At 39.9% G+C, this 119,534-nt stretch overlaps 7 protein-coding genes and 1 long non-coding RNA gene across 9 annotated transcripts; 5 read left to right on the top strand and 3 right to left on the bottom strand.

The window, feature by feature from the left end:
- Window positions 1-7,282: 7,282 nt before the first annotated feature.
- On the top strand, window positions 7,283-53,559 carry LOC108101433 (chitin deacetylase 1). The gene is made up of 8 exons (XM_017205761.1): window positions 7,283-7,479; window positions 15,448-15,539; window positions 15,618-15,729; window positions 22,050-22,177; window positions 32,082-32,224; window positions 46,624-46,843; window positions 48,637-49,022; window positions 52,851-53,559. Exons 1-8 carry the CDS (start codon window positions 7,428-7,430, stop codon window positions 53,173-53,175), a joined length of 1,458 nt encoding a protein of 485 aa, XP_017061250.1. The 5' UTR covers window positions 7,283-7,427; the 3' UTR covers window positions 53,176-53,559.
- A 5,396-nt stretch (window positions 53,560-58,955) lies between these two features.
- LOC108101434 lies at window positions 58,956-59,168 on the bottom strand. Its single transcript, XR_001772088.2, has 2 exons — window positions 59,081-59,168; window positions 58,956-59,024 (listed from the first exon to the last, which is right to left on the bottom strand). It is a non-coding gene; the product is annotated as an uncharacterized LOC108101434 (long non-coding RNA).
- Window positions 59,169-70,569: 11,401 nt separating this feature from the next.
- LOC108100914 (PH domain-containing protein DDB_G0287875) lies at window positions 70,570-71,169 on the top strand. The gene has a single exon (XM_017205028.2). It carries the CDS (start codon window positions 70,570-70,572, stop codon window positions 71,167-71,169), a length of 600 nt encoding a protein of 199 aa, XP_017060517.2.
- A 6,775-nt stretch (window positions 71,170-77,944) lies between these two features.
- LOC108100913 (ataxin-8-like) lies at window positions 77,945-78,343 on the top strand. The gene has a single exon (XM_017205027.1). It carries the CDS (start codon window positions 77,945-77,947, stop codon window positions 78,341-78,343), a length of 399 nt encoding a protein of 132 aa, XP_017060516.1.
- A 2,658-nt stretch (window positions 78,344-81,001) lies between these two features.
- Window positions 81,002-83,775, top strand: LOC108100915 (clusterin-associated protein 1). The gene is made up of 4 exons (XM_017205029.2): window positions 81,002-81,338; window positions 81,400-82,566; window positions 83,240-83,527; window positions 83,586-83,775. Exons 1-4 carry the CDS (start codon window positions 81,317-81,319, stop codon window positions 83,693-83,695), a joined length of 1,587 nt encoding a protein of 528 aa, XP_017060518.1. The 5' UTR covers window positions 81,002-81,316; the 3' UTR covers window positions 83,696-83,775.
- A 756-nt stretch (window positions 83,776-84,531) lies between these two features.
- Window positions 84,532-112,624, bottom strand: LOC108100921. Its single transcript, XM_017205040.1, has 7 exons — window positions 112,251-112,624; window positions 99,500-100,047; window positions 98,772-99,248; window positions 98,592-98,713; window positions 85,979-86,096; window positions 85,784-85,915; window positions 84,532-85,230 (listed from the first exon to the last, which is right to left on the bottom strand). The coding sequence occupies exons 2-7, from the start codon at window positions 99,992-99,994 to the stop codon at window positions 84,757-84,759; spliced, it is 1,818 nt and encodes a 605-aa protein (XP_017060529.1). The 5' UTR covers window positions 99,995-100,047; window positions 112,251-112,624; the 3' UTR covers window positions 84,532-84,756.
- On the top strand, window positions 86,642-90,736 carry LOC108100920 (protein phosphatase 1H). The gene is made up of 3 exons (XM_017205039.2): window positions 86,642-87,316; window positions 88,325-89,790; window positions 90,189-90,736. Exons 1-3 carry the CDS (start codon window positions 86,961-86,963, stop codon window positions 90,296-90,298), a joined length of 1,932 nt encoding a protein of 643 aa, XP_017060528.1. The 5' UTR covers window positions 86,642-86,960; the 3' UTR covers window positions 90,299-90,736.
- On the bottom strand, window positions 93,171-98,068 carry LOC108100919 (ribosomal protein S6 kinase 2 beta). 2 transcript variants are annotated; one of them, XM_017205037.2, is made up of 3 exons: window positions 97,985-98,068; window positions 94,909-97,446; window positions 93,171-94,418 (listed from the first exon to the last, which is right to left on the bottom strand). In XM_017205037.2, exons 2-3 carry the CDS (start codon window positions 97,028-97,030, stop codon window positions 93,835-93,837), a joined length of 2,706 nt encoding a protein of 901 aa, XP_017060526.1. In that variant the 5' UTR covers window positions 97,031-97,446; window positions 97,985-98,068; the 3' UTR covers window positions 93,171-93,834. The 2 variants fall into 2 exon arrangements, with proteins under 2 accessions (XP_017060526.1, XP_017060522.1); XM_017205033.2 differs by lacking the exon at window positions 97,985-98,068 and having other exon boundaries at window positions 94,909-97,507.
- Window positions 112,625-119,534: the final 6,910 nt, after the last annotated feature.

Genomic DNA, 119,534 nt, shown 5'->3' with positions numbered 1-119,534 from the left:
AATTATTAATTATTTTGCATATTTGTGGATGTACACACATAAAATAAAAACATAAAACTCTATGAGCATAATGTTGGGTGAAATTACAAATGGTTTTTCGTTGCGAATTGCTATTATTAGCAGAATTTTATTATTGTGTGCAACGCTCCATGCAAGTTTCCTTCGTTCGTTTTCTTTCAGTGTACTGCCCCAGAGGTGAGGACCGTGCTTTACTTGGCGCGCCGCCTTGCTTACCTTTAATCTATTCTCCGCTCTGGGCATTCATCACCAGGCGGGTGGCCGCTGCTGTTATTGTTAGCACTACCTCACTTCTCCACATCCCCCCTTCCCCCACCTTCTTAAAAAAAGGGTGTAGGATGGCGGGTGAAGGGTACATCAACAACAACAACAACAACTGACCAGGAGCAAACAAACAAATAACAAACAGACACACGCATGCCACGCCCTCCTGACGGATGATTCGGTTGCGGAATGGTCTCGGTTTCGGTTTCGGTTTCGGTTTCGGTTACGGTTCCCGGCCAGAAGTGCCAGGAATACCAGGAGTAGCAGGAGTCCTGCAGGTGGTAAACCGGGCCTAGTGCGAGTTGGATCCACAGTCGGAGTTGGAGTCACGCAGCGAGCACACAAAGGGCCTGTAATTGAGTGAAGAGCTGCAGGAAAGAGGAGCTCAGCTCCAATTTGCAACTGGTAATGCCACCCCCCACAGAACCACCCATACACACACCCCGCCCCCTGTCACGAAAAAGGGGGCGTGGACGGACGACTCGTGACGAAACAATCGCCCACCATTATCGGTCGCCTCAATTGAAAATGAGAATTGGAATTTCGTGCAAATATTTCCAATCCAATTTCAATTGTGCATCACGCAACACAGGTGAAGGATTGTGTTTTATAGGGAGTCTGGAACACCCATACCCTGTAATTTTATCCACAGATATGCATTTTAAAGCTAATAAAAACGTATTCATTATAATTTATTTTACACAAACAGAATTATGAAAAATTATGACAGTCTTTAAAACTACAAGCGTCTGCTTAATTTTTATGCAATTATTTCAAGCTCTTTTTATAAATAAACTAAAAAAATACCTTAAAAATAATTTTTTAATTTATTTAATTTTTTCTTTGAAAAAGAAATGCAAGAAAATTGATTTAGATTGATAAGTTAAAATTTTAGCTTAGCAAGTACATTTTTTTTTAAATCTGTATGGCTGTATAAGCTTGTCAAAGAAACCTATCTAAACAAATCTTTTTGAAAACATTATCGTATTAAAAAAGACGTTTTGAAGGTTTTAGTATTAAGGGCAAGGGTGTATAGCTTCGGAATTAAAGCGATTTCTATAGATAGATATTTTAACATAAATGCAAATTTATGGATGCGAATGTAGCAATTCAAATGTGTTAATGCAACATTTGCAGCTGTGCAGCGTATCCGCTTAAATACAGAATTATTTAAGCCTACTGAAATGCGATGAAACATCGAAAATGGCAATACCTTTTGCCAGGGTATATCCACATGGACATGTCCAGCTTCCGCTGAGCTTCGTCCTGCAGACAAGCCGCTCCTGCCGCTCCTGCCGCCCCACCCCCCGCTTCCCCCTTTGCCTGCACTACTGCTCCAATTCATCATAATTAATGTGCCTGATTTGCAGGCTCACCTGCTGGTGTTTGCAGGCCCTCGAATTGTGCCAGGAGCCAGCACTTCATCGCAATTCCTGATTTTGTTGTGCTCGTCAATGGCGAAAGAGACGGGTGGACTCGGAGCGAAAGAGAGGGGTAGAGGGGTAGAGGGCGGGTCGCTCCAATTTGATTTCGATTTGTATGGCCGTGCGGACTACGCTTTATTCTAATTCGCAATAAACTCGAAATTGTTGCCCAGCTCCACCATACTCCCCTTGCCGGAAAAATGCAATTCCATTTCCTCTATTTTCCGCCCATTTCATTCACATTTTGCTACACGAAAAAAATTAGTCATCACTGGGCCAGTATTTTAACTACAATGTGATCCCATTGAGTGGTAAAGAAATTGAACACAAACTAATATTATCAAAAAGTGTTATACCCTGTTTAATTTCACTCTATATAAAAAGAATATGATTGACCATTAATTAATTTTATTCCCCCGCAACCGGAGTATAAATAAATAAATAAATTATTCATGTTCCTACTGGTTTTTCCGTTTACTTTTAACACCCAGCTCGAAAAATAAATTTAAAAAACAATCTAGACTGAGAAAAAAAAAACGAGAAAATTCAGAAAGTTGAGTTCCAGTTATTAAGTTTACTATACTAATTTTTATTTTAGGTGTAGCCATGAGCTCGGCTAATCAAGATGCACTGCAATCACTTACAAAGGATTTTTTACGCCATAGTTTATTCTGTTTTCGCTTTTTTCAATAGGCAAACAAAATCATGGCAGTTTATTTGTGGATATATTTTACTTTTCGAAAAAGCAAGCCTATTACTTTTCAGTTAAGAGAATTTTTAAAAGGGTGTACTTATTTATTTGAAAGGACTATCAATTCGGTATTTATCATGGTTGTTGTTCCAAAATTTGGTGTACTTCAATTCTGTTTAGTTTTCCAACAAAGATAAAATCCAAAAATATTTACTTTATAAATACACGCAAGATTACTCAACCCAAACAAAACTGTTATTGCAAAATATAAAATATAAATTTAAGCAAATGAAATGAAAAATTGTTGTTAAACAAGTCATAATTGCTCTTGATGTTATCTGCGGACTTAACGAAAAAAACAAAACCAATTTGCTGGAAAATTGAACAAGTGCTTGTGGAGTACAGTCAAAAATCCTTCGGTTTCCAGTAACCCTTTGTTATACTAAACAGCTATTTGTCCCCTAAGTTTATTTTAACTTCCACTCCCGCTCACTTACATTAAATCGCCTTTTGTTGTTCGCTGGCATAAACAAAACTATGGAAGTTCATCCGCTTCTTGGCAGCTCCTTTGTCAGTCAAAAGCGTTCAACTCCCTGACAATTCTCATTTATCATCGGAATCGTCGGGAAAAATACTTTCGTAACTTATGCCCCACACTCCGGAACACACGATAAGAAATTTATAATAAATTGCAAATTGGTTTTGTGTTTGCAGTACTTCTTGATTATTTTTGTTTTGTTTAAATTATTATTCAGTTTTTAAATAATAAAACTGAATGTAAGACAGTGTAACAACTATTTCAATTCAAAGTCCTTTCGACCTTTAATTATCAAATTATAAATTGGCTTTGGGCACTCTTTCGGTTCCCACAATATATAAATCTATGTTACGACTTGATCACAAAATATATTTGGCCTAAAAGTACAAAATTAGTTAGTACATTGGTTATTAACGTAGAAATGAATAAAGTGAAATTTTGTGAAATTTTGCATGCATGTATGTTTAATAACGGCGAGGCAATGGCTTTTGTTCTATAAAAAATCTATAATCTTTCCTATTGGACTTATGATGAAAGGTTACAATATAATAAAATATCTTTATTTTTAAGCGTAATTTAACCTAAGATTAAACAAGGAAGTACAGTCGAGTCCCGATAATTCGAAATGGCAAGGGGATCACTTTTCTTGCGAATTAGACGGGAATTCGATTTATCGAGATTTTTTTCAAGGGATTTCTTTTCAAGGGAACAGAATTTTTTACGAATTATCTCGATTTTCGATTTAGCGGGGTACGAATTATCGGGATTCGACTGTACTTTCTTGTATAATCTTAGGTTAAATTAACCACAACCCCAATAAGAAAATGAAATTCGATTTGAAGAGTATTTTAGCATTATCCTACGCTTTCCATATTATTTTGGTTGTATTAAAAAACCAAAAACCCTAAACCCATTTCTAATAACTTAAGATAGAAACCTATTGCCTATTTAGTAGTGTTGCTGTGACTTCTTCTGAACGCCTGGCGCCTTTCCATCCGATTGCTAGTCCGTTCGTCCTTTTCGCCTTTCCCATCCATCAGCCATCTACCATCAACCATCAACCATCTGGCACCTGCGGCCTCGGAACTCAAAAAGCGGGATCCGCTCAACTCGACGCCTGCGATAGATATTTGCATACATTTTCCAACTTTGTTCTTTGCATTCACTGAAACTACTCAGCCATGGATCTCCGCAAAAACACTTTTCCATTTCTTCTCCATTCCATTTTGCCTCGGCCTCGGCCTCGGGATAGGAAAATGGGGGCGGGCCACAACTTTCGCTGCAGTTAGTGGCGACGCAGCTCTTTGTGAGTGAATTTAATTAAATTTATGAAAAATTTACATATTTATTGGTTTAAATGGCCAAAAATTGTTCGTTGCCCATACGCATGCACAGCCCCAGACGAAACTGTAAGGCGAAACTTGCGGTTAATCGTAATATTTAAATGTGTGCCGTTTGCGTAAATAAAATGTTGTTTATCTACATACCATAGGTTATAAGAAATACCTACAAGATATATAAATCAAAAAAACCAGTGTTTATTGGCCTCATAACTATGGAACGCAAGTCAGAGGGCTTCAATGTGTGTCTGAATATTCATAAAAAGTAAAACAAAACTTTTTGTGACAGTAGGTGTGAGGAAGCTGGAGTAAAAACATGAATGGGTCCCACTCTCAGAAATAGTTTTCAAGAGCCAACAAAAAATGCACATAATTGTACCGAAAACCAAATTTAAATTCAACCAGTCCCAAAACATCCATGAAACAACTTTTTCACATATTTACATGTAATCTTCATTTTTTTTAGATCCCCCAAGCTAAATACTTTCTCTTCGTTCGAAAATTGGCTTTCAATATATGGATTATACAAATAAAATATAAAATGTTTTACATCGGTTGAATTTAATTTAAACTCTTTTTGGGACGAAAAGAAAAAATATTCCAATTTACATTCCTGTATTTGAACAAAGAAGAAAACCATAAACAAATGGGGTTCATTTCGAACGCAAAATAATAAACACAAAACTTTATTTATCATATAAGTTTTAAAAATATTAATTTACGAGTGTTCAAGTGTCTTAAAAAGCTCAATACTAAAAATAATATGTTGACATGATGAGAAACAACGACGTTCTAATTTAGTTTCCACTACTTTTACATACATTTTTCTATGGCAGCTGTAGTTGTAATTCAAAAGTCGTTGGAAAACTCTACAAATGGGAAATTGTTGACGTCCTTTGTGGTTTTATAGATAAATAGCTTACGCTAAAACTAATATTGATTAATTTAAACGACCATAGAACACCAAATATTTTACAAAATATTTATAAATGACTCGAAAATTTTTGTTTTAACCGCAAAGGCCAGCTAAATCGGTCGAATCTATCGCCGCTTCTTGTTTTGTCTTTTGCAAGCTTAAATACATTAATTAGCAGTAGGTTAACTGGTTTGTCTTTCTCAGAAAGTCTGGCATCGAAATGTTACCAAGAATCGAGAATCGAATCGAGATAATTGCCCTTCACTTGTGCACCTAGACACAATGAAGCCATTCAAGTAATCAACTGCGAAAAAATTGTTGTTTGAATTGTCAATTTCTAATTTATAAATTCTAACTGCTTATTATTAAGCTGCAAATTAATCAACCAATAGGTACTTCTTATCTAAATAGTTTTCATGTCAAATATTAAAATGAATTAATATAAAAAATATAAAAGTATGAAAACTTATCAAAATAATAATAATAAAATTAAATTATTCTTTTGAATCGTCAAATGTTTAGGGTTTTATTTAATACAAAAAAAATTGTTGTTTGAATTGTCAATTTCTAATTTATAAATTCTAACTGCTTATTATTAAGCTGCAAATTAATAAGCCAATAGGTACTTCTTATCTAAATACTTTTCATGTTTAAAAATGAATTAATATAAAAAATATAAAAGTTTTCATATTATTTTAAATCGACAAATGTTCAGGGTTTTATTTAATACAATGTATTTATATTGCTACTTTTATTCAATTCGGATGACAGCATTTTAAGTTTTCAATCAAACATATTAAAAAGAAACGAAATAAAGTTAAAAATATTCAAAGTAGCTTGATGATTTCAGTCTCGGTAACATTCTTTTAATTTATATTTTTGGGTGTACGACTTTGGAGTTTTAATGATGCAACTTTTCTGGCAATGCCTGCATATATATTCTGTTCTCTCGCCCCCGCTGATGTGACTTGGATTTATTATTTTCCTGGGAGCTCTTCTATGTATATATAGTATATCTGATAACTGTAACCTGCGATTAGCATTCGATTAGTATGCGAACGAGGTCGAAAATCGAAGAGACCGAGAACTTGTTCGATAGCCGTCGGCGGCTGATTGGGCCGAATAGGCCATTGGCTGTCATGCATATGGATGGCCAGCATAATAGGATGGCCAATATGCATAATGCCGAGTCGGCGGTCCCAGTCGCCGCCACATCCACAATCACAATCACATTGTTCCGCCCGCGGACTTATTAAAATGCGCACGCATGCGCAGACCGCCCCGCTGCCGAAAACCGGCTTTTGTTTCTCGATTCCACTCGAAACCGATCGAATAAGCCTGAGTCGAGTTGAATCATCCGCCAACCAGTTCAAACGAAAGTGAATTGAGATCGAGACTGAGATTGTTTGCTGAGCGAGCGAACAATGGAGCTCACGATCGTCTTAGAGGCCCGCACCCTAGTGCTCAAATATAATATCAGGGCTGCTCTTCTGGTGGGATAAAAATCACGGAAATCAGAAAAAGCTGTTGGAGAAGCCCCTTCATCAGCAAATGCACTTTTTCGTAGGTGCCAAAGTGCCAAGTGCCAAAATTCCCAACACTTTAATGATGTTTCTAAACAAAATATTAACCTATAAATTGTATATCACATTATTTCTAGAACTTATTTATTCGGGTAGCACTGGTGCACTTAAAATGCATCCAATTAGCAAAACTAAGTATTAAAAGCTAAAGACTAAATGTAGTTCCAATTAACTTACTTAGAACGACCCACTTTGTGATCGCAAAACCGACTTAACGTTCCAATTGCAAATGACAAACTCCCATTGCAATGCGAAATTCATTTGCAAATCTTTACCGGTAATTCGGTTATATTGCAATCATTATTATGGTATTTGGCTAACCTTTTTCGAAAGATGTCGCTGGCATGGTCTGGCTTTTTCCGACCTTTTCCCACCCGCTCCCCTCCGCCGAGCTCCCGTCAAAGTTGGCCACGATCGACCGATCGACCGACCGACCGACCGAGTGATTTGGGCCCGACCGGCGATGGAGAGTTGAGTCGCGTTGGCTTCTTGCAATTTCTCGGGCGCGGGTCTCGATCAGTTGGCGGTTTGCACTTGCGCGTTGCGGACGTCTCGCTCTACTCGCCGCTTCGATCTCCCCTCTCGCACACACTCTCCAAACACCTCGATCCGGATCCGGGATTAGCTCGTCCGTACACGTATCCAAAGTGAAGATGTTGCGGCTGAGTCTGCTGGCCGTGCTGCTGGTGGCAGCTGGTGTAAATGGTAAGTTTGTGGCCATCGTCGACCGATCCAATCCAATCCGATACAGTGATAAATATCGCTTCCGCATTCGCCATATATAAGTATATAAGTCCAAAAGATATATACCAGTATGTTTTTTTGCTATTTTTGTTTCTGTGCTTTTCGTGCGAGTGAAAGAAACCAAGAGTCTCTTCCTGAGTATTTGTTCGGTTGTTCGTTCGAGTGCTGGAAAATGAAAAACTGACTGCCTAAAGTCGCGAGCTCGCTTCCTGTACGAATTAGGTAACACTGTCAGCGGTTTCCCAACTGGTTTTCACCCTGTCGGCTCGCAAGGTCAGCTGTCCTGTCGGGAAACTGGTTGTATGGCTGGGCATCCAGTTTCGGGCCACTCCACACCACTCCACGCTTCCCAGTTGCGTAACAAAAAGACTGCCAACCGACAGCCAACGACTGCCGAACTGACCTCCAACTTGATTAGCGGCAACTTTTGCAAATCTCGCTTGGTTAGTCGCCCATGCTAATAAACAATTCATCCAGAAAGCCAGCCGTCGGCATACATTTACATACACGGCAAGAAAAAACTTACACCGTTTTAACAGAATCGCTGAAAAAATAATTTACACCTCTTGGAACGCATCTTTCAAATTATTGTCTAAACAAAAAAAAAAAACTCGCTTGGTTAAAGCGACAAAAATAATTAAAATAATACAGTTTCTGTCAAGCAAAAAATTACTTCAAAGCACAAAAAATAAATATATATACTTCTTGTTGATCTATAAACCTATAGTATTTTAAATATATAAAAACCGATTCTGCTTTGAAAAAAAAGTATTTCAATACAAATGTTGTGAAAAAATAGCTTGTCAAATTCAATTAAACTCATTAATTTAATAGTCGTTTAATCCGGTTCGAAGACACGTTTTTTGTCGTGTAGTTCACATATCGGAAATATCTGCGAGATGAACTTCATGAATATGCAAATTCTGACGAGTCTTTTCTGCACAGATTTCATGGTCAACTTTCGCTTAATTTTGCCCAGATGCTCAACTGCTTTTATTTATACATTTATTGCTTAGATGCCTTTATTTATATGTTTTCTCAGTCAAACAATCATTCGAGGAGTTTCTTCTTTCGATTTCACTTTATTTGGTGCTCGACGGGCGGTGGAAAACTTGTTTCGAAAACGGTTCATATTGCCTAAATTATGTAAACGTAAATGTAAAATGTAAGAAAAAGCGGTAAAACCAACGGGAATTGGAAATGCCAATCGATTTTATTTATTTTTTACTTTTTGAGAGCTCGCAGCAGATGCTGAGCTTCATTTATGCAACTTGATTGTGACATTGATTTTACTTTTTCTTTTATTTGTTGGCCATCGCCAAGCTCGTTGCATAATTGCTTTTGGTGTGTGATGAAAAATCTGCCAAAAAGCTTAACAAAAAACAAAAAAAATACTTTCATTTCATCAGCGTGCGATTGCACAAGTGGAAAAATATATATTAACGGGCTTTTTTGCGGTGCCTTTTTGCTTGTTTGCCGAAATCCTTTAAAAAGAAATGATATAAACATAGTGAAAGCGTTTTTAACACAGGAGCTCATTTCGCTGCTGACGTTCTCTATTAGATGTCTAGTTTTGAATGGATGAAACTTTTTATTGAACGCCTCGCTTGGAGACTCGACCATTTAATTTCGACACATTTTTGAACAAAACAGGAAAGGGCGCATTTATCGGCAAATTTTTTATGAATGGTCAGTTTTTTTTATTAAATGGATAAATGCTTTTAGTATGGCAAAAAAATGTAAGCTTTCGATTGTTGTGATTTGCAATAGTCAGTTGAGTAAAGTTTAACACAAGCCACAAAAATTATAGTTTTTATGAGCTCTACTTAATTGAAGTTTACCATTACGACTGCTATTATATTACCATATAATCACTTTCATAAAATAATTTCGTTTTGGAGAATGTAGCTCTGATTTAAAGAGAATGTCAATCTTATTATCCTAAAGAAAGAGCCAATAAGGGAAAAAGGAATTTTTCACTCTCCAGCGCGACACATTCATATAATTGAAATTTCCTGACCCGCGCTTCCTTAAGCCACGAAAAATATCCTTACCACTCGTGGCATTTAATGTATTTTTTGTGAGGCCGACTTAAAGAAAACGAAATCAACATAATTTAAAAATACATTAAAACAAATTGGTGGGCGGAAAAAGTAGGTTGGAAAAGGGGGAAAGCAGCGGGCACATGAGCCATTTAAACGCAAATTTGTTGACAAAGGCAAGTGGCTTTGGCCATTACACACTCGAAAAGTGAACACTGAGGTTTTCCCTCCCCGCACGCCCCCTCACGCCCCTGCATCTCTCTTTCTCTTTCCCACTGAGCTAACCAAATCGGCATTATTTACAATTTAAGTGTTGTAAATGCAGAGAAGCAGCAACTGAAACACACGCACGCTGCGCGAAAATGGCAAATGTTGCAAAAGGAAGCGACAAAAACATTTAAGCAGCTTAACAGCACAAATACAAACGCACACAGCTACAAGCACACTCACACACACACAGACACTTACATACACTTGCAGACAAACGCATGGACAGGCGTGAAAAATGAGGCGCAAAGCAGCCACAGAAATGCGTGAAAAATTACTTGAAAATACCAGCGGATAAACAACAACAAATAACAACCGAAAACGCTTTACCAAATAAAAAATAAAAACAGATGCGCACGAAAGAGACAGCGATTGCAAAAGAAGGAAAGAGACAGGGCGAGGCGAATGTGAAATGTGTTAAGTGAATATCCGTAAATAAACAACTGAATCGAAGTGTGTCAGCGAAGGGAAAACTATACTTTTGGAGCACATAAGCCAATTACCCCAGAAGAATCTTTTGTTACACAAAAACCTATAAATAATTGTTTTATTCTTATTTAAATCACGGAACTTAACTAGCAGAAACTTAAAACAATTAATGATTAATTATCATGTATTTCATTCAATATCATGTATTTTACCGTACCAAAGATGTATACAGTTTAAATTAAAAATCGGCTTGAAACAAACTTGTAAATTAAACACAAAGATTGAATAGCAAAAACCCTAAAAAAAATTTTTGTCATTAATAAATATTTTAAACGTTTAATATTTTTACCCAGCTCTTAAAGGTACAATAAAAATGGATACAGTTTCAATAAACAACAACATTTTTTCAAAAACCATGTCAGAGGTCTTCTTAATGTGACGTTCCCATATATACATTTGTATCCACATACTTGTGTGATAATATAAAAATATTATATATACTTTTTGAAATTAAAAGTAACTCGTACACTGGGTTACAAACTTCTGCCAGAAACACTCCGCTTCAGTGCTTTAAACAAATTTTGGTATTAATATTAAATTGGGGCTTCGAAGATACAAACTTATCCTTGTTTAGATGGGACGAACATTTAATAAAGCTTCCAAAGGTAAAATATATAGCCCTACTATTTTAAAAAATAAATGCTTAAATATGGAATTTTAGGATTTAAAAACTTTTTTTATGCACTTTTGAGGCATATATCCTGCCCGATGAAATTTGAATTAAATTCTATATTAAGCTTACAAACTTTTGAAGAAAAGAATTTAGATACAGAACAGTAAATAGAAATGTAATTTATAATTTAAAAAAAAAGTGCAACGTTATTGTCATAAACAAATTATTCATTATATTGATATAAACTTCATGTTTGCGCTTAGGCAAAAAAGCAACCAGTAAAACATGTACCCTAAAATTTTGTAAAAACATAACAAAGTTTCGGTTACGGTTAAGCAAAAACAGAAGTAAACAAAGTGCCAGGGAAAAACTTAAGAGAAAAAAACACAAATTCACAGAAAAATGAAACATGAAAAAAAACGGGAAATATATTTCATGATGTCCATAAAATAAAGATTTTTGCAGCCCTTTGCCAGGTTTTCCCCGTTTTTTGTTCCTCAATTTTATTTATTTTCCCGGGCACATTTAATTTCTCCACAGCGAGACAGAGGAAACAGTGAGGTGGAGAGAGGCAAGTGTATTCTTTTGAGCGTTACGGTTCTCGGCGGCTTATTTTTAATTATTATTTTCCGCATTGGCAATTTCTTAATTAAGGGCAAAAAATAACAAGCGGAGTTTCATGTAATTGGCCTCATGACTTTTAAATAAATGTGCGATAAATTCACTATTATTATTTTTCGGTTTTTACTTCGACGTGCCCATAAAGAATGGCTCATGGCTTAATTTTATTGGATGTAAATTTTTTAAACCTAAAGGTTTTTAAAAGGCCTTTACAATCTTAACATTGTCTATAAGATGTGTTCTTTAAGCAAATACAACAATACTAAAAGGTCTTCATTATTATTATATTAAACAAATTCTTTAAAATGTAACTGAAAGATCAATAAATGGCATTTAAGCTACCGTGTTTTATACAATTCTATAAAATAAAATGTTTAAGGATACCAAAAATAATCCGTTTAAGCAACACTATTCGATTCTCACGAATCCCTTGTTGCAATAGAGTTAAATAAAAAGATGATAAAACTTAGGATTTCGTAAAATATTGCCATGTAAGAGACACTTCGTTGAAGTGTTTATTCTGTTATCCAGGCATTCACTTAAGGAATTCTGCACAATACTCGCAGTCGGGTGCAATTGCCTGCAAGGAGTTGCGTACTGTTCAACTTTTCAGTGGCTCCGCCCACAAGTCGAATTGTTCCACTCAAGAATTCAAGAATCCCTTTCGCTTGAGGGAAAGGGAAGGGAAAAGGGAAGCGGGGAATTAAGCCGCTTAGAGCACGATGCCTCATTAGCCATGACTTCTGGCCTCCTGCCAGTGACTTGGCCAGTGTTTATGGACAGGGACATGGAGTCGGACTAGTTAATAAATATTAATAAGCCATAATAATAATATGAAAATGGTTTTTGCACAGCTTCCCACTGCTCCATTATTTTTGCTATTCTTTTGGCAAAACATTTGCATCTGATTTAATTCTGGCATTGCTTTGTTTACTTTACACATTCCATTTATAGTAAATTAACTGAATATTTTGTTGCTTTTTTCGCCGCACTGCGGTCGCTAATTTTGTTGGATAGCTATACACATCAATAACCATAAATTGACCAAACACCAACACTCACATTTTAGCAAAATATTACCATGTTAGTACATAAAAGCTGCTTTCATTTGATAAAATTTAAGCGGTCCTATTTAAAGTTTCTCACTTATTGTAAATCGCTATCAAAAATCGCACAGCAATAAAAATGGTTGCAAATATGAAATCCAAATAAAATATGTATGACAAAAATAAATAACAAATAACATAGCGGAAATAAAGCAGCAACATGGAATGCCAAAAGTAAAAAAGGTTGAAAAGAGGGTGCAGTTTTTAAGGCCCAACCCAATGAAAAAAATTCCCACATTTTTTAAGGTGCACTTTGGCTCCGGTTGCGAAAGTTCACTTTATTCAGGGCGGATCAAATTATATAGCATCGGAAAGAGGAGTCGAGTAAATACTCTTTATAAAACACAATTTATTGAATGATATCTCTTTCCCTGATCCCAACTGGAAAATAAAGGATACGCTTTTATTTTACTTGAGCAAATTTAATGATGAGTGTACCCACATATTGAACACAAAATAGTAATGGAAGTAACCCATAAAAAACCAATGTCCTCAAAATAAATTAACAAAGTAAAATAACAAAAACATGACCAAGAATTGCTCAAAAGTCGTTTTTATCTTGCATGTCCCTTGGCAAAACTTGTGCCGCATAGCATTTCATGAATTTTAATGAATCTTGTACCTTCAACAAAAGCAGGAAAATAATTAAAAATTTAAGTCAACTTTGGATGAACCACTTAAAGTTTTCGTTTTGCAGACGAATAAAAAAGAATACAAAAGCAACAAGATACAATTCAATTTCTTTTATTAAATTAATTGATTATAGTTTTGTTTTTATTTATATTTACATGAAATATAGAAACAACATAATAGTTATAGTTATAGAAATATAACATAAAAAACAATAAGCCGCAGGCTATATAATTTTAATTTATCTGAAAGTATAGAGCCTTTTAGAGAGCGATAAGGCTAATACCCAGCTCAATTTAATTGTCTAGGAGCACTGTATAGTTATCAACTATTCAATTCAATTTTGTTGTTTTCGGTTCTTGGTCTAAGCTATCAATTAATTGCCATTTTAGTGGCGCGGCAAAAATAAAAAATCATACAACTGACAAATGCTTATAATTATAATGGGGAATGCGCGTGTACGTAATGCAATTGTGTTCAATAATAGTTTTCATTTAATTAACATTTAGTCCGAAAGTGGATATGTTTTATGAATAATTTGAGCGGCAGTCAACCGGTAAAGTGGGCGTAGTCCGCGTAATTATAATGGCAGCTAGATCTCATCGATTTCCCCCCAACAACCAAACATTTTGGGCCAAAAAGGGATTAGAAACGGAAGTGAGAACTGGTTTGAGCTTCTGCTTCCTGTTGTTTTAGGCCTTTATTAACTAATGCAGTTAGCCAATTTATATTCGTTATATTTGAACTTGTCCTGGGCCGCAACTAAATGGCGATGGATTGCAAGTTTGTTTTGTAAAATAATTTCATTATCATAGTTATCCTCGCATTTTTTGCCACTTTATTCAAAAGTATATCGGCATTTAATTAATTTGTTATTTATTTATTTATTTATTTCACTTGCCATTTCCCATCCCATTTCTGTGGGTTTTCATTAATGTCAGGCGGCCAAGCCTTTTCAGCTTAGATTTGGCTTTTAAAACAAAATAAATAAAAAAGAAATATTCAGGTTGCGAAATCATCATAAATATACATTAAGCGATTATAATTTGTATTTATCCTGCAGTTCATTCCAACATGAATATATAAATCTGTTAGTTACATGCTCGTGCACATAAAGTTTAATGTCTATTATGAAATTAATTGCCGGATATTTAAATTCAGCATGCAACTCAACTCTTTGGTTAAGATTTTAATTCCAGTGGTTCATGAAATCGTTATATTTACTAGTAAATTGAATTGCTTATGCTACTGGAAAATCCGTTTCATAGATGGTTACATATTTCAATTTGACATGAATTTTGTGGCAGTTTGATTTATTTTCGGGTAAAGAAAATTCATATAAACGAATAAATTTTAAAATTCTACCGGTAATTTAAGGATAAGTGGTCTTAACAATGATCTTTTCCCAGGCAACAACAAAAAAAAAACATTAAACAAAACCCTTTGAATAAATATAGTACCAAGCATCGCTCTTTAATTGTTCGAAAAAAATGCTATTTCAGTAAATTTTTTAATAAAATAAAATTAATTAAGCAAGTGAGAAACTGCAAAAAAGACAATACAAAAAAATAATTTGAACGTGTAGACGTGTGGAACTTTTTTAAAAAACTTTTAGTTGATAGACTTAGAGCAAATGTATTAGTCACAATAAAAATTTTAAAGCTTAATGAGAAGCATACCACCCTAAGTTTTTTATAATAAGCTATTGATGAAATTAGCAAGGGGAAAATAAAGCGTTTTCCAACACACAGACTCAGTCTTCATGGTTGCATCAAATTAAAAATTAGGTGCCTCATTTGCGATAGAAAAAGTTATCGAGATTGTTTACCGAACTTTTGTTTTACCCTCATACACGTAAACACAATCCCTTACGAAATTAGTTTTGTGTGAACAAACTTTATAGTGTTAGTAAAACAAAAACTGCTTAGAATTGTTTAAAAAAGGACAAATTCAGTGCTCTATGTTTTATATAACATTTTTAGTTATTTATTCAATATTGACTCAGTTTCTTTATTACTTATTTAAACAAGCAATGCACTTTAGTACGCACAAAAGCCTTTGCAAATAAATCTATTTTCCAAAGAACTTAAATGAAAAGTATGAAGGCCTGCTTTGAACTTATTTTAAATGAAACCCTTCGCATTTTCTTGAACTCTTATAGGCCAGGGAAAGGAGAAGGAGGAGTTCCAGTGCCCCTCGCATATTGCCAATGGTAACTACGCCGATCCGGCGACCTGTCGTCGTTTTTACCAGGTAAGTTCCGCCCTAAAAAGGGGAACAATACTAAATATGTTTTATGGCCCTAACCCGTTTGCACACCCCAACTCATAGTGCGTCGACGGATATCCGTATTTGAACCGCTGTCCATCCGGACTTTTCTTCGATGACGTGCAGAAGTTCTGCACATTCAAGGATGAGGCCAAGTGCGGTCCTCTACCAACAAGTAAGTGATTAGAAAAGTCTCGCAATCCCAGCCAGAACGGGAAAGAAAGTGCAACATAAATCAGGGCGAACAAAGAAAATGTGGTAAAAACTGTAAGTGCACTCTAAGTGTGGCCACCATTCCTTCGGCCAGGTTTTTCCCACAATCTGACTGTCTGGCTGCTAAACGATTTTAAGTTTTGCAAAGGACGACACAAAAGCCCATACCGAAAAAACTGATTGCGAATATAGAGCGAACTTTGAACCGGGACAATCGAGGGGCCAAATCTGGGAATCTACAAAATTATAGTATGCTTCATATAGGGGATGGGTATACAAATAATAAAGCAAACTCGCAGATGAATAGTTTTTAAAACTCTCAACTTAATATGCCATGAAGCATTATTCACAGTTTACGGTTTCGATGTCTATAACTCTGTACTATAATATCCATAAGCATTACATGCTTATGCTTGGGGAAATTGGTCAGGGAATTGTTTAAATATGACAGACAATGTAAATATTTTTTAAAATTTTTAATTTAGTTTTCCATAAACTTTCGAAGTCAGGAACGTTTTTAAACGATTTTCGCAAAAGTCTTACAAAAGAGTAAGAAAATAGAGCACCATTTTATAGATGGAGCTGCTTAAAAAAGTGTCAGAAATTTCATGACATAGAATCATTTTTTGCTGAACAAAACTAATTCAAAAAATACAAAGTAGCATTTATATGTACATAAATAGGATACAAGACATAAACAATTACCAAGTTAATGGAGGCTAAGCGACATATAAAACAAAAGTTGAAACTTCTCCTTCCAAATCGATAGCGTTGAACCAGGATACATGGCCATTCCCATTCGTAATGTTTTCTTTGCAGGAACGGGAACTTTTCTCAGGCCGGATGCTCTGCATTAGGAAGCAATTTTGAGTAAATGTCGCATAATTCATTTATGGTCACAGAACGTGTTCGGGTGTTTGTGCTGGCCAAAACCAAACTGAAACGTAACCAAAATTGAAATCGAAATGTAGTCATTGACAAAAGCAATGACCAAATGGTGGCCACCACTCCGGGGACACAATTCCAAACATTGTCCGCTCTATTGACTTGCCTAACGACGCTGCCCAGAGGGCCACCTTGCCGATGGCATAAAGGGGGTGAGGGAGGGGAGACAGGGCGGGGGAAGGGGAAGAGAAAGAGAAAGAGAAAGGGGGTGTGGCGGCGGTTGAGCCATTGCCAAGATGAATGCCAAGTACTTTGGCACTCCACCCGACCTCCCACAACATTGAGTGCACTTCAAATGGGGCACAAACGCGACCGCTTAAGAATAACCAAGTCTGTCTTTCTCCTCCCGTTATCTATACACTCCGGACCACAAAAATAGGATCGAAATGTATTCTGCTCTTATCCTGTTTTTTTAACTAAATGCAGGATTAAGTTCAAGAAATATAGTTGTACAAAATTAATAACTATAAAGATTTCAGTCGAACTAGTTGAATGGGTATTTCAAATCTCATTGTCTTTACAAAAACACAATGTATTTAAAACTAATTGTAATAATAATTTTTTCGAAAACTGCTTCCGAGTCTGTAAGTTATTGTAAGCCATTCAAAGTTCCACAATCTTGACCGCATCTATGGATGTGTGTGTGGGCCATTAAAGCTTACATTTAAGATTTAGTTTTCAGTTTTACGGCAGCCTCAGCTTCAGACTCGGACTTTTGCATCGTGCACCTACAGAGCTGGAAAGCATTTTGCCCCTTTCTCCTTTTATTTTAGCATACACTCGGGAAATTGCATTTTGGCATACCAGTGCCTCTCACTTTTATTTGAATATTAATAAAATATTTGGTCATTAATAAATGATTAGTTTAAAAATAAACTCAAACTTAAATATGCGTTTGTGAAGCATTGGATTCGTCTTATAATTCCAAATCAAAAAAATCTAAAATGATTTGATTGAATTGAATTAGTGTGACAAGATAATTTACACTAGAAAACATTGAATCAATTTAATAAGCAATTATTTTTATTGTATAGCATTACAAGTGTATTTGTATTTTATTTAACAATCTTGATGATCTGTAAACATGTTTCCGATTGTTTCATGCGACTAAGAATGTAAATTTAAAGAAAGTTATCATTATATAAAATTATATACATATTATAAAGTTGATTTTGGGTAATTGTATCAATATTTTTGATATGAAAAGTCGAACTTGGTTTTTTTGTTTGTATTTTTTTCATTTTTTATGAAGGCTTAAAGAAGGTATAAGAAATTCCAATAATTTTTTTCGTACATCCCTGGGTTTGCCTGCGCAGCGTTCAGTGTAAGAGGGGAGTTGGGGAGGTGGAGGCGGAGGCGGGGGCGGGGGCGGAAAATGGGGGTTGACACACAGACATACGCCGAGTGACATATCGCTCACATGCAAACACGCACTTTTGCAGTAGTCGCCATTCCGGTTGCAACTGCGACATCGCCGGCTTTTTCGGTTACGGAAAAGGGAGGATAATGGCCTTGGGAGCACGGGCTTAGGGGTTTACTGGTGAGAGAGGGATGGGGGTTATGGGGGGTGCGGGGGTAGGGGGGTACGGAAGCTGATCCCGGTCCGTCGGTCCGTTGGTCCGTCGGTCGGTCGACGGTCGTTGGTTGGGAGGCAACCGCTTGGAAGAAAGCTGCGACAGCTAAAGCGTTTGGGGATTTGCGTAATACCCACTGGAATGTTGTCTCATATAAATAGCTCGCTGTGTGTGTGTCATTTATGTTATTACTTTTTCCCACACACACGAACACACACATACACACACACACATACTGAGATGTGGAGAACGAAGCGAAATATTGCAGCAGAGATTAGGTCAAAGCTCTGTGCATAAAAATTTGTACTCGTTTTTTTATGCTGACACATAGATATGCTTATGTACTCCCCGCTGAAAATATTCACAAGCCCTGATTCGAAATCAAAGACTTCCTAATGTCTGTAAAAAGAGTTACACCTTTTGAATAATTAACCAAGTGAATTCCTCCATTGGCGTCTCAATAAATCTTGCCACTGAAAAAGCAAACCCAAATGCACATATTTTAATTTTGATTGAGCTGGCCAACTAAAAGTAAATACTTAGTTTGCATTCGGTCATCCAATTTCCACATTTTGCCAACCATTAAATCCCACCTGGCCGTTTGTGCATGCGAGCTGTTATATAATTTAAGCAATTTCTGCAAAATGAGTGGGGCAAACTAACTGATTGCCTATAATGGTCGGGCACTTTAATTTTGCAGCCATCTGCCAACTGCCTAAGCCATCCGAGGATTAAGAGCTCTGCCAGACGAAAGACTTCCTCTCCAACGTCCATAACTCCTCAGTGCTCAGTCCCCAGAACTCAGCCAACCCAACGACTCTTCTGCCCCCCTCAAAACCTCTCAGATACTTGCCTCAAATCTCAACTGACGAATTGCGTATACGCAACGAGTCTTAACAGAATTTGAAATTGTGACAGCAAGTTGTCCCCAAAATAAATAGAAAAAGCGGCATGTGTGGGCCCCAAAATATATGCAATACATTGTGCATATAAATGCGAATTCATTTCGTTTCGTTTCGTTTCGTTTCGTCTGGTCTCGCCTCGAATTGATTTTGGCCAGGGCGAGACACGAATTAAAATATTTAAGCCACTTTTTTAAAGGGAGCTGTGTGTTCACAAGGGTTAGATCGCTTGACAGGCAGCGTGTCCAAGGAAATGACAAGCTGATTTTCCGCCCACATCCACACGCACATGCGAGTACTACGCCACCACGCAGCTGAGCTGATAAAATTCAAAGAAAATGTTTTGCACTGAATAGTTTTCAATTTCATAATTCAGTGAGCACGCTCAATGACAGCATTTCAATATTGCTTACACAACAACAAGACCCGTAACACCCCGCACACACATACACACACACACACACACACACACAGACGAACAACAAAAAGGGCTGCGAGAAATAGTTACAAAAACCAAACCGATAACGCACTGCACTCCCAAGAAAGTGAGCACTCTTTTGCAGGGAAAACCCTATCAGCGAAAATACTTCAGATACCATTATGATTTCAGTTAGATATAAATATTCTTGATCAGAAAGAAGTCGTTATTAACTAACAAGGACTTCACCTTATGTATGATTAGATAAGACAAGGGTTCCGTTGTTTTCAAACATTTGAAATAATGTTTTCTGCCTTCAAATACAAAGTGTTCTCCCAAAAATACTATATATCCGGAAATGGTTTCTGTTGATACAACAGTCTCGCCTTTTTGGCAGTTCTCCCTATCAATCGCTTACTGTTCAGCAAACAGAAGCAACGACAACAATTCCTGGATGGAGTGGCAGTAGCCAAATATTACGTATACGCATCGTGTACGAAGATGTGAATCGCTGTCCGTCCACTGAGGACAAAATGCATAAGACAAAGTTACTAAAAGTGTTTATTACATTTTATTCAATAACTCTGCACAAGTTTAGAGCGAGACGCCACTATTCGGTGTGACAGAGACTGTCAGAGAGGGAGAAAGAGAGAGAGAGAGAAAGAGAAAGCAGGAGTGGGGAATTCTTGAAGTTTCTTTTTGAAATAATAAAATTTTATGCATTTACTTTTTGTTGGGAAAGCAGGACAGGACGGTTGGCAAAGAGGTTGGTTGGTTGGTTGGCTTGCAGCCCCAGAGAATTTATGTTGATTGCAGTCCTCTCCTGTGTGTCCTGTATGTGTTTTTGTGTCCTGGCCAATTAATTGCCAAGCATTTCATTTTCATTGCCGTTATTTATGATGTGACCACAAATATTTTTCAAAAGGCATTGATATGCCACAAGCATTTATTTTGTTTTCCTTTCCGGTTTTACTTTTATTTATTTTACCATTCCGCCCGGCAATCTGATCAGAAATGCTATGTTAATATTTAAAAAACTTCTGCATGGAAGCTCATTCATATATATTGTTTATTAGTTTTTTATTTAGAGCCTTTACACCCAGCATATTGAACAAAAGTCACTAGAAAAAAGAGTAAACATCGCAAAAACCAAATCAATGTCGAGTTCAGGGGCCTGCTTTATATATATGTATATATGTATGTATGTATATTGGAATTGGTTTTTGTTGGCGGATTGGGCTTTCATTTGCATAACATTGAAGCTGTGTAATTAAATCCCATTTAAGCATTGTCGAAGGGCTTAATCGAAACGGAAACTTCAGGCACCTCACAGTCCAACACTCTTCACTTTTTCAGAGAGGCTCAAGCTTCTGCCAAAATATTCTCAAGGCAAAAATAATGAAAGGAATTGGTGGAGGAGTCGAATTGATTGATGATGTGGCCTCGGGAATAAGGGAAAACTAGAACTTCACAATTTATTCTCGATTACATCATTTCTCAGAAGGAAGTTAACTACTTTAAAGGCGGAACACATTTTGAATTTTAATATCGATTGATTAATTAAATGAGCATTAGAAATTTCCGGTCGCAAATAATTGATCAGAATTTAGGTATCTCAAAAAAAGAATAGAAAGATCTCGGTAACACATGGTTCGACGAGCCACACTTGTCAACTTGCAGCTCGAATCGAAATCGAAATCAAATCAACACCCGGGAACCAAGTTTCGATGGCACATCTATGGCAAGTGCTAATTCGGTTAGTGCATCCGCCGGATACTTGGATACTCGGTTGTGCATTTAATATTTGCCCAGAAACATGCTCCCCCGACTGGGCCTCACCTTTTGTTTTGCGAACTTTAAGCGAATTTGTTTACTCGATCGCAAAACAAAACAAAACACAGAGCCAAACAAAACAAAGCAAAAGAAGTCAGAACGAACGAACAACTGATTGCCAATGAGGATGACGCTCTGTGGAGAGAAAAAAGCAATTGAATTCGATTGAGTTTCGGCTCGCAATCACATCCAGATGCCACGCCCACTGCCCGCCCACATATGCAAATATAGCTTTCGAGAGGGAGGGAGAGAGAGAGAAGGGGAGAGGTAGAGAGAGTGAGAGAGAGAGAGCGGGGGAATAGCTTGGGAGCTTGAGATTTGGCTTAAGGTTATTTGACTTCGATCCCCTTTCGCCCAGCCGACTGTTGTTAACTTTCTTTTAACTTGTTTCTGGCACACACACACACTCCACACACTCAACACACTCGCCTTGGATTGCCTGCTTATTGACATTTCGTCCGGCATTGTGCCGTCTGACTTGTTGACTTTTGACCTCCCAGCACCGGGATTGGATCCCGCATAACGAAATAGATTTTAAATAATTTCCAAACTGATTTGCGCCCTCTCTTCCCTCTTCCCTCTCTAACCCCCTTTTTCGCCCTTTTTGCAGCACCCGCCCCTGCCACGGATGCGCCGGCAGACACCGCCCAGCGCTGCAACACGGAGGACTGCGCCCTGCCCTACTGCTTCTGCTCCAAGGACGGCACCCAGATCCCCGGCGACCTGGAGCCCGAAAAGGTAAGCACCGCCGGCCGCTCAGTGGTTCGGTGGTTGGGTGGTTTTGGGTGAAGACACCCGAGGTGCTTACAGGGGTATATGCTTTTTTTGAGTGGCGACTTCCTAACACATATACAGATATATATAAAATATTCTTAAGCAGCCACTACTATTACAAAAGTCTGCTGTGATGATCGGACAGGAGCGAAAAATTAATTGGATATTAAGGGTTATAAAGGGTTCTGAAGGTAAAGTGAGCTGTTGCCTATTAAAGGTAGAATGTTTAAGAAGAAGAATATTTAAAAAAAATCGTTATTCAAAATGGTTGTTCAAAATGAAATTAAAATTAAATATATCCTCAAATCAAATCAGTGCATTAAGTAGACAACTTTTGTCAACTAGAAAAAGCTAACAATATAATATAATATTATATTATAATATATATAAACAAAAAAATTGTTGAATTATTGAATTTTAACGAATCTAATAAGGATAAAAGACTATTTAATAGATGGAAAACTGGAGCGAAACCATTCTAGTGACGCAATCAAAGTTTGTTGCAAAACGGATCCAGGTCCACTCTAACTCAAAAAAAGGATCCAATTTCGAGGCATTCACAATTTTGATAGATTAATAAAACACAGGAGATAGTGGTTTTAAAAACTGTTTACTTTTTACTGAACTGGTTACTGGTTTTCATAGCCGAGGCATATGACCATTCCTTCAGAATATATACATATATATATCTTTTTAATTTTCCAAAATATTCAAACATAAAATGCTGACAATGTGATAAAGAAACATGAGTTACCAACAGTAAAAAGTAAATCCACCCTTGAATCCACCCTGTACTTCTTTATTTTCCGACCGTGTAATCTTCGCCATTTCAGTACAAAAAAAAACAGATTACTTTCAAGTTATTGCTTATTTTTGAACTATAATAATATACATTTTTTATGAACTATTCTTCCAACATATATTGACGGCGTTTTTAAAAACTTGAATAATGCTTCAAAGCAATTGCTGGAAAAAATAAGCCCCAACCAAATCCATCGACGTACGAGTATAGGACATCTTGCAGTCGGGCTTGGGTAGAATCGAAGTCGTCTACTTGTTGGCTGTCCGTTTTTTCATTTTGCATTTAAGTGTTAATTTGCAGTGCGATAAATTTCCAGTGCATTGACAGCTTTTATTTTTACGACACAGAAGTGGGGCTATGGCAGCTGTGGATCGCACCGCTTTGGATGGGATATAGGTTACGGATTCGCCTCAGTTCGCCTCTGGATTCCACTTCTCCGTGTTCTGAGGCAATAAATCTATGTATTTGCATTCGGTTTGCTCTTATCGTCGCTTTGCATAAGGAAATTGTGCTCCGTACCTTTTTCCATCTGTTGTTTTTGCTTTTATCCTCCTTTATTGTTGTCAGTTATTGTTTTTGTTGCTGTTGCTGTTGCTGTTGCTGTTGCTCTTGTTCTTGCTACTGGTGTTCCTGTTGATTCGAATATCCTGTTTAATAACTACGCTTTGTTTATTTGGCCAAGAGTTATGCGCTCATGGTGTAAATAGCACGGCAACAACGAGTCGGAAAACTCATAAAATTGCCCCACAACAATCTGTATATTTAAAGTTGTTGATTTGCAACGTTTTTATTTGACCTAAGTTTCCATTTACTTTGTTTCGATTTCAAAGAAGCTGCTTTGAATACTCGTTTGTGCTCGTGGGCTTGAATTACTTGTTAAATAATTCTTTTCCTGCAGTTTTGCCTCTGCTTCAAACGGAAAAATCAGTTAATGCACATGCGAACCCCTTTGCCCTTTGACTTGTGGCCTCTTCTGGCAAATTGATAGACAGTTCGCAATGCACATTAGTTGTGGTTTTTGCTTGCATAATAATAAAGGGATATTCTGAAAATTATTTATGAAACTTAAAACGCAAATGCTCTTTGATGGAATTTGGCTTTAAGAAATGTACCAGCTGAAAACGAAAATGTTAATATTAGTAAGCATCAATTAAAATAATGAATAGTGACAGAAAAAGTTGAGAAACGAATTGTATTTAGTTGTATTTAGTTTTGTGTGGGATAATATTTCGAAATAATTAGAAACAAATACCCAAAATATATGGAAAAATATTTAACAAAAGTTAAACCAATACATTTATTTGCCATTCACATTTTTAATATTTTTTGTGATAGAAACACTCGATATGAAGAGTATCACTTGGTAAAAAAAAAAAATATATGTTGAAGGCAAAGCGAATGTTTATGTGCATGCATACACACAACAAACACGCAAATCGCAGACAAACAAACAAATCGACGCACACATACACAATATCGCGGATGCATCAATGCAGATACACACACACATGCAGACAGACAAATACACGCATTCAAATACAAACAAGACAAGTGAGCCACTTAATTTCGAAATTGAAATGTATGTTTGTCCTTGCCATCCGTTTTGTCCTGTTTGTGGGTAGATGTTTGTATGTGTGTGTGTTTGTGTGTGGGTGTGCGGCAATCGTGCATTAGTGTGTGGGTGAGCGAGAGCGTGTGTGGGTGTGGGTGTGTGTGTTTGTCGGTGCTTATTTAAGTGTTATTAGCGCTTACATGTGTTCGCAGTAACGAAGCCCCCAAATAATTCCATTTGCTAACTGAATCTTTATCTATGTGTTTGTGTGTGTGCGCGCTGTTTGTGAGCGCGCGGGCATAATTATAATTAATATCATCTCAATTAACCGCAAACAAGCGGTTAATTTGTGCACGCCAAAAAGTTCCTTTGATTTGGGTTCACACATAGCGCATACGCCGTGTGGGCCATGGCTTCTCGGCTTCGGCTTTGGCTTTGGCTTTGGCTTATCGGCCCTTTTTGGGCCCCACCCTCCCTTCTCACTCACACAAAAGTGAATAGCAAGAAGAGGGGGCTTGGATGCCGATTATATTCACTTTTAGTAACGTGGAGAAGGGTTTTAATAAATAGTTTATATATTTAAACAAATATTATGTCACCAAAAAGGCTTGTGGTCATACATATTTTGAAACGAGATTAATTAAAAGTTACGTAACTTTATACCTCTTGGTGTAGAAATTATATAATGCAAGTACCAAAGCACGAGACGTCGTTTAATAATTATTATTTATTATCGAAGTGCTTATATATACAATGTCATTGGTCAAAGCACCGAATAGGTACTTAGAAATCGATATTTTGGTGTGAGATTCGTTCTAATTATACTAGTCACTCCTACAAAAACTATTTAAGTGCTTAAAACATTCCGAAGTTTGGTTTTGTTAACGTTTTGATGTAATAAATTTCTTATGCGAATACCAAAGACTGAAATAGAAAGAGTAGACGACGTGTAAGACGAAACGATTTCACATTTAATAATAATTATTTGTTAATGGAGTGAGTATATAAACAGTGTCATTGGTCATACAACCGAACTATAAAAAGCTTTTTAAAGCTTTCAACTTTCCAATATAGACTATGGTTATTATCAACGGTGTAGTGTACTTAATTTATTATTCAAATACCAATGCATTCAATGCAAAAAATAGACGAAGTGCAAAACGAAGCGTGTTCATATTAACTAATGAAGAATATATATTATTTATACAACGCCATTGGCAATAAATAATTGTGCAATAGCAACGCAAAAGAATTCCAGTTCTAAATTGGCAAAAAGTAAAATTGTAGCATTTACCGAAGATTTTCCCAAATGAAGTTATAGCAACTGCAGTTAAAACAGATTTATACAACCGAAATCCATTTAATTTTTTCATAAATCAATGTGATGGCGCGGCCAACTCGCAAAGGTTGAAAAGTGGGCCAAGGCGAGGCCTTAAATAAACCGCTTTTGCTCAATTTGAATGCGAATCGAATTTGATTTGGGGAAATGAAATGAAATGAAAAGATGGCACAGTATCAACAAAAAGTTTGTGGATGCCCCAATAGCTGGATAAGTGGTGAGTAGAGTAGACTGCGGAGCTGATGGCAAATGGATAATGGCAAATGGGTGGTGCAATCAATGAGCCGCTCAATTGTCGCTGCGATTGAGCAACTGAGCTATGCAAATTCACCCCCCTCCCCCTTTCTCCTTTCCCCTTTTCCCATCTTCCACCCAATCTCCTCCAAACACTTGGCAATCCTTGACGTCGGAGAAAAGTTCTGGCCCCCAATTTCCCGCCCAGCAGCACCCATCTCTGCATTTCGCCACCCTCGGGCGAGGAGCTCCTGCTCTCCAACTCCTCGGCTGCCATATTTGCTGAAAGACTAAAGTGCAAACTTGAGTCGCATTAGGCAAAAATTATCAACGCACACAGAAGGGCAAAGGGAAATATTTCAGCACTTTCATTCACTATTTGCCCAAGCCACATTGTTCCAGTTTTCCATATTTTGAGATTTCTAAGAAATAAAGTAGAGCTCTTTAAACGACACTTTTGTATGCCGTATTTTGCCTCAATTTATAAACACACACATACAAGTGTTTTCAAATTAATTCTACCATTGAAACATGCAAGTATTTATTTTCATTTCAAAATCAAGTAATCCCTTATGTTTTAGTCATTTTTTTATTCTCTGAAAATGTACTACGCACATTTTAAGTTTACCACTCCTAAACTATGTGCTTTTTTGCATAAATTTACTTATTAAGAAACTAATTTCGCACATCTGAAATTGTAGAAAAATATACTGGGCAGCAAGTTATGTGCATTTTTACTTGTAAATACTATTGAACATGAATAGTGGCTAAATGTTATAGAAATTAAATTGATTAGGAATGTCAAATTCCTAAGTTTAAATTTTGAAAAAAGAAAATTCCTTATTATATAATCTGGTTTCGTGAGCATTTATTTTTTTTAATTAAATTAAAAATGCATTAGTATTTTTCTAAAAAACAAGAAAGGAAGCTAGCTTCGGCAAGCCGAAGCTTATATACCCTTGCAGTCATCAAACATATCGAACAAAATACATAAAGGCTAACAACATCGAAGCTATGACGACTTTTCTATTAATTTTCCATATTTTCGACTATTGTTCATATGGCAGCTATATGATATAGTCGTCCGATTTTGATGAAATTTTTTTCTCGGTTCAAGGGTAGTTCATAAAGTCGATGTTGTAAAAATCATGCTCGTGGAATAAAAAACAACAACGTTATGATTATTTTGCCATTATTTCTATATATATTTTTAGATCTTTCCTATGGCAGCTATATGATAGCGTTATTCGATTTTGATAAAATTTAATCCGAAATTTAATAACCGTTAGAAAACGCCATCTTGAAGAATTCAAGTCGATCTGATCAAAAACAACTGCGTAATAATTTTTTATCCTTTATTTTTTGACCTCTTGTATGGGAGCTATCCGATATAGTCGGCCGATCCGGCTCGTTCCGACTTATATACTGCGTGCAATAACTACACATCTTTTGGGAAAGTTTCAGCAAGATAGCTTTAAAACTGAGAGACTAGTTTAGGCAGAAACGGACAGGAGGACAGACGGACAGACAGACAGACGGACAGACGGACAGACGGACAGACGTACAGACGTATTTCGACTCAGATCGTGATGCTGATCAAGAATATATATACTTTATGGGGTCTGAGGTGCCTCCTTCACTGCGTTGCAAACTTCTGGCCAAAATTATAATACCCTTTGCTCTGCAAGGGTATAAAAATATTAAGGATGAGAAAAAGAAGAACATATTTTGATTATGCAGAAATTTATTCTAAATATTTTTTAATTAAATTTTTTTAATTAAATTAAAAATGCATTAGTATTTTTCTAAAAAAAAATATTAAGGATGAGAAAAAGAAGAACATAGTTTGATTATGCAGAAATTTATTCTAAATATTTTCTAATTAAATTTTTATACCCTTGCAGAGCAAAGGGTATTATAATTTCAGTCAGAAGTTTGCAACGCAGTGAAGGAGACACCTTAGACCCTATAAAGTATATATATTCTTGATCAGCATCACGATCTGAATCGAAATCCGTGTGTACGTCTGTCCGTCGGTCCGTCGGTCCGTCTGTCCGTCTGTCCGTCTGTCTGTTTCTATGTAAACTAGTCTCTCAGTTTTGAAGCTATCGTGCTGAAACTTTCCCAAAAGTTGTGTAGTAATTGCACGCAGTATATAAGTCGGAACGAGCCGGATCGGCCGACTATATCGGATAGCTCCCATACGAGAGATTGAAAAAAAAAAATCTCACTCCGTTGTTTTTGATCAGATCGAGTTGATTTCTTCCAGGTGGCGTTTTATAACTACTATTGAATTTCGGTTTAAATTTTATCGAAATCGGATAACTCTATCATATAGCTGCCATAGGAGAGATCAAAATATATATATAGAATTAATGGAAACTAATTGATAACGTCATTGTTTTTCATCACACGACAATGATTTTTTGAGTATCAAGTTTTTTAACTAGCCTTGATTTATAAAAAAATTTCATAAAAATCGGACAACTATATCATATAGCTGCCATAGGAAAGATCGAAAAATCTATATAGAATTAACGGAAATAAAATGATAACATCGTTATTTCTCATCAGAAAATCATGATTTTTGGAATATACAGTTTTCTAACGACTCTTGAATAACAAATTAAATTTCATCAAAATCGGACGGCTATATCATATAGCTGCCATATGAACAATAGTCAAAAATATGGAAAATTAATAGAAAAGTCGTCGTAGCTTCGATGTTGTTTAGCCTTTGTGTATTCAGTTCGAAATATTTGATGGCTGCAAGGGTATATAAGCTTCGGCTTGCCGAAGCTAGCTTCCTTTCTTGTTTTAATTAAATTAAAAATGCTTTAGTATTTTTCTAAAAAAAAAATATTAAGCGTGAGAAAAAGAAGAAAATATTTTGAGTATGCAGAAATTTATTCTAAACATTTTTTAATATGTTGTCAAAATATATTTTAAATTATATATAACAGTTAAAAATTTATTTAAAAAAGTTCCTAGAAATCGATGTGATCATTTCTTATTCTGCAACTGCTGTCTTAAGATTTGTAGCATTGGTAATTTGTACCCAAAGTTAGTAAAGTTTCTTGGAGTTGGTTTAACTATCCCAACTGGAGGGGACTCTCATTGCTAAGGAAACGCCTAATTCGCGATAATATATTTTTTTCGATTCAATAAAGTCCGCTTAAAAGCCACATTCGAGTGTGGGGAGCTAAACTAATTTCACATAGATTTGTGGAACGCAAACATTAATTCGGCCAAAGCCTTCAGCTTGGCCATAACTTGGATGCGGAAATGCAGGAAAGTTTTGTGGTTGAGAACTTGAAATGCAATTCGGATTGGACGACAGGTAATCGGCGATTCAGCAATATGGCAATCGCATAAAGTTCAAACGGCCCACAATGGCGCACTTTTTGCTCACCTTCTCCTCGAAAACTTGGTCCGAGACTGAAATTTATGATTTGCCTCAGCGCCATTTCCCGCTGCGCCCCTTTCGTCCCCGCACATTCATTATATTTGCAATAATATTTTTACTTCATAATTCAGCGAGAAAGGGAAAAGTTTTGCAGTTGATTTGCACTCATTTTGCGGAAACGCGCCTTTGAAATATGCCTTTCAATAAAGACGGCGACCAAGCGAAAAGCAATAAGACGGGATGGAAAGATAGCGGAAAAGTGGGGAAAAACGAAGAAAAACGCGAAAAAAGACTAAAAGGAGATGGGGGAATGTGAAAAGCTGTCGAATCGGAGCACAAATTCAATGCCGACTTGTCATCTAAGCCGCACGTAAACTGACCGCCGAGTGTTTCACGCCCCTGCATAATTTTCCCAGCTTTTAGGTGCAAAATTCTCAATCGTCATCATCATCACCATCATCGGCATGGCCATGGTGATCATCTCGGGAAATAGTCATAGTCATTCTCCCTTCGACCGCATTAATATTGAATTTGTACAATAATCCTTTTTATGTGTCCTACAATGAGCGCTAAGTGCGTCTCTGCTGCCGAGCCAACCGCCTTTATGGCCAGATCTCGGACCAAATGCGAAATGCATTTCCGATTCAGCTGCAGCCACCGTTTCACTTCGCTTCCACTTTTCACTTTCCCCACCCTCGGACTAGAGTTTTTCATCGGAGTACTAGGTTATATTGTAGGCCATGTAATTAGGGTTGATTGGGAAGCCAGAACAAATTAAAAATCTCATTTTAGGAAAAACAAGAGAAACAAGTCTGAGTTCAAGAGAGTACAGTATAGAGTAATTCTGTTGCATAAAATAGTTTACAGGTTTTCATCCGATTTCTCTTTTTCCGCATTTGAAATCCCCCAAGTCCAATAATAAACTTTATCAGAGTATCCACAAGTTCTGATGCGATTTGCAGCCACTGTTTTTCCCCTGTCTTTGTGGGGCGTCATTTCTTTAGCATTATTATTACTTTTCCCTCGCTTATTCTTTTCCGACTGCACTCGGCGGTCTTTGATTATGGAATTGCACTTAAAGTGCTGCAAGTGCAACAAAAACGGAGAAGCTGCAACTGCAGGGTCTTCTTTGGTTTTGGGGGCTTGGGTTTGGTTTTGGTTTAGGTTTTGGTTTTGGTTTTGGCTGATTCCCATTTCGGTGTCCATATTTTCGGGTGGCAATTTTGTAATGGAATTCACAGTGGCGCAGTGATGTTGCTCCTCTCGCATTATTGATAGTCGGGCATTATTTGAAATTAATTTGGTTTCGTGAATTGGTTGCCAGTTGCCATTTGCCGGTTGCAAGTTGCCATTTGCCAGTTTCTAGTTGCTCTCTCCCCGCCGGTTGCCCACACGCCCACTAATTATGTTTAATGCTCAAGCTGCAAGTTGTGCCAAAGCCGAAAGTGGGGCTAGTGCTGGAGCTGGTTAAGGGGGAAGGGGGGTGGTTGGGTGGCTGGGTGGCTGGGCGGCCAAAGGTGGTTGGGAAATGCGCAACGAGGCGCGACGCAGACAGGAAAAACAAACGCAAAATGCAAAACCTTCAATTAGAGCTGCGCTGCTGCGGCCTCCAATGCCATCGTATGCCCGGCTGATTTTGAGGTCGGCAATCCTCTAATTGGGCACAAACGCCCACCCACTCATGTACACCCCCCCCCCCCTTCCCATCCACTTACCCGCTCACCCACACTCATGCGGCTTATATGCGCTTATATTTATTCGGAGACAGCGGAGGCAGCGCCTAAATCATATAATTAACGGATTTGCCTTGCGGATCAAGGATTCAATCACTTTTGCTGCGGGAAATAGCTGCAGAGATTCCCCCTCCTTTTTTTGATGCGAAAAGGTGGTTTTCACTTACTGATTAAGTACTGATTAAGTACTGATTAAGCGGGCAGAGGTATTCACACTTTGTACAATAGTTGTACAATTGAATGAGTAGTATGTATGACAGAAAGGGAGTTTTATTGGCAAGAGATTGTAATCCATAACTGCAACTTGTTTTTAGAGTTTAATATTTTATTTAATATTTTGCTTATTTATTACATTATATTATATTGTATCGTGTATATAATATATATTAAATTTATTATTTTTATTGTGTGTATATAATAATATTTGTTGTGTAGGTAAAAGATAACTTAAAACGAACAAGCTCTTATAAAGTTTTTCTTTTGCTATTGAATAATACTTAAGCTAGACTCCTCGCAATTTCAAAGCGTTTATTTTATTATTTAGAAATAAAAATTCGTTCAAATTATACATCTTTCTATATATCAAGCAATCCTCTTTTTGGTTTGTATGTATGTTTGTATACAAATTTGAAAACCACTTAAGAAATGGTATTGCTAGGCAAATAATATTTGCTGCATCCCTGCATTACGGATTTTGATTTATTAGCCTTAGTGAGTTATTATCCTAATCACCTCATTTATAATACACCAGAAATCTTGAGGAGCTTGCCCAGTATTAATCCCCACCCACTTCCCCTTGCAGATCCCCCAAATCATTATGCTGACCTTCGATGGCGCCGTGAATCTGAATAACTACCAGCATTACCTGAAGATTTTCGACGGCAAGCGCAAGAATCCCAACGGCTGTCTGATTCGGGGCACCTTCTTCATGTCGCACGAGTACAGGTGAGTTGTCAGCTCAGGTGGCAAATTGTAGTTTAATAAGCCAGCTGGCTGAGCTGACACTTGACAATTGATGTGTGCTGCTGCTGTTGCTGCTGCTGCTGCTTTTCGGAGCTGCCTTTGCTTTTGCTGTTTCGCATCAGTGGGGTGACAGCAATTTTCCAAATGCACATTATTTTGGCATTACAATATTACGCATACGCCGTGTATGCAGACAGCCCCGAATGCGTCTTCGTTCTCGAGCTGTTTTCCAAGTTCTCGGGGCCAGAAAGTCAAGTGAGTCGAGCGAGCGAGTCTCTGTTTGGCAGACAAAGTTTTTGTTCAAAATACTTGTCACATACTTGCTATGCCACACACACACGCACACACTCCTGTAGCCCACCCACACACTCGCACACACTCACACAGAGTTGTCAGTCAAGTCAGAGGAGTCCGCTCTGCTCTACTAATTGTTGTTGATAAATTGGGGCTGACAAAGTTATGTCAACTGCAAAATGAATTTTCGCCAAAATATATGAACTACATTTTGACAGACTTATAAAAACGACAGGCACACACACACACGGACAGCAAAGTAAAAGGCCAACAACAAAATAAAGTGAAAGAAAATGATGGGGGAAAAGCAGCGCAAGCACAAGTACATGTACACAAACAGCTGAGGTCAAAATGTGAATGCTCAAAGCGAAAAACGATATTCGAGAGAAAAGGTGGCAAAGATTTTGAGCCTGATGATGAACATCCATACTTTGTGGGGTCAAAGGGAGCTAGTATCTTGACCACTGCTGTGCAGTGAACATCCGATCCTAAAGAGACAGTCGTAAATAAAGACAGCAGCCGAGGCAGTAGAAGAACCAGTTGAAAAAGCAGTCGAAATGCGTGCCCGAAAATGATGAGAATGCTGAACGGTGGGGGAAATGAACGGAAAATTGCAGCAGAAATTCATTAGAAAATTGAGGTAAACGAAATAAAGTCATTAGGCGTGAGATTTGTAATTTATTTAGAACGAACTGGCTTGACTTTAGAAAATAGAAAATATTCTCTCTGTTGTCTGTGAAAATAAAAATTTAGTTTGATTCAAATACTTCGTAAAGTTCATTTGTGTACCCTTGGAAATTGTCTTTCAATTTTAGTAAAAGTATTATGCAATCAAATTTTGAGTCTAAAGCTTAGTGAAGTTTTCTGGTTTCTAATAACTTTTTGGTGAAACTAGAAAATATCCAACTGAGTCAATTGACTGCAAGAGAATTTAAACTACGACCTTTAAAGTTGTTCTGCTAAATTCTTTGGTTTTATTTCAAGCTGAGGAATTTCCTCAGAATTATTAAACCATTCATGATAGTATTGCTCACATTTACCTTAATGAGATACGTTTTCGGTTGTGTTGACCTAAAAATGTGAACTAGGTGTTCATTTCATCCAGAAGCCACAGGAGCAGGATCGGATTTAAGACCTCCGGCAACTCGGGTCTTACAAATCCATCTATAATGCTTCTCAAAACTAATTGTCAGATATTTCGTTCTGCTTGCCATGGTGCGGAATTCTGACGGATAGTGGAAAAAGGAAAACTAAGCGAGCAGCGACAGTCAAAAAATTTGCGAGCCGAGCGTGAACGGCAAAAATCTTGAGTGAAGTTTAAAAGCTTTTTTCTACTTTTGCCACAACACAGGATGGAATGGGGAAAAAGAGGGGAGGTTTGGGTTGGAAAGAAGGAAAAGCCTGGGGAAAACTTGCAAGGAGAGGGAAGCAGTGGCAGGGAAGCAGTTTTGAAGTTGAATTGAAATGCGCTGAATGGCAGTAATTGCCTGAATATGTTACACATGCACACACATGAATGCTCTAATCGGACGACTGACTGTGTGTACTATATGTATATATCCATCCGCAGGGGAGTGCGAGTGTATATAGTAAGCGGTATAAGGATACTTTTCCTTTTTTCGGGCGAATCATTTTTCTGCCACGAGGGAAATGGAGGAGCCGGAGACACACTTTTCATCTTTTTTTCCCCCGGCAGCGGGCCATAAATAGTGGTAAACTGCAACTGCCTGCAACTTGCAACTTGCAACTTGCGACTTGCGACTTGCCACACTGCCACACAAGAACAAGCCAAAAGAATCTGCCTGCTCCGCAGTGCGGAAATGATTTAATGCGCTCGGCAACTCCTCAGCTCTTAGCTTATTTTGTTAAGAATTTTATTTTCAATTCGCCTCGCTGACTGCTGACTGCTGACTGCTGACTGCCGCAAAGTACGCAACGCAACTCGCCTTTTTTGTTTACGGCCGCCGAGGCAATTAGTTTTGTCAGTTGCCCCACGAATCGAGTTTTTCGGGAGGGCCGCAGGAGGAAAATGCACACACCCCCTCTCCCCTCTCCGCTCTTTCCTCTGTCGCGTTTCCATATTTTCCAGCTTTTCCAGCGCCGCACTCATGAATCATATTTCCCGCAGATTTTTTGCGTGCGGCTCTGCGGTCAGCAATTGATTTAATTTCGCACAGAATGCAGCGGGCAATTTCATATCTGGAGGTTAAACGAAGTCATTTCGAAATGACAGTTTCGAAGCTCTCTTGTATTTATCACCAGTTGATGAGCCGAATCTGGCCTTATAGCAACCCGAGGTGAAAATAAACCATTGTTTAGCAGCCGTTAAAGAAACCAGCGCATATTTATACTCACCTTGTGGCAATCCTTGTATTTTGTTTGCATTTCGCTCACTTAAATAACCTGCCGCTCGAAGCATTTGTTGCCGGAACATTGAGATCCACTTCCCAAATCCCCGAATTCGCCATCGACGAATTGCAAACTCAATTGAGACTGGGGATTCGGTGTTCGGTATTCGGTATTGGGTATTCGGGGTCCTAGGACCTTCGAATCCTTCGTCTTGGAGGAGCTTGTGGCCCAGCTGCTTAGAATATTCATTTCAATTGACATTGCCAGCACGTTCGCCACGGCAACTGGGAACTGTTAACTGCTAACTGGAATCTGGCAGCTGCACAGCGAGAAATAACTGAGTTGTTTAAGCCACTTTTAATTACAGCTAAATAAATAAAAAAATAAAATAAATAAATCAACTAAACCTAAGGTTTCCCAACTCAACATGATATATGTATATTTTGGAAAATATTATTATATTTTGTATTTCGTTTTAAGAAGAACTCAGTTGGTTTGAATTTTAACTTATACGATAAGCTATAAGCCAATACATTTATTCACCTTAATATAATATATAATATAATTGGATAACGACTTGTACTGTGTATCAAATTAGGAATCACAATTAATTGTTTAAAAATCTTAAATGAGATTATTACTGTACGCTCTTGATTAGAATGAGGTAAATTGCACAATTTGAATCTGCCTAAAATCCAAGTAGTCCTCAGGTTCTTGGCCAAACTTTTCGCTCAGTGCAGCAAGTGCTTACTGGCAATAGCTGGCGAACTACTGGTTGGCCTTCCGCAGGAGTTGGGCGTTCCTAGGGAGTGCTCACTGTTTGCTATTTATACGCCAAAATGTCACTGATAACGAACTTTCCTGCCATCGAATGCTGCTCCTTCTGCTGCGGCTAAGAAAACAATCAGACAATTGCCACAGGACTTTGCGCACTTTTCCGGCTGCAGGCTAACGCACACTCACACACACACACACAAACACACTAACACATATACACACTAACACACAGACACATGAGGGGCTGAGACAATAGTTGTTCATTTGTATTTGGCTTTGGCAAACTGCAAAAACCAAGGAAAAAATTAAGAACAATGTTGAAGGAAACTTTTTGCGCAGCATTTTAATTGCACGCAAAAACTTTTAACTAACTAACAAGCCGAAAACTAGGCAACACCTCACTGAACACACTCACACACACACACACACACAACAGAAAGCACAAAGAAAGCAGGAGGAGGAGGAGGGGGAGGGAAGGGGCGTGGGGAAAATAGGGAAAAGCGAGATGCAAAGGCCAGACTAAAGCCAACTAAACAAAAGCGACTTGGGGCCGAAATCTAATTTTCAAACATTTACGTTTTAATTTTGCCTGTTAACAAAACACTATCCGTTTCTCAATGCAGTGAAAGAAATTCCCTGTCATCAAAAGAAATTAATGAAATAGGAAAAAGATATGAAGGTAATTTCATAACTTGAATAGTAAAGAAAAACTATTGAAAATAACCATTGGGTAAATAAATAAACAAAAATGAAATCTTATAACAGACGAATTTTAATTTAAAACTCTTTCAATTCGGATATATCGCAAAAACATTCGTTGAAAATTAACCCGAGTGGCAGGGAAATACTACATTTTCCGCACCAATATTTTTTTCCGTGATTAAAAAGAGGGAGAGGAGGGGGGGAAATCCACTGAATAAACATGAGCAAGACTCCCCCGCAGAAACCAAAAGATTGAAATCGAGTCCGCGTTATGCTCAGTCATAGCTGAGGGATAAACTTTTATTGCCGGCCCAGTGGGCGTGGCCACCTGGCAGCCGCCCAGCCGCCCAGCCAGCCAACTTCCAGCAGCAGCTGGTTTAACTATGTAATTATTTATTTTAAATCGTTTTCCCTCTCATCTTTCCGCATCACGCGAACGGTGGGCGGGGGAGGAAGAGTTTCCCGGGGAAAAACCGGCGGGGAGAAGGGCAATGAAGTGTTCGCACACGAAGGGCGTGGCCATTAGTTGGAGGTAAGCGCTACTCGGTTACACGGAACTGGCTTAGACCAGATATGCAGCGGCAATGTTAAGTCTCTGAAAACAATTCCCTGATTGCAGGCTAACTAGCCAATAACCCGAAATAATGAACATATGATTGTCTTGAATCCGAAATACGAACCAGAAAAAACTTATATAAGCTAAGTAATTAGTTACATTTGCAAAAACATCAGACACAAAGCTAGAAATTAAACGTTGCCCGGGGTTTTCTGGTTGGCCATAAGTGCTGGATTGGATCTGTGTTGGCATTCCATTAGCTATTGGACTCATTGGCATTGAAATGCATTAGCTGCCGTGTGGACGGGACTCAATCAAAGGCGTCTCCTTGCTGCATATTTAATGCCGTCATATGCCTAATCCCGATTGCCTGCTACCACATATCGATTAAGCGGCATTTATAATGGAATCAATAAAACACAAGTTCCAGCCGCAAGCCCAACTTGGCCAAGACATTGTGCCAGATTCAAGTTGCTCCGTCTCCAAAGTGCACTTGCAAAAAGTTATGGTTAGTTATTCCGAATTAGAAGAGCTACAATAATAATATTAAAATATGGCAATTGATATGATTTGCTTGCTCAAAATAAATGAGATATTTGTTGTTAACTGCAGCATTAAATACCCTCAAATCTCTTTGATAGTCTCATTCTATTCATTGCTTTCCAATTGCACATCTTTTCTCGCAGTGCAATCTACATTGGCACCCGGGTAAATAATTGCATTGCGTCCTTCTGAGACGATGTGCTCTTTGATATTGCATTTCATCAATTGTTTGCCATCGTTTGACCTCACCAACCACACACACTAACACTCACACACACAGGGACACACACACACACTCGCAGGCGAAAAGGACAAGCTGTCGTGAGCCGTTGGCAATTACGAAAGGTGAACTTTGACACGCGTAATCAACACCTCAGCATTCGAGGCAGGCGAAGGGGGGAGGAGCCCAAATCTGTTTAGCATCCTTGTGCCGGCCGAGCAACTTTGATGTCCTGGCTTACCATCCACACATTTGCGGCGAAAAGTTCGCCTTTCATTTTCATTCCGGTCCCGTTTCAGCGACTTAATATTAATAACATCGAGCGGCGGCTGCTCATCCAGCGGCTAACACCCTGCCACGCCCCCTGGGATCCCCCGGCCCCTGCCCAAAAGGTGACCATATTGTCCCAGGGCGCGCTGCTCGAGAGCCAAAGTGGGGCGAATACCTGGCTATAAATAAGCAAAATATATTTTCGTTGCATATTTTACACTTTGTATCCTTTGGCCTGCTCCAATAATTTATAAATGTTTTTTTAGCCGATTCGAATGTGTTTCTCAACACCTTTATTCATCGCATTTTCTGTTTTTTATGATCTCTATTTCGGATGAATTGATTGTGTTTAAATTCAGATATTGTTTTTGATTTTAGGTGTATATAGAGAAGCAGGAAATTAATGAAGCTATTTCTTCAGTTCAGCTAAGGTATTCTAAGCTTTGCAATTTTTGAACTACGGTTATAAATTTTATATTGTATATTGTAACCTTTACAAAAACACTAAATGTATTTTATTGGACGTCTTAATAAAATTTAAAATAAATAAAAAATATTTTCATAACCAATTTGAAACTGTTTCTCTACGACTTTAACCGTCGAATGTTGATACAGTTAAGCTTTCTTTTTCCCATAATTATAGCATTGCAGATAGGATTTGGCTTTTAAAGTCAGATGTGTAAAGAGGAGCTAAATTTGAATAAAATTATTTTATAACTCACAATGTAGTGCAATTTCCTCAACATTTTAAAAAGGCCCTTGAACTAAACTGTATCATGATTATAAGTTATATATTATACTGTTGAATATGCATTGCCTGTGTTTGCCTGAGGGCACCTTTTTATAAGCCCTTGTTCATCGGTCCATCGGCCACTGTGACAAACTCTGGCCTTTTTGTGCCGCAACTTGTACCTTGACTTCGTCCAGCTGCTCGGGAAATTTTCTGTGCCTAGCGGCGGGCGCAGCGTCGCGGTTGAGCCTGATGTTGATGCTAATGTTGACGTGGCCCTGCCCTTGATGTCAACAACAGCAACACAGCGGCCAACAACTACAACAACAATAACAACAACAGTAGCAACAGCAACAGCAACATAGAAAAGACCAGCAACAACAACATGAACAAGCAATACAAGAAGCGACAGCGAAGCCGACATCTTTAGCTTTAAACTTTCTAAATGACCCGAACAACTTTTGAGCAGCTGTCTGGCGGGGTTTGCAAGTTTTAGGTTGCCATCAAAAAGGCAGCGCTGAACTCAAGGAGGCAGAGTTTGTGGGAAGGGAGCGCAAATAAGTTTCATGCATGCAAATTTCACTTTAATTTGCTTCAACTGCCCACGATGCTGTTTAGTCCGCACGAGGCGCACGGGGCGTATACGCAATGCTGCCTTGCAATTGCATAAAGGGATAAGCTGATGCCTGGGCATTCTAACTGGGTCATTAGAGCGCATCAGTTGGTGGAGTTAAGGACGACGGAAAAAAGCAGCTATATGCTGTTGCAGTCCGAACTGAAATCCACAAAATTACTCTATCGCTAATGAATTGTTTGTAAAAGGTATTATATTTAGTGGTTTAATTTAACCAAAATTATTTCAAATATGCGAAGTGTGTAAGTAGGTTTAAGGCTGGTAGATTAATTGAGGAGGGATCACAAATGTTTGCCTTGTTTCTAGAAAAGAGCTACCGATCGTAAAGTTCTTCAGCTACAGTTATCAAATGAAAATTGTAACCTAATTCGAGGTTTCCAATTAATCATGTTTCCATTGGCCGAGCAGTTTTATTTTCCCCTCCCCTGAGAGTCGATGCATCTCGGGGGATTTCCGGCAAGTCCAGTGAAGTAGTCATCCCAAGTTCCCATCCTTCCTTCCTTTCCCCCCCCCCTCTCTCCCCTGCTCGAAACGAAGCCCTGTTCTTTGGTCCTGGCAATTGGTTTAGATCAGTGAGCTGTGCAACGAACGTTCTCTCTCCGTGTTTGCAATTTGGTAGGAAAATATCCGTAACGTTAATATGTAGATGCTGTTCGCCGGCTAATGGTTTCGTCCGTCGGTCTGTTTCTGTTTCTGTGTGTGTGTCTGTGTGTGACATGTGCATGTGTGGGTGTGGGTGTGGTCGCTTTCGGTCGCTTTTCCTGTTTTTCTTACTGCAAATTGTTGATGAAGGCCCGCTCGTTGTTGTTGTTGCTGTTGCTGTTCTTGTTATTGCCGGCATTGTTGTTTGTTGCCAGCATTGCCATTGCTGTTGTCGACAACGATGATGAGACTTGGACCAGCAACTCTGGGAACGGTTGAGGGGGAGGCGAACCATTACGGCCAGGGGCAGGGGAATCTGGATCTGGAATGGGAAAGGGAAAAGGAAGGGGAACGGAAAAGGGGGAAAGGGGAAGATCCAGGTCCAGAGTTCCACTCGAAGTCGCAGTACTGAACGGATAAGACTACGGTTCGTAGCTAAAGGCCCTTCAAAGTATTCTTTGGAAACCTCACGGATTGTTTAAAAGCTTGTCTCTGAAAAAGATCAATCGCTAACTCCCGCATTTTATCGTTGTTATTCCATCCCCTTTAAGTTTATACTAAATCTCGTTGGTTTTATTTTGATAACCTTTATAAAATGATGAAACACATTTTTAAAAGAACTTAAATTGCAACAGCTTGTTCGCATTTTTAAGTGTTAATGGATATAACGTTGTTATTTCCTTTTTCGAAATTTACTTTTAGCTTCCACACCATAAAAAATGTAAAATAAATTCTTGATCGGCGCCTAAATCAATATGTCAGCATGTCATAGATGTATGAAAACTAGTATTTCACTTTTAAAGCAAAACCAAACAACTTTTAGCTATTTATTGTGGAATATAAGACGGAACTGCCTGGATCGAACGGTTATATCCTAAAGCTGCCACGAAGAGTTCGCAAAAATTATACAAATTTCATAGAACTAACTTCATAACTTTAATGCTTTTTTAAGCTGTTCAAATTTCCCATTAAACTTTATCCAAATCAACCAACTGTCACAGGGAAAATTATTATAAAGTCTCTCGAGATACGGTGGCTTTTATCAACTTTGGAATTTAAAAAAAAAGTGGATATAGATAGGACTATTTTTTTATGAAGCTGCAATGGGAAAATAGATTAATAAATAAAAAAAATCAGCAAAATTTTTGCTTTTTAGAGAACATTTTATTTTGTTTTTTTTGCCATTTCCATATTGTGATCTTGGGATTATCAGCCCTGCAAAACGGCCTCGGTTGCGTTCCTGTAAAATATAAAAAAAGGTCCAAGGAAAATCCTGGAGGAAAATAGCTAGATGGCCAAAGCCGCTCAGACAGACACTGGCCCCGAGTGCAACCGAGGAGATTCCAATGAACGAGATGATGATGATGATGACTATGTCGTTGATGTGAAATAAAGATAACGACAACGTTGACAATGACTATGACAACAACCCAATGACACTTTAACAGCTCTTGCAGGTGCCTCGCTTCTGCCACTGTGTGTGTGCACGTCCATCCATATATGTGTGTGTGTGCATGTGTGGGTGTGTCTGGCCTCATCCTTTGCTAACTTAAATCTGTTGGGGTACATTAACTTTCGGACAAATCTTAAGGGGCTGCAGATGGACGAGGATTGCGACTGGGGATGGGCAGTCGCAAAGAAGGATTGTTCTTCTGTTGAAAATGAGGGGAAGAAAACTGGGAGGTTTTCTACCCAATAAATAAGGCTAGCCTTCAAGGATCTACCTTGAATATAATTTATATATTGTCAAAACTAATGAATAGCCAAAACTGCATGAAAATAACTATTTATTAGGTGTTACCTGTTGTTATTGAAAAAAGCCTTGCTGCAACACTATAATCAACGCTCCTTAAAACGAGTTGACTTTGTAAGTCCTTGTATTAAACAGGACTGATTATGGTTTATCCTTCTTTCTTCTTTCTTCGTTTAATCCTTATTTTCGTGCCATAGTTTCTGTGGATGATGGCACACATGCACGTCTGCATCTTTGTGTATATGCAAAGTGCACTTCATGTGTACTAGACCTTGATCCACTCTGCTGATTTCACCTTTTGCCTTACCGTACAGTAGTACTCCCCTAAAGACCCTTTCAAAATGTGGTTGGGACTGAAATAAAAATTTAAAAGGGTGTAGTTTAATGATAACTCCTTTTGGATTTACTATTTGTCTTTTTAACAATAAAACATTTCTTCACAAATAAATAAATACAAATTCTGTATTTTCAAGGATATAACTATAATTGAATTGATACTACAAATGGCGTAAACAATTTGTCACTTTATTTTGAAATTATATGTTATTGCACTGCCAATGATCCCTGTAGCATTCTTTTTCAGGGACTTTGTGTGCGGGTTGTTTATGTGCAGGACTGTTGTTTTGCATTCGCCCTCCCTTTTTGGCTGTCTGTTTTTATTAGTCCTTTTTGTAATCACTAAAGCCGCCCACTCAACTTACCCATTTTCCCGGGATTTCCCCCTTGTTTTCCAACTGTTATTGCTTAACTGGTGTTGATAATAACGATGATCACGGAAGAAGCGCAGGAGAAAGGAAAGCCAGCAAAGCAGCCATAATTTTTCCATGTGAACAGAGTCGCCCCCATTTTCTCGATTTTCCCTTTCTGCATTTTGCATTCTGTTTTTTCTGTTTTTTTTTTTTGTTTTTTTCCCTTGCCCCGGCTTTCTTCTTCTTTTTGCTTTTATCTGTTTTTTTTTTTTCATGGGCAATTTTCTTTATGAGTGTGTAGGGCGCTGTCGAAGAGCTTTATTGAAATCGTGGCGAGGGGATGGGGGGCCTGGGGATCTTATTGTTTTTATACCTTTAGCCAAGTCAGGCTTGCTCGTTAGCCATGGTCGTGACACACATACACACACAATGCACACACCGATACTCCCGCACACACACGCACACGCACACGCACAATATGTTCGCCATGCAAATGAAGTTAGTTTTTGGTGCTGGGCGGATGAAAAACAACAGAAATCTCATTGCTATGAAAAAATTTCCATGGACCCAAAAGCCATGGCCAGGAGAACCTGTAGATTTGGCTTTTAAAAGCACATTAAAAGAAATTGCTCGACTTTGCGATGGGCGCAAATTGAAGAAAAATACGTGTGCGTGTGTGGAGCAAATATTCGGTGCATGGGTGGGAAAAATTCTTTCATGTTCGAATTTCCCATTGGAAAATTCTTAGAAAATGATTGTATAGTTATACAAGTAATAATATAATCACTTATTAATAATCTTTATTTTCTTATCTTTGAATTAAACACCTTTCAATCAGTTCGCCTATGTTTTTTGCCCTTCAGATTTATTTTTTATTCGAACTGATTTGTCAAAACATTCAATTTAATTGGGAAAAAACACGTTTTTCTCCTCCTGTTTTTGGCTTTTCCTGAGATTTTCCCCCTGCCCTTTTGCATGAGTGTGTGTGCGGGAAGTCTGACAATTTCTAATCGAACAGATTACATGTGTTTCTGCCTTTTAAAATGCAAATTGAACTTGTTAGCAAGCGCAAAATGAGAGCAGATTGTTGGGGGAGTGAAGTGGGGAGGACTTCAGTTTTCCGCAGCTGAGGAACTGTGCAGGCGATGGCATTTTTTAATGGGCTCGGGCAATAATAGTTGTTACTTGCGGTGGCCCTTCGGCGGGCGGGGACTTCTCCTTCTCGAGGAGGAGCTCTCCGCGTGGGTGGATGGATGGCATAAACAATGGCTGCACTTTGTCTTCGGCCACTCGCGACAAGGCCAAAGGGAAATTCATCAAATGTGACTGGCTCTGACGCACTTCCACCACAGACTCGGTCCACTTTGGTGGGTCCCCCCAACCCCCCAACACCCCCCAACACCCCCTCAGTCCGTCCACTCCTCCTTGTTTGTCAGTTTTTCTTTGTGGCGTCATTTGACTATTTTTGCTCTGCCTCGTTGGCTCTGTTAATTGCTGCTGACATTTGTCACCTCCTCCCTTCCCCTTCCCCTTCCCCCTCCCCTCCTCCTTTGAACCCTTTAGGCCTTCGGCTCCCCGGTTGTAACCACTTCCATATGCTTCCATCTGAGCCCTTTCGAAGGAGGCTCGAGTATAATTTTGGAAGTGTCAAGGTGACTGTGAGATGGCTGGCTGGCTGGTTATTTAAGAAATAATTGCTGCTTTAATCCAGATTCTAGATAGGTTTTGAAATTGTAAACGCAAGTTAACTGAATAACAAGATAACATTTAAGTGTATTTAATTTTTAATGTTGGCACTGCATATCAACATTCTTAGACCGAAATCAGTTGTATAAATTATTTTCTAATGCAACAAATAACAAATAAATTCCAAAGGCTTATCGAATTCGGAGACTTTTCAACCCTGTAACCACTCGACCCTTGGCCCATCGACAACCCTGGTGGGTTCCATTGTTGGCAACACTGTTTGTTTGAATTGTTGGCTTTCTTCGGGTCTCGTTTGCCCCTCCCCCCTCACCACTTCTCCCCTTTTCACATCCTTTTTTCGGTGCTCCCCATTCGGCCTTGGCTTCAAGTGGCGCCACCCCTTCCCCCTTCCCCCTCCGTTCCGTTGGCTCCTGGTTCCTCGTCCAGCTGTTTGTCTAAGAATTGAAATGTCATGCAATAAATCTACCCCACACATACGCACCGAAGGATGCACCCATGCACACTCGCACATCCTGAGGCCCAGGCTTTTCAACAACTTTTCACATTTCCACATTTTTGCATGAACTTTTTGACGATGTCAGATAGTTTTGTGCCCGTGCGCTATTGTTTGAAAGTGCACCAGCTTCGTGGCGAGGGGAGGGGGCCAGAGGTGGGCAGGAGGTGGGAGGGGGGGGCAAATAATGGAGGTGTAGATGCAGGCCGCCTCTACACAGAGGGCGTGGCTGCCACGCCTACGGTGCATCAAGTGCGTCAGCAGCAGTACACTACAAAAATACATATTCCAATCAAACGAAAGGAAGAAACGAAAGAGTTTCCCTTATTGATTTAGTCAAAATATTTAGCAAATGAGAGGCCAAGCTTCTTATCTTATTAATCTTATTAAAGATACAGAAAATGAATTCCCTTGAAATATCGAAAAAAATTATTTCCAGTGCACAAACAACAACAACGAGAGAAATCATCGCATTCATTATGATTTTTATTTCTCGTTTTTCGTCTTTCAATGGGCACAAGGGTTGGTTCGGGCTGTTTGGGCCAAAAGTTTGACTTTAGGGCGTAATTTCATTGCAAAATATTTGCAGACACACACACACACACACACACAGACAGAGACACACACAAGCACACAGAGAGATGTGCTGAGGAGAGAAAGAGGCACTGCGAGTGAAATGTTTAATAAATATATACATTCAGGCAACATTCTTGCTTATTGTTGCTGCTTGCACGAGTTAAAACGAGTTAACAGAGGAAAAGCGCAGGGCTAACAGAAAATGAAAAGACAATGAAAAAACAGCTGAATACATCCATAATTTTATTTTTATTCTCATTTTTATTTATATTTTTTGTCCGTCGCTCTCAGCTCCTCGTAACTATTTGTGCTTTGCAAGCAGCACCGAGAACTATGCATTATTTGTTAGCTGTATCCCCAAGCAACACACCCCCCCCTCCCCCTCCCCTCCCCCTTTTCTTACCCTTTTTATACCCCTTTTTGGCACCCTTTGAGGAAATAAATTTCACACATATATTTTTGCAGTTCTGCCATAGGAGCTGCATTCTTTTGAGGGCAAGCATTCCCTCTTAATTTGGTTGAACAAATTACAAGGGACCCGTTTCCGGTGTTTTTAGAAAAGCATAGATGCGAATGCATTGAAAATGCTGATCTCTTCTCATCACAATTTATCAAGAAGGATATGCTCAAATTATCTTGGTTGCGGCTATCCAAATGCACAAGCTTTATAATCCTGAAATTGTTTGGTTTAGAGATAAAAGTCAAAGTTATACAATTTAGTAAGGTTTAATAATTAAACTAATAAAATAACTTAATTGTATTCCCGGGATATACCACAAAGATTTTTCCCCCGTTCATTTATTTTTATGTTAGGGAATTCAGATTGATAGAGTTCCTGTTCCTGACTCTTCCAAAGCTGTATCAATTTTTTAAGCAGCTACCCCTCCACCTCCCCCTCCACCTTCACCTTCACCTTCCTGGCTTTTTGTTCCTTTCGCATTGCATTTTAGTTTGACTGTATGAAAATTCTTCTAATTGGCAAAACCAGAAGTGTGAGAGATTCTGTGTTCACGTTCGTAAGTTAGTTTCGAATTTTCACTTGTAGATTTCCGTGTGTGTGTGTGTCTGTTTGTGTGCTCTTTTTGTACAGAGCCATCAAGTGTGAAAATGACTTGTTAGCAGTAAGGCACAAAAAACCTGTAAACTGGTTATTTCTGAATTAACAATGAAGCACAAGAGACGTAGAGCTATTTACAACAGTTGGGAAATATCATCTAATGTTTCTTTTATTTTAATTTCTTTCCAACAAATGTGCTCTCCAATAGCAGTTAAATGATAATTACTAAGTTTGCTTTCTTTATTGACAACGAATAGCCATAAAAACAAGCTGTAAAGGGCTCAAATTAAAGCCCAATTATGGCCAATTAATTCCTGCACTGACTCCCGATTCTGATTCCGATTCTGATTCCGATTCTGATTCCCGTCAATCCGCAATTGCAATTGCAGCAACTACCAGCAGATCCAGCACCTGGGATACTACGGACACGAAATCGGCACCGAGAGCATCTCCCAGCAGCAGGGACTCCAGGACAAGGGCTACGAGGAGTGGGTCGGCGAGATGATTGGCATGCGTGAAATCCTGCGACACTTCGCCAATGTGTCCGTCAACGATGTGGTCGGCATGCGAGCTCCATTCCTCAAACCCGGCCGCAACACCCAATACAAGGTGAGTTTTTCTTCTTCTTGTTGTTGTTGCACGTGGGGTGGTGGCAAAAGGGGTGGCGGAAAGGGGGTTCGAGGTGGCAGGTTGGCTGCTCTGCACAAAAGAAATGCAAGCAATGAGAACGTCAATTGACATGCAATTGTCGAGTGCGATTTCTTGAAATCAGAACCAGAGGGATGGGGAGTGGAAAGGGAAAGGGAAGGGGAAAGGGGTAGTTGGGGGGGATGGACCTTCGCAGGTTCGAAAACAGAATCGAAAATCGAAAAGTGATTCATTTAAAGCTGCAGCTTCAGTTTCTGTCAACACAGCCAAACGGAATGGCTAAACGTGCTCAATTTGTTCGCAAGCCAATCGAACTGCATTCCCGTTTAAGGTTTGATTCACCCTGATTGACTCGAATCTTTCAGGAACTTATTCAGTTATTGTTATAGTAATTTGTTACGAAGTGATTTAAAGGTGGATAAATCGCCTTAGCACTCTAAAGCAGCTTATGCCAAATCTTTGGATTACAAACATAAATTGTTCTCTTAAGATTAGTCAAGGATTTGATTTAGTTCTTTAAAATACGAAATCACAGAGAACCCAATTTAGTAATGTTAGTAGAATAAGCATATTAAAAGTACATGCAATTTCTTTTTAAATCACCATCTTAAGGGGCCTTCAATATGGTTGAACTTTAATTCAAACAGTCCATGCCTTGGCTTGAAATTATAATGAGGTGTGGTTGAAAATCCAATGAGGCAATGACAACCGAAACCCGTAGCATAAACCCCCCAAACACGCGTACCCTTTGTTTCGGGCGGAACTTTCTGGTTGACATGACGTGACATGACATCAGTGTCACAACTCATTTGCGTGCATAACGACTCAAGTGCCCCATCATGCGACACCCACCCATCCATCCTCCCAGTCCACCTCCAAATCTCGATCAGACTCGTTGGCATATTCACGCGCTTAAAAACATATCAATGGCCAATCTCCTTATGCAGACAGTAGGCCAAAGTGACATGACGGCCCATTGGAGTGAGAATTCAGATGGGCTCGTCACCCATTCCTTACTAATTCCTTAATTTGTTAACAGCCAATATTAGTTTCAGCTCTATTGCGTAAAACGATAGCAAGTGAAATTGGAAACAAGAAACTTTATAAAAGTAAACTAACAAGAGTTTTTCATTCCTAATAAATTACTATTAGTACTGTCCGCTTCAAGGTATACTGATTAGTACGACTACACATCTCTGCAACTATTAGAAAGAAAAAGTCATGTCCTAATTCTCATTATTATTGCTGTTATTTCCATGGCAACTCTTTGACATAGATGTCCGGTAATAAGAAATACATTTATTCTTGATCACCATCCTATTCAATATCTTTAGTCAACACTTGCCAAAAAATTTGAAAATACAATGTAAGGTAACCTACATGAATAAAGCATAATGGGACAATTCTGTTTTTAAGCTCATCTGATGAAGAATTTCTATAAAGTACACGAAAATGGAAGCTTTAGGCATCATTTTAACCGAAATGGCAAAGTGCGATTCCTAAAAGCAATTTGTTTATCATTCCTACTTGAGACAATCATAACAAGAAATAAAAAGTCTGCCGAAATATTGAAATCTTTAATAAAGCACAATATTCGCTGTCTTAGAACAAAAGCCCTTTGATGTTATGGAAAAATTATGAACATTGTGTAGTTTACTAAGTTTTACATCCTACTTCTGATATTGATATACAATGGTTCTGATAAAATCTAAAAACCAAAAGCTAATACCTTATTGTCGCAATCTCTTTATCAGGTGCTGGAGGACTTTGGCTACATCTACGACAGCTCGATCACCGTTCCGCCGGTGCCGGTGCCAGTGTGGCCGTACACGCTCGACTACAAAATCTCGCACGAGTGCAAGAGCGGCACCTGTCCGTCGCGCACCTTCCCCGGCGTGTGGGAGGTGCCCCTGAACACGCACTACGTGGAGGGTTACGAGGGGGGCCACTGCCCCTACCTCGACCAGTGCGTGCTGCACAACCTCGACGAGGAGGAGGTCCTCCAGTGGCTGCAGGAGGACTTCTCGCGCTACTACGAGCAGAACAAGGCGCCCTACATGATGCCCTTCCACACCAACTGGTTCCAGACCAAGCCCCTGGAGAACGGCCTGCACAAGTTCCTTGACTGGGCCTTAGAACTGTGAGTACAAACTGTCTATCATACATTCCCAAATAATAGTTACGCGTATTGCCTAAAAAATTAATTACCATGAAGCTTTACAAAATCCAACAATCATAGATTATTTCTTAGTTTATGTTATATTTTAAAAGTATGATTTAGGGACTGTACCATTTTGGTATTTGTTATTAAATGTTTTCACGCTGCAACGCTAGGTTTAAATTTATTTGTGAATAGGAATATGACTTAATGCTGTACAGAAAGTTAAATGTTGAACCTTAAAGCTCCTAAGTGTTGAATTCATTTGGAAAGAAGTTTAAATCCGAAACAAGTGAGTTGTTTCCTCACCTAAGAATCTCCTGAGTTAAGCACATAAAGCTCCCCGTTTAAACACATATTTCAAATTTTGCATTTTTTGATTTGTGGAAGATATTCTGTCTTGACTGATTTTGTTCGAATGTTTTTCTTATTTCGTTGGGGGGTGAAGGAGGAGGTTCGTCTGCGTGGGCGTTTCAACCAATTCTGTGATATGCACAGCTCCTCTAAATTTTTTATAAAACATTGTTTTCAGCTTTTTCTGTTTTCGGCTTATACACAGTATATTTTTATTGTTGGTGTTTTCATAATTGAAAGCCAACTTTGGAACAGGCTCTCCTTCTCCCCCTCTCTCTCTCTCTCTCTCTCGTGCTGTCCCTTTCTATTCTCACACTCACACACACATACACATGGGCAGCTGGCGTTTCCTGCAGTGCACTTCCGATTGCCGCTGGCAAGTTTTATATTCAATTAAAAAAAGCCAAGAGAGATGAGCGAGATGAGAGCTGAAGAGCTGAAGAGCTGGAGAGATGGGGAGAAAGTGGGCTCGGAGAAAGGAGCGGCAGGAAGAAGCAGCAGCAGCAGCAGCAACAGCAAAATTGGCAATTGCTTTAAAAATTGCTTGCAGAACCGGTGGCACATGTTGCCAGTCCGTCGACAGGTTGAACAGAAATCCACAAGCCCCCGAAAAACCCTCTGCGAACAACACCCCTGAAATATCGCACAATGCACAGAACCAAAAGAATAAAGTTGATTACTAATTAGCACAAAGGTGTTCGAATTGATCAAAGTAAAATGTTGATCGAACCGAAGAACTTGCCACAAAATACAACATTGTTTCCTTTAAAAAAATAAAGAAAAATGATGCAAGTAGTTCCGTTGAGTTATCCACACTTATTTTGAACGGTGCATGTGTCGAATCCTGCTGGCAGTCACTCAACCATATGCACAACTCTCAGCGGAGTCTCAGGCGATCCCCAGCCCTTTCCCCAGCCACTTTCTCCTTTCTCTCGCCCTTTCGACCAGCGAACAATGGCGACGCTGCGGTCAGCGCTTAAAAAAATCATCAGCAGAATAAGAGCAGCAGTTCGGCTCGGATAAGGATACGGATAAGAGGGAAAAAATCGCACGTTTTAATGAGAAAAGTTTAATTTTGTTAAAGTTTCATTTTGAAAAATATCAGTGCAGGCACAGGTCAAGAAAACGGGGGCCGCACACATAGTGAGTGAAAGCAGAAAGCAGAGAGGAGAAAGGAGAAAGGAGAAAGGAGAAAGAGCGGGCTGCCAGGAAGGGAAAACAAACGCCAAAACACGACGGCGGAATTAGGGGTCGTGGCTGACTGGAAAGCCATGTTAAGGCGCGCAAAAAACAACGCAAGGCAGACAGAGACGGCAGGCTGCCAATAGAAAGAGATAGACGGAATGGGCGAGCAGTGCCAGCTGAAAGGGACGACAAACAAGCGAAAGTGGTACAAAACTTGCTTAATGAAGTTATGCTGATAGAATCGCACTTTGTCATCGACATTACTCAAGGGATGTGTGCATGTGTGCGTCTTTTAAGCAAGTGTGTGTGTGTGTGTGTTGGCCATGTTATCTGACATCTTTGTTTGTGCGGAGCGGGTTACACGCTGGATTCTACGGATAAACGACTTCTGGCCATCAAAACAACTCCTGCAAAAACAGGTGGAGTTAGGTCGGCTTTCCAAAGATAACATTGCATTGCATAAGCTTCCATATCGGACTTAGGGTAACTTGGGTAAACTTTGGCTTGCTTTGGTGTTTCAAGAACTTTTATTTGTGCAAAGGATGAGCCCAGAGGAAAAACAAAGTGATAGAACAATTAAAGGCTGGTTAACCAGGTTAATATTACTATTAGCGGAGTCCATTCATTTTAAAAGAAAATATCTGAGTTGAATCATTTTATCCAAAGTAAAGGGAGATAACGAAGATCATTTAAATCAGAAGAACCCACCCCTTAAAAAAGGGGATTGGTTTTTTTTTAGAAGACAACATACAATAATTCCTAACCCGAAATCCTATTTTATTTATTATTTAGCAGCTACATGAGAAAAGATTCATAGGTTGGTTAAAAGTGGAAAGCAATGCACATGAAATGTTCGGAAGTACAGCCACTGACTGGTTATCCTTAAACAAGAGCCAAATGTATTTGAGGGCGGTAACAAAACGCAGACATTTTAGTGTTGCCATTTTCACAACTCTAGAAATTTCAACTTCATTTTCGACACTTTGCCGGCGCCTGTTTTGATACGCCCACCTCCCCCTACAGCCGCCCACCTGATTCACACCTCATGCATTAGTTTACGGCAAGCTGGGCGAGGAGTTAAAAACTATAAAGATCTGACCTCGACGGTGGGCGCAAGGGCGAAAGGGAAATGGGAAATGGGAAATGGGAAACGGGAAAATGGGAAGGTGGAAAGGTGGGGAATCGGGGAAGAAGCGAAAGAGCAGCTGCTGCAAAACTATTCCTCGCACAATTGTACGAAGTTTTTAATTAGTGTGAATGACTTTCAACATTGCGTTGCCGTTCGGACCAGGCTCAAACAGGACCTGAAGCTGGATCTGGATTTGGATCTGGAGCTGAAGCTGAAGCTGAAGCTGAAGCTGAAGCTGAAGCTGATGCTGATGCTCTGGAGAGCCCCGGGAAATGGGAAAGCGGTAAAGGGATAAAGGGGAAAGCGTCTGTCGTAGGGCGGAGTGTACAGTACTGTACTGTTTGCATGAGATGCCGGAAAATGCGTACCCCTTTTCAGCACGAGCAGCACGAAAGAATGCCGAAAGTTTTCTTTAGCATCAACTTGCTTAGACCCTCCACACCTCTCCCCCTCCTCCCCTTTCCCATTTTGCCACGCCCACGCGGCCCATCATCATTACTCTTTTGTCTCGGTCCACAGGTGTACACCTGTACAGGTGCACTGTCACTGTGGCGAACACATGTGAAGTGGTTCGCTATAAAATAAGTTTCTGGATTACTCACTTTCCAATTCATTCCCCTTGGAGCGCTCGATTTTAAAGCACATTTGTTTTAGTTTTACCTTTAAAATTAAACAAGATCAAAGGTTTAATCATGCAGTTACCTCTACTTGTTATTAAATTGTAGTTCGTCCAGTGACATTTTGATGGAAAGCTTCAAATTATGGATAAAAATCGAATATTAGGAATGTTCGGTTTAAGTAGTGATATTTTAGTTTGGATCAAGGTACAACTAATTTGGGACAGGTAACTTAGCTTATGCTTTCGGATTAACATTAATAGTAATTAATTATACTGCCTAATTACGCAGAAAGACATCAAGAAATTACTGGGAATGTTCCCAAGAAATGTGTCATGTCAACATGGGGTGGAACATTAGAAACCTCAAAAAAATAATTCCAGCGATGCAGAATGGGTTTTCCCAGTAATAACACATTAGTTTCTTTCCTTAAGCTAATTTAAGCTAAGTAATTAGCTTAGGGTTTCGGCTTAAGATAACTTAGGTGGCCCTGCAATAGCACTAATGATTCCCGTAAATCCACAGACCCGACGTCTACATCCTGACCGTCACCCAGATGCTGCAGTACATGACCGATCCGAAGGAGCTGCGCGACGTCGGACAAATCGAGGCCTGGAAGTGCGACAAGAGCGTGGCGGTGGCCCCCAAGCCCTGCAACATCTGGCAGACGTGCGCGCTGCCCTTCAAGATTCCGGAGCAGAACCTCACGGACACGCGCTACATGGAGACCTGCCGCGAGTGCCCCAACGTCTATCCCTGGCTGGGCGACGCCGGCGGCACGGGAATCGCCGGTCGGGACAACTACATCTTCAACGCTGATCCCGAACCCGTTGACGATGGAAAGGAGTAGAGGGAGCGGGATCCAGGGATCTGCCACTTTTTCTGCCTTTTTTTAACCCACTCCGATTCTTAGCCCGCTTCTTACTATTAGTATTTCCTCTCCTGTCTTTTCCCGTCGCGAGCTCAGCAACTTCTAACGCATGTGCCAGTCATCGCGATGCAATAATGAGCTGCCCCTTTTCCCCTTCTTGTTTGCAACCTCCTTCTTGATTTTTCTCATTGTCCTGTCTCTCCTGTCTCCTGTCTCCTGTCTCCTTTCTCCTGTCCTGTCTTCCAAGTTTGCCGCTCCCCTAATAGTTCTTAAGCGAAATTGTGTCAAATTGTTCTTAGTTTTTAAGCGACAAAATGTTTGTAAGAAGAGTGTTTTTGTTTAAATAAATTGACTATTTTTCTACTTGCGTGTCGTTTGTTTTGTACTTTTGAAAAATATTACAACATTTTCAGGAAAAATGAATCGAGTTTCTCAAACTTTATTAATGCCTGTGCTTTTATTTTCGTTAATCGTAGGTTTATTAAAAATAATTTTTGAATTGTAAGGAAGTATTTGCAGCTCAAATTATAAATATGTATATTCTATCGTCTTTTTTGGAATATTTAGAGCTCAAGCATGAAGATTGAACGTTCGGATTCAATCTTTCGAGATATAGTAATTTTTTGCTACTAACATTTTTGTAAGAAATGGATTTCATTGAAATTGTATTACTCCTATAAAAGCACACAAAAGGAAATTAATGCAAAAAGGTAATTTTCAAAGTCGATTAAACTCTAATTCTTTGTTTACTAGCATTTGTAAGTCGCTAAATTTGTATGAGAAATATAGCTTAATATTCAGTGTCCAACCAGACATACGAAATTTTTATTGTTTTACATTCGAAAGGAACTTTTAAATTTTCTCGAAAGCTTAATTTAGCTTCTTGAAATATTTTTAAAATATTTGAAATATTTTAAAAAGGTTTAAAACCGAGTAATGTTATGGAATACCAATTTGGGGACCTTAGACGGATTTCCAATGCAGCTGCCTATCAAAGAGAAACAAATAATAATAATGTGAAACTGCAACCTGTATCCATGTTTCACTTATTTACGAACCGTTTCAATTAAAATGTAGTCCGCCGCCCGACCGAAAGTTTGTCTCCGGGCGAAATTATGGCCAGTGGAAAGTTGGCAACAGGGTGGCCGAGAACGATGCCCTAAGCCCCGACTACGACAATCCCCTAAAGTGCTGTTCAGGTGGCTCATAAATGCTAACTGACAATCGATAACTGCCGGACATAAATCACGGCGGAATCGGCGGTCCTGATGGCGCCATCTGGGGGTCGCGCTTGGCTCCCAAAAGTGTGACCGAGTCCACCGAAAATAGAGCGACCACACACAATTCAACAACTCGAAAATTGCATTTATGCATTATTCAGCGAAACTAGAAGCTGCAGCCAAAAGCGCAATTTGCAACTTTTGCCGACAATATCAACTATGTATTTAAAACAGAAATTAGACACGACACCGGCAATAACAAAAACAACAAGGGCCACACGTGGAAAACGCGACGCTATCAAAGGCAGCCCTGTTTGTAAATGTATAAATATGTACTCGAAGAAATTAGAAAATTAACTCTTCACGAATGAAGTGCCCTTCGGCCAAATTTGGACAGTTTAATTAATACTCCCTAAGCAGTGTTAACATTACATTTTATTTATATTGAGCTTTGAGTGTAAAAAATTGGCATACATAAATTGGTTCTTTAACAAAAAAACAAATCAATTTGAATGTATTGGCTTGATAACTCAAACTAAATGGGGTCAGATTTATTTAAAGCTTTAAAAATGTGTTATTTGAATAATGTCTAATGAACAGGAAACATATTTTTGAGGATGGAAATATTTTTTGTAAATTGTGAGCTCAAATACCTTTATTTGCTCCCAAAGGTATTAGTTTCGGAAATGTTTTCAAGTGTAGTAAGCAGCCAAACAGCTCTGACAATACGCGCCCAAAGGGCGGTGAAAAAATCACAAAACTTTTACAATTTCAACGGGTAAAAAACGTCCATAGCGTCAAAGGGAACACGCGCGACGTGTGTGTGTATGTATGTAGGTACATGTGTATTTTTATGGGGTGCAAGGGCGTAGGCGTGGAGGGGGGAATGGGGACAGGGTGGTTCGCCAAGGGGGGAAAGGGAGTAGGCCATGGCCCGAACAAACGCAGGCGGGCGGATGGCTTAAAGCGCGACAAACAACATCCGCCGCCATTGTCGCTGTTGTGATCTTCTAGACCAGTGTTGAACAGGTCGAAAAGGATTTACTATTTTAATAGCTATTTTTAAGGTATTATTAATGTATATTGCTTACGAAAAGTGGTAAGAAACTTTTTCCTTGCTTTATTTTTATACCCTTGCAAAAGCTCCTTCACTGCGTTGCAAACTTCTGACTGAAATTATAATACCCTCTGCAAGGGTAGAAAATCGTCATAGCTTCGATGTTGTTTAACCATTATGGATTTTGTTCGACATATTTGATGACTGCAAGGGTATAAAAGCTTCGGCTTTAATGATTTCTTCGTTCAGTGGAGAGGACGTTAGCACGTCATCATTTAACCTTAATCGATCTCATATTTAAATTTGTATATTATTATTTGTTTAAGACAAGTTATCAAGTATAAAGGTATGAATATAAAAACTTAGATCCTAGTTAAAGTAAAAGTGCCACCCTTTTTTTTACTTCCACAAGCCGCGAAGCTCAGTGACAATCACGAATGATGGCACAGTATTTTTGTTTGATGTTGTGGATTCTGATCGTAAACGCTCAGCGAATGGCGCTTTCACGCCTACATTTACACCCAGTAGCCTGCTTTCTGTAGGGACGTCATAATTCAAAAGTTCTCACGCCTATTTTATGGTTCTCTCTTGTTTTTATTGCACAAAATTAATTTTTATGCTGCCTTGGGAAAGTTTATTTTCAAAAATATGCGCACCCACAAGCTTGAATTTCAACATTTTCTGAACGATTATTGTTATATTTCAAGATATAAACATGAATGAAAAACTATAGTGTAATATTCAAAAGTATGCTATTATATCTGAAATAAGTATCCTCCTCATAAGCACTTTTTTTGCAACCAGTTCCCCAACACTGGACCCACAAGCATAAAAGGATGGGAAGGCGTAACAGAATGGGGAAGATTGCGAGACAATGAGAGGGGAAGTGGGGAAAAGGGGGAAAAGGAGAGAAAGGGAAGGGGAAGGGGGTTTGTTACCTCGCTTCGTGGTGTGCTCCTTTTCTGTCGTTTTGCAAAAGTTTTGTTTTTCGGAACAAAACTACAAACACAAGCAAACATGCGCGTTCACACACTCGCACACTCACACAGACGCTCAGGCAAGGAAACAGGACATGAAAGTGCATTCATTGCTGCTGTTTGCCCGCTATATATATACATATGTGTGTGTGTGTGTGGGTATTTGTGCGCTTGTAGCTACTCCTAGCTTAAAATGAATGAATAAAGTTAGTCAGACAAATTGCATTTTCCGAAAATATTATCCCAAACAAGTAATTGAAAATTTGTTGGTCGTATTTATGCCCCCATTCCCCACTAAAAAATATGTGTGTCCGAGGATCGTGGAATAGAAGTTGAAGGCTATGAATTGGTATTAACAACTGGTAAATTAAGCCAGGGCTGTGGGCTATATCCTGATTGGCTTCAGAGTTCTTAAAACCGAATTCAAGAAAGTAATACGATTTCGGAAAGCGGAAGTCTATATGAGTTATTATTTATATTTTCTTGAAGGCGCTAAAGTAACGCATTGCCCACTTAATGTCTCCATACCTTACAGATGTCCTTCTCACAAGCTACTTTTCTTGTTAAATATATTATTTAGTACCACATTGCTTAGGATAATATCGACGCTTTAAAAATCAATTAAGGAAGCTAATATACCCCTGCATTGAAAACAGAAATTTATAAATCGAGTTAATTCATCACGCTTTAAACGTAAGCTTTGGTATTCAAATTAGCAAATTAGATTTGTTAAATACAGAAGTTATGTTGATTATGTTGTTCATTTTCAAAAGAATTTTTAATTTGTCCAAATAGACTGTCTTCCATTTTCGTAGTTCTTGTAAGAGGAAATGCTCGCATGTTCAAGAAGATTACAATTTTTGACGAAAAGCCAGGAACGAGAACATTAAAAATTTGTTATTTATTATTCCCGTTACTCAAAGGATGGAATGGTATAATGCATAGAACTTTCGATTCTATAAGGTGTATACACTCGTAATTAGAATGATGCCATGTCCATGGCAAATGTAGTTTTCAAAAGTTGTTAAAGGTTAAATTTAAACGGCAAAAATAATCGAAGCCAACGAAGTTGGCATCTGAACCTCAATAATATCGTTACATAATTGCTCAGTTATTTTTTTAATGTTTGTACCAGATTGATCTTAAAGCGGTATTAAGCGGTATTAAACGCTTTAAAGAATGAATTCTGGTGTAAATAAAATAAAATAAAAATTTATTTGTAATAATATTATACCTACAATATAAATATCTGGGCAAATTGTTTAAAGATTTATTTATTTATGCTCGGGTTATGGAGAAATTACAAATTACCTCTAACCCATACTTTAGCTTTAGCAACTAGGCCTTAAACTTTATATGTTTAAATAAAAACTCTGCTTGTAATGCAATGTGTACCTTCAATATCAATCATACTTTTGGCTTAGTCTTAACGAGATAGCTTTTAAACTGAGACACTAGTTTACACAGAACCGGAGAAAATAATCGATGCAATGGTTCATAAAATTCATGACACCTTTAAAATTGTCTCGTATGCGTAAATATTAATTAATTAATTAAAATAAATTATACATTTGAAAATTTTAATAGCTTAATGATATCTTAAAATTGAGTGTAAGTGTGGGTTATAATAAACTACAATAACAATAACTAGTTGTAACTAGGGTTTATTTTGGGTATAGTAGTAGTGATTAGGAAAAGGGATTTAATTATAATTATAAAGCTGATTACGACACTGATTTTAGTCAATTTGAGTGCGCCAAAAAACAATTGCACTTTCATTTTGTACCTTTTTAGTTTGGATAAAAGCCAGCTTTAAGTTATCCGTCCTGGCGTAGACCCATTTCCATGACTCATACTAAGTGTGCGTTTTCCAACTTTTCCGATCATATGTTTCGCCAAGTGTTTGATTTAAAGGGAAGTGAAACTTTGCAAAGTGCTCTGTGGGTGTGAGGAAGTGCTTCTTTCTACACGTACGCACATTTTGCAAACTGCACTAAATTAAGGTAACTCCATGCGGTTCCCCTGCTCCCCCGTTTCAAGCCCCATTTTCGCCTTACAAGCCCCTCGTCTCCACTCCCCCACTTGCTCCACGTTCACTCTCTCTCACTCTGTGTTTAAAGTGTTGGTCCGGCTAAGCCAAAAAACTAACTTACACCTAACTAAATGACAAAGTTTCGCCAGAACACCCAAAAACACACACATATGAAGTTGGCCAAGAGTGGTGTAAAACGGGGAAAAGGTGGGTAAAAGTGAGCTGAAGAGGGGCTAAAAAGAGCGAAAAGTTGGTTGGTTGGACTGCCGAGCGGTAATATAAGGTAAACATTTCTTTCTATGCATATGCGAGCAGCTTGAATAAGTGCATCTGTATGTGTCCTGGTTCTCGGGCTTGTGTGAGTGTACCACCACATGGACGGCAAAAGGCACGCGCTTCCCCCGCTCCACACAGTCACACTTACACTTACATTTTTTTTTTTTTTTTTTTGGAGAGAGTGGAAAGTCGCTGCGTACCGGACGTGTTTTATATTCGAGTGCGCGAAAACAAGTTTCCTACGTTGTGATCCGCGTGTGCGACATCTAAAATTGAAGAGAAGGGGTTGTAGCGACCCATAGTTGTGGAAGGATAAACATACCAGTGTGCGGAGGTCTTCCCTGGACCCCAGAATCCCTCTGGCTCCAGTAGCGTCGGCTCGGCACTGGGACGAAGGGGTGATACCCCCCTGCAGGTGAGTGAAAGCCCTTTTCACTCAATTTTCCGAATTGGGTGATTAGGTCTGCCATCTTCGTGGTCAGTTGACTGACCAGCTGCGCTGCAGAGTTACCAACTTTTGCGCAAGCGTTAGCCGAGCTGCCAACTCGCGGGGAAAGCTCTAAAGCAAGCTCTCCTCCGACCAAGTATAGCATATTTTTAGGCGACAGGTAGGAGTCAAAAGATTTAAAGGATGGCGAGCCGTGGCCCTGGCCCGGTTAGCATAACTAAGGAGACGACTCAGGGCAAGGCCAAAAGCGCAGCAGCTGAAGACTCTGCTGCGCCGGAAGCTGACCCATTTAGGAAGAGTAGCAAGATGGGGAGATCACCGACAAAGGTGCCAAAATCTCCACCCATCTTCTCGCCTGCAGTAGAGCAGGAACAGGCGGATACGGCGCATGCTGGAGGTCCCACAGAAGCGGGGGTCTTCCATTTCAGCGCAATTTCCGAGCAGGGACTGGCTCCGCTTATCGCCAATGGCGACATAGACGGAGTTGTTGGAGCGATCGGGGCGAAATTGTCCCAGCTTAACTGTATGATGTTAGGCAAGACGAGGGTGATGGTGACGATTCCTATGAAGGAACTCGTGCAGCAGGTCATCGCCCTCCAAAAGTCAGCAGTCAGGATTCTGGAGACGGCTCCAAAAAAATCCCAGTGAGCAAAAGCCCACTCCCAAAAGGTCACGTGAGAGCCCTAGAGCCGGTAAGCTCTCAGCGCCAAAAAGGCAGAAGGTGCCGCAACCTTGCGGTACAAGCAATAAGGTGGTGAAAGCCATAACCTACGCAAGTGCAGCGAAGCAAATTTCCGGCCCCCTTCCGCCGAGCCATGCGGACAAAGGCACGAAGGAGGGTGCGGAGAAATGGTCGACGGTTACCAAAAAACCGAAGAAGCAGCAGCCAAAAAAGCAGCAGCAGCATAGAAAACTCCCTCCACGCACAGACGCACTAGTCGTCAAGTGTGGCGAGGGCATGCAGTATGCCGACGTGTTAAAGTTGGTGAAAAACAACCCAACTTTACAGCAACACAAAGATTGCGTCAAAGGCATACGGATGACTGGTAGGGGGCGAGCTACTCATCAAAATGATGAAAACGGCCGACCCAGCCACATCCAAATTACAGAAGGCAATGCAGGAGACTCTGTCTGATAAGGCAGAGGTTAAAGAATTGAAGGAGCTAGTCCAGGTTGAGATTAGGGACATAGCAGAGTTCTCGTCGAAGGACGATATCATCCAGGCGGGTTTCGCCAACTATGAGGGCGACATCCCACCTGCGGCCATTCCTTCCCTAAGGAAGGCATACGGGGGCACACAAGTAGCCAGGTTGAGCATCCCGCCCGTTCTTGCGGAGAATATCCTAGCAGAAGGAAAAATCCGCATCGACTGGGCGCACTGTAGGGTCCGTAAGTCCGTTAAGCCAAAGCGATGCTATAAATGCCTCGCATTTGGTCACATGGCCTTGCACTGCCGTAGCAAGGTCGATTTGTCCAAAGCGTGCTTTAACTGCGGTGGGCTCGATCACGAGTCCAAAAGCTGCAGCAAAGAGGCACGCTGCCTACGATGCGCAAAAACCCATGGCGCAAACTGCAAGCACCACACGCTTAGCAGAAGCTGCCCAGCTTACCAGCAGGCTCTCAAAGCAAAGGGAAAATGAAAATTCTCCAATTGAATTTGAACCATTGCAGAGCGGCTCAGGACTTGCTTGCCCAAACAGTGCGAGCCTTAAAAATAGACCTGGCCATCTTGAGCGAGCCATACGCAAGTAAGCACGATGGGATTTGGTTTCAAAACTCCCAAGGTGGTGCAGCAATTTGGAGCTGCAGCCCGAGACCACTGCAGATCCAATGCCGGCATTCAGGCAGAGGTTTTGTCAGGGCGAAGGTGGGTAGCCTTACCATCTATTCGTGCTATATTGCACCCAGTGTCGACTCGCAGACATTTGGCAGCATTGTTGACGACATTCTGGAGGACGCCAGAGGACGACACCCCATCATCATTGCCGGCGATTTCAACGCCTGGGCAACGGAGTGGGGCAGTCGCCTCACAAACCATAGAGGCCACATATTGTTGGACGCTATTGCCCGGTCAGGCCTCACTCTGGCTAACACAGGGTCAGCCAACACATTCGAGAAGGCGGGAATGGGTTCAGTGATCGACATCACGTTTATGAGCCCAACCTTAACCAGGACGTCAGCATGGCAAGTCTCAGAGATATATACCGGAAGCGACCACCGGGCCATCACCATGGAAATAAGAGACGGGCGATATAAACGCAAAAACATCAATGCGTCCACTGGGTTCCGAGATTCTACCCTCGACCCGCAAGCCCTGATCTTAATGGCGGAAGATCTCGTGTATGACGAGCGTAAGAACGCCAACGAAAATGCTGTATGCATTAAAAAAGCAACCTGGTCAGCATGCGCAGCTTCCATGGAAAGGAGACGTGCTGGCGGAAATGGGTGTCCCCCGGTGTATTGGTGGACCGATGCCATAGCGGAGGCGCGCAGGAAGTGCCACCAGGCACGAAGGCAATATATGCGCTCTCGAGGTAGGCCGAACTTCGCCTCACTCCAACGCCTCTACAAATCCTTGCGGACGGCTCTCAAAAGGAGATCTCCGCGAGCAAGAAACAATGCTTCGCTAAACTATGCGATGACGCAGACACACGTCCCTGGGGCACAGCGTACAAGCTGGTAATGGGGAAGTTGGCGGCCTTCAGCCAGCCCACCCCAACATGTCCTGAGCAGCTCAGCAACATAGTGGCGCACCTCTTCCCGCCGAGTGTAGTACTGCAGCCACAGCAAGAGCCCTCCCCGCTTCAAAGTGAGATTTTTCCCACGTTCACAAATGCTGCGGAAGTCTTGGCTGAAGTTAGGAGAATCAAAGTCGAAAAGGCCCCTGGCCCAGATATGATCCCTAACAAGGCATTAAAGATAATAATGACGGAGAGATTGGAGATCTTCGTAAAGCTCTTCAATGCCTGTTTCGCACAGAGAACGTTCCCTGAAGCCTGGAAAATGCAGAGATTGGTACTATTACCCAAGGGCAGTCAAAATGACAACCTTGCGGCCTATAGGCCACTCTGCATGCTCGACACTGTGGCAAAGGTATACGAGAGGCTAATCTGCAACCGCATCGAAGTTGCACTGTCCGAGGGTCCGGGCTTATCCCACAATCAATTTGGTTTCAGGAAGAAGCGATCCACAGTGGACGCGATCGGGCTGGTACACAAACTGGCCTCTGAGGCAATCCAGGGAGCACGTTGGCGAGGCGGTAGCAAAAAATACTGCCTTGTGACTACCCTGGACGTAAAGAACGCATTTAATACTGCCAACTGGGTGCGGATACTCTCAGCCCTGAGACGTTTACAGGTCCCCAGCTATCTGGTGGACATAGTCTCAGAGTATCTTAGCAACAGACAGCTTCTATATGATACTGAGGAGGGCCGTCGAAGCTATGCAGTTTCAGCAGGAGTTCCCCAGGGCTCGGTGCTGGGCCCTACCCTCTGGAACTGCATGTACGATGGAATACTGAACCTACAGCTCCCTGAAGGAGCTACGATCATTGGCTTCGCAGACGATATTGCTGTCGTCGCAGTAGCGAAGCACCTAAATGAAGCCGAAGCAGTAACTAATGCGTCTATCGAGCAAGCTTCCCACTGGCTATGTGCTAATGGCCTGAAGCTCGCCGAGCACAAGACGGAAGCCGTCTTGATCAGCAGCAGGAAGGCAGTAGAAACCGCCCAAATAATAGTGGGTAGGACAATTATACGGTCCAAGCCCTTCATTAGGTATCTTGGCGTAATGCTGGACCACCGGCTTACGTACAAATTCCATTTAGAGGTGACGGGCAACAAAGCGGCCAAAGTTGCCACGTCTTTAGCTAGAATGTTAGGGAATGTTAACGGGCCAAAACAGCAGAGCAGGCGCCTTCTGGCAAATGTGGTGAAATCCACAATCATGTATGCGGCACCGATCTGGGCTCCGGCCATGACCTCGCCCACATATAGTCGCTCATGCAGGGCGGCATACAGACGCGCCGCACTCCGAGTTATATGTGGCTTTCGGACCATTTCGGAGGAAAGCGCGTTATTGCTAGCCGCCACGACGCCCCTAGACCTGCTCGCAAAGCAGGCGCAGGAGCTGGCCGGCGAATTTGCATCGATCGAGGAGAGTAGAGCCCGCGTGGTCTCAGCGTGGCAAAACCGGTGGAGTGGAAGCACAAAGGGTAGGTGGACGTACAAGCTACTGCCAGATGTGAAGCGTTGGGTTGAAAGAAAGCACGGACAGGTTGACTTCTACATGACGCAACTGTTGACAGGACATGGGTGCTTTAAATCCTATCTTCATAGGTTTGGGCACGAGACGGACCCGTTCTGCACACAGTGTACTGGGGCAATCGAAGACGCAGAACATGTTTTCTTTTTATGTCCGAAATTTGAAGCTATAAGGCATGAGCTCAGCCTAGCAATTGGGAAGCCGTTCACGGTCTCTGACCTGATGGATACGCTACTGGGCTCACAAAACAATTGGGATGCCGTCAGCAAAATGACAGTCTTTGTCATGAAATCCATGCGTCGCGCTGAACGTCAGCGCAACCGTCGTCTAACCTAGTTTAATTACTAGTTGCGGCTTTTCAGGCCATCTCCCCCCTCGCGAAGTAATACCCAAGGTTAACCCCTGCGGTTGTACCGTGAGAAGGGAAACGGAGAGTAGGTTCGGGGTTTTACTGGGTGAAAGACCCAGACTTCGGCTCTTCAAGCTTTACCACCTACTATAAAAAAAAAAAAAAAAAAAAAAACACTTACATTTTTCTACCACTACCGCACACTGGACCAGAAAATTCGTTTTAAGCCCAAAAATAACCCCAAAAATGCCAAAAGCTAATAATCTTTCGAAATACTTTTTCAATTTATATTTAAATTTAAATTTTGACAATTCAAAATATTTTTATATATTATTAAGAGTAAAAAATACTAAACCAAATAACTTAAAGACGTGAAAATTTAACTTTGGTGTTGGAAAGGAAAAACGCTTGAAATTGACAACTTTCAAGACATGCGGCGCCAAAGTAAAATATTTGGTTGATCAAGAATGAAAATATATATATACTCTATTTAATGACATATTTACATATTCGCGGGTGACAGAATATTACATTTTTAGTGTAAAGGACCACATTTATATGCTGCCTGAAAAGTATGCTATAGTAATTTGTTGTTTGTTTTTTTTTTAATACTGAATAAATTTTTATTGTTTGTACTTAAGTTGTATAATATTGTTGTGTAAAATATTACATAACAAATATGCAAAAAAAAAATAACAAAAACCTCTCAATCTTAGGTTTTTAATGGACCCAAAAATTTTCTTCTAAAAAAATAGCTTTTTAGGGCAAAAAGGGGTTTTTTGGCCCAGTGCAAGGCGAACAAAATACACGTAAAATTAAACACGAGTGATAGTTTTAAATATTTGCTTTTACAAAGCCTTATATAACTTAATTTATATTCCACTAATTTTAAATATCATTAACACAACTATCTAAAAAACCTAAAACTTGATACAAATATAAAAAAGTTTCGTATTTTATGAAGTACATTTAAGAAGTTGACTTATAATATAAAACTTAAGCTTAATCCAGCTGGGTGAATCGAATTTGGAGCTGTAGAGTCGTTTGCTATTTTCATCGAGTAAGTGAGAAAAGTTCATTATTTTCGGTTCGCAATTGCGGGTAGTCTGAACACCTCGTTATAATATTTTCAGATTTGTTAGTGTACTGCTTGCTGGAGTTCTGAATGCTGGAGTTCTGAATGCTGGAGCTCCTCCTCATATTTTCTGGTGGATACTACATTTGCCACTACTTTAACCGCATAAGCGAATGCTCAGAGCGGCAGTGCACATGCACGGGTATATCTGTATGTGTGTGTACTGTGGGGTTGGCCGCACACGGACGTGGCAGTTACCGTTACCATTACCGCTGCCACTGTTACTGTTACTTTTACTGTTGCTGTTGCTTGTTTGGTGTCAGCTAACCGGATGGCCATGTTTTGGTTTTTTGTTATTTGCTTACACACAAACACCCGCACACATGCAAAACCCACACACAAGCCCACGCACACACACACACACACACACACACATAGATGCGCATGAATGTAAGAGGCATTTTTACACATTTACAAGTTGCCACTTTATATTGCATAATATTACCAGTCTCCACATGTTCCACCTGACTTTTTTGCGGATCTGCTCGCTCCTTTTTTGTGTGTGTCATGTAATTCAATAATTACGCTCTTGACATCATATTCGTGTGGCTTTTCCGACTGCTGTGTGTGTGTGTGTGTGCGTGAGCGGCTTGAGAGTTGTGGCTGGAAAAGTCACACGCCGCTTAACAATTAACCCACCGCCCTTTGTCACGCCCACTTTGCAAATACACACACACACACAAGCACGTGACGTTGTGGTTGAGCAGAAAAAGAAGGTGAGAGAGAGCAAAAGCGAAAGAAAGTGGAGCGAAAGTGCGGCAACTCATATTTGGCGACAGTTACGCAATTTACGTAGAAATTAAATTGGGGTTTCAAATTAAAGTTTGTCGACAGAAAAAGGCCTTGAGTTATACGATTCCAAATTGGCACAGCAAGAAGACTTTTGGTAGTTTTTACCCAGATGGTTTTAAAAGTGAGAGAGTCTGCTTAAAAATGGACTAACTAGTCTGTAGTCTATATAAATTCTTTCTAATCAAGAACATATATACAAGAGTATATGTAATCGTATATGTTGGGGAATGTTACCTTGATTAACAATTTATTCAAAAGTAGAAACTTATAATACAATGCATTACTTGTTTTTCAAAGTTCATTTAATAGTTTTGCTTCATTCTCAAAAGCAGTCAATGACTTCAGCATACGGTTGTCCATTTATCGCCAACCATCCTGTATGAATCCGTCTTCATAGTTGACAACCCAGAGATTTTCCCCAGTTCCTTGTGACAGGAACATCATATTCTGGTGGGAAGGAGCAACGATTAGCAGTTCAAGTATTTTGCCGCCTGCCACGCCCACCAAAACGGGCGATAAGCGAGAAGGGCGTCACCTGACGGAGCACTCGGAGCATCCAGCTTGTATCCGACTTAGCGAAGGGTGGCAAATGGAGAGTCGGGGTTGGGGGAGGGGGAAATTGTAGGTGGAAGTGGGAGGGTGTGGCTGGAGTGTGCCTGATGGAAAGACGCCTGTAAAGCAACAGAAAATCGATTAACACGACTTTAATGGGGCCTTTTTGCTTGCCAACAGTGTTGCCGATCCAGATTCTTTTAGTCGAATGTAGCAAAACAAGAATTTATAATTTATTCAAAATAAAAGGAAAATATTAATTGGAAACAAGCTATCTGGACTCTTGGTCACTTATCTTTTATTTGCTCCTAATCACACTATCTTGTGTTTTATTCATGCAAGTACTAAAAGTATTAAATAAATAGCAAATATTTAAAGATTAGCTTTTTGCTTTAATACACTTTTTATTGGTTAACCTTCATTAAGCGCATTAAATATTATTAAATGTAGTATAACTATGATATATATGTATTTCAGAGAATTCGATTATGTAAAAACTAAGAACCAAATGCAACAATTACGCACACAATGTAACCTGTTTATTCATTTATTTTTATTTTTCGATATATGTATTGAAAACACAACAAATTCACAACTGCTATGTTTATTTATCGTACATATAAACAAAACATGTAAGCATGCTTGGCTTTTTTCTATGTTTGAAATGGCTTTTTTGCAACGCGATGCTGCCAGCATTGCGAATAAGCGAAAAAAGGCGGGGAGGCTGCAAACTTTTCCAGGCTAAAGAGACATATCCGTACCCGTATCTTCCGCACTTACGGTGTAAATACGCTAACATCTGGGGCCCAGACTTCGTAGGCCTCTTGAATCGCGAGTCGCGAATCGTGAGCGACTTTGGCGGCATTAATTGTGACAGATTTGCGCAATCATCCCCCAATCGCCGTCACTTTAAATTGCGAACTTAAAGTCATAAATGGGATATTAATGCGTTTAAATTTCAGACTGTGGGGTAGATTGTAATTGACTGGGAATTTCGTCCACCATCTGCAACGTGGCCGCAGTTGTCGGATAAACACGATTTAATTGATTTGAACTTTAAATGACCCAAAAATGTGTAATAAGCCTGTCAATCCATCCCACCAGGGAAAAATTGCCTAATTAAATTTCTACATTAAATGTGGTCTCCTTTAAATGGAGAGGAGGTTTCAATTCCTCCGTTTTTACCTGGAACTAAACAAAATATCTAAGTAAGATCGGCTAACCTCTAAATGAATGTGGTGTGTACATTTTAATTTCTATTCTTTTAACAATATAAAATTACTCTAAGACCAATAGCCAGTAACTCATTTAGCTGACATCGAAAAAAGTAATTAATAGTTAATTCGACAGAACTGGAAAATTACTTTATAGAAGACTTTATCGGTGACTTTTTAAGGATAGGAAATAGTTCTCATTTAAGTTCTTTCTGCAGGGGTATATAGCTTCCTGCCTTGTTTTACCTTAGTTCGATGGGATGCAGTAAAAAGCGAAGACCAATTTGAATTTTAGCATACTATTGTTTTTAATGTATGGTCTGTTTTATTGGGGGTTATTCCTATCGAGGTTTGTTAAGTCCTTGAGCAAGTTCACAACGAATATAACTTGCCAACCAGAAAAATGGGATCAATACCCTTTCTGCTTACATGCGAATATATTTTTACAGTGATTATAAATTAGTATAAATTAGTAAAAAGTATAAACAGTTTTTCCCATATATTTACCACGTTCTTGTTTAACCTTAACATTAACAAGGACTTACCATAAAATTAAAAACGGTACTGAGTTCCTGGTTAGAAGAGGTTTTGCCAAAAACAATATTAACAGAAAAAGTAGAATAAATTAAGTGAACGGCAGAGTAGCTTTGATTGATCAATTAAATTGCCAACAGTTATCCGGCGATTCGAAAACGCCACAACAATAATGTTTGTAAATCTAATTTTCCAACAATTCCACAATCATACAGCAGAAGTCCCACGCACACTCGATGGTCTAATTGAAAATGCAAATTACTTCCAAACACGAACTAAAAATAATAATTAAAAAAATACGAACCAAACGAAAGTGGAAGCGGGAAATTAAACTATCGATTGCGGAAACACAAAACTGGAAATGCTTTTTGAATTATGGTTTGGCGCAGTTTTCAATAAAGTATGATACAAACAATTATGACAACCTATTTCCGAAGGCAATAAATTCGAAAATGAAACTGAAAGCGAGAAAATATTTGCATTATTTATGTTTTAATATTAACTTATTCTTGCAAATATCCTTTCAACTGAATTCTTAAATTGTTTCCTAAAATTCGAACACATTGAAGAAAGCATATTGTGTTTAACTATGTTAAAAAGTAAAAAAAAACAATCGATTACTTAAGTCGAAAATCAGAATGTGGCTAGAATATTCAACAGACATAAGCCCAAAAAATGTTTCTGAGCGTTTTGTTTATTTGCGAATGGATATACGAACATATGTACCCTAATTCTGGTTTCGGTCCAATTTTAGTTTTGCTTTTTGACAAATTGCCATGTGTGTGGTGGGTGGTTGCGAAATTGTGGGGTTCCTGCAGCTTTATTATTCATTACCATTGCAAAACGTTTACAAAGCATGCACTCAAATACCAACTGAATTTGAATAGTGCAAAGAACGTAAAGAGGCATTACAATTTTCGAAAAATGAGTCTAAATATCAGTGAATAATTAAGAGCAATTAGACAATTTGAATATCTGAGAATGAATTTCAATCGCTTAGTAGCAATACAAGAAAAGTGTTTGTTAGTAATGCTTGTAACTACAATTACATTTAAATAGTTTCTGAAATATTTATTTTGCTTTGACATGGAAAACATTTGCTGTGCAGAATAGTGTTCCCCAAAAATTCGTAATCAAACCTAATTAACAATTGATCCTTTTAGGAAGTCTAATTTATAGGCTGTGTCACAATTCGAACCCAGTCGACTGCAGTAAAAAATGCAAATAGCAAAGCTTTGCGAATGCCAAAGCGAACTATTTATGCAGCATTGATTTGACAACAACGCAGCCCAACAACCATTTCCGGACACGAACGAATTACCCCAACTACGAACTTTGCACTCCTGCAACAAAAACCACAAAGGAGGATCAAGTTTGTCTGCTAATGACAGGACATTCGTGCTAGCGCCGTTCAAATTAAATTAAACAAGGCACGCAAACCTATATTAGTATTTTCCTGGCAAAATAGTGCATATTTACTACAAATTCTGCCCAATAATACATGCCGAATCAACGAGATATTTAAATAATTAGCCAATGTATAGTCTCAAATTTAACGCACTGACTTATTCAAACAATTTAAAATGATACTAAATCTAGTCACAAATTTAATCCAGTAAACTAAATTTATTTCTGCAAAATCAGGACTTAAGCAGACGGACCCAGAGATTCATTGTTTAACTCTTTAATAAATGGCGAAATAAGTATTATATTTATATATTTAGCACTATGTATAAGTTTAGCTAAAAAAGAACAAAAACACATGAAGTATTGATATGGTATTTTTATGTTTAACATTAAGTTGGCTTATGCGAACACGGCTTTAAAACAAAATCAAAATACATGAAAAGTCAGAAAATACAATATTTTACATGGCACAATGTAAACTTACCTACAAAATACGAGTATATTAGTAACATATATATATCCACTTGTCAGAAAAATAAATTTGAAAAATTTTTAAATATTAATACGCCGTTGTAAAAGTCACCAAAAGAACTAAGCTATTGACAAAACTGAAAAACTAAAACTGTTAACGTTTTTAAAAAAGGCAAACATGGAAAGTCCAAATGAAAAACAACACGATAATACATGATAACAGTGTTTCTAAAAAAATTTAATTTTTTCCAAAAAAAAATTTAATTTTTTCCAAAAAAAAATTTAATTTTTTCCAAAAAAAAATTTAATTTTTTCCAAAAAAAAATTAATTCTTTATAGGCTACTTCCCACGACTTTAAATCGAGCTCCTATATTCATTTTTAGTATTTTAGAATGAAAATGAAAGAACATAGTTTTTAGGTTGCAGGTTATCCAGAGTTTTCAAAAAATATTACAGATAAGCCTTTTTGGTGACAACTCTTTTATCAACTCCACAACCAATATAATCGAGCTATGATTATTAGATTCGATTTTTTCCTGTCAAAGCTGACAATTACAATCTTCAGCTTTTCGGTTCAAGGTGGTGTGATTTTCAGGGAATCCGAACTTTTTTCCTTAACTTTCGGCGATTTTGTAAGCTAGAGTCATGGCCCCAAAGAAGCGCATTTCGAGAATCCCCTCGAGCAGTGCCACTCCGGCTGGCACCCAAGCTGCTGACCCAACCACTGATCAGCCGAAGCGACAAAAGCTAGAGGAAAAAGAGCAGGACCAGGAGAAGGACCAGGAGCCGATCCAAAAGCAAGAAAAAGAGCAGAACGAGGAGAAGGAGCAGGTCGAGGTCAAGGCGACAGGTGATCCGCCGGAAGTCCTCGAGAAGCCCGAGAAGTCCTGCCAGTCGGAGGGCGGCGGAGCGGTCACTTCGAAGTCCGGGGAGCCGCAGATGAGCTTCCTGAAGTACTTGGAGACGAACAGGCGCGAGGAGGCCCACCACTGGGACCGGAAGCGCTTGGTCACGCTGATGGAGCACATCAACAAGGATCCACCGCCACCCTGGCAGCTGGCCTCCCAGATGTGGCTGGAGGTGGACCGTCTGGAGAGACGCATCGACTCCTACGAGCGGAGGTCCAAGGAACTGAAAGCGGATATGGGGCAGGAGAAGGATGAGAATGAGAATGAGGAAAAGGAGAAGGGGAAGGCGCAGGACGACGGAAAAGGGCAAGCCCCGCAATCAGCGGAGCTCCAGTAGATCGGCACTACACTTCACCATTTGAGACTGCTGCAAAAAATACACATACGTACGAGCACTTTCACTTTAATATCATCAAATTTGACAAGTGTTTCCCAACACTTTTCAATCCAAATGACATTTCACTTGTTTCCCAACACTCTTGTTTATATGTACATATATTTAATATATAAATATATAACATCTCCTACATTCAAATAATTTGTTTTCATAACTATATAGTAGTCGTATCGCAGCACTTCCAACCCACACACATACAAGCTGGTTTTGCTCAAAGAATTTGTTGTACAATTTTTATTAGGACCTTTTTAAAATGCTGACTAAACTAAAAGAAATTTTACTATTTCTTATAAACCTAAGTTTTACTCAGCCTCCACTTATTGAATTATTATAAGTCGAAATACGTGTAAAAATTTTTTTAGAAAAAACAGTTTTCAGCTCTAACCACCAGAATATATTATATTATATATCAGAAGTTTGCATCACAATGAAGAGGCGTTTCCAAACCTATATACATTATTGATCAAAAAATTTTAAAAAATTGGACCAAAGTCCCAAAAACATCTAATGTGTAAGGTGCTTTATGGTTTTGCTCTTGAGAGGCATTATCACAATTGTAAGAACGATTTAGAGATTGAAATCATTAATTCAAGATGCCCGTCACTATACTTCTTTTTTGTGGGGAATGCATCATGATGCCACTATAAGAACCGATTTATGAAGCTGTCCGATGTCTGGCTTTGTTCCGGGTAGCCATAAGATTCAGATTCTGACTTTTAATTGCGATTCAAGTGGTGTGAACCGCTTGTTACCATATGAATGCCTCGAATCGCGGCGATGACAGCCACTCACATGGGTCCTTGGTCCTTGGTCCTTGATTCTTGGACCTGCTGGCTGCTGAGTGCTGGTTGCTGGGTCGTTGGTCCTGCTGCTTAATCAGTCGACTGCCAACTGAGCCACGCCCCCTCACAACACCCACCCCGCGCCCCCCACTCGCACACCCACTTTTGCACCAACAAGCACATCTTGGTGGGCTTTTGGCCGTGCGTGTGTCTTTGTGCATATTTAAGCAGCGTTTGCTGGGCGTGGCGAAGGATGCCAAGGATGTGAAGGATACAGAGGAAGCAGGCGGTTCAGGGGATGCAAGGGATGCGAGGGATGCCGGGATGCAATCGCTTCTCCATGTCAGTTTGCCTGCATTTGACGAATTTTCACGCGTCACGCATTTGCAGTGACCTCAAGGCTCAAAGGCTTCCTGCTCGGCCCAGTCGCCAGTTTTGCCTTGTCTTTCAGACAGTTTACACGGCGAACGTTTAACGTTGGAAACAGGACTGCACTCCAAAAAGGCCAACACAAATAAAATGACTTTGTTTGCTTAGATAGAAGGAGGAAAAGTGCATACCTTTTAGGTAAAAAACAATGGAAACCTTTTAAACTTTGGTCTACAAATTATGGAGAGTTTTACATTTTTTCTGTAAAATAATGGTACATATAAAATTAGCACTCTAAGATGCAACTATTAGATTTCTATAAAAACTGGTTAATGAATTTAAGCACCATTACCCAAGAACAATTAGGTTGTCCAATAGGAAAAGGGACATTTTCGGTTTTATAAATATAAAAAAGAATAATATTTTCTAGCAGCCTAATAACAACGCATAAACGTCTCACGACCAAGTGTGCGAAATGATACGAGTTGAGGACCAAAACCAAAACCGTGTTGTCCTTGTTGTTCGGGGACCTCCAGCTCGGACTGCCTGGTGTTTATTCAGTGGGTCCGGGGTGGTAATCGGGGGAGTTGGATGGGCGGCCAGCGTAGACGTCTTAGTTGGATCTATCAACTCCATTGGCCTCGTCATTTGGTGGCAGGCGTCGGCTCGCATGTACTTATGTCCACATCTGCCCATATTTGCATGCCCTCGGGTGTCTGCGCTTTTCGCGCTTTACCCCCGATCTGCCCACTTTTTGGGCATAGTACCAGAACTTTAGAAACCATCAAGTATCATCTAACTATATTGAAATAAAGTACTTTAAATTGCTATTCAGACGGATGAGATCAATCCTTACGTTCCGATTGGCATGACGATTTTGTATAGCCACTACATATTTTATTATTAAATATATGTTAAACTTCAGCCAACTATCAACCAATCTATAAGATATAATTTATTTAAAAAAAAATTATACTATTGGATTTGCACAACTCCGTTATTTCTAGGTAATTTTGTTACTCGACAATTTAAAAATTTCAGATCCAAATTTAAAATATTACAAAAGTTACAGGCCCTTACTTGGAGCACATGTCGAGCACCGGCCATTGGAAGCAAAAACTTTAAACGCGTTTATCTCGGAACCACGTTTTCGGACCTTACGGAAGTAATTGAAGGCGTTGGGGTTAACTAATCGTCATCAATTTTTTTTAAGTGTTCCTTATTGTTTCCTTTAACTAATGAACTAGGATTATCCAAAAATATTGAAAACTGTTTAATTAAGAAAATAATTAGTGAGAAAAAAAGCGCGAAAATCGAATTTTTTTCAAAAGCTAATAACTTTTGCAATTTTCATTTTTTTTTTCTGATCCTAGTTCATTTTATGCACCTTTTTTGCCGAAAAGTTGCAACTGAGTAACGCCCCCTCCCGCCCCTTTTTTGATTTTTCAATTTTGAAATTTTTTTCGCAAAATAAATATGTTTTCAAATAAAGTTACAAATTTCAGATTTTTATCTTAAACGTTTTCTCAAAACAATTTTTTTTTAAAATGTCAATTTTTCGGCCCTACAAGGTGAGAACCTGCCTTAAAACATTAAACTAAATAAAAACTTTAAAAAAACTTCAAGTTTTTTGGATTTACCAATTTAATATAAAATAATAAAGTGTTTTCAAAATTTTTAACCTATTTTTCAACAAACTTTACATTATGATTTTTGCAGTAAAAATAAGAAAGGAAGCTTTTTTCTATTGTTTCTTATCGTTAATTAATCCTTACACAATCAGCGATAAAGTGTTATAGCGACTTTCAAGGGACCGACGATTTTTCGTCGTTATACCCGGAAGACGCACTAAGCAGAAGGATTTAAGTGTAAAAGTCTGTCTGGGGACCAATCAAGCCATCGAGTTTTCGTCGCAATACCCGGACGGACACTATAAGCGGAGTCGTTATAACAGGATTCTGCTGTACAGTAGAATCCGCTTATAGCGACTTTCAAGGGACCGACGATTTTTCGTCGTTATACCCGGAGGACGCACTAAGCAGAAGGATTTAGGTGTATAAGTCTGTCTGGGGACCAATCAAGCCATCGAGTTTTCGTCGCAATACCCGGACGGACACTATAAGCGGAGTCGTTATAACAGGATTCTACTGTATATAGTTTATCTCCATTTCGAATTTTTCATAAGTTTTTTTATTTCTAGAAATGATTTTTTTTATTTTCCATTATCGGAACCAATTGCTTAATATCAAGCAAAATGCTTGAATGTCTAATCACATAGAAGCCCATTCGCTCTTTTTCTTTTACTGGTTAATATTATTATTATAAAAAAACTCTTTATCCAAAGATCATGCTCGAATGATAAAAAAAACTACGATGTAATATTTTGTCCATAAATTTTATATAGATTTTTTAATATATGATGTAGTCTGATTTCCTAAAATGTCTTTATTAATTCAAATGTAGTTAAAAAAACTTATTGCTATACAAATAAATACTGAAACCCCCTTTAAATTTGCAGTGGTTTTTTATAGATTTAACTAATTTTTGCCGTACAATTTGTATTTATTTTATACAGCATTTTCGCTAGTGTTAGAGAGAGTAACTTTCTAATTTATGAGATTGTTCAAAATTAATTTCAAAAGCGATACCTACTTGAGTGTATTTTATAATTGAAACAACATTTTAATGTTAAACTAAAGGCAACGCACTTATCTATTAATGGCAACGATAATGGGGCGGGGGGGGTGCCAGTCTGGATCACACTTCAAACAGTGGAAACTGGAGTCCGGTGCAAAGGGGATAAGGGGTAAGGGGTAATGGGGGCGGTTGGCAGCTCACCGAGTGGCACCTCTAGGCATTAATGGCAGTGCATCCAGATACAAACAGCTGGCGGTCAAGTGAAACCCGAGACGCAGGCCTCCAAGGATGATAGCTACACATCTGAATTAACCTTTGGCCGACCGATTAACCACTCAACTTGAAGTGGATGGAGAACACAGCAATTTTAAGGTATTTCTGGGTTACAATTTACACTCACTAACCAACACTAATCTTCAGAGCTTCAACGGTGCAACTCGCTGGATTTTATAAAATTGCATATTATGTTAAGTAAAAATATTTTTAAGATCCATAACTGACAATAACAATAAAAAACAAGAAAGGAAGCTAGCTTCGGCAAGCCGAAGCTGATATACCCTTGCAGTCATCAAATATTTCGAACAGAATACACAAAGGCTAAACAACAGCGAAGCTATGACGACTTTTCTATTTATTTTCCATATTTTTGACTATTGTTCATATGGCAGCTATATGATATAGTCGTCTGATTTTGATGAAATTTTATTTGTTATTCAAGAGTCGTTAGAAAACTCTATATTCCAAAAATCATCATCATCACAACAATGTTATCATTTTATTTCCGTTAATTCTATATAGATTTTTCAATCTTTCCTATGGCAGCTATATTATATAGTTGTCCGATTTTTATGAAATTTTTTTTATAAATCAAGGTTAAAAAATTTTAATACTCAAAAAATCATAGTCGTGTGATGAAAAACAATGACGTTATCAATTAATTTCCATTAACTCTATATATACATTTTGATCTCTCCTATGGCAGCTATATGATAGAGTTATCCGATTTTGATCAAACTTAATCCGAAATTCAATAACAGTTAGAAAACGCCATCTGGAAGAAATCAAGACGATCTGATCAAAAACAACGGCGTGAGAATTTTTTATTTCATTCTCTCGTATGGGAGCTATCCGATATAGTCGGCCGATCCGGCCCGTTCTGACTTATATACTGCGTGAAATAACTACACACCTTTTGGTAAAGTTTCAGCAAGATAGCTTTAAAACTGAGAGACTAGTTTGAAGAGAAACGGACAGGCAGACAGACGGACAAACGTACATACATACGTATTTGGATTCTGATCGTAATGCTGATCAAGAATATCAGGCAGGCTCCGGTTTTCACTTTCACAAGATTCTCTCGTTTTCGTTTTCAAAAACGAGAATTGGTGCTCCCGTTTTCACTTTCACAGGATTTTTTCGTTTTTAAAAACGGGCAAGTTTTTTTTGTCGAAATGAAAAGTGAATGCCTTTTTCTACATCAAATCGGTTCTTAATGCAAAAGGAAAAAATAGTTGACTCCTTGGTCTATTGATGTTCATTTCACACCATCAGTAGACTAATTCGTATTTATTTTTTAAATAATTTTTTCTGCATGACCCCCAGCATGATTTCATAAATAAAATATTTGCCGTCGGCAACAGCAAATTTCGTTTTGCTAAGGGGCCGATAAATCTATTGCCAAAAGTTATCGTCAATGCTGCCGTACTTGTAGTGGAACGAAACAACACTTAAAAATACTTATTAAATGTAAACGAAGAAAAAAATATTTATAAAGAAAAGTTAAATAAGCTTTTTATAAATAAATATGATTAATTTCGTTTCTTAAATGACAAAAGTGCAGTAAAAAAGTTGTTGAGAATAATGGAGTGAAAACTGCAAAAAAGGTGGCAGCCCCTTATTGTAAAAAACACAAATATTTTGTGTATTTATTTTGTGTATTTAAAACTAAATGCAAAGCTATTGTTTTCAGGGGGAAGCATAAGTCAACGCTCCAGGATGAAATCATACTGTGTTTTCTGAAAGACAAGCCAGATATTGCCCGAGGGTTTGTCTACCATTCCGATAACGAAACGATGACAAAAAATTTGTGTAAAACGTGATGATATTTGAGTAGTCAAGAAACTGCAAAAGCCACTCAATTGTCGAGTCATCAGGAGGGAAGGCCTCAGAAAATAATACCAGAAACCTAATGATTATCAAAAAATTGGTTGTGGTATTGACTTAAGAGTTGTCATTAAAAACCACTTCTCTAAAATTCTTAAATCACTAGTTGTCACAAATATAAAAAGTGATTGTGCACCTCGTTAGAAAGGGTATTTTTTAATATTAATAGCTCCCAATTTTAACTTTTCAATTTTATTTTTCTAATCCAAGCAAATAGGCTATTCTGCAATTATTAAAGGATTATAAAATAAGAAAGAAAGTACTTGCGACCTCAAAAAGAATTTATGTATATTCTTAAGCAGAGCATTTGACCATTCTTTCTCTTCTTACCTTTATAGACCTTTTTTATTAAATTAAATTTTTTTGCCTTGTTAACCCCAGTATGGATACGCCTACAGACAACAATATTCTGTGGCATCCACAGTTTTTATAATGTAGCGATTTTGATTCATGATTGGGTTTCTAATGATAAAAACGCACAAGCTTCGTTTGAATGAATGTCTAATCTTGGAAACTTTAAGAGTTCGAATATTGGGATTAGGCATCCGATTTTAGAATTAGAGTTACCGTCTTTATTTTTTTAGGTAAGCTTTTGGTGACAACTCTATATGCAATATACTAAATTTATAGTTTTGGTATTATTTGCTGAGGACTAGAGTCTCCTGTCAAACGTCAAAAAATTATAAGCGTCCGCTTTGTGATTGCAGCTGGTGCCATTTTCTGGTGATCGGAGTTTTTTCTAATTTTGTACCATTTTGTCAGGCATGAAGCGCAGTTCAGGATTTCCCCTCAAGCCGAGTGGCACCCAAACTGATAAACCGACCTCTTCCCGGCCGAAGCGCCATAAGTCAGGGGACCAAGAGCAGAACCAGGAGCAGGTCCGAAAGCAGGTCAAGAAACCGTTTCAGGAGCAGGAAGAAGAGCAGATCCAAAAGGAGGATCAAGAGCAGAAGCAGGAACCGGACTCTGAGCAGGACCAGAAGCTGAAACAAAAGCAGGACCTAGTCAAGGAGCAGAAGCAGGATCAGGAGAAAGCTCGCGTCAAGGAGAAAGCTAAGCCGCAGGCAGTCGCCCTGGTGGAGAAGTCCTGCCAGACGTGTGGTGTGTTCCCCTCAATGAGCCACCTGAAGTTCTTGGACAGCAAGCGACGAAAAACCTATTAAAAATCGATTCCATTTATTTTGGCTAAGAGGCTCAACATTTCACTGTATCAAAAATGTTATTTCTCCCGAATTGACCCACCATTTTGCCAAATATATGTTGAACATTTAAAAAGAATTAAAGGGGAAAAGACCGCATTTAAACATTTTAACATACTGTTGATGTCTTTTTGCACTGAGTGACAACAACCAGAGGGATTTGCGCGCTACAAAAATGAGGGATTCGTACATGCTACGTATGTACATACATGTTTGTATCTGTACATAGACGCGAAATCCATAAAGGCTTGACAACAATGAATTTACATATGAGAAAATAAATAAGGCATTAAAAAACGGGAAGGCGCAGAAGAACTGACATGAAAACCATAAAAGAAATCCCCAAAATGCGATTTGATTTTTTTGTAAAGTTTTTCTAATTCATTTGAAAATGTATTGTTCAGTTTTTAAGGCATTTCTGAAAATAACTGCATTTAAATTTTTTTGATATTTTACCCCATTCTATTTAATTTCGATTTTTTCGCTATTCTGATGACGACATTGTCCGAATTCAGAGAATGATTTTTTCTCGCTCTCTCTTGCGAGATTCATTGCGACCATACCATGACAAAGCAAAAATAAAACACTTATAGTAAATACTACGTACTGGTATTTCTTAGATTATAAAAGAGTGCTGTTATGCGCACATATCGAAAACACATCATCTTCATTGCTCTAGTTTTGGTTTACGGATACAGTAGAATCCGCTTATAGCGACTTTCAAGGGACCGACGAGTTTTTGTCGTTATACCCGGAAGACGCACTAAGCAAAATGATATAAGTGTATATGTCTGTCTGGGGACCAATCAAGCCATCGAGTTTTCGTCCCAAAACCCGGATGGACACTATAACCGGAGTCGTTATAACAGGATTCTACTGTAACTACTCTCTGTTAGTTTTAGCTGTCGCCTTAACTACGCTGCTGCGAGAGAGAGAGAGAGAGTCGAAGTGCAATGCCGACGTCACACTGCGTGTGCAGACCTTATATCCTACATGGTAGAATTATTATACCATGATATCCTATTCCATGAGATGTCCCGTTATATTTCTAGTTTTGTCTGCATTTTTCCGAGTAAAACTAAAAGCGTAAATTCGGCAAATGCAAAATATGCAATAATAAGCTCACTCAGTTTTTAGTATTATGAGTAACCCATGCCTTTGAATTTATTAAATTTTTCGTTTTAATTAAAAAGCTAATTTGATTTATTTTAAGAACCTATTACGAAGACGGCAACCGTAAATAAAAAAAAAAAATGTTTTTTTGTTCCTTTTGCTTAGTGCGTCTCCCGGGAATAACGACGTCGGTCCCTTGAAAGTCGCTATAACCGGATTATACTGTATAAATAACCTCTTTTCAAAATACTTTCATGTCGAAAATGTAATTTTTTTTTTTTTTTAGCATGAAATTTCAGAAGATATGTATGAACATATACATATAAGCCGGCCACCAAAAAAATCTAGAAGTTTACGCACAACCCAAACCACTAAGGCTATCCCATTCAACTTGGTCACTAACTATTCTTTTAAAAAAGAAAAGAAAAGTAATGGAAATACAGTAGAATCCGCTTTTAGCGACTCCGCTTATAGTGTCCGTCCGGGTATTGCGACGAAAACTCGATGGCTTGATTGGTCCCCAGACAGACTTATACACTTAAATCCTTCTGCTTAGTGCGTCTTCCGGGTATAACGACAGAAACTCGTCGGTCCCTTGAAAGTCGCTATAAGTGGATTCTACTCTACCTATGTACATATATTATTTACCAGACTGACATCTCTTTATCGGCTCAGAAGCAAACTATGTATATGAACTAATTTAAAACGCAAAATCGATAGGATTTCCCCCTCTATTTACTCGCCTATTAACTTTCATCACAGGTTGCTAAACTTATTCTGCTCGCTGATTAAAATCTGTCAGCGGCATAAAGAGCGGACTTAGAATAAAACGGAAATTAGAAAAACTCTACGCTTTGGAAACAAAAAGTAATGAGTGGGAAAACGAGATGTAAGCGTCTTGCAAGGAAACTTTCAAAAAACACGACCAACCGGCAACAGGTCCTAAAAAGCGTGACTGGCGCCCCCTGACGGGCGAACTGAACCCTCAGGTGAAAATATATTTGCGAAGTACGAACAAAAGTTGGAACTTTACATCCCCTAAAAATTCGGTGGAAAGGCACCGCGCAACCGTTTCCAAGGTGAACTTTGTGTGACCGACCACAGCAGTTGAACGGAAACCAGTCACCAATTGGCAAAAGTACACTGCCAAAAATCAAATAAATCTATACATTTTAGCATTTTGTAATTTATATTATTCCTCATTATGAGACCACCTAGCTTATTCCTTACACCGCGGAAGATATTAAGGTTAAAAAAACTTATGCATTTTTACAATTTGATAAATTACTCAGAAACAGATACATATATCATATTTTTATAAGGTTATGTTTTATACGATTAATATTCCATCCAAATGTAAACTATATGTGTCCAACTAGTCAGCAATTGGCAAAAGTACACTGCAATAAAGAAGAATAAGTAAACGGATTGTAATATTTTCTAATTCTTTACCTTCTAATACATTTATATTTAGTATAACATATTATTCCTCATTACTCTGAAAACAACAATGGTCGAAATGAGCTTCTATATTTTGTACAATTTAATGGTTTTGAGACAAACATATTTTGTTTTAAGTTAAAATGTTATGCTATAAATATTATATGCATTCTGTTCTTCAACATTCGTACCTTAAATACATTCCAAATTCGGGAGACTTGCTAGGCATTTTTCCCAGTGGATTTTTCGTTGCCCGGCAACCTCAATTTGGGATTCGATGGCGCAAACAAAGGCCCCAGAGACCACAACAAATGACGGTGTGGAAAGTGCAATTGCCAGCGCAGCCGGCGCAGCGAAAGGAGGCGAACCCGTCGGAGTCCAGAAATGTCCTTCAAGGATGTGCGAGGTGAGTACAGAATCCCTCCTCCTCCCGTCCCTCATCCTCACGGAGAACTTCGCCCTTTCAGATCTGGGAGAGCACCTCAAGCTGCTGGGCTTTCCGCGGGTATTCCCGCTGCAATCCCTGGCCAATCCGCACGGCAGCCTGGCCAGCTTTCACATAGTCGCCGAGCTGCTCCAGTGGCTGGCCGGCCTGATGGAGCCGGGAGCCACCTTGCCCGGCGGGGTGGAGTCCGAGGAACAGCGGGTGCTCCTCGTCCGCTCGGCCACGGAGTTCTTTGTGACCAAGGCGGCGATTCGCCTGAACCCCCGGAAACTGTACGCGGCTGCAGCGGTCACGGCAGCGGAGCTGCAGAAGATCACCCGCCTGCTGACGGCGCCGGGTCAACAGGAGGCGGACCGCGACGAGGAGGAGCAGAGGGAGCAGTACCGGAGCCTCAACCCGGTGGACATCGGCGACAAGATGGAGGAGCTGCGCAAGGCCAGGGAGCTGGCGGCGGAGCTGACGCAGCGCGGCACCACCATTTACGAGCTGCTCTCGAAGGAGCTGCTGCACAAGGAGGCACGCACCTCGCAGGCCCAGCGACCCCTGGAGCTGCTCGGCGTGGAGCGGACGCTGAAGAACGCCATCCAGGCCAGTCAGGTGCGCCTGCAGTCGAGCAGGGCCCAGCTGGAGGCGGGCAAGGTGGAACTGAATGCCCTGAGCTCCAAGTTGCAGCGCCGCAGGGCGGAGCTGGAGCGGACCCGCCAGCGGCTGGAGGCGCTGCATCGCATCCGGCCGGCGCACATGGCCGAGTTCGAGGAGTGCGAGAAGGAGCTGCAGCAGCTCTTCCAGCGCTACTTCCTCCGGCTGCACGTGCGGGACGCCCTGAAGTCCCAGCTGGAGCTGCGCACCAAGCGAGCCACGCCCATCGCCTCGCCCGTGCTGCAGAAGCCCGCCGAGAGCTCCATGCCCTTCATCCCGGAGGGGCTCATCGAGGACGATGACGATGACGATGATGACGACGACCTGGACGATGATGACGAGGTGGATGACGGAGCCGAGGCGGCCTCCGGCCTCGACATGGTGGTCAATGGCAGGAGTGTCTTCGGCCTGGACTCGGAGATACCCGACATCCGGGACGAGGACAAGCTGATGCAGCAGAACAGCCTCGCCTCTGCCCAGGAAAAGCGTCCTGGCACCGCCACCTCGCGGATGAGACCCACCACCGGCAGGAGCAGGAAGGGAGTCGCAGGTGAGGATTCGGTCTTGTTTTCTCCCAAAGAGCTGTCATACAAAGTAATAAGAGACCATCAGTATTGGGGCACCCTTCAAAATCACACTTACATATGTATTTACTTACATACATATGTACATATGTAAATAGTATAAACTTCACGAATTTTTGAACATGTAAAGTTTTCAAGCGTCTAAGATTTGGCCACACTTTTTGCTAATGACTCGTCACACTAATTAGCATTCGTTTTAAATAAATTAAATAGCGTTTTTGCGAACGCTTTTCTGCTCAATTCATGAACCAATTGCATTAAGGACTTTGCATAAATTCAGTAGCAGTTGACGTAATTAAGCTTGTTAAATACAAGAGTAATCATTAAATGAAAATGTTATCACCAGCAGGTTTTTCCCAACACTTAAAAACCAATTAAAAAAAAGCATACTTACATACATACATACATAACGATAAGTTTGCCAGCTTTCAACAAATGCATATGTAAGATATGTATATACATATGTACATATATTTGTTGACAGCTGGCAAACTTATCCAGCTTATTCTAAGACTTAGAGTCTAACTATAATTGATCCCTTCATTTCTGGAGATCCCATTAAGTTGTATTTTAGTTTCGTCGTTCCTCATCATCAGTGATAATCACCATTCACATTATGATCGATTAAAATCTCCACAGGACGAGGGACAGCAGGAGGAGGAGAAGGAGGAGGCGATGCCAGAGCCGCTCGAGGCTCTCGAAGAGGAGGCGCAGCTGGCGGAGAGGCGGGTGGCGGCCACCGGAATGGCCGGAACGGACCCGGAAGCAGCATGCTCAATTCCCGGGACGACGACAGCAGCTTCGGGAGTTCCGAGAGTGAACTGGATGTGGGCGAGATCATGGGCATGAGCGGAATGAGCGGGATGAGCGGCATCAGCGGAATCAGTGGCATGAGCAACATTGCATTGGGAGCCGGCGATGACGACTGTGAGTCTCGCAACTATACTTCCTTAATAAGGCACTTTATAATGTTCTTTACCCCCAGTTGACCTCAACTCGATCGATGACATTAGCATTTCAAAGTTAACTGGAGAACTGCCGCTCCGACCGAAGACCGCCAACAAAGCAGAGCACCACAGCGACGAGGATTTCTAGGGTTAAACGATCATTTTCTACGGATTTTATAAACGCATTCAGGTTGTCACCAATAAAGAACCCTTTCTCAACAATTTCAATTATTGGTTTCTATTTTGCAAGATTGTTAATTTTCCTTTTTGGAAAAGACTAAAGACAGAAAGTTGTGTAGTTATTGCACATAGTATATACATAAGTCGGAACGGGCCAGATCGATCGGGCCAGAACTTCTGATTGATATTATAAAACGCTCTGCAAGGAAATAAAAATATATAAATATATAAAAATATATAAAATCAACTTCCCCAAGCACTCACAACACACTACACAAAAATCGGACAAACATGCTATAGACCCTAAATCGGCTCTCTTAAAAAAGCAAGCTTGTTTAAAAAAAAAACAAATTTTTGTATATTTTCCAAATACTTAGTTTTTTGTTATGAACTCAATCCTGTTAATTAACTTGGACAAATTTTGAGTTTTTAAAACATTGGGCCAAAAATACAAAATTATCGTTATACCCGGCTCTCCAGAATTAAATATGCCAAGGTCAGAGTTGAAAAAAAGGTATTAAGGGACTTAATTACCTGGTGGGGAAGGAGAGTGGGATTTAGCATTTAGATCAAAATCAACCAGAATATTAACTTTAGCATGTAATCCTAATATTTATATATGTAAATATAATACATAAATACCAAAACAATGTGCTTTGTTAAACTGAACACATTTTTTCTACAACTCAAGTAATAATTAACTAGTTACGTATTAAATTGACTTTTAAGTTATGGTTCATATTCAGAACTAAGAACCCTTTTGTCTTCAAAAAATTTCTCGTGTTCAAAAAAAAATGTTCGAAATATGTTTAATATATATATATATGTATATATAACTTTATTCGATTCATATTTATAAGTGTCTTACAATTACTAAGCACATGTAGATATAGGGACAGAGTTATGGATAGGACTAAAAGGGGTAACTTGTCTTGTGGGCCGGACAAAGATGTGCCCTCGTCGCTGCTGAATGGAAATATATGTACAAAAGAAGCGCGGAATTGGGGCTTTGGACTGTACGCATTTCGTTCACATCACCACATCCCGGCAGACGATCTTCGTTTTGGAGGAGGCCCTCCGGCCGCCGTACAAGTCCGAGGATGCCGACGACGAGTAGTCCACGTGGCTGCCCGCCTGCGACTGCTCCTGCCTGGCCAGGAAGCTATCGGCGATGGCTCGGTCCAGGCCCGTATACTGGAAGTTGGGTGCTCCGTCCAGGACGTCCGCCTCCGACTTGCGGCGCTGGCGGCGATTGGCGTCCGACTTGCCCGCCCGACGGCGCCGCCGCTGCCCGTTGATCTCCGCCGACTTGGTGCTCTTGTGGGTGCGGTACGTACCGCTCAAGCTGGACGGATGGGCGTACAGCACGGATCCGGGTCCGGGTCGCATGTACGGAAGGGTCATCCCGCGGTACTGCGGCGGCAGCGGCGGAACCGGCAGCAAAAGCCCAGCTCCGGAGCCCGGTGGCGGAGGGGGCATCCGTGTGGGCGGAGGTGGGGCCATCTGCATTATTTAAAAATTATATTTATTTGGGCACACTTATTATTTAAACAAAATATTAGGTCTTTTGAAGCCCACAACCAATCCAACTCACTACTTGGCTTTATACAAAAATATATATATTTTAAATTATACACTAAATTAAAATTGTGTTGCAAACATCGTTTTTGATCAAAAAAAAAAAAAAATGTTTGTCTATTAAAAAATTATATCTTTGCAACGAAATTTAAATAAATCAATAAATAAATTGATAAAACATAATTTTATAAATTGATAATCAATCTTTTTCTACAATGAAAAGACAAAACAATATTTGTCTATTGAGGAATGCTATGTTTGCAATGAAATTTAAATTTATCAATGAATTCATAATAATAAACTTTATAAATCAACGGAAGAAGCCGTAAAATTACAGCTAAACGGTTATCAGTTGAACACTACTTTTTTAAGGTTGTTTACAAATGTTTTATAAATAACTCGTTTTGCGTGTTAATTTTGATTGATTATTTGGTAAAAGCTTTACAGATATTGGATTCAAAAATGCCGTTAATCTCACCCCGCTGCCAGCTGTGGAGGGAATCAGCATGATCTGTCGCGAAGGAGGCGTCAATTTCCGAACTGATGGCGGCGGCAGACTTCCCATTTGCGTGGCATACATCCACATGGCTGCCAGCTTTTCAGTGTTAACCTGCAAGACGAATGATCGCATTAAAATCTGTGGCAATAATTGTGTTTAAATCAAATACTCCACCTTTTCATTGCCATTCAAAGACATAGCCTTTATATACTGATCCACCTTTTGTTGATCCAAAGCTATGCCCGATGCGTTCGACTTGATGATAATGTCGCGCAGTTCGCTGTGTTCCGACCTGAAATAAACAAGAAAAGGTAAAAACAATGAATACACCTATCTTTAGAATTTAAATTTCGCACAAACTATTCTGGTGGTTAAACAACACTGAATAACTGGCCTCGAATGTAAAATCGGTAAGACGATTGTTCTTTACATTACATTATGGTATTTCTCGATGTAAAGTATATGTTGGCGGCATGTTTGAAATGTGCAAACCCTATTTGCGCAATAATGCCAAAATCTGAACACCGAAACACATGCACTTGTTTTCCCAATTTTGTAAAGTATTATGGTTATTTTATTCAAGTTTAAGTTTCAATAGCATGAATTTGATTTAATTTTTTTAAAAACATTGCAATATTTTCATGTTTGCATGCATATACATACTTGATTTAATTTACATACATTGCAATATAGTTGAATGATTTGCAATATAGTTAATGTTGTTGTAATTATTTTTGCCTACTTTAAGTTAAAATGACTTCATTCTTACTGCACTGTTATTTCTTTGCAATTAATATTTATAGTATTTTTCTTTAATCTGGCGTAGAACGATGGTATTCTAATACGCTGCGGCACGGCCACACTGCCGCGCTAATCGATTTATTTTGTTAAAAAAAAAAAAACAGAACCAAGTCCGCAAAGCTGTCGCCTATTTCTCGTGCAATTAGTTCGCCCCATAGGCTAGTGCATCAGATCGGAGACCCCACGTCGCCGCGTATATAAGCCCGTTCACATTAACCCCACAGAAGGAATAAATACCAGTTCAGTAAAAGAGGCAGCAGCACAACAACAACGCAAGCTCGCCACGTCAGTGGGAGTGAGCGAGAGCGCGACAGCAAAACGTACAGGAGAGAGCGAGAAGGAGGAAGAAAGAAAAATGTTTAGCAACTTAAAGGAGCGTTTTATATCGGCCATAGCGCCAGACTTGCCACCTCTCCCAGGCAGCGGTGAGCGGAGCAGTGGAGCTGGAGGCGGCCACCACCACAGCTCGCCGCACCAGAGACTACGGTTCGGCGGCTCTGGCGGACAGCCAATGCCGGATAAGTTCCCCTACGCCCGGCCGCCTTTTCTGCAGCTCCTTACGCCGGACGAGCTGCGCGCCTCGGCGGACCACAATGTGCGACCCATCATTGTGCCGCGCGACATAAACCTGCTGCCCTGGGGCACTGGATACGCCGAGTGCGTCAACTCGGGAAAGTCCGAGTGGAACGAGGACCAGGGAGCCTTCTGCCGGTGAGTGGGACACCACACGGAGGTCTAGGCCACGTACCGTCTGACTATCCATCCAATCATCTAGCTCTTCCAAGCCCTCATTTGTTTAGGCGATCCCTGTATTTGTCGGGTTGCCAATTGTGGATTTCACATCCTCTTAGCATCTCACTATCGATTTTATCATGGAATTGTATTTGGGTACACGTTTGCTTAGGTTTCTTTGTGCAATACATTTAAGCGCTTATGAAGGGCACCCAGTCCTTTTTAGCAGATTATTATCGATTACTAACAAATCAAGTCAGAAAACTTCTTTTAAAAACTTTATATAGTTAAATAAAACTAATACCATCTCCAAAATAATCATGAAATCATAGCATCTAGCAGGAATTAATATACATTTCACTTGCAATCAAATATTTAGATTTAGAATTCTTAAGAAAATATAAGGCAAGCGAGATGGAAATGTATTAAGTATGTTTGTTTATATCCATGTCTGAAGGTTGCGTCACTATTACTAAATCTCATGGGTTATTTTTTAAGAGGAATGTGTTTGTTTTTCATGTTTTCTTTGAGACGAGTGTCAAGAATCTCCAGAGAGCAACTAAGATTATTGTTTACGCACAGTCAAGATAGGGTTTTAATTTACTATGCAACGCATTTTGTTGTATGAAATAGAAGGAAATAAAAACTATAGGGAAGTTTAAAATGTATAATACTTGTGTTTCTTGAAAACAAAAAGTAACGAGGGAAATCTTAGGTATAAACATTATTTTGAGCAGAAAAACCCGACCAGCTTTTTGATTGGTTTTATGTAAATGTAAAACATTATATAGAATACTTGAAATACCTGGAAATTTGCGGTTATATATCAATCAATTAATGAGCGGAAAATTGTCCACTTTACATTTCAAAGAAACTCGTATTAGTTTCTGTTTATTTTAGATATGGTAAACTACACTGAGCTTATTAATCAAATGAAACCTAAATAGTGAACTTGCCTAACCTTCCAATGTTCTTTCCCATCCCCAGGCAAGTACTTTCGGATCCGGAGCACAAGCACCCGGACCTTCCATACACATACTTCGGCATCTTCGACGGACACGCCGGATACGGAGCCGCCCTGGCCGCCTCGCATCAGTTCCATCACATCCTGCACGAGAAGCTCGTGGACTGCCTAGAATTGCTGCTGCCACGCGATGGGGAGGCCGCCAGTGGCGGCGGGGATGGCAGCAAGCTGAATCCTACGTTCCCACACCCCATCTACTTTCAGCGGCGCGTGACCAAGGACGAGCTGATCGTCGGTGCGCTGGAGAGTGCCTTCTTCAGCATGGACGCGCTGATAGCGCAGGACAGTGATCGTTACCGCGATGCGGGTGGCTGCACCGCCTGCGTCTCCCTGTTCATCGACGGCAAGATGTACGTGGCGAATGCCGGCGACTCGAGAGCTGTGCTCTGTCAGCGGCGCGCGACGCCCGAGAAGCCACGAACGGACTCGGATTCCGGCATCGAACCGGATCCCCTGGAGGCCAGCTGCTACCCAGTGCCGTTCTCCGCGGATCACACGCCCGAAACGGAGCGCGAACGCCTGCTGAATGTGGCCAGGTTGAAGCCGCACCTCATGGGCCAGCACTACGTGGCCATGGAGTACGCCAAGCGGCCGCACATCAAGGACATGGGCCAGCGCATCCTCTGCCGGCAGGGCACCATGCGCGGCTGGACGTACAAGACGCTGACCAGGGAGGATCTCGGCATGCCCGTGGTCAACGGCGAGGGCAAGAGAAGCCGCCTGCTGGGCACCCTGGGCGTAACGCGGGGCTTCGGCGACCACGAGCTGCTGGCGATCAACACGGGCATTCAGATAAAACCCTTCCTCACGCCCCATCCCGATGTGAGGCAGCGGGATCTCACGCAGGTGGTGTGCATTCCCGACGAGGACAACCGGGACGGTGACTACGGCGTGCTCGTCATGGCCACCGACGGCCTGTGGGACGTGTCCGAGAACGAGGCCGTTTCACGCACCGTCTTCCAGACGCTGTCCAAGTATCCAACGGAAAAGCATCGCTACACAATGGTCGCCCAGGAGCTGGTGGCCCGTGCCCGCGGGAAGATCAACGACTCGGGCCACTGGCGACTCGCCGACAGCAAGGCAGCCGCCACCGTGGACGACATCTCGGTGATCGTGATCCCGGTTTCCCAGTATTACAAGGAGCACGTGGAGTGGACGCAGAACTACAAGCGGGATCTCGAGCATCGACGCCGGCAGGCGCAGGCCAACATGGCCCAGGAGGCGGTCAACGTGCTCAACGGCGTCATCGCCGAGGAGGCGCACGTCGTCGAGGAGGAGGAAGAGGGCGAGGTGGTCGTGCACGAGGCCAGGGGCTCGCAGAAGCAAACGGAGAAGCAACCGCGCTTGGCGGAAGCCGTCGACGAGACCCTGGTGGTCGAGCTGACCCCTTCGTTGGAGCAGGTGCAGTTGAAAGAACCGGATTCAGGAGGTGAGTCATAGGTGCCCAGTTATCAACGAACTCAACGATTCAAATAGCTGTTGCTGATCGGTTTGATTTAAATTTCTATTCGTTACTAATCAGATTGCCCAATTGCTCCTGTGTTTTCACTTCTAATAATGCACAAAAATTTAAAATAAAATAATTTAAAACACAAACTAAAACAAACTTTTTCTCAAGATTAGCCTTGCTTTTACAAAACCCAAGAATAAAATAAAAATTGATTTAATAACCAAGAATGTTGAAACCCTTTCGGAGCACAACAATTTCGAGTTGAAAGGGGCACACGACCCAATTTAATATTCCATTTAGTTTGCGCGCAACAAGAAATAGTTTTTGAATATTGGAGAACTCATGTGAAATGTTTTAAAAATGTCTATATATTCCAGCGACTGACACCGGCAAGGAGAGGGATAATGATAAGGGAAACGACGCGACGACGACGCGGCAGCAGCCTCATCAGCAGCAGAAGGGTCGCAAGGGCAAGGGCAAGCACTAGGACAAAAGGGTCCTGCCACACAGCCGATATATTGGGCTTATCTAGACACACAGCAATATTCAAATGGATATGGATATGGATACAGATGCGACAGTTATTGGCACATCTATATTTTTTTACACTCCACACACAAGAACAAATTCAAAACATTCAAAGTTTCTACATAATTTGCTTATGTACAAACCAAAACAAACAAAAACAAAGTCAACTTCATTACATTGTACAATAATTTGCTGTAACTAAGTGTATTTATTTTTATCCAAAACAATTAATGGATGAACAAAGCCGCAGAGTAATGGTGGCGAATTTTTCAATTAACACAAATCAAAACCCTATGATTCCAATTGAAAACATACAACAAGAAACCAATTAAAAAGTATTTTAAGCTACAAAAACAAACGAAATGATAAAATAAAAACAACTATTGTTAACTAGAAACGGGCGAACGAATTATTGGGTTGATGGAAAATTCAAAAATGTACAGCTGGACTCCAAATAAATAGAAATAAATTTCAATTTGAAACAAATAGAACCAAGAAAAGCATAATAAATATATATTAATTGTAAAGGTAACAATTTTAAAATGTTATAGCACTTTTTCTTAAACAATATGAACTTAACAAATATAAATTTGCCTTAGGAAAACCAAACAGTAGATTAACAAAAAGCGAAACCCAATCATGAAAACTATTTTAAACTCTTCATTGGTATTTATTTTTTGTTATTTTGTTTTTTATGATTCAACTTTACAATAATTCCGAATCGATATCGATTACAATAAAAGTGTTGCTCATTATAATTTAATATTTTATTATGTTTTATCGGATTTCGTTCATATGAATATATAGTTCTGGAAGCTGTAAAAATCTACTAAGAAAATATATGTACGTAGCATCCACATATGTAGTTTTGGTTTTCAGGATGTCCAGGTCGAGATCGAGGTCCGATTAAAATGGTTTTAGTAGCTGGGAGCAGGTCGGGCACTGGGATCAAACACAAAAATATTTTTGTCTCTTTCGCACTGTCTGTCGTCTCTGTCTTTTTCGAGTAAGCCCAGATCTATTTTATCGTAATATATCGTAATAACTTGTGATGATATTTATCGTAATCATCACTATAAAGCGCTCAGGAATGTCGCGCTTTAAAACACGAGTTTGCAATAATTTGTTAACATCAACATATTTGTTACATACGGACATCATACCCTTGAAAGGTTTGCCATCAGTTTTAGCTTTAACTTGTTTGTTATAAATGTTGTGCGAATTCATTAATCTGTGGCTCACGATTTCAGAATTGTTTTTCACGTGTTACTAATGATTGAAACAATGAGTGTTTGGCATAACTTAAAATCTTTTCTTGATGATAATCACAATCATTGACATTTATTTCTCAAATATGAGGAAATAAGGAAAAATGTTGTAATTTGATCATGTTCTGATTTAGTAATTACGCTGAGTTATGTAAAAAAGACAAAGTTAGGTGGGGTTATTAATTTTTTAATTTTGTTCAATATCTTGTAAAAGTTAAAAAGAAAACTAACCTTTGTTTAGAAAAAAAAAACATAAACAAATTTTTTTAATTATCTTCAATTCTCAGCTAGCTAATTTAATATTTTTTTGGATCACTCGCAATCCTCCGTCCATACCTCTAATGTTAAACTGATTTCTTAAGGGAAGTTATCTATTTATAAAATTTTGCAAGTTTAACTAACATTTTCTATTTTGTGTATATATATATGCAATTATTGTTTTTTTTTCTTAGCAGTAAGTTCAATAGTGGCACAGCGCATAAATCTTATTAGCTTACACACATTCGCGTACACACACATTCATAGCACACACATACAGCCAAATAAGCCCCAAAAATATCGGAGAAGTTTATGTTTTTCAGTTAGCATAGCTTGCTCCAAAATTGATTTTCAATTCATTTCTACAAATCTTGTACATTTTTTTATTCGTTTTTGTGTTGTGTTTTATAATTTTGCTAACACAATTCTTAACAAGTTTTCCTTGGAAAAAACCGAAAAAATTAAATTGCAAACGGGTAGCGAAGAATTTGCTTGTAAATCACATTTTTAGTTGTCTTTCAAGGGCAAACGAGTTCTTGGGCAGATCGTTCATGTACGTATATGTATATATCTGTCGTTTGTATATATCTGTAGAAATTAAAAAGCTAGCATCATCGAATGAATCTCTTAATTCGATTTTTATTGTTATAACGGTATCTGTTTTTGGAAGTTAGTTTGGGTTTTGGGAATGACTGAAGTCAATATTCACGCCTGCGCTTCTGATTTATTCTAGTGTATTTCGGAACTTTTAGCCTGTAGCCCAGAAATCGGATACAACTCCAGTTGGAAGACACCAGAAATCGAGATGGAGAAACCAATTTTGTGTTGCCACAACTGTTCTTCGGCGTATTCGCTATCATACTGTGCGTTTCAGGACTATAAGACAGTTGCGCTGGACCTTAAGCAGTGTACTTTTGTACGGATTGGAAATTGAAGTTTAATAAGAGTAATCATCTCATCACAAAAGGGATTAGGAATACTGTGATCTGTGTCTTTGTCTGATATCCTCTGCCTTATGAACCCGAAGAGCACTGTTTTCGCCTCAGATTTTGTGTACATACTCTGTACAACTTCGAAATTATGTTTTAATTTAAGTTTTAATTAATTTTTTCCTTAGTTCTTTGTGCAAAATTGACATTTCAAGTAAAATTTGTGAGAACTCTTTGTGTGTTTGCTTTTCCTTTCGAATGTTTGCAGGCTTATTATTTGTATACACAGTTGTCCTTTAGCTTCTTTGCGTTTTCTTGATAGTTTGGCGACAAAAGTTGTTTATTATAATAGAAAAAGGTTGTGGTTTTGTCCTCGTTTTTTGTTCATTTTTCTTTCTCGTTTTAATTAGTTAGGTAGGTAAACAACAATAACACGGTGATGTTGAAAAATTTAGCTACGATTAATTTAATTAAAAATATGTATGCATTTTGTTTAATACGCTGTAAACTTGCTGTGTGTGCGAGGGGACTTAATTTCGAAATCGAGTTGCGGATAAATACTGGAGCTCAGGCATCATCTGGGATGATCCTGGAGCCACACACGCACACACGTACTCGAGGCCTTGCTTAAGGATTCGTTATGTAAATATCTATATCTGTATGTGTATAGATGTATATCCGTATCAGTATCAGTATAGTAATATATATGTATGTGTATATGGATGCCACGCTCTGTGCTTTTTGGCCTTGGCATCTCGGTATGCTTTATGTAAAATAAATAATTAACACTTGTTGTCAAATACTTAAAGTGGGGCAGATTCCCATTCCTACACCACGCGCAGCTTGGCGCTGCGGCAGCGCTGGCGGGGATTGGCCAACGGATGTCGCTGTGGATGCGGACCCAGCCTGTGCCCATTGCCCTTGACGAGGCAGCGCGGTATGGCACAGCAGCATTGGATCAGAATACTATAGAGTCGGAACAGAAGTCGGGTTATCTGCCTCTTGGCCTGGCGCCGCGGACACCATGCTGCGGCCCACGATTAGGAGTGCAGGTTGGCTCGATCTTTGGCACGCCTCTTGGCTAGCATCGAAAGTTCAACGGGTCCCACGTTGGCCGCCTGCGGAATGGCGATGGCCCGGAACGTGGCGTCCACGGCTCCCCTCAACGCCATCGAGATGTGGTTCTGGTGCTGCTGTTGGGCGCCCAGCGACAGCTGCGATCCGGGCGCCACCGCGTACTCCGTGAGCTGAACGCCGCTGGCGAACTGTTCCCGCACCCAGGCGTGCTCCAGGATCTGCGCCGCCGTCGGCCGGTTCTCCGGCACAATGTGCAGCATCTGGCGCAGCAGCTCCTTGGCCGGCGCACTGACCAGGGCCCAGCGACTGCTGGTGAAGTCAATGTGTCCCGACCCGATCCGCTTCAGGATCACGTCCGGCGAGTCGTTCGGAGTGCTGGCGAAGGGCGTCCTGCCGGACAGCATGATGTACAGCAGCACCCCCAGCGACCAGATGTCGCAGGCCAGGTCGTATCCCTGCCGCTTCAGCACCTCGGGCGCCACAAAGTTGGCCGTGTAGCAGGGCGTCATCAGGAGGCCGTTGTCGGCGCGCAGCTGCTTGGCGAAGCCTGGAAAGCAATCGAGAGGTTACTCCTGACGCAGTGGGAATGGGAAAGGGTTTCCCTAGAATGGTAAAGCCTTACGGAAGCGGTTCTTCTAGATTTACGGAACAGTGGTGTGACCCAAAAGTGACTAATTTTCCTAACTTTGCGAAAGGGAACGTGTGACTAATTTAACTAATTTGATGAGCTTTCCGATAAGAAAGATCAATCAACTTCAATATAAACCAAACAAAATAGTTTCTTGGCTGTCTTTCCGTTTAAATATTGACCATCTCTTCACAGACAGTCCTTTACTTTGATAAAACTTCACTTTGTTTAAAAGTGTACCATTCATATACTCCGTTTATCTAATCTAACAAAGTTGACTATTATTAACCAAAGTGGTTTCTATGGCACTGATCTCAAAATTCAAAGCCAACCAAACTGGAGAAAAAGCTTTTCGGAAGAGAATCTGAAGAACCGAATGTAAGGCTTTACAAAGACTCGACATACTCACCCAAATCGCAGAGCTTCAGGGTGTCGGGGGTCTGCCGCATGCTGGCGTATATCATATTCGAGGGCTTCAGGTCCCGGTGGACAACGCCGTGTTCGTGGAGATACGCCACCGCGGACGCAATCGTCCGCAGAACGGCGCTCGCTTCGCTCTCGCACATCTGACCCACGGCCAAGATGCGATCGAGGAGCTCGCCGCCCTTCAGCAGCTCCATTACCAGGTAGGCGGAGCCCGCGTCCTCGTAAACCGAGTAGAGGGTGACGATGTTCGGGTGGTTGCCGTACCGCAGCATGATCTCCACCTCCTCCCAGCAGTCGGCCGACGTGGATGTGGATGCGGCGGCCACGGCTGCCTTCTCGATCACCTTCACCGCGTAATGCTTCTTGGAGGCGCGATGCTCGCACAGGCGGCACACGGAGAAGGTGCCGCGGCCCAGCTCCTGCAGCAGGTTGTACTCGGCGTGGAAGTTCCCAGGCAGGACGCCGGGCAGGGTGCGAGGCGCTCCCGCGGGAGCAACGGGAATGGGAGCAATGTTGTGCAGCGGGCTCGCGTTGGTGGAGCAGCTATTCGAGCTGGCACACTGGCCCTCCAGGAGAACGGGAGCCACGAAGCTAAAGCCGCGGAAGATCTCGTGCGCCGAGGCGGAGATGGGACCACCCGGCGAGTCCCGCGGGGATTTCGAGGTGTACTCCACATCGAAGTAGAAGGCATCGTCGCGGCTAACGGCCGGTATGAATGGTGGACGCACCTGCTTCCGTTCCAATCTCACCCAGTCGATGGTTGCGAAGAAGCAGTGCGCCTTGATGTCCAGTATTCCCTGGGTACCCGCACCCAAACGGTTCTGCGGATTCCTCTTGAAGAGCGCCCGCAGCAGGGACTGCGCCTCCGGCGAGAGGTTCTCCGGCATGCCCAGCTTGCTCCTCAGGATCTGGTTCATGGTCTCCTGGCGGGTTTGCCCGTGGAACGGTAGATTCCCCGTCAGCATCTCGTACATGAGCACTCCGAAGCTCCACCAATCGGCGGCGAAGTCGTGACCCTTCCGGTTCACAATCTCCGGCGCCATGTACTCCACGGTTCCGCAGAAGCTGTAGGTCTTGGAGCCATCCAGGGGCTGCTTGGACAGCCCGAAGTCCGTCAGGGCTATGTGGCCATGCTCGTCGAGCAGTATGTTCTCCGGCTTCAGATCCCTGTAGATGATGCCCAGCGTGTGCAAGTGGTTCATGGCGAGCGCCAGTTCGGCCAGGTAGAACTTGACGTCCTCCTCGGTGAACATCACCTCCTTGGACAGGCGGGTGAACAGGTCGCCGCCCCGCAGGAAGTCCAGTATCAGATAGAGTTTGCCCGGCGTTTGGAAGGCGTAGTGCAGGCGAACGATGAAGGCATGTCCCACATCCGCCAGGATCTTGCGCTCATTGGTGCTCCGCACGCGGTCCTTGACCTTCAGGGTGGCCTTCTTGAGCACCTTCATGGCGTACAAGGTCCCCGCATCCTTGCCAATGATTTTGCGCACCAGGAACACCTTGCCGAAGCTACCTTCGCCCAGGACGCGCAGCAGTTCGAACTGCGAGGGGTCGGCCTTGTCGTGGCCCTCCTTGATGACCTCCCTCAGCTCGAACTCGTTCTCCGTGTCATCCAGGGGATCGGTTTCATCTCCGCCAGCTGCGCCTTCTCTCCTGCCCTCCGCAGCACCGCCCACTTGCGACTCGGAATCGCTCAGCTCCATCAGTTCGGGCGGCGGGCAGAGTGTGCGTTTCGACGGCCTTTCTCTGGAGGATTGCTGCTCCGTCGCCGGCGAGATGTGATGCTGTTCCAGGGCAGCCTGCAGCGCGGACTGCTGCTGCAGCTGCTGGCGACGCTGCGATGAGGTCACCGTGGTCACCGAGGAGGTGACCCCGCTGCTTCCGCCACCGCTCTCCTCGTCCTCGGTGGGCGTGTGCTCCATGGGCGTGACCGCCAGGCTGCTGCAGCCGGACGAGGTGATCTGCATGCGCTGGCGCAGCTGCAAGCCCAATCCGCTGCTGCTGCTGCACTGCTGCTCAGCGTTGTTGTTGCTGCTGGTGGAGGACACATGCTGCTGCTGCTGAGGCTGCTGGCGGAGATCCTTTTGGGAGTCGGCCAGCGGCATGACTTCAATAGCTGCTGGCGTCGTGGGGCCGCTGCTCCTCCTGCTTTTCCCGCTTCTCGATACTGCTGAACCTTTTCTGCCTCGCCCCTCCGCTCTGGCTCCGCCCGCTGCTCCGCCTCCTCCTCCTCTTCGCTCCTGCCGCTGCACCTTCTTGACCAGCTAGTGCCCCGCTGCCCTCTTTCACCTGCTCTTCCTCTCCTCTCCTCCCTCTCCTCTGCACCCCCTCCGTCCGATTTCTTTTTTCTCTTTATTACTTCCGCTGCGTGGGCGTCGCTGCCGACTGCGCTGTTGCTTCTCCGGATTTTACTGCTTTCCGTGCTGCCCTTTTCGTCCAACGAGCTGCGCTATCCTAACGCGCCTCCGTTATATATGTCGTCTGCTTTGCTATCCGCCTCGCAATCCGCACAGCTGTGTTGCTTCGGTAAAATTGCGCTTTAGCGGCTTTTGCTAAAAATGGTCTAGGAATTTTTTTTTTTTTTAAATGGATACCTTGGGGCCTAAACATTAATAAAAAAGTGGCGGAAAGCGTAAATTTTAATTATTTATGTGTTAAAATAGCAATTATTACTGCCGCGAGACAACCCGCTTTAGAACATTGCCATGTTTTTCTAGCGAAAAACTTTACCGTTGAGAATGTGTTGTGGATGAAGAGTGCTGCAATTGTGTGAAAATTTAAAAACAAAAGAAATTAAACAATTTTACCATGTCAGGCACTGCCAATTTTAGTACTGAACGCTGTAAAGGTTGCGAAATGACTCAGAGTGATTTTATAGTACTGAGTGAATATCCAGAAAAGCTATGGTCAGTTGCTTTTTTGCTATTTTAACACATAAATGATAAAAATTTTCGCTTTCCGCCACTTTTTTATTAATGTTTAGGCCCCAAGGTATCCATTTAAAAGAAAAAAAAAATCCTAGACCATTTTTAGCAAAAGCCGCTAAAGCGCAATTTTACCGTTGCTTCTTATCACTATTATTTACACATTAAACAATAAATAAGATTTTTTTAATATTTTCCCTTGGCAGGTGTGACCGCGGCTTCACAAAATACCAAATAGTTGAGAAAATACCGAAAACGGCCACCTGCCATACAAACCGTGACTCATTCTCCGTGACTTAAGTCACAGGCGTTGGTCTTTGGGAATTCGCACTATATAAACAAGTTTTATAAGGATTTCAACACTTGAAGACACTTGCTGAGTAAATATTTTTGCTTTCGAGACACAGCAGTTGTTAATGGTTACTGCTTGTGGTCACTGTCATCGTTGTGTTAATTACGGAGTTATCGTTTGTTATCGGTGGTTAAGAGCGCGCAGTTCAAAAAATCGTGTGGTTAATTTGCCATAAACATAAGCTCACAAGAAAACGGGAGCAAGGCGTTTACGTTTAAAATCAATAAAGAATATAAGGAAAAATCCTGTGATATAGGAAAGTGATTACTTTTTATAAAGTAAACAGTAGATATTACGTATTTACGATTATTTCCGTTTAACCACACACACTTTTAGGTCTAATATACATATTAAAATTAAAGCTGCAAATAGAAAAAAACATCTACTCACTTGGTGCAAATCTGGAGGGCGCATCTGTAGACGGAGACAATGCTAACCACAAAGTGGAGGAAGAGGGCGAAGATGAGCCCGCAGGCGGCGGAGACCTCGCTGTTGGCATTGATCAAATCGAACTAGAAGGGGTAAAAGTATTAAATGAAGAACCCCGAAAGAGGGATTACCCAGCCGTACCTGCTCGCCCTTTTGTTCCGCCATCCTGTTCAGATCCCGGGACAATCCCACGCCGGAAATGGCCAGAGCCAAGGTGCTGCTGGCGATGCACACAAGACTGAGTGCCAAGAACGCCGTTTGGGTCTTGCGCATGCTCACCACTCCGAGGGAGCCAGTGACGGCGGCTATCAGCCCCGTCCAGATGCCACATCCCGCCATGGAGAGGGCCGCCTCCCGGACGATTAGCAGCGACCCCAGGGCCACCAGGGAAATGGCCAGGACCAACTGCAGGGTGCCCAGCACAATCTGCAGTGGAAAGGCCGAGCAGCACTCGTTGCTCGCCTTGCGCTTGCGCCGATCCTTCGAGGAGAGCGATGAGCTGGCACTGCCCCCCGCCTCGCTGCCGCCCTCCTTGTACTTGATGAACTCCGGCGGACAGCGCTGCTTGCGGCTGATCCTCGAGTCCAGGGTGTTCGCCGCACTCTTGTTGGCATTTACCTGCACAGAGAGAAAAGCCAATGCATATCACATAATCTTTACGACTGCACTTTAACGTTACGGAAAAAGATGGTATATCAGATGATTTACTAGTATTATAACCAACGCAACTTTATTTTTATTAAATTAAGGGAAAACAGTTCACAAGCTGGCATTTTGACAGGAAAAGCACAAGCTTGGTCCTTCGAGCAGGATGTTGTGCTTAAGTGCGAAGCCTATTTCTATATGTTTTAATAGTATTAACGACTTACTTGATTGGGCTGCCGCGAGGCCATCGCCTCCTCGAGCTGCTGCTTGAACTCCTGGTGCGAAATCAGCTTGGGCTGCTGCCCATCCTCGTCCATCCTGGCCTTGGCCTTTTCCGTGTCCAAGTCCAGTGCGGCGGAAAGGAGTTTCAGCGCCGGCGGCTTCTCGTCGTAGACGGGACTCGAGTAGATGTGACTCTGGGCATCCTGCCGCGACTGCTCCGGATCCTCCTGCTGCTTCTGCTCCTCACCACCCTGGAGCATGCCGATCTGCGAGTTGGTCAGACTGCCCGATCCCGATCCCGTCGTGTTCGTGGTGTTGGTGCTCTGCTCGATGGTGGTGACCACCTGGTGGAGTTCCTCGCGGTTCAGGCTGCGGTCCACAATGGTGTCCATGCTGCCCGTCGTGGAGTCGTGCGAGTCTATGGTGCGAGCCGGCGATGCAGAGTGGCGACCATTGAAGTCTGCGCCGCCCGGCTGCTGATTACAGGTCTCGATCATTTCTGCTGAGTGGCTTCTGCGGCGGCGGATGATGTCAGTGGTTCATTGACAAGCTGCACGCAGAAGAGAGCATAATTAGGATATTGGATTTCGCACTAAACTTCGAAAAGGCGGCGTTTCATTTTGAAAACATATCGAATGTGGCATTTTCTTCGCACGCGACTTCCACATTTTATAACTAACAATATGAACATCATTAATAAATCAAAATTGTTAAAGTGTGAAACTTTTCAACAATGGTAAAGGAGAAATGTATTTTAAGCAATCTAAACACTTATTATATGTAAGTCATTATTATAAAAATAGTTTCAGTTCCTATTCATGAGAAATATTAAGTAGTATGTACTATGTACATAACATTTTTTTTAATATATTTGGTTACATTTATTAAATGTAAGTCATTATTATAAAAATAGTTTCAGTTCCTATTCATGAGAAATATTAAGGAGTATGTACTATATACATCGTTTTTTTTTTAATATACAGCCGAATCCCGATAATTCGTACCCCGCTAAATCGAAAATCGCGATAATTCGTAAAAAAATCTGTTCCCTTGAAAAAAAATCCCTTGAAAAAAATCTCGATAAATCGAATTCCCGTCTAATTCGTAAAAAAAGTGATCCCCTTGCCATTTCGAATTATCGGGACTCGACTGTATTTGGTTTCATTTCTTAAACTTTTTTTCGAATGTAGCATATTTGTTCTCTAAACGAATTCCATAGCCCATGGATTAGCGAATCGACACCGACAAAACCCGCGAGTGTAGCAGGTTCGTTGCCAGAGTCTTTTGTTTGACTCGCACACTTTCGAAAGGCGCTCACTTATCGCCTATTCATCGCCGATCGATCGCTTTTGGCCGTTTATTGATCGATTGATTGATCTTTAGAGCCGCAATTCGGTCGCATAATTGCGGCAATAATCGCCTGTTCTTCGTCGCCATTAATCCACTTATGATACCTGCTCAGAACACGATCCAACATCGACCAAGGTGTCAACCGACTGGCTTGGAACACCTTGACATTTGCCTGCCGCTGGCCGGTTGTCATTGTTCTTGGCTTCTGCGAACCGGTTCGCACTTGAGTGGCAATTAAACAAAACCCAAACTGAAACTGAAACCGAATCCGAATCCGAAAGCCGAACTGAAATTGAAAGCCAAAATAAAATGGAAATGGCCGAGCGCGGCAATCGCCAGAGGCACACGCAAAAAATGAAATTGTTTAATATTCAAATTAAAAAATATTGAATAACTAAATCTCCGAAGCAGCGTTCAACTTTTCCTTTAGTAGTTAATACAAAAAATGTTTCTATATACACAAAACAAATTTCAGTATCTTGCAAATTTAAAATAAAAATTATTTGACAAAACAAATTTCAGTATCTTGGAAATTTAAAATAAAAATTATTTCGAATAAAAATTATTTCCTTGTTGTTAAGAGAAAATCAATTTTTCGTTGTATTCCTTAAAGCTGAATGGTAAATAACAATTTTGAATTTATAGAGTAATCACAGTAATGTCTTCATAATTCTTTAATAGAGGAATTACAGTCGACTTTATAACTCTAAGTTAAAAAACTTTCTGTGCATTTTAAGCAGCTGTTAAATGCTCTTTTAGAAGGGGAGTGGCAGGTTTGGGGAGGCGGGACCATGGGGTCGCATTGTATTGGCGGCTCCACGCGGCGTATACGCGATTTAGCTTAGAGGTAAACCACTTAAAATGGCATCTGATATGGCAAATTGTTTGGCGCAAGTGGCAAATTGGTTTTTATCTAGGGGAGTGGAGCGCAACAGAAAAACCAATCAGCTACACACATTCCTTATGGCGAATAAAAAAATAAAGAGATTAAGGGTCTACTTGGAAGAATGTTATGCAAAAAATTAATATAACAATTAACTTTAATAATCTAATCAAGGTAAGAAATAAAGCATAAAAAACTCTGAGAGCCGATATATTATACTTTGCTAAACAATAAGCTTTTAAAGATAATAAATCCATCGATTTTAAATAAATATAAAAAAAATAAATTGCATATACTAATTGCAACTATTCATAGTCATAGGTAAAAAACCAATAGGAAAACAAAATTTTGTACTTCCTGCAACCAAAACAGTTTTGTTTCCTTTTAAAAACTCCCTTCAATTCCTACAGTTTTCCGTAAACGGAATTAGTAGGTATTGTAATTTTAAGATCAATCAATATGCGATTAAACAGAAACCCACTACAAGTCATTCAACTTTAGCTTAGAAAATCTAAACTAGGTCACCAAAAAGCAATGGCAAATGCAAAACATGACGGAGAGCAACGGCTAAAAAGTTTTGCTGCGCGCTTAGGAAAGTTGGTATTTAGCTTGGTATTTCTCGGTTTGCTGTTGACATTTCGCCACTTGCAGCCAGTCATCGGCCTTCCCCTGTCCCCCCCTGATTTTCCTACGCTTTTCCGCCGACAGACGACAGTGCTTTCCACTGTTCCAAGTCCGGCCGATCGTTTGTGGCACTTCTCATTTTCACTGTTGTCGCCTTGACAGCAATTAGGCGTAATTGGCCAAACAACAGCGCCGTGCACATGTGGTGGTTCACTCCTCAATTAGCACAGGAAAATCGCCGGCTGCCTTCGATTTGGTTTCGAGAAGTCCGCCCTTCCCCTTCCCCTTCCATCTTCCATCGAGTACAAAGCCCCGTTTCCCATTTTCCAAGCGCCTATATCCCACAAGCCATTCCCACACTCGCCAGTGCTGCCAACATTTTATCGGAAGCAATCTATAAATGGAGAATTATTTTTTTTTACAAAGAAAACCCCGTTTACTAACCATAAACTACTTAGCCATTTTAATTTAATAGTACTTGTCGAATTCAATTTAAAAGCCACTTAAACACTTCATTGAAACAAGCTATAGACATTAATTAATTGTTTTTCCTTTTACAAAAAGTCGTTTATAAAAGTATTAGTTTAAAATTTAAAACAAAAGTTTATAACTATTCATTAATTCCTCTATGGGTTTTTTTCCTTTTTAACAAGAAAGGTATTTAAAACTAATCTAATTTATGAAAAGTAAATTTATAAAATAATATTGATGTCTTATACAGTGATATATTATATAAACATTTGTATAAAAAAGCAGGAAGGCTTTGCTTTTATGAGGTCGGAATGTCTCTCTACCCTCTGAGCTATATTCGTTTTTAGTAAGTAAAATTATCAATTTTTACTTGAAATACACTAAAGCTACCTGCTTAAACTTATAGTTGCCAACACTGTTGCCAAACAGCAGCTGTTGCCGCACTCGAAAATCGGCCAAGCGCTTAACCAAGAAAACCGCAACTGCAACACCAGCATTACAAGAAATTCAAATTCGTCGATAAGTAAGCAGGAAAAAAGGAACAAAAAAATAACAAAGAGATAAACAGATGTTGTGATTCGCTAATTAGGAACAGATGTGCCAAACATATTTATTATTATATTATATTATTATAGGATTTTAGTTAGGCAAAGGTTTTATTTGTTAACCACCAGAAAAAAATATAGAGTATACGTCTCAAACATGTTTTTATGCTCTATTTAATCGTTCTATTATGTATTCGGATATCATTTGTTAACCATATCAGATATAATAATTTCTGTAATAGTATTTTTACACCACAAATTTTTGCTATCAATCTTTGCTATCAAAATAAACATGCCACTACTTTAAGATAACATTTCTCCTTGTGCAGCCCAGCAGGTTTACAAAACGTACTGCGAATAATCTATTTTTCTCCGCTTTTTTTGTTTTTTTTTTTGAGAAGAAAGGGCAAAGTCAAACGGAAATATGAAGAAACCAAAAAGGGGCGGGGGTGGAGAAACTGGTGGCTGCGAAAATGGCCAAGATGGCATGAAGGGAAGTGGGATGTCGATACGTTTTCCCGAAAGTAAAATTGCACCGGTTTGACGGCTAAAAAAATCCACTGCTGCGGTCAGCTATAATGTGTATATATACATACCTATGTATGTGTGTGGAGCTGTATTCACATGTAAATATATCAACACTTTCACTGCCGAGCGTCCAGTGTTGGCCATAATTTTGGTGGCGAATTGATTGACATACACCAATTTCGACCAACTATTTTTTAATGGGGGGCCAACTTGGATGGAGGATTTCCTCACATTATCGCTGTTCCAGCGGAACCAAACACAAATATTTTCGAAACCATTTCTTGCATGCCAACCACTGAGCCAATCTGAACATGCATCGGCTAATTTTTCGTTCATACCGAATTTGTAATTTTTTTCATTAAAAAGCAGCCACGGAACAGATCTAAAATTCGTATGACATGGATAGGAAAACAATGCACCTGCGTTTTTTCAAAAATGTATAGGATCAATCGAAAAAGTATCCGAGGGCCTTGTGTATCTATCGTTACCCAGATAAGTAATTCTAAAAGGCTTGGCATACTTTTGAAAACTTCTTTCGTTGCGTAAATGTTATTTTAAAGAAATCATCAATTTAAAATGCAGAACTTCGTAGCTTGTGGGCGACAAGTGGGCGGGGCAAAAATGTAAAAAACTTGCACTGCGTACAAATAATAGTTTTTTATATTTAAGCTATATTTGTAGTACCATAAAAATAATAACAAAACTAAAGACAAATCATAAAAATCAAGACAATTCATATCTAATATAGAATTGTAACCATATCTAATATAGAGTTCTCTACGTATACTGACATCGTGTGTACCATTAGCCATAGAAAAAGGCTAAGTTCAAGAAAGGTTAGAATGATTAAATAGTTTTACATATTTTATTTTCGACAACAAGAGTATATACGTGTTCGGCAAGCCAAATTTAGCTCCCTTTCCAGATTGTTTGTTTTTTGGGTACATGATATGGAACCTTTGCAATTTGATTAAAGTTTTGGCAGCTGTGGCTAAATATGGATTATTTGCGCAGCGTTGAGCGTGGTATTAAATTATGCATTGAGCAACATCAAGAAGGTATTTGCATTCGGGGTGGGTGTTGAAGGAAGGTAAAGATTCAGATCGAGGGAAACAAGCCCACGAAAAGCCAAGAACAAAGAAAACGTTTTTCGTAGATTTATTTGCATATGTCTTGAACAAAAATGTGGTTAATTTTCTATGCAAACTAGGCCTTTAGTTCTTAAGCTATCCAAGACTAAATATTCACATTGCTTTCGAAATCATCAAATCTGTTTGGTTTTTGTTTTTAAATGTCTATTAAAAATATTTGCAAATGTTATCTTACTAATATAACAGAATATGACGTATCCTATGATCAGATTGATATTCAAAATTATATATTGAGATGTGTTTCTTTTTTGTTTGATTTGTTGTTTGAATTTACTTTATTTTGACTATTCATATTGTCACTTTCTCGCAGTGCATACACTCTGAGCAGCTGCAAAAAGTGTTACAGTCGCTGCTCATAGTGAGTTTTAGGATCAACTTTGGGAGTAAACATGGGTTGCACAATCAGTGAACACCCATGTTTAAAGCTTAAAAAAATGTTTAATAAAGAAATCTTAAGTTTCAATATCGAGGTGTTATGAATTGCGATAGCATGCATATTTTAAAAAATTTAGAACAAACAGGGTTTAAATATTTTGTAGAACAGAATTCTCATTAGAACACAAACTGTATCGTTTAAGCGTTCATTGCAAATTCCACTCAAAATTGCCTGCTAAGAGTTACAAATTTATCGCAAGTTGACTAACCACAAAAAGAAGCCACAAAGAACCCTTCGCTCGCGTTGCATCATCGATAGAAAAGCCAGCTGCAAACGTCGGGGGTCCGCCAAAAAATAGAGGCAGAAAACAAATGTTTCGAGTATGTGAACATTCCCACAACATTGACTGACTGACTGACTGATTGACTGATTGACTGCCTGACTGATGGCCATAGTCGAACCCGAGACACGAGACACGAGATGCAGTTGCAGTTGCAGATGGCGGAGCTCGGAGCTCGGAGCTTCCTGCAACCCACGCAATCGTGGCTCGTCGCGGCTCGCAGTGCTGATATTATATGATTATATGATTAGATGTGATGCATGCTCGGCGAGGTAATTAAAACGCCGACTGCCGTGACAGACGAGCGACAAAGGCAAATTAAAATATCAAGAGAGCACGTGCAACAATAACAAATAACTGTGAAATGTGACACTGCACCGGCAACGTGCAACACTCGAGTTGCTCCGCACTGAGTTGCGTCACCGTCACCGTCGCCATCATTACAACAATCGCCATCGGAGAAAAACAATCTTGATTGCAGTCTTTAGAACAATCCAGAGGCAAGTGGAGCAGGTACCTCGAAAGTGGGCGTTCAAATCGCTCGCAAACTGTTTGACTAAATTGCGCTCCATTTGCTAATAAGACCAAGAACAACGACAACGACAACGACATCGGCTGACATATCTCCCTGGCAGCAAGTTCGTTGTCTAAGTCACTCGATGCGGGTAATTTATGTGTCCACATGCTGTGGTATCTGCTATGAAAAAGCAAACACGGCAGCCCCAACTTCAGATCAGCATGCCGTGAATTTATAAGCCAATAAAGAGGGAAGGGACCTCCAGTGATTAGAGGCGAACCACTGAAAAAACTCGTATGAGAAGTGAATCGAAAAAGTTGCCTCCTAATTTAATAACAACTTGTTTTCATTTGCCAAAAGTGAATTTATTATAGCAAAGATTCTCTTTACTTTTCAGTTTTTTTCTTGAACTTGAATTAGTTGTAAGTATTATAAAATAAGTGCGAGCTTTAAGTGAATATTAAATGTATACATTTTATATCGTAGAAAATTTTATTGATTTGAGCAATAAACTTGAATCGATTTTTCCTTTAATAACAACTTTTTCATTGCGTAAACTTAAATACTTTTCAGTTTTTCAATAAGTTTAAATTGAGTTATGATTTGTGCAATGATTGCTCTACAAGCCAATTCAAATGGATAATAATTTATTTAGCTTAGGATGAGAGCAAAATGCATTCATTTCAGAATCCTATTTTTTGTGTGTGTTTCAACCATGATTACTGGGTAACTCTTAGTTCATCACTTGCCTGTTGAATGCTCAGTGTGGAATTCATGCATCACAAATGCATGCGGCTCGAACTCTCCGCTTGAGGTCTCTTAACCCACCGCCCCACTCTTAACCCACCGAGCCACCGCAGTGCTGGCATTATATTTTCTTGGATCGACGTGAGTGGAGCTAATTTTATGCAGGCATTCGGACAGACAAATGAATTGGAATGAGAATAATTATGATCGCGTTGCTGATGGGTGCAAGTTGAAGTGGAGGCCGATTGCTGGTACGTTGCCGGTGCATTTTGGATTCGGAATGCAGCAAACAAAGGTTGAAATGTCAAAGTATTTAAGTCACACGATCAGACGAGTCGCTGGCCAAATGACAATTTTGCATTGTCTGCCTTCTTGGCTTTGTTTTCTTTCAACTCGGCTTCGGATGTTGGCCAACAGTGGGTTAAGAGCAGCCTTCAGACCTTTTGGTCAACCTGTAATACTTCATTTTTGGTTTTTTGTTTGTTTCCCCGTGGAATTTAGTACCTGACTGTTAATTTTGGCCAATGGCAGCTTGGCGTATACTTAATATTTCTTGCTTTTTGTGCTCGTTTTCGGGTGTATTTCAAGGAGGGTTTGACCAATGACAATCAATTGTGTGTACCTCGTTGTTATTTCAGTTGATTACAACTTAAATGGAAAACATTCCGCATACGAAGTTATAAACGTGTCTTCGATTCGCTGAGAAGAAGTAATCAAATGACAGCTCCTCGAAATCAACAATTGTTCGAGGTGATCGTAATCGGTTTGGGTTTATTTTGAAAACCCCGAAAACTGGATACACATCATTATCATTATCGCTATCTATCTGCAGCTTTCGTTCCGTAATTATAGGATTCCGGACTTTGATCGGTTAATTAGATATTCGACAAGATTTTGCCCCAAAGCTCAAAATCAGTTTCTGTGAACAATTAATTTTCGATTAGCACAATGATGAAAGCTCTTCCCATTACATAATAAATGTGTTTTGATACAACAGAGATCTTACTTATAATAATAAGAATAGGGCGACCTTGAGATGTCTTTTCTGAACTTGATCTGTTGAAGTGGAGTTAAGGGAACAGATCACCTTCTTCAGTTTAATTATAATCGTTGGTCAACGAAGGGAAATATTTTAATGATTTAATCAGCGAGAAGTCAAAAAATGGTTCTCAAAAAGATGTTCCTATTTGTTTATATTTATTTACCCTTGCATTTTTTTATTTAATTTCTGTTCTTGTTTGTAATAAAGAAGACAGTTTTAATTAAGTATGTGTATTTTTCGATAATTGTCGCTCGAAGAAATTCTCGAATATATCGCTGAATTTTGTGTAAAATGTATTTAACCAATATTAAGATTTTATATTATTATACTTATTTATATTTATTAATATTTACTCTATTGCTGCTTTAGGGACTATTGGGCCTCAGTTTGAAATTCCTAAGAATCGTGACAAAAATGGTTTTCAAGACATTTTCGTATACCTTTCTCTTTTGTATATTAATTAATATGTTACTTATTATATGGAAGTGTAAAAAACTTGGCAACTTGCTCCGCTTTCAATTAAAGTTACAATATTTATTGTGTATTCATTGCTAAGGGGTGAGTGATCCGAGGTGATCTCTGCCAGAAATGCGCAAGTCCGCCGGCTGCTGTTTATATTATATTTGCGGATTGGAGTCGCAGTCAGGTGCAGTGGCAGTCGAATTGAAAGGCGCCTCCGCCTTGGCCACATATTATTATATATATGAGTGTGGATAGTATGCACCTATGTGAGCCGCACGATAATATATTTGTGTATATTGCATATATCGCATAAGGTTAGTCCGCGACGTGCCTGCCTAATCTGGTTTGAACAACAATCGTTGCACGCATTCGCATTCGCATTCGCCATCGAATTCGTATTCGTATTCGCAGTCTCATTACCCGATCCCCCCGTGGATATAGCCCCTATACTGCAGACAGCGATCTCCGCTCCCCGATCCCCGATCTGCCGACAATTAAGGCGGCAAGGTCGTCGCCGTTTGCCGTCGCTGGAATTAACATTTGCAATGACTTCATACGAAAATAATTGCACGAACGGAAAGAGGTAAATGGGGCTATTTTGCGGAAAATGGTGGCCGAAGAACTGACTTACGCACTTGCCACGAACACTCGAAATCGAGTGCAACGCACGCGGCTAATGGCGGCTGGCCAACTGGTAAATGGTAACTGGCTAACTGGCTAACTGACTGGATAACTGAACAACTGGATAACTGGCCAATTTGTGGCCGAGCTTATGAAACACCCAAAAAGTGGCCACGAAACATCAAACACATCTCGAGCGCACTGCAAACGAATCAAAATAAATAAAGTTAGAAACGAAACACTTGCCCGGTCGCGAGGAAATCAAGTGGCGAGCCAGGCATATCATTAGATGCAATTGCTGATTTTCGTTGATTGGGCCGTACACTTGGAAAAATACCTAGCCAATTGGTTTTAAAGCCTTGTTATGAGCAAGAAAGGGAAGATTGATTGGACTAGTTAAAGTTTGAGTCTTCGATTTTCAGCATAACATTTTTCATATTTCAAGCGAGCAATTTGATATTGTCGCCAGTCCGATTTTAATTTAATTTAATTTAATGTAATTTGCATGTAAAAAAGGCAAAAGTGTTTATCATATAATATGATAAGTGATCCGATATTTATAAAATTGAATTTGTATATTTTATTAAATGTAAATTGCCGTATTTACATTTGTAAGGCACCTTTTAGTTTTCTTTTATATTCACTCCATATTTCTTTTTAAGGTAAATTCCATTTATATTTCAACAATTGTAATTTCATACTATAATTCTTTTTCTATTTATTATAAAAAATATTTATTATCTACAATAGCAACAAGACTTTTGATTAATTTCTGCCCAGATTGCATTTAAAGTTAGACCCCTGCCGATACTCAAAGTTTGAAACTATTAATGAATTTATTGAAGTAAGTAGTATAAAAAATTAAGAAAAACATTATTTTCCCCACGTATGTAAGTTCATTTCGTTGTGATCAAATTTCAAAGTGCTGGTAGCCTTTGTTTTTTTCTGTGCAGTCCCATGTCTTGCGAACTGCGTCTGGTTCCCCCTTTCACTTTCAATTAGCCAGTGGGCAAGCGCGCGGCTTTTTTGGCCTCTTTGCAATTTTCTCGTTTTCGCTTCGCATTTATTATTATTTATAATATGCGCACTTCAAGGAAAAACTTTCGCTGCATGCAACATTTGGTGTGCGGAGTGCGCTGCATTTCCTGTCATTATCGCATAGGTACGCGTGCTGAGGGCGGTAAATGGAATATATGAAGTGTGGAGTATGGAGTATGGGGTATGGAGTGTGGGTGGGCGTACTTGTCTCAGGTGGATTGCGAAACCATAATCCCGATATGGGTGTCCACAAATGAACTCAGCGCAATTATGCAAAGTGCAGTGCATGTACAAATCAATCCAAAACTATGCGAGGGAAATCACATTCCACCGATGTGGAGTCTCTGACCCCTAATTAAAATCGAGTGTTGCCCAAGTGGCCATCGAGGGCATTATGAAATAGCTTTGCCCACTAAGGACTCACCAAATCGGTGGCCACATAATTGGCACTCAAGTTATTGCAAACAGTTTAGTTACAACAGCACTCCATAAAATGATCACAGTACAAAGGGCCACATTGTATCTTAGATTATGGGAAATATAATATTTGATATGCATTAATATTACATTATGATGTGTATTATAATACATTTTTATTGCCTGTAGTAATAATTGGTTTGCCGGTTGTATTATAATTTTGATTGGATGTTCGGTTTCCCCATAACATATTTATAATCTTATCTAAGCGCACTCATCAGCTTTTATATATTTTGTAAATTTTACTAAGGGTTGCCGTTTTCAACTATGAACTACTTTCTTATTTATTATCTTTTCTGCTCAAATATCTTGTTTTTAAAAGACTATTTATATATATCAAAGCGAAGTGGTAAATTAGCTTAAACAAAAAAAACCGTTACACTCTACCTAAAAGTCCAAATCATTTGTTATATCGCCACTCAAGACCTATCTATTGACCAAGACTTCGGAATCATTTTCACCGAACTGCAAAATTCTGAGAATTGCAATTTTTGCAAATTCCTATAGGAAGGAAATTTATTTGTAAAAAACAGCATATTTTGAAATTTCAGTTTGGTGTTTAAATTAAGTTTATAATTAAAAAAGCAACACCTAAAGTTCTTTTTATATTTTTACTTCGACAAAATTAAAAACAATCAGCAATTCAACCTTTTGGATTAAAAAGTGATTATTAGTTATTATTTTTTTTATTTTTTTTTTTAAGTCCTAACTCCAACCCGAAAATCTTAAAAACGAGTCCAGTTTCTTTTGTAAAAGTCTTGTCAATTGCTATTTTTATTATTGTTATTATTTGTGAGCTGGTCAACCCAAAAGAAACAATTACGAACGGGAGGTTAGTCCACAAAATGGAAAGTATTTATGAGCAATTTTTACCATTTTTTTGGTAAAGAGAATAAAAATAGACAACCTCAACGAACGGAAGTTTGTTGGGTTTCTTAACGACTTTGGCCCGGTCTTAAAAAATCCTAATGTGAGTATACCTAAGTCAATTCACCACAAAGTCATTATAGTGGAAGCAAGCTTTTAGAAATGAATGAAGATTTTGTAGAATATGTTTATATTCAAAGGTAACCTTGAAATTCCTAGAGAGTTGAAGTTGCCTAGAATTTGTGCGGGTTAACATAAGCCAAAAAAAATGACAAGTGCAGCTCACTTAACCTGACTTTACACCTTTTTTTTCTGGGCCAAACGATTACCTAAAATACAACCTTTTTGTTGGGGCTTACAATACAATGTGTTACTTTAACAAAAAAAAAACAAAGACATTCCATTTTGGGGTAGATAATAAAACATTTCTTACTTTACGAATCTGAATATTTGTGCTACGACTTCAAAACAAGTTTTTATTTTTTACTGTAAGAAAATATATCTGATATTTTTACCCCCGGTAGCCCACAAGACCTTGAATGATTTGGACCACATTTTCTTGTGTTTTTTGTTAGCCTCTAAGCTGTTTTTCAAGTTGTGATGCCTTGCCTTTTGCACGTGCTTGATAATGTCATTTGTAATTCATGATTATTGTTTTCTTTCGCCGCCTTTTCTTTTCATGGATTTTCATTCATTTTCTCTGTGCAAACTTACGCTAATTGAAGCGGCGTCTCTGGCCTTTGTTTGTATTATTTATTTATTATGGTCTATCTATCAGCAATTTTCTCCTGCACTCTCTGTTGTCGTTTATTGTTATTGTTGTTGTTATCGCAGGCTGAATGAAATCTGATCGCTAATTTCGATGTTGTTTTCGCCGGCAGCGTGCTGCGTGCAATTAAAATTTAACAAATTCCACTTCACTTCGACACTAAACAACAAAAAAATATTTCCAGCGATCGATGAACGATAAAATAGTCGAAACAGGCGAAAACCCGGCCGATTGATCCGCAATCCACACACAGTCCCGTTATTCGCAGGCAGAAGAGAACGGAGAGAGAGAGCGCATGCGCGTGTTGCTCGGTGGCACGTTCGTGGCTGACTGTATTCAAGTTGATCGTCTCGCCGCGCTTTCAACCGCCGTTCGGTCGACGTCGCTGTCGACGACGAGTTGGCAAAGCGGAGCTTTAACTTTTTGGTATGCCACCTTGTTGTTGTTGCTGCTGCGATCGGAGATGCGAAGAGTCCGCAAAAGGTAGCTAAGTAGCCAAATTAATCAGCTAAGTAAAATACGTTTTATTGAATTTCAAAACATTCGCCTTTTAAGAAAAAAGGCAAACTTTATTAGGCGGTTAATTTGTTTGATTGATAAATAATGTAATATGTATGTAGAAAATAAAAAAGATACAAATAAAGTAATAATAATTAATCAATTTAAATATACAAATATGTATACAACTTTTAATTAATCGATAATATTTGTTTAATTAATATATTTGTGATTAATGACATACATGTAGGGCACACTGAATTGAAACGTTTTCTAATTTCAGATGATGAGGGTACCCGGAATTGTGAGCGAACTCTACTTAAAGCTACTGACATCACTGATGTCGACTGCTTTACAACCTGTTCGCGTAAATCTACGTTTAAAGAAGTGCCGACAACCAACAACAAACCGTAATGAGCGTGCTGCATCCACAGCAACAACAACGCACTTTCGAATACTAAACTTCCTGCCAGCATCTTCAATGTGCTATCGTCGTTCAATTTCCATTTCAATCCGTTCTTCAACTGAAGCTGGGGGAAAAAATTGGTTGCTGACGTCACGTCGGAATTCTATGATAGGCGAAAATAATTGAGAGTGATTTTGGCTGGAAAAATCAGGAGGGAAAATCAGGCGTTAAATCTGGTGAGAAAAATTAAAGTGAAATCATAGGAACGTGTGGAAACAGCTATGAAAACATTCTTCCAAAACAATTTGAATTATGTATAAAGTGTTTCTTACTGATAATTATATTTAAATTACTTTTTTTTAGTTGTTAAACTCCTTATTAATTTATTCCCTTCTTTTTTGTTTAATTGGAACCAAAAAATTCTAATTATTGAATGTTAAAATTGGTCAGCTAACCATTCCCTTTGATCTCAACAACATTACTTGGCCAGTAAACGAGACCATTGGACTTAAAAAACAAAATTGCTTTGCCTCAGTCACTAAAATGCGCTCAAGTGATCTACATTACAATTAGGCCACAAGTCAAAGAATTATTCCGATTAGGCGGAGCACGCAGGCCGTTAAACGTTTTTAAACCGAGTTGGGGATTCTGAACACACAACCGAAAGTGAAGTTGTAAACTTGTTCTTCGCAGTTTCGTTGCTGCAATCTGTAATGTGTACTTTATGTTAATTGAAATCCCATAAAAAATTCAATGCTGTTGCCTTGGGTTGGATTGAAAAATGCGTTTTGTTTGTTTGTTGTTTCTTTTCTTTTCTTTTTTGTTTTTTTTTGCACTTGTCGAGAGAGACGTGACTGGAGAATCTTTTTTCGGTTTTTCGGTTTTTCGGTTTCGGCTTTGGTTTCGTACACATATTTCTGAAGCTAATGGTGTTACATAAGCTTCTTCGTGTTTGAGTATTTCTGGGATGGTGTATATTAATGTGCCTCTTGTAATTGTAAAAGGCGTATAACGGTTGCATTGCGAATGCTTAACGGCAGCAGCGAGAAAGGTAAGAGATCCATAAACAAAAGCCACAAAAAATATAAACGAAATTATAGGCCATATAAAATAAACCGAACGAAGAAGCGGCCTCCACTCGAGAGTGCAGTTAAATGTTTTGATCACTTTTTGGCGCGCAAAGCGGCCACAACAAGTACATTGGCAAGTGTTTTCCACTAAAGTGGCTTAAATAGAGCGTTCAACTCGCGTTATGTGAAAGCAAAAACAAGACGGACAACAGCGGCAACAACGAAATCGCCAATTGCTGCAACAACATCTTAAAAACTTAGCGCCATCCAACTGCAGGAGGTGCAAACGAAGGACCTCAACGAGCAGCCTCATTAATAGTCAGGGGAAGCACTGGCTAATGTGTTGACTATTACTCAATGTATTTTTAATTACATATTTAATAAAATAAATTGGCTGAGTTATATTATACTTAATTCAGCTATTATTCATACATTTCCGTTAAGTGACTCTTTTACTTGCCCAAAACCAATTTTTCTTTTAATTTCATATTATCTTTGCGATAATAACTATGGTTTACCCGACAAGTTTTGGTTTTTTCGAAGGATTTAAAATGAGGTCAAGGCCAAACATTTTTCCCAGTTCAATTTTGCATTAATATTAAGTTTTTCCCTTAAAAAAAAATTCTTTTTTAGTGGGATAAAAGCCAAAAGGAAAATTTAAATAAAAACTCAGCAGGTAACCCAATATGTGTAGTATGCATTCGATGAACAGATGTTACGATGCCTTTCTGTGTGTTGCACCGCAAACAGCAACCAAAATCTGCGGTGGCAATAATAGCAGAAGCTTTTAACAATAGCAGCTATAAATCCAGCATCATTAAGCATCTGCAATCAAGCAGACATCAAACACTCTAAAGATAAAAGCAAAAGTAAGCCAGCGATAAGTGTCGTGCTAAAAAACTATATATAAACTCCAAAAATAAAAACCAAATGAAGTTGACGCGACCTCCCCCCGCCTCTATAAAGTCTGGCGCGAAAGTGCAGTTAAAATATAATTTACGCAAGTGGTAAAATAAAAAAGTCGAGAAACAAAAGCCCAAAAAAAGGAGAAATATCTAAGCAATTGCACAAAGACTCCTGGCCGGCAACTTCATGACTGGTTTCTTACTTGTTTTTCAGCCTTTTCCCCGTTGATTTTTGGCTTCGTTACTTCTGGCACTTGCTTTATGTAAGTTGCAACCTGCTGTTGTTTGATGCCGTGGCTGCTGCGACAAGTTTGTGTGTTTCGTTTTTGTTTTTTTTTGTTTTGGCGGCGTGCTCATAAATCGCAGATCTCATTGCGAAAGGTGACTACATGATAAGCAGAATGGTTATCCGTGAACACACGTGCATAGCGGCGGATTATAGTTTCTACATCTCAGCAGCTAGCAGCAAAAAATATTAGGAAGGGGAAGAGATAAATTTAGCAACTTTTACTATTGGCTGTGCTGCAAAATTACCACACGTAAACATTGTTCTTGCCAACTTTTGAAACGAAAAATGTATGCTATAGGGCGTACTATATAGTAAATCTCATGTTTAATATATTTGAAAAATAAAATATGTAAGTTTTTTTTTTTATTATTTTTCTATGTACCTAAACTTTAAGCTGATGTTATATGACAACCGCATTTATTGTTCAGATTTTTTAATGATTTTCCTATTTTTCCTATTGTTTCCATGACAGCTTTATAATATTTCTGACCAATATTTAGAAGCTCTTACTGCTTTGCAAACTTCTAACTGAAATGAAAATACCCTCCGCAAGGGTATGAACATAGGAATGCATTGAAAATACATATTTTCAGCTAGCATAATTGCAGTTGCTACCAAATCGGAGTGGGTTAAATGCACTCCATATGCCCACACGTATCCGATAAATTCCCCCTAACTATTGACCAGACATTCAATGAGTCTAAGGCGACCGAAAAACGAGTTTACTACTTTGATCGTTGATCGGGCCAAGCCCAAAAATGAAAACAAGCAGCAAGTGCGGCACACAAAAGCCAGAGCTTAAACCCACACTGGGGCAAAAACAAGACACAGATACGAAAATCACACAGATACAGCAACAGTCAATGATCTTTGGGAGTTTTTTCGGACGTTTTTTATTCGGGGGCCCCGGTAAAGACCAAACGAAACTCGCGCATTTTGCCGGCTGCTTTCACTCTCCATTCGATTTCGGAATTCTTTCATAAAGATTTTCAAGGGGGCAAAGGGAGAGAGCGCTGCACACATACGTATATTTTGAAAACGTCGCCAGTTAACGACTTTTTTCTTCTCCCGCTCGCATCTCGCTATCTTGGCTATCTTTCACTTGTCATGCGGGGCGTATGCGCAATTTGCAATTCGCAACTCGCGGTGACCAATCCTCAGCCAATCCCCAATCCCCCCTTCCCTGTCCCTAGCCCTCCACCGCCTGCCCTTTGACCACACTGATTACCCCTGGCAGGGTGCGTAATTAGCTCCAGGTGAGATCAAACAGTGCACAGCTCCGGCTCATTGGACACATGATTTATGAGGCGCCTTTCGAAAGGCAAGTCAAGCAAATGGACAGCAGGATTGTCGAAGCTCTCGCATGAAGTCGCGCCGAACGATGATAGCTGTGACCCTAATTTAAATTGGGAAAATCACATCTTAACGGGCATGGCTTATCTGGCAATTCAGATTAAACTTTTAGGCTAAGAATTGATAAAATATACAAAGTATGCATACCCGCCCGCTGGTTCCGTAAAATGGAAAATATTTTCATACGACATCGCCAGCCGTCGTCATCTTCAGCAACTCCGTCCACTTAAGAGAAAGAAAGAGAGAAAGATGGAGGAGGGGAGGGGGAGGGGGAGACCATTCCTGAAGTGAAAAAGAAAGTGAACAACTTGTCGAACGCCGGGTGGCTCTTTCTTCGCAGATCTGCGATCTCGTCGATTCTGCCAGCGACCAAGAAACGAGACGCCAAACGAGCTTAAACATTTTCTATTATGCAAATAACACGGGGGCCGCCGCCACGCTCGTTTCCATGAATATTCAGTGCCACCAGAAGAGAAGTGGTACATATGGCCAAAAATCGAAGACTAAATTGAAAATAACCACACTGAACAACACGGTTGCGGAATGTCAGCAGGTATCACCGACAGTAACTTGTTGGACAGATGCCTTTATTATCTTGCAATTCAATATTAGCTAACTTCAGTGTTTTTGAGGAGAAATCGAATCCTAACTCTAAATTCGTGTTCCACTCGTACCAACACAAGCTGCATAATTACTTAATTGTTCATAACATTTTTATCTTAAACTGTTTTTTCTTCGGTGGTTTTTCACAAAATAAAACATCATAAAAAAATTATTATTTATGGTGGTTATTAAAATATTATTTTGAGTTTTCGATTATTTGTAGCTATTGAATCTCCTTATAAAAACTACTTAAAATTATTTAGGTATGATAAATGCAGCAGTGAACTTTAACAATGGAATTCCAATTTCTAAAACTATTTTCGTATTTGGTTTATGTTTATTTGGCTGCGCAATCTTGGCATTCGAGCCGAAAGGCATTTGCATAAATTGGCGGAGCCAAAAAATATAAGGCAGCAAAATAAGGGTCACACTCTCGCCTCTTTTAGAACTTTCGCCAGAGGCGAAACTTTTGCGGCTAGACACGGGCGCACCTGTATACTCACTCGTATACTCACCCGTATTTTTACCTGCACCTTTGCTGCCACGCCCCCGCCCCCCGCAAGCGCCAGCACCCCCGCAGCTGGCCCGCATACAACCAAATGCCAAACAGCGCACAGCTAATGGCCAGCTTTGCATACACTGTGAGAATTCGGTGCTACATTAGAAGTTGAAAAATAAATATTGATTCAAATAACAATTAAATAGCGAATGAATGTGTTTTATTCACGACTGTACTTTTACATATGGGTTCCTTGCAAAATATATACAGTAGAATCCCGATTATCCGAACATCGATTATCCGAACATCCGATTATCCGGACTCATTCATTTTCATTGATAGCGTTCAACTTAAAGGTTGTCTTTTATTTTTGTTTACGTTTTGTGGTGGAAATTTAAAATTTCCAAGCGAAAAAGAGTAGTGTTGTCTCTTAAAGGCAAAATGAAGATATCTTCATAATATATCTTACCTAATAAAAATTATTAAAACTTAAATAATATTTGATTTGCTTTGAAATCGGTTATCCGGATTTCCGATTATACGGAATACCCCTGGTTTTAATTGATCCGGATAATCGGGATTCTACTGTATAATAAAACTGCGAAGAAAATGTATATTCAAATAACAGATTTGAATATTCATGAAATGAATATACATTTTAAACAATATACTGTTTTAGGTAATTTATAATTCATTTTCATGTAATTTTTCTCAGTGCGTGCACATGGTAGAGTGAGAAAGTGTATGCGTGTGGGGCCCACACTTTGCTGCTAGTACAGTTCGAATTCCCCCTACGCCCACCCCTGTATAATTGCCAAGACAGAGGCGTGCTTGCAAAATTAACCAAAAAACTAAATTGAGTGGAAACATTTTGTTTTTCTTTTCTTTGTGCTTAAGCCGCTCTCTGTTTTGGTTTTCCTATGCTAATTACAGTGCTTAAATTCAAACTGGAGTGAAAACAGAACATCAACATGCAGTACGTTCTACCAAGCAGCAATCACAAATGGCTGCAGCAATGAGTATAATTGGCTAAAGCAAAAGAAAAGTTCTTTGTGGGAGATAAAGATAATAAATACAATGCCTGGCTGCATTTACAAAAAAAAAAACACATTTAAAAAACCATATTTTAATAAGTTTTTACATAATATAATATTATATAATGTGTAATTATATACCTTTTACTCAAGAAAACCTTTATGTCAATAATAGGCAGAGGTCATTATGATCTGTACGAACGGCAAATTAGGAAACTAGAATATTGGCATTGAACAAGTGGACTTTAATGATGCTGAGCAAGGTTATTTCAAATTCGTGCCACGCCCACTTCAACGCCCACAAATCACGAAATTCTATGGTACTTAAATCGATGGTACTATTTTGGGTTAGATCATTTTCAATCAGATCATATTTAAGTGATTTTTTGTACCAGGAAAAGGATATCTGGTAGTTAAGGGTTTTAGTTCTAGTTTTAGTTTATTTATAGTACCACTCTGATTCGAAAGCTATAATTATTTACTAATGTTTACGGATTGATAAGGAGCACAAGACCGATGGATTTTAAAACTGAAAATATCAAGGGTTTAGAAAATTGGCATTAAAATAAGAA

Source organism: Drosophila ficusphila, unplaced genomic scaffold, assembly GCF_018152265.1.
Source record: "Drosophila ficusphila isolate 14025-0441.05 unplaced genomic scaffold, ASM1815226v1 contig_197, whole genome shotgun sequence".
Classification (NCBI taxonomy): domain Eukaryota; kingdom Metazoa; phylum Arthropoda; class Insecta; order Diptera; family Drosophilidae; genus Drosophila; species Drosophila ficusphila.
Note: the sequence above shows the minus strand (reverse complement) of the source record. Positions and strands in the feature narration are given on the sequence as shown.

Excerpts from the sequence above, each read along its gene's own strand:
- LOC108101433 (XM_017205761.1), top strand. The coding sequence starts at position 7,428 with ATGTTGCGGCTGAGTCTGCTGGCCGTGCTGCTGGTGGCAGCTGGTGTA. Across the intron at positions 32,225-46,623 it reads TTCATGTCGCACGAGTACAG|CAACTACCAGCAGATCCAGC; the intron begins GTGAGTTGTCAG and ends TTGCAATTGCAG. Across the intron at positions 49,023-52,850 it reads CTTGACTGGGCCTTAGAACT|ACCCGACGTCTACATCCTGA; the intron begins GTGAGTACAAAC and ends GTAAATCCACAG.
- LOC108100914 (XM_017205028.2), top strand. The coding sequence starts at position 70,570 with ATGGCCCCAAAGAAGCGCATTTCGAGAATCCCCTCGAGCAGTGCCACT.
- LOC108100913 (XM_017205027.1), top strand. The coding sequence starts at position 77,945 with ATGAAGCGCAGTTCAGGATTTCCCCTCAAGCCGAGTGGCACCCAAACT.
- LOC108100915 (XM_017205029.2), top strand. The coding sequence starts at position 81,317 with ATGTCCTTCAAGGATGTGCGAG. Across the intron at positions 82,567-83,239 it reads GAGCAGGAAGGGAGTCGCAG|GACGAGGGACAGCAGGAGGA; the intron begins GTGAGGATTCGG and ends AAATCTCCACAG. Across the intron at positions 83,528-83,585 it reads GGGAGCCGGCGATGACGACT|TTGACCTCAACTCGATCGAT; the intron begins GTGAGTCTCGCA and ends CTTTACCCCCAG.
- LOC108100920 (XM_017205039.2), top strand. The coding sequence starts at position 86,961 with ATGTTTAGCAACTTAAAGGAGCGTTTTATATCGGCCATAGCGCCAGAC. Across the intron at positions 87,317-88,324 it reads GACCAGGGAGCCTTCTGCCG|GCAAGTACTTTCGGATCCGG; the intron begins GTGAGTGGGACA and ends TCCCATCCCCAG. Across the intron at positions 89,791-90,188 it reads GAAAGAACCGGATTCAGGAG|CGACTGACACCGGCAAGGAG; the intron begins GTGAGTCATAGG and ends TATATATTCCAG.
- LOC108100919 (XM_017205037.2), bottom strand. The coding sequence starts at position 97,030 with ATGCCGCTGGCCGACTCCCAAAAGGATCTCCGCCAGCAGCCTCAGCAG. Across the intron at positions 94,419-94,908 it reads CCTGAAGCTCTGCGATTTGG|GCTTCGCCAAGCAGCTGCGC; the intron begins GTGAGTATGTCG and ends ATTGCTTTCCAG.
- LOC108100921 (XM_017205040.1), bottom strand. The coding sequence starts at position 99,994 with ATGATCGAGACCTGTAATCAGCAGCCGGGCGGCGCAGACTTCAATGGT. Across the intron at positions 99,249-99,499 it reads CCTCGCGGCAGCCCAATCAA|GTAAATGCCAACAAGAGTGC; the intron begins GTAAGTCGTTAA and ends CTCTCTGTGCAG. Across the intron at positions 98,714-98,771 it reads CGGAACAAAAGGGCGAGCAG|TTCGATTTGATCAATGCCAA; the intron begins GTACGGCTGGGT and ends TACCCCTTCTAG.